The 143,107-nt window shown below is 49.8% G+C and overlaps 1 protein-coding gene and 1 long non-coding RNA gene across 2 annotated transcripts; one reads left to right on the forward strand and one right to left on the reverse strand.

Moving 5' to 3' along the window:
* Positions 1-17,133: 17,133 nt before the first annotated feature.
* On the reverse strand, positions 17,134-19,240 carry POU3F1 (POU class 3 homeobox 1). The gene has a single exon (XM_063105600.1). The coding sequence runs from the start codon at positions 19,238-19,240 to the stop codon at positions 17,888-17,890; it is 1,353 nt and encodes a 450-aa protein (XP_062961670.1). The 3' UTR covers positions 17,134-17,887.
* Positions 19,241-20,023: 783 nt separating this feature from the next.
* LOC134383709 (uncharacterized) lies at positions 20,024-84,040 on the forward strand. The gene is made up of 4 exons (XR_010024205.1): positions 20,024-20,085; positions 68,135-68,206; positions 69,248-69,378; positions 82,920-84,040. It is a non-coding gene; the product is annotated as an uncharacterized LOC134383709 (long non-coding RNA).
* The last annotated feature ends 59,067 nt before the right edge of the window (positions 84,041-143,107 follow it).

The raw sequence follows: 143,107 nt of genomic DNA on the forward strand, positions 1-143,107 counted from the left end.
TTAATACTTAATAAGTGCCCATGAGTGTTCGTTTCCTGAATAGCCTAGACTGGAAAACTGTTTCCTTGTGTAACCCAGTGGGATTCAGGTCTGGGGGCCCTGGAAAACAGGAAGAAGAGCTGGGGGAACAGAAGCTAGCAGCTTTTGCCCTCAGGAAGGAGGTGCTCCCAGGCTGTGTGTGGACTGAGGAGCTGCTTATTAGCTCAGTCAATGTTGATAGTCTTATGAGACTCGAGTACCAAGCCAGGGGAGGGACTCACCACGGGGGTGCTGGACAGAGGAGTGAGCAGACTTAGCAGTGATCTGTTTCTGGGATCAAACAACTGGGTACTTCTGCCCTTGCTGGTAGTAAGGTGGGAGAGGATAGGCAGTAAGTATACCTAATGCCTTCTCATGAAGCATATGCCTGCACAAAGTTACATGTGCTTCATAGACTGTCATGTTACCAGATGCACAAGGCAGCTGCACACCCTCTGGTATATGGACACAGTGAAACTTAAAGAGGTATGTGCATGAGCCAGACGAAGCAGGAAAGTCCATCCTCTTGTAGTACTGTAAGTTCTAGGTTGTAGGTAATCAGAGAACTATAGGGATGAGGCTAGGTGTCCTGATTACGTGGCACTGAGGGCTATCTCTGGGGCCCAGGAATTATAAGGGAAGACATTGGCTGCCCCTTGTGCTTAACCCAAGTCAGGCTCTAGCCTCATGGGTTCTGAAAGTAGGCAGGGCTTTAATGCTATGGTGCTCAGTGGGACTCGACACTCCTGGCTCACTGGGAAGGGGAGAGTATTATTTCTATAGTACCTCTAGGCCCAGGGATGGTTTGGGCTGCTGATGGCACATTGCTGTGGCTGTACCAGCAGGGCTTTTGGCAGCCTGCGGAAGTGGAGGGCTTTTCTGTGAGACAGGGCTCTTGTTCAGGTCTCATACAAACCAGGTCTTCCAAAGCAGCAGCCACATGGACAACATGGAACCCCCAGGTCCATCCAACGATCAGAAATGGTGAACCTGGCAGTTTTAGTCCAGTCCCACATCTTAGGGCCCTTCTGACCAAAGCAGGAGAGTGTTAAGTCCTAGCTTTATTCTTTAACAAAATAATCTTTTTCTGTGCGTTTAGAAAGAACTGATTCTTGGTGACAGAGTGTAAAAGGGCCCAGCAGGTGGAGCTGCTGCCCCTTTGCTGGGATTAGTTCTCAGGGAGCTGGTGTCCACCCTCGTAGCACACTTGGCTTCTGTCAGAAGCCTTCTGTACTCTGTAGGTGTTTAGTGTGTATTTGTTTATTTAATGCCCTGGAGGAGAACTCCCATTAAAAGATTTTTTTCTCCCCCTGAGCTTGAGATTAGTGTGGCCCCAAGAAGAAGACTGGGCCAGAAAGGACTTTCCCTTCCCATTTCTAGTGAGGACCAGGCAGGGAGCATTGGAGTCTTTCCCAGGGCTCTGTTGTGGAGCTCCAGGTTTTCCAAGAGGGTGATTCTGCCAAGACCTGGTAGGTGTCTCCCTCTGTGCAGTTTGAGTGTGTGTTTGTAGCTTGCTGCCCCTCCCCTGCTGCTGGCTGTGGGGTGCTGAATAATTAGAGCTGCACGTCCTCCATCAGGGAAGGCAGCCAGCAGACGCAGACCCACTCTGCCTGCCTGTGGAGGCCGGTGAGGCCAGGGCCTGTTGGGACTTGAGACAGTGAGGCAAGTAGGTGTGTGGTGCTGGGCTCCCTTCCTCCTTGAGCTCTCCAAGAGTGCCAATCCCCAGAGGCTCATGCACAGGGCGTTGGGGCAGGGCAGGCCAAACCTTGGGGGGGAGTACTGGCCCAAAGCCCCAGGTGAATGGAGGAATTGGGGGTCGACCTGAAATACTGTCTTGGGGCTGAATTGGCAGGTTACTTGAGCTTGTGCAGCTGCCTCCTAGGGTCAGAGAGTGCACCCTCTCTAGCCAGCCAGGTCATGGGGCCTCCGTGCTGGCAGGGTTTCTACCAGCTCTGTGGGTCTGTCTCAGCAGAAAGTGCAGGGAAGGATCAGAGAGAAGCTTTGAGACGGGGAGAGGCAGTTTCCTTTCCTATGTGCACTTCTTAGAGTTAGGAGACTAGAAGCAGCTGCTCAGTTCATGCTTCTTGTTTTTTCTTAAACTGCTCTGGTCAGAGAAAAAATTCTCTCCTGCTTTTTCAGACTCCCTAGAAGGCATCTCCCTGTCCCTTATTCCTGGATCTCTCATTACATTTGAGAAGTTCTGTCCAATCTACCTCCCCTAACTGAAGTTTATACCTAGCTCTCCCTGTCCATCTTGCCTGCTTCACCTGATGGCCCCAGTGATGGCCATGGCCATGGCTATTTCCTGTCTTGTGTGAGGGGGCACACTGGTGCCTGGGCAATTATGCAGTCTGGAGCCCTCTGCTTCTGCTGGGTGGTAGCATAGGCTGGTTCAGAACAGAGCCAAGGACCTAGCTATTTCTAGGCAAGAGGAATTTATCCAGGGGATGCTGTGTTTGGGGGTAAGAAGAGGGTGGCAAAGAAACTTTCCTCTTTCCGTGTCGTCTGTCACCTGATGGGCATGCTCAGATCATAAGTGTTAATGAAACCGTGGTGCCCGGAAGCAGCTGGGCAGCCCCCCTTTGCCCTGAATCAGCCTGACTCATTTACAGCTTTCTCCCAGTTACCCCAAAGGCTTCTCTCTAAGGTAACAAATGTTGGGGGTTGGTTTCAGGTTTCATGTTTTCACATTACTGGGTGGAAAAAAAAAACCTTTCCAAACCAAAAAACCAGCTTCTACAGCAGAAACAACTTGTCCCGAGAGCACTGAAAATTTCCCCACTCTCTCTCCTCATCTGCTCAGAGACACTGATACCAGTGACTGAGGGGTTAAGAGGAGGGGGTTGGAGCCAGGCTGAGTAGAGTGTTGGGGACAGCCCCTTTGGGGGTGGCAGCACCTGTCTTCCTGATTAAAGGCAGAGGAGGACCTTTGCAGAGCCCTATAGCTCTGGAGCCTAGTCTCCAGTGGCCAGCGATGGATTGCCAGGGCATGGGACAGTCAGCTCAGGATGATGAGGGACAAGGGAAGGAAAAGGCCATTTCCCATCCCTAGCTAATTTAATCCCAGGAGGTTTGGGACAAGTGTCCCTCAGAGAGGGCTCTTTAGGTGGGGTGGTAGGTGGGAAAATAAAGGGTCTATCTGGCACATGGAGACTGGAGAGTGGCACCCCATCCTGTTACTGGCTGGTAGCATTATAAACCACCCCCCAACTCCCATCAGGGGCAGATGGCCTCCATGGCAGATGGAGACTAGGCCAGCAGTGGCTAGATGGGCTTTTTCTCAGCCTAGCCTCTCTGGCTAATAAGACAATCAGAGGGGCAGTGACAGGGCTAAGTGTGTGTGTGTGTATATGTGTGTGTGTGTAGCAGAGGGAGTCCTGGCCTTGTTGGGCCATTCTGGGGGAGAAGTAAAGAGGAGACCCCAGGTAGAGTCAGTGGATCTTGGCGACACACTCAAGTTTGCTGTGGGCATGGCAGTTGCTCATGGCCCTGACACTGTCCACCTGCCTAGGCTCCTGAAGCTGCACTGGTTAGTTCTCGAGTGAAGAGGATTGTCCCTGGGGTGGGGACCTCTGCTGCAGCTGGAGCCTGGTCTGCTTGATGCAGACCCCCTGTCAGGTCTGCAGAGCTCGGAGCCTGGGCAGCAGCTCCTCCCAGAGGACGCGCCCGTTTATTATGCGCTCCTGCTCCCTTGCTGCTCAGGCAGGCAACGGCCTTCATTAGCGGAGGAGCTGGGGTCTGTTTTGGCTGCCTCATCAGCATCAGTGAACTGCGTCCCTGCGAGATTTGATACAATTTAATTAACCTAATTAAAAGCTCTGATTGCAGAGATGATTGGGGTAGCGCCAGCAGCGACTGCATATTTATAATGAGCTGCAAGGTGTGGGACCGCAGCCAAACGCCACGCATCCTAATGAGCGGGAGCCGGGAGCCAGGGAGCGGGAGAGGGAACGTTTATTTTTGGCAACAATGCCCAGTTCCTCCCTGCCAGGGAGTCAGAGACCCAGGGAGCAGAGACAGCCCTGCCCACGGTGCTCTTCTGCACAAGTGGAAGCAGAAGCTGCGCTCTCCATGCGTTCTCAGGCCTTTGGACCCCCACAGGAGCACACAGTGTCCGTGTTTCTGTTTGCAGAGTGGGTGGCTGGGACCCCAGCAAAGCACTTTTCCTGCCTCTCTCCATCTCTCTGAGTCAGGGGCTGCCTTGTGAACCATGAGCCCTGGCAGGGGTAGATAGGGCCCAGCAGAGCCACCTTCAGAACTGGGCTTTAGGATCCCTTGGCTGTTCTCTCATACTTGCCAAGGAAGAGTCAGATGTTGCCAGGACTGAGGCTGAGAGGCTAGGTGGGAGCCAGAAAAGGGATCTGAATGTTCAAGAGCCCCAGGCGGGGATCCTGGGCCTGGAATAGACGGGAGAAACAGAGATGAACTTTCCACTCATCCAGGAAGCCTGGCAATATCTTATCACCTCTCTCCCTTCCTGAGGACCCTGCCTAGAGAGGGCTGGCTCCTCTGGACTCTCCTGTCCCCTCCCACTGCCTCTGTTGGGGAGTCTTGGTTTGTCTGACTCAGCATTTCCGCTGTAATTCACATCTAATAATAATGAGAGTGAGAGGGGTGGCAGAGATGCTGTGGGGAGGGGACACTGGTGAGAAGGGGCACGCTGCCCAGGTACAGATGGCTGTCACGGGGAGGGAGCTCCGGGGTGGCAGGAATGGGGGTTGGGCTCTGGAGGCCACTGTCAGAGGCTATAGGGAGAAGAAGGTGGGAGCAGCCCTCCACCCTGCCCCCTGTTCCTGCTCTGGAGTGTGTGTAGGTCATGAGCTCAGTCAAGCTAGCCCAGCCCCCCAATGCTTTGAGCACTGCCAGGACAAGATGAGATTTGTCCCCAGCCCACCTTGCAGAGTTGCAGCTGTTTAGCTCCCTTATCAATCTTCTCTGTGGGTTTAATCATCTCTCTGTCATCCTGCTGGGGCAGCCCTCCCCTTCCTGGAGCCCCCAGAGGGGCTGCAGCTTCTCAACACTAGTGTTCTTCTAAGCCTTCTCCCCTAGACACAACCATTTTCCCCACCTGATTTCTCTTGTAGGAGACAGAGGGTGAGCCAGGTTGGCTTTGCCCCAGGTTTAGTCTCAGGGGTGGGGGGGGGGATGTCCTTGTTTTTGCAAGGTGTAAATAGGATTAAGGATGGGTAGAGATGGCACTGACAGAGAATCTATCCTAGCAAGGTCCCTAAGATCTTTGACTCCATTCCAGACTGGGTAGGACAGGACCTAGAGGTTGGCCATGAGGGCTTGCAGCCCAGATCCAGGCAGTTCTTGTGTAGGTACACTATCCATCCCTCCTGCCAGCCCCCTGGGAGCTGTGCCCAGCCAGCCGGCTCTGGCCTTCTTCCCTGGCTAGGTCCTGTGGGGCTCAGGGGCCTGTGGGCAGGAACCACGAGCCCACAGCTTTGTGTGCATCTTGGAAAAGAGGGTGCACAGGAGTCAATGGAGCCTGTGTTGTGGTCCAGGCTGGGAGCCAGGGCGCGAGGGGCTCTGGGGCCTGTCCCAGTGCTGACGTGCAAGATGACCTTCAGGGCCACACTTTGGCCCTCTCTGTTGCACTCTCTGTCCCCCCAGAGCATCTGGGGAATGGGCAGGGAGGGGGTAAGCATGGGATGGTGTATGTGCCCTTAAGAGGAAACATGAGAAAGAGGGACTTCCTTCCCTGGCTGCCCACTTCCCACCCTGGGCATTCTCAGTGCAAATGGAAAGCTGGCTCCTCCCCACTTCTCAGAAGGGGATGTTAACATCCCAAAGAGGAATGGGACCCAGCTGAGCATCACCCAGCTTTTTCCCAAGGTGGGGTTGAGGGACCCCCTCAGAGGGTCCCCTGAGGATAGGACCAAAGGCTCTGGAGGATCACCAACTACTGGGCTGGAGGGGGCTTGTTCAGTTCAGCACAAGGCTGGGCTCTGGGAGACAATGGAGTGTTGATGAAGCTTTGGTCCTGGTCTCACATGACCTGACCAGGGAGGTGGGTGGACTGCACGTGGCTGAGCTGCCTGGGTTGACCTTTGGTTGCTGGCTAGGGAAGAGAGGAAGCCATGAAGTCTCCTGCCCACTCAATGCCCTGGGCACCCTGCCACCCCCACCCCAGGAACTGCCCTCTGGGCACACACACTGTCTTCCACCTACCTTCTTTTAGTCTTCCCTTTCTCTTTGCCATGTGTGAGAGCATGTGTATATTGTGTGTATTTGTGTGCAAGTGTGTCTGTGAATGTGAGAAAGGAGACACACAGAGGATGAAAGTCAAAGAAGAAACCCCCTTATGGGTTCTTCCCAGTCAGGGATAAAGACCTAGTTTCTTCCATGTGGGGATGACACCAGGGATGGGGCCAAAGTGTATATGCATGTGTGTCTCTGCATGTGTGTCTCTGCATGTGTGTGCATGTGGAGGCCAATGCGCCCTACTCTGCCCTGTCCTTTGACCTAGGTCCCCCTCTGGTGGGAGGGGGTGACTTCTGTGGTCAGCATCTTCCAACTCAGGCTGGAGTCAGAACTGTGACTTTCAAGGTGACAGAGCTAGAAAAGGAAAAAGGAAGGTTTTTGGGGGGTTGTATGATTACTGTAATCAATTGAATTAACTAAAAATTACCATTCATCAAGGAAGCAAGGCATGTATACACACACACACACACACACACACACACACACACACGAGAGCTACACACAGACAAGGGTACAGTGAAAAAAAAAATTAATATACTTAATTTATAGAGATGGGATATACTCAAAGGCACACCTGTGATTCTTGAAGAGCTTTATCTGACCTTTCTCCTCCCTCACCAAGATGAAAAGGTGAGTATAGCAAAGGAGGTTATCTCAAGAGGTAGAGGGGGTAGAGGTCCAGGGCCTCAGAGATGGGGGCAAGCTTATACAAATGACTTGGTAGAGCAGTTTGAAAGGGAGCCTGTTTCCCGACAGTTGCATACCATTACAGACATTATAAGTTTTTTAATGAGTCCTCCTTTGCTGGGAACCCCATCCAGTGTTTTGACCAGGGCTAGTCCACCCCTGGTGGCCCTCAGAGTATGTGGAGGGAAGCTAACCTCCCAGACCTGGGATTGGATGAGTGCAGGGTGCCCAGACGCTGACATAGGAAGGCTTCTGGGTGAGAAGGGGACAGCATGTGTGCCTTCATATTTACTCGGCTTCTCTCAAATTCGCAGCTTTGAAGGCTTTGGCTGAGGAGTGTTTCTGGACAATCCCACTTCCTTCCCCTCTGTTCTCTTCTTTGATACTCCAGATATAGACCTATGAACTCTGAGGGAGACAGTATGGGAATGGTCCTTAGCAATGAAGCAGAGAGGACAGAGCCTGGAGGGGCTGGGCTGGGGCTTAGTGTGACCCAGTGGGACTGAGGTTGGGGGTGGGGTACAAGTGAGGCTGAGGCTCAAGTTTGAGCTGGGATTTGAAGTTGAAGCCGACTTGAACATGGATTTAAGTGGGATGTTGGAGGTTGGGTTGCCAGGGCATCTCTTTCATCTTGACAGGATTCTGAGATGCCTAATTTTAGAGTCCAAGGCAGAAGTTCTCCCCCTACAAAGAGAATGTTTGGTGTCTGCTCTCCCCTGGGAGGGGTGGGACAGGTCCCCTCCCCCTACTCCCCACAGCTGAGCAGAGTCATACATCACCAAGGGGCCAGGACTCCCTAGATGTATTGCCCTAATACGTCGCTATAGCAACCCTACTCTAATCCTGAATTATTCTAATGTGGTCCTCCTCCCCACTGTGATGTATAGCTTGGGTCTCAGAGCTGCTTGGCTCCTTCTCTGAGAGTCTGCTCCAAGTGCCCCAGAGATGGGTAGGTTGGAGGATGGCTTGGCTTCATGGGTCCCATCTTGATTCTCACCCTGTGCATGGGATCCTTTTTGAGGCCAGGCATGGAGGTGGGGTCTGGCCCTTCAGCCTACCCGCCTGCCTACCCAGAGAGGGGAAGTGGCAGGCCATGTGTCCCTGGCCCTGGCACATGAGCGCCTGATACACCAACCCATGCCAGCCTGCCTGGCCTGGAGACCTAAGGCCTTAGGGTTGGGGACCAGGGCAGGACAATGGCTGCATTCCGGCTGTTAGCCACAGGCCCCCATTGTTCCTGTGGACACTGCCTGCTTGAGGGCTGCGATTCTGGCCTTCACCCCGCTTGGGGCGTAGGATGCTCCCTGGACCACACCCCCAGGGACTATAGAGGGGTGATTCATAGGGTGGCCAGGGCATAGCAGGCCCCAGCTGTGCTCAGATTCTGGGGGATGGGAGGGGGAGGTGACTGAGGGTTGTTTGTGTCAGGGGAGGGGAGTTGAATAGCCAGAGGACTCAGGGCGCTGGACGCCAACCACGTCATCTCCTACCCCTCATGTGTGGGCTGGTCAGAGAAACATCATTGTCAAAGGAGCAGGGCCACCCAGGCTGGAAGGGAAGCAAGAATAGAGAGGGACCATCTCCAAACTGGAAAGACCCATAGACCACCCCTCACACTGCACAGGTGGGGAAATTGAGGTCCAGAGAATGGCAGGGTTTTGCTCAAAGTCACACAGCTAGGTGGTGACAGGCCTGGGGCCAGAACATTCCCTATATCTCCCTAGTGCTGAGATACTGCTGCCATTTTTGTTAGGATACCGAGTCCCAGCAGTGATCTTCAGTCTTGGCAGAAGGTATGTTCATAAGCTCCTTCCTCTACCCTGCTTCCTGTGAAAACCCTCTAGCTTAGGTCAGCATTTGGCATCCCTAGGGTTAGAAATTAGAAGTAAGGGGAGTCCTAGGGCCACACAGAGGCCATATGGACTATACCTTCTGTGGAGCCCTGAAGAAATGACTGGGGCATGGAGGTTCCCAGTATTTGGACAGACAAGGATCATAGATGCAACAACAGACTTCATTGTTTCCCCCAAGTTTTCTCACTTGGGTCCTCACATACCTACCCTGTATGACTGAGAAGTAGGGAGGGGAAGAGACTAATTTAGGAGTGTTTTGAGGACAGGGGGACTGGTCTCATCTATCTCTGTGCCTAACACAGGGCCTGATTATTAAATTAGATGATTGGATGAGTGGATGGTAGATTAATGGGTGGATGTAGGATGGATGGTGGAATGAATGAATGAGGGAATGCCCATGAGGTCCAGGGATGACAAATGACCCAACTTGGGATGAACAGTGGAGTGAGGCCTGGACCCAGGTACCCAGGCCCCACCTTTGAGGCTGGGCTGCCCTGTGGCATGGTTTGGTGGTCCACCTCTTGGCAAAGTTGCCATAGAACCAGGAGTTGGGACCTGAAGGAAGCTATAATCACATTTAGTCTCATGGTAGGTTGCTCCACAGGGTCTAGGGACCTTGACCCTAAGTTGAATCTTTTGTACTGGGGTCAAAGGAAGGGGTGGGGTGCTACTGGTGGAAGGGTCCTGAGCAGGGCAGGATAAGACATAAAGGATCAGGAAGGGGGAATTAGTGTGGTCTGAGGGCACTGGGACTAAGTGACTTTGCCTCCTTGGGGATCAGGCCCAGAGCCAGGAGCCCCCAGGCAAACTCCCACTCATTCTTCGTTACCCAGCTTAATGGTGCTACCCTCTATGAAGACTTCCCTGACCCTCTGGGTGCTGTCTCCTCAGAACCCAGCACAGGTACTTAGAAGGGGCTCAGTGCACATTGTGGGGGACATGGGGTTGCCACAAGGAGGCAGAAGTGGGGGATAGGTTGATACTGCACCTGTCACTAATTTTCTGGGTTATCTTGGGCAAGGCCCTCAACATCCTTGGGCCTTAGTTTTCTCATCTTTGGACTGGGGTTAGAGATCTTGAACTTTTCTTTCCAGACTGGTTTTGAGAATGGAGAGAAATAATTCTAATCAGGGGGAACTCTAGGCATTATTTTTCTGCACTGCTTCAGCTCAGTAATAATATAGTAATATCTATTGTACATATAAAATTATTTTTATAGCTAACTATTAGTGTGTACTTACAATGGGCCAGGCTCTCTTCTAAGTGTTTATATGTATCATCTCTCATCTAATCCTCACAACAATCTCACAAGGCAAGTACTATTATTATTTTCATTTACTGATGAGGAAACTAGGGTATGGAGAGCTTAAGTAGCTTACCAAAAGTCCCATGGGTGGTTGTTGGTGCAGCCAGGACGAACGTGTGGGCAGATGCCAGGGCCCACATTCTCAGCCGCTACATGTGGTTGCTCAGTGCCTGGTGGCTCAGGATGGATCCATCAGGAGGGCTTCCTGACCTGTCCTAGGCATGGTCCTAGGTAAGTTACCCAACTTCCTTGAACCTCATGGGACTTACCTGATTGTGGGGTAGAGGAGAGTGGGGCAGATCCTAGCCAATTAGCTCCAACACCCTTGGTCCCCACCTTCTCTCCCTGAAACCCACTCTGCTTTGGGCAAATTCCCAAGCACTGATCACCACTGTTTGTCCCAGCAGAGGGTGTGAAAAGAACATGAATCCTGGAATCAGATAAGTCAGGTTTTGTCCCAGTTTCCATCACTCAGTACTCTTGCTGCCTTGGACAGGTCACTAAAACTCTCTGGGCACCAGTTTCCTCATCTGTAAAATAGGAATAATTTTTTTTTTTTTGGCAGTTGGCAAGTAAGGGGATCTGAATCCTTGACCTTGGTGTTACCAACAGTGCATTCTAACCGAGTGAGCCAAAAACAAGAATAATTAATGTGAGATAGTGAAAAGGAAGCACAAAGTAAGTGATGGGCAAGTATTATGCAAGAATGTCAAGGACAGAACGGGGTCCTTGGTAAAAGTCATTACGTTATGGTCTTTTTCCCTTTTCGCTTGTTTCTGTAGTATGCCCCGCGCAGGCCGCACAATACAACAGCTTTCGTTCATTCATCACTTATGCTGAACACCATATATACATTATCCCACTTAATTCTCAAAGTAACTCTACAATAAGGGAACTGCCATTGTCACCATGCAAGAAAACTGAGGCACAGAAATGTAAGTTGCTGGCCCAAAGTCACACAACTTATAAGAGGTGGCGCCAGGATTAGTACCCAGGTCTGTCTGGTTCCACAACCCCTGTGTTTCACCATTCTGCTCTCTGCCTCCCCCACGGCATGGAGAGCTTCTGGAGAGACTTTGGTGGCAATGGGAGAAAGCAGGTGACTGGCAGATCCTGGAGGGGGGCCTTGCCATGGGCAAGGTCTGTCCATGAGCTGCTTGGGTCAGCTCCACCAGCTTCTGCATGGAGGGAGCACCCTATCCTCCCCTGGCTGGCCCAGCCCCAGGGAAAACCCAGAGATGGTGACAATATCCCATTCCAGGCCATGGAAGCAGCAGCAGTGCAGGGTCCAGTTCTGCTCCGGCTCTTGCTCCTGTTTAGAGCTGAATAATCTTGAGCTTTTGAAGAAGCATTTCTGAAAAGCCATCAGCAGTGAATCATTGACTTAGGGAGGCGATGAATCAACGGGGAGTTCATAAAACGGCAAATGAATCGGGTGTGAGAGCAGTGGAGCCACTGCTATTCCCCAGAACCTTCTGGGGACAGATCTGAGAGAAAGAAATAAAAATAATACGGGGCTTTACTCCTGCCACCAACCTGAAGCAGTCCCTCCTTTCATGTGGGAAGACAGAATGGGACAGAAGGATAGGACCCACTGGAGGACAAAGTAGGGCCAGACGGAGGCTCCTGGGGCACTCTTGGCTCTCTGGGTCCAGGCTGTGGGTGTAATTAGCAAATGCCTTTTTCCCTTCTTCTCAGGAGCCCTCACAAGAAAGAACACTGATTTTGACGAACACCCAAAATAATGTGAGATCAGGCACCATGCATTATGCATGAGGTCTGATTTAACATGAACATTATTTCTTGTGTATGAGACCATATGCCTCCATGCTGTCTCTGCAGCCTAATAATACCCAGACCCACCCTGGTCAGGCTTAGCGGGAGACATGTCCACTGGTGTGTGTGTGGGGGTGGGTGGGTGGAGGTTGGAGCAAAGCCCTCCTGGTACGTAGGGAATCTGAAGTGAGCCCACTCAGATGCATGGAGGGGGGTGTGTGGTAGGAGGTGGGTCATGCCCTTGGAGAAAGACCAGGGAGCTGGGCGTGGGTGTAACCATTTAAAAGTGCCAATGTGTGCGTGCATGTGTGTGCATGTGTGAGTGTGACATCAGGAGCCCATGACTGGGTGATGCTGGGTTCATTGTGTGGCGATGTGGGGGCTCATATGTAGCTGAGGTTTTACTGCACAAGAAGGATGACGGTAGGGATGGATAGATCTAATTGCTGTGTGTGTTTGTATATATACACGCATATGTATGTGTGGGGGTGTGTGTTTAAAAAATAGGATCACACATACATACAAACACACAGCCTAACTTTAATTATCTGAAAGGAGCAGGAAGAGATCTGGGAGGAGCTGGGACAATGATGGGCAGAGATGTCTTTGGAAAGCAGTTTGTGGGGTAAGTGCTTGGAAATCCTGAAAGACAGGGACCCGGTCAAATGCTGCAAAAGATGGTTGTGTGTGCTTAATCAAATATAACATGTGCCAGGTGCCCGGTGACTCCCAAGAGCTCAGTGCCAAAGAGCAGAAAGCTGGTCTTGGACAGCCAAACAGTGGTGTGGGTGTGCCCATGGGTGTGTTAGCATGTGTGTGAGTGAGCAAGCCAGTGAGAGCCTGGATTAGGGTTTTCACTGGCTGGGAGGAGAAGTGGTGGGGATGGCTATGAATGGGAGAGAGACAGAGGACGTAGCATAGGATGGCTAATTTCTGAGAGTGGCCATGGAAATGGGTGGGGTGGTAGATGGAGAGGCGTCACAGGCGTGTGTGTGTGTGTGTGTGTGTGTGTGTGTGTGTGTGTGTGTGTGTGTGTGTGTGTGTGTGTGTGTGTGTGTAGCAGGTTGCATCTTTTGGAGGTTAAAGTTGCCTGTGCTCTAGTTGGTATCCCCCATACATTAGCACAAACTTGAAGCTGATATTTCGGGGGGCATGCTCAACTTTGAGGTGGCTCTGGTGACTGCTGCCACATCCCAGTTCAGGGACCAATAGAGGGCAGTCCTCCCACATGGAGGCCTGAGAGGCCATAAGGGGACCCCTGAATGGCCAGTCAAACAACTCTAGGGCCTCCGAATACGACAGGGAGGGACAAAATTGACAGCTCCTCCAGCTGCCTTGCCTCAGTCACTCAGCCAGAAGCTCTGGGTAGATTCTCTTGGCTAAGCTTAGGAGCAGCTGGGCCAGATGCAAAGGTAGCTCTCCTTTCTGGAGCTCAAGCCCTGCTGGGGAAAGTCCCAGGGAGGGAGGCAGCCTGGCCCTGGGTGTATCATTGGAGGCCCAGGGCCTCTCCAGGGGAAACTGAGTTCCAAACAACTCTAAGTGGGCAGCTGTAGTTGGATATCAGCTAGTCCTGTGGATACTCAGTCCTAGGTTCAAGGGATGATTGTCTAGGACCTAAGGCATGCAACATATAAGATAGTGCAACCTCTGGGGGCAGGAAGTAGAGGAGAATATAAATGTCCGTTGGGATTCAGAGCAGGGTACCTTCTGGGTTTACCTTGATGACCACAGGTGACCAGGAGGGCCACTTACCTTCCTTCCTTCTGGTGTTGGCCCAGTCCCACCCTGCAAATGTTCTTCCAGCTCCAAGCATTAGCAGTGTGACATGGATTTTCTTTTTCCCCCTCCTACTTCTGGCATCAGCTATCAATTTGCACAAACACTGGCACACAAATTTGCACACAAATTCTTACATCAACATGCAGAGGTTCACATAGGGTGAGTGAAGTTCTCCCTAATTACCAGAATCTGTGGCTGCATGATCATAGAAGATAATTCTCTTCAAGTGAGAAGGGAAGGTAGATGGGATCAGAAAATTCCAAATTTTCTAGGGAAAGCTGGGCTTCCTTGAAGTCGAAGCTAGGGACATGTACTTCTTCTCTTCGACGAAAGGAAGTCTGAGACTCTCAGGAGCAAGCAGGTAGATACACATATACATGCGATGGAGAAACTGCAGTCCAGTCCACAGCTGACTGTGCCTTTTCTAAACTCTATGCTGTCCAGGGGGTAAGACTCCAGGGGAAAATATTTTTCTCCCTATGGTTTTCTCCTTATAAAGTCAAATGTGCTGAAGTTCCTACTCTCATCCCAGGCTGGAGTCTGGGGGAAGAAGCCCTGGGGCTTTCTGTGACCAGGGGTTTGCTTACTGGGTAGCTAACCCAGGCTGGTGTCCCATTAAGCAAAATCCTTACAAAGTGGAAGATTTTCTACTATCCCTTTTTCCACTTTTTTTATTCTACTTCTCAGCTGCTGCTGGTTCTTGGGAGGCTGCATTGTTTTGCTGATTTTGAGTTGCTTGCTTAAATAATAAACCCACCCTCTTGTACAGGATTAAGCAGACAATTAGGAAATCAATCAATCAATTGGGGTCAGCTGCAGGCAGAAGCCAGTGAAAGGCCCTGTCTTCCCCATCGCCCTTTCCAACCTTAAAGCCTGCTGAGGCTCTGGGCCACGCAGGCTACGGGAGCTCTGAGCTTCGTTTACTTCCATTTCAGGGCCCCAAGGCTGAGACAAATCCAGAAATGGAGAAATAAGGAGGGAGTAGGGAGGAGTGTGGGATGGCTTCAAAGTTTTGTATTTAGTGGAGCAGAAGATGAGAAGCTGAGGAAAGATGGTCAGTGGCTCCTGGCTGTGCCATCACCCCCAGCCAGTAAGTTCCCAGCCTCCTCTTCAAGAAGTACAAGGAGGCTTGCCAGTGTGGGGAATGGCTGGGACAGGGGTGCCAATTATAGGGCTATTCTCTCACTAAGCTGAACTGAAAGAGGGGGGAGAAAAAGCAGAGTGAGAGGCTGTGCCTTTGAAAACCACGGCAGCCTTTGTACTTACAGAAACAATTCTCTCCAAGGTTGAGGGGCAGAGCCCAGAAAATCACCAGGAACTCTTAGCATGGCACAGTCATCCTGAGGCCCCAGCTTGGTCCAGGGACCACCAACTTGGGAGCCTGGGAACACAGTCATCCTGAGGCCCCAGCTTGGTCCAGGGACCACCAACTTGGGAGCCTGGGAACACTTCTCTAGACATCCCTGATGCCACTGGCTAGAGCCAAGGCCTCTCACAGGTTTGGATTTGGGGAACTTCTCTGGAAGGAGGGACCTCACATACACCCTTACTAGGGACACAGCTTTCTCCCCAGCAAAGAGATTGTGCCTTCAAGCTTTGGCTCCATGAAGGGTAAGAGAAACCTTGTGTGGTTTCTCCTGAGAAAAGACCTGCATCTATGGAGGAAACATGAAGAGCTGTTTTTTCAGCATTTTAAAGAGGAGTTGCATTAAAAGACAACACAAGATCTTGACTGGGACAGAGGTAGTCTTGGGCTTTGGATCTGGAACTCATATCTGCTCCCAGCAATCCCTACTCCCAGAGGGGATTGAAGGCTTGAGAGGGAAATGTCTGAGAATGTCTATGCTCTCCCAACAGGTCCCAGTGGTTGAGTCCTCCCTTCACCTTCCCATAGGCATATGCATCACTCCCTGCAGGTGGAGGAGGGGGAGGTTCTAGGGTGCCCACCCGTAGAAAGATGTCACTTCTTTCTGGTGGCACAGTTGTTTGAGGCCCCACCATTCCCCAAGAGAAGCCGGGGCGGGTGGTTTGTTTGCAGAGAAGTAGGACCAGCTTTGCCCAAGCAAATAAGCAGGGCTCCCTCCCTAGACTGACTCAGCTCATGCAGGACCACTGAATAGACCTCTAAGCTGTTAGAACTCCCAGTGGATCTGGTGGGCTTGGGCACCATTTGTTTGCAGGTGAAGATCCATTTGGGGCAGAATGGTAGGGCTGACGAGGCTTACAGTTACCCCAGGACTTGGAATGGTGAAGATGGCCTGAACCCCATACATGGAGTGCAAAGTGAAACTAAAGTTGGGGGGGTGGAGTGTTGAGTGGGGGATACAGAGATTCTAGGCTGGTGGTTCAGGTCAGGTTTCTTCCTTGGCCAAGAAGAGCAGTTGAGTTGTGCTTGAGGAATGGCTGATCCAAATTCCGTGTGGTGTCTGTGGTTCACTGTCCCAGGCCCTGTGTTTGGTCTCAGGAGAGTCTGTTTATAGGAGGGGGACAAAAGGCAGCTTCATCTTTCCTAAACTGACACACCTGAGTTAGGAGCCCAACTGTTGCCCAAGTAACATGGAATCCTGATACTGGGCTGCAGGGTCTGCGTGGTCACTCTTCCAAGATCTCTCTCAGCAAGGCCAGAACTTTAGGGGAGGTGAGGTAGGGCATCCCATCACTCCACCTGAAAACAGACCCAGCCCTAGCAGTAAAGAGGACAGGACACAGCCCTGGCGTACATGTTTATGTGAGTAATAAAATATTTACTATAACATAAATATAAAGGGAACTTCCCAGTCTACATTATTATTATTTTTTGCAATAAAGATACAAAGAGAACGCACCAAAACATTGTTCCAAAAAATAATAAAAATAAAATAACAAAATTTAAATTCAAACCGTAACAAACAGAAGAAGAAATGGATAAGGGGGAAGCTCCAAACACATCCAGAAAATAAATAGAGATGGGTCAGAAATCCAGAAATCATATTAAAATATCTTTTTCAGATTAGTCGGTGTACAAAATCCTTTAGGATGGGAAGGGAGGGCAACCCGGAAAACCAAAAATAAAAACCAAGCACAAAATGTTTGTTCTCCCCACCAACGTTTACATATCTCACATATTTACAAGGTTCCCACCTTACCCCAAACTTGGGGAATTTCTCTCCTGGCCTCCCCCAGCATCCCGCATCCCGGGGGTGGGGGCTGCAGGGAATCAGGCAGAAGGTTCTCAGGGAACGGCTTATTTCTACAGCTGGTTAAAAAATATCTCCAACTTTTTCAAGTTTCGTTTCTTATGGCCAGGAGGGCAGGGCTCCGCGGGGAGCTGAGGCCCCGCTGTGCGGTGGTCCGTCTGCAGCCGGGCAGAAGCCCCTTCCCATTCGGATGTGCGTGGGAGCGCAGACCCCTCCGGTGTGGCCGGGAACCGAGCCGGAGCTCGGATAGGGCGAAACGAAAAATGAACACTCAAATTTTTTTTGTTAGTTTTTGTGGGTTTTTTGTTTTTGTTTTTGTTTTGCTTTTGGGGGGGGGGGAGGGTAGGGGAAGATAAGGGGAAAAATAAATTAGGCTAGATTAAAGCTTTGGCTATTTCCTGCTTTTATACACAGACGCGGCTCTTGCGACCTCCCCTCCGGGGCCCGGATAAATACAGTATACAGCGATTTAAATTAAGGGCGCGGGCGGAGTTACAAGGACCCCAGGAGCCGAGAGGCTCCACGAATAAATAAAAACCGTAAAAAACCAAGCCCGGAGAAAGGGGAAGGGGTGACGGTGGTGGGGCGCATCCTTATGGGAGAGAAGAGGCGTGGAGTGAATAAAGTGACAGCCCCCACCCTTGACCCGCAAGCTCGGGAGTCTGCGCTGGGGAGAGGGGATGGGGATCTCTCCTCTCGTCGTCCTCTCTCCCGGGGAATCCCTAACCCCGCACCGCGTTACCTGTCGCTGTGGGGAGGCCGCTGCCGGGATCCGGCCCCGAACAGCCCGAGGGGCAGGGGCGGGGGTCGTCGAGGGGACAGGGCAGAGAGCAGGCGGCGGGCAGGATGCCCGTGGTGAGTCGGCGAGTTCCGGATCTTCGCTCCTCTCTCCCGAGGCTCGGGCGACGCAGCCTATCGGCCGTCTTCGCCGCTCGCCAGAGAGGGTCGTCCGGGTGTTTGGTTTTGTTCGAAAGTTTCTGGGCTTTTGTAAAATCCAAAGCAACCGAACAAAAAGAGTCCAGGCCGCGCGGGCGGTCTGCGCGTCCGCGCCTCGCCGCGCGCTGGCGGGGGCCCAGCCCGCGGGGTCACTGCACCGAGCCGGGCAGTGTGTGGTGGTGGTGGTGGTGCAGCGCGGCCGGCGGGGGCGGAGGGGGCGCCGAGGGAGGCGACGCGCCGCCCCCGCCCGGCCCCAGCTCCCCAGGCGCGTATACGTCGTCCATGGGCGGGTGGCCCGCGCCGGCCGCGGGGGTCATGCGCTTCTCCTTCTGCCGCCGGTTGCAGAACCAGACGCGCACTACCTCCTTCTCCAGCTGCAGGCTGTCGGCCAGGCCCGTGATCTCGTGCGCCGAGGGCTTGGGGCACTTGAGAAAGTGGCTCTCGAGCGCGCCTTTGACTCCCACCTCGATGGACGTGCGCTTCTTGCGCTTGCGGCCCTGCGCCGCGATCTTGTCCAGGTTGGTGGGGCTGCCGCTGGACGAGTCGGTCTCCTCCAGCCACTTGTTGAGCAGCGGCTTGAGCTTGCACATGTTCTTGAAGCTCAGCTGCAGGGCCTCAAAGCGGCAGATCGTGGTCTGAGAGAACACGTTACCGTAGAGCGTGCCCAGCGCCAGCCCCACGTCGGCCTGCGTGAAGCCCAGCTTGATGCGCCGCTGCTTGAACTGCTTGGCGAACTGCTCCAGGTCGTCAGAGCTGGGCGCATCCTCGTCCGAGTGCTCGCCCACCGACGAACCGCCGCCGCCCGCCCCGGGGTGCAGGTGCGCCGCCGCCGCGTGCAGGCCGCCGGCGTGTGCATGTCCGTGTGCGTGTCCGTGGGCGCCCAGGTGCGGCGGCGGCGACGGCTCCAGCTGCGCCTCGTGGCCGTCCTCGTGCAGCGCGTGGTGCAGGCCCGGCCCCGCGCCGCCGCCGCCCGCCGCCAGCATCCCGGCCAGGCCGCCGCCGCCACCCCCCGGGTAGGCCGCCTGCGCGTACAGCCCGAGCGGCTGGGGCTGGTGGCCCCCGCCGGCCCCGGGCGACGGCGACATCGCCGGGCCCAAGTGGTGCGCCGTGCCGCCCTGCGCCCATGCTGCGCCCGCGTGGGCTGCCCCCTGGTGCACCAAGCGCGCGTGGAAACCGCCGCCGCCGCCGTCGTCGGCTCGGCCGGTGCCACCGCCACCCGCCTTGCCGTGTTCCAGGTGCGGGCCGCCGGCCCAGTCGCCGCCGCCGCCTCCTCCCGTGGGTAGCCACTGGGGGTGCGCTAGGCCCACGGGGTGGCCCGCGCCCGCGCCCAGCCACTCGTGGTGCATCAGCTTCTGCACTTCGCGGTAAGCGGCTCCCGCGTGTAGCCTCTCGGCGGCGGCGGCCGCCGCCGCCGCCGCCGCGGCGTCCGGGTGCATAAGCGGCCCCGTGCCCCCGGCTCCGCCGCCGGGGCCCCGCGGCAAGTACTGCGCGGTGGTGGCCATGCCGCCCCGCGCCCCGCCGCCGCCGCCGCTCTGCTCCGTCTGCGGGCCCCGCCGCCGCGCTCCGCCGGCTTAAAGGCCCGACCCGCTCGGCGCTCCGGAGCCCCACCCCACCCGCCGCCCATTGGCTGCCCGCGGAGCCGCCTCCCGCCCCCCGGTCTCGGCCCCCGCCCCCCGTGCCCGCCTGCCGCCTGGCCCGGCCACCCCGAGCTCGCCATTGGGTTTCGCTCCTGGGGTCCCGCGTGCCGACCGTGCTGATTGGCCGCTGGGGCTTCATTCACGGCCCCCCTGCTGTCCGCGTACACACTCACGCCCCGGGGGCGCGGCCGCCACGTGGGGAGTGGCGCGGGGGTGGCGCTGGGACCGCACCCCCTCTCGTCCTGCTGCGTGGGCCTGCTTTCCCTCAGCGCGGGATAGTCCGAGCCCGGCCGGTCCCACACTCCACGCGAGCTGAATTCCCGCCCGCATCCCGCAAGGGCGGCCAGAGGCGGCAGCGGGGATTGCGGGCTCCGGGAGGCGCTCGGGCGCCGAGAAGCGGCTCAGCCCCGCGCTGCTCCCTCCGCAGTGCCGCGGCCGGCGGGCCGGGATTCCCGCGGGTCTCAGCGGCTGCGAGCGCGAGGCGGCGCGGGTTCCTGGCTCGGTTCCGGCGCGGCTGCTCACCTCGCCCGCCTCGCCTCCCGCGGCTTCCAGCGTGCACGGAGCGTTCCACTGCGCGCCTCCCGGGCCTGGTTTTCCCTCTTCTCCCTTTAGCCCTCACGCCGCAACTCTGTCTACCTCTGCGGCCCTGGGAGAGCGTCGGGCGCGAGCAGAGTCGAACTGACACGGGCTTCACGCCTCGCGCGGGCCAGGTGAGTACCGCGCGGGGGCCTCGGGGGCGGCAGCAGTTCTACCCGGAGCTCCTGTAACCCGGCCGCGTCCCGGGATTCCGGAATGAGAGGACCTCAAGGTGGTGACTCTGGCTCCGAGTAAAACATCGCTGGAAGGGGTGATGGACCCTGGGCACAGGGTATCCGTCCCGCACCGTTGCAGCCTTCTCACTCCTTTCCTCCACCCCCTCCTCGCAGTTTGAATGGCGCATTGGCTCTGGTCAGGGCGAGGTCACGCTCCAGCGAAACTTGCTCTAGGAGGGGAGTGGATGGACTCCGGGAAGGGCAACTGGCACTTCAGAGATCCAGCGTGCAGGCCGGGAGCTGTCCAGCCTCTCACGGAGCCCTGGGCTGGAGCTTGCCGGCATTTGCCTGGGGCTGCTGACAAGGAAATCGAGACTGAGGAGGCCACGCTGGAAAGGTGGGCTGTGGAATTCGGCTTCCTTCACATGCTCCCAGCTCTTTAAGGACTCCCCGAAGGATCCTGAGTGGAGTCAGACCTCCCTGCAGCTCCTCGGTGCCTCTTTACCCCACATTGGGCTCCAGGCTGAGTGGAGTGAACTGTAGCCTCTCCCTCTTCCCCACACTGAGGCTTGGGTCTCAGGGAGTCTTCCAGTTGCCAGTTCCACCTCTTTTTTCTCCCTGATGTTGCCTCAAACGGACTCATAGATTCCAGGGACCTGGGGTCCCAGATCACAGAACTGAGCTGGGGGCCTAGCTAGGGCCCTGCTGGGCAACCTTTCCAGCAAGGCCTCCTTAATCTTGATTTCCTTTTCAGCAGCCCCAGGCAAATGCTGGATAACTCCAGCCCAGGGCTCCATGCGAGGCTGGACAGCTCCTGGCCTGCACACTGGATTTCTGAGGTGCTTGTTGCCCAGCTCTGAGTCCATCCCACTCCCCTCCTAGACTGTGGAATAAAGCCTCAATGTGTGAAGAAAGGGCATAGGGGCTGGGATGGCAGCTGCAGTGGGGATGATCCGGGGTGGCTGGGATAGAGTTGACAGTGATGAGGTTGCCCTGGGCACAGGCTGTGCTCATCTGGGCCCTGAATGCCCTAGGACCAGCCTCCGGTTATCTCCCAAGGGAAGGAGTGAGACAGGGCATGGTCCTTGTCTGGCCATTGGCCACTGTTATGAGAAGTCTGTTTAGGTTCCACCCTAGCTGTAAGAGCTGTGATAGAGCCCTGTGTGTGAACCCAGCTAGGGATGCTGGGCTTTCCTGGACTCTGGCCCAGGAAGTGGTCACCTTGAGGCAGGTGAGGCAGCCCAGGTCCTCCTAGTCCACTTGCTTTTCTGGTCCCTCTCCCAGGCCTAGGAGGTAGGACCGAGGCTGGAAATCCCACAGTGAAGTCTCTTCTTATACCATTCCTGACCAGGCCTGTGTGACATCAAAGCTTGGGCTTCCAACCTGGAGCTTCCGCTATCATCCCAGCAAAAATAACTCTGGTCCAGTCTCTCTAGCTGTTGGGTTTCCTTCCTGTAAATTGGCTCGCTATGTCAAGTCAGGTAGTGGTATGAGACAATGGGAGTGAAAAGCTCTCAGAAAGGACTTTTATTCTGCTTGTTCCTATTGTTGCTGTCCAGTGAGTGGGCAAGGTACTCCCCTCTCTAACTAAATCTGAGCTTTCTCATCTGGAGAGTGGGATTGTGGAGGTTTGGAACAATTGACCTCTCAGGCCACTCAGGCCCTTCCAGCTCTGATGGTCTGTGATTCTATAAATCTGTCCCAGTTCTGTTGGTGGAAGGGAAATGTCTGGACAGTGGGTAGGTGTTGTGATGTCTAGCCTTTGGAACTGCCACTGAGGCTTGAAGAGCAATGACCAATGAATATGCTGCTTTACAAAGTGCTTTCCATCACCGATTTACTTGTGCCTCTCAGCCCTGTGAGAGAGCACTGAGACTATTATCCTCATTGCATAGATGAGGGAACTGAGACTCGTCCAAGGGCACAGGACCTGTGAGTTCCCATTCGTCACCATTCTCCCCTTTGCTGTGGAATGGGGGAGGGGGCCTGTGGAGGCTGCAGCTTTAGCCATCACAGCAGAGAGAGACTGTTTCCCTATCTCTGGTAGCTCTCTGGGGGACAGGCCAGGGCCTGCTGGGGCTCTCAAAGCTGTGTTCCTAGGTCTGTGCTGAATTGAGGGGTGTCTGCAGTAAAACAATAGCTGGGCTCCTGGGTTACCAGCTTGTCACCCAAAAAATCTGTTTCAATCCCATCACCCATATTAGTAGCCCTGTGACTTGCCTCTTGGAGCATCAGTTTCTTCATCTTAAAATGGGGACAGTAGTGCCTGCTTCTCAGGATTGCTCTAAGGCTCCAAGGATGTAATAAGACATGTAATTTAGGTGCCTTTTAAATGTTAGATGCTGCCCTGAGGTGAGCAGCAGCGTAAACTAGGGAAGATAAAATCCCTTTGTTGGCTTTGGAAATTTTAGACCCTCTACAGTGATATGGATTTGGTCTCGAGTTAAAATTTTCCTGTGTTTGAGAGTTAAGTTTCTCCCAGGAAGTCGTGACATCCTCTTCACTCTTATTCCTGGAGATTCCGTGGGACACAGGGCTGTGACAGGCCACTGGCAGAGACACCTGCAGCCAAACAGCCCCTCTCTCCAGGAGCATTACCTTCACAGACTCTGGGGAGAACTTAGGACCCCAGACCCACAACACGTAGACACAGAAGTCAGGTGCCCACCTGACCCATGCAGACAGAATGGTGCCGACATGCAAAGAGATGTGCATTTACACACATACGCACACACGACACACAGATACAAATGTGCAATTCAGCACAGGGACAAACATACAGACTCATAATAGGGACATGTGGATTCACATCATTAGGCCAAATATTCCTAGTCACACAAAGCAAAACCCAGTGATAAATACAGGCCTGTGTCTAAACAGGAGAACCCTCACATGGGCTGAAATAAGCTCAAGTGGGCATTCCGCCAGTGACACAGAGATGTGTGAGACCTGCAGGCCCTTGGGCTCACAAATGTGGAGACCCTCAGCTGGCATGCTGATTCACACACAGGCGCACCTTTGTATTCACACATGTGGGCACACAGTGCCGTCCATGCACACCCTCCCACCCATATGCACAAATACAAAGGCCCACTGCACACACATCACGTAGACACACAGACATATGCACCCAGATTCACACAAGGGATCAGGAAGCAGAGGAAGGGGCTGTGCCCAGCCTAGAGTTTAGTCCATGTGGTTTGGCAGCATCGCTAGTCCCAAGGAGACAGGGAAGTCCTTTCTTTTCATATTCTTTTCCACTCTCCTTGTCTGTGGAGGGCAGCTCCCAGCCAGGCCGCCGCCAGTCTCAGAGGCTCCTGGGCCTCCCTCCCCAGCAGGGTCCCTGCCCAGCCCGCCCCCAGGCAGGAGCTGTGCAGGCTTTCCCAGAGTGGAGCGGCCTCCTCTAGGCTCTGGAGTGTGACCGAGCGCCTGCTCATTTGACACAGGTCACTGAGCCTCCAGCAGATGGGGCCCTCACTGTGGGGGGTCTCTGAGCCCGAGGGGCTGCAGGGAGTGTGGGGGAGGAGGGTCTGCAGGGAGGAACGGCAGCTACACAAGCCCCAGCCCCATATACTCTCTCTGCAAAGCCCCAGGTAACAGACACAAACCTCCACCCTGGGAAACTCAGACACAGCCTCTCTAACACAACCACACTCACGAGGCTGTTGCCATCAGCACCCTGGTGGCCACATATGCGCTGTAATATTCCAGGCACACATCCCAAATGGAGGAACCTACACAATGGCACACTGAGCACAGATTTGGGAAGGAAAAAGAGGCACAGTCTTGCTTAGCATCTCCTGGAGGAAGCTGGGTCTGGCTGCTTTTCCCGTTTGGTCTCTGAGCCCCAGTCAATCAGTTGGTTAGGAGTCCAGGATGTGCTGAGAGCGGATGCAGCTGTGGACCCCAGGCCTTTTCAGTGCTGGGGGAAGACAGGCTCCAGGACACTCTGCCTGCATTCCTTGCAAGCCAGGAAGGCTGAGAAGAGGCCAAGAGAGGAGAGATGGGGCCCAAGGGGAGGGCTGCCGAAGGAGCCCTTCCATGTGCACGGGCATTGAGTCTTTGTCTGAGGCTGGCTGGGCTGGGGCAGCACTCACAGCCCACTTCCTCTTCCTTCTGCCAGTCTTCTCCTCATGCCCTAGACCTTGCATTTTCAGACTGCCTGGCTTGGGAGTCAAGGGTCCCATCTTGGCCCTGACTCAGGCCTGTTGTATAACACTGGCCCAGTCTCAGCCTCCTAATCTCTGTGACCCTCTGTATCTTCATCTGTAAGCTGCGCAGGATAGTCTCTGTTGGATAGCTTGAGAGGGTGGAAACTTAGGAAAGGAAAGCACAGCTTGGTTTTCTCCCCGGGTGTCTGGGGTGAGTAAGAGGCTGTGTGAGCAGGAGTGGAATCTGTTGGCTCCTCCAACCAGTTCTTGCTAAAGGGTGTTGGAAGTGACCACACCCACTGGGGTTTGCTGCCCTGCTCTTCTAAGCTAGTCTGGCAGGGTCCAGACTGTCAGATTCCTAGTCTTGGGAGGTGGTAGTAGTGGGGTGCCAGGGTTATCTTGTCTACCCGCTGCCTCTGTGCAGGTGGGCGCCAGCTGGACAGATTTGTGGTGCTCACCACCATCCTAAAAGTCTTCCCACATGGGATGTGATCTCTGTTTTGTGCTCTCAAGCCCCTGCTCTTTCCCTCTAGACTCAGCCCTTCCAGGTATCCCGTACTTCTTCTGTCCTTCCTGTGCTCCCTAGATCCTAGGACAGAGGCGGAAAGTGGTAGAAGGGACCTTGCTACCTTTGGCAGAGGAGAAAGAAGCAGTCTCACTTATTTGATCTCAGATTCCCACTCTCTGTCTTGGTGAAGGGAAGGAGGGATGGAAAGTGAAATATTTCTTTGGGATGAAGCTTTTCTTGCATTTCCTCCCCTGCCTAACTCCTTAGGCCTATGGGGGTGTCCTCCCAGTGTATCAATAGCATATTCAAATTAGGGGTGATCAATTGCTCTTGAAATTTACTTTCATTTTTAGCAGAACGGCAGCCTCTGAGCTGGCGTTAATGCCCACAATCCAGTTATGCAGAACACGCTCTCTGCAAATCGGTAAATCATTAGTGGGGATTAATCACTCTGAAAGGCTGGGGCTGGGTTTTAGTTTCTTTCTTTCTTTTTAAAAAACACACTTTTTATCTGGATGGCTGCAAAATTCACCAGCATAGGGTGGGGTGGGAGCAGAGTGATAATTTAAGCCCTTGTCACCATCCTTAAAAGAGTGAGATTCCTTCCTGGGCCTGGGGTTGACTTTGTGGTCCAACTGAAGGTTGGAGGTGGGCAGCTTGGGTGGGGTGGAAGAGAGGGAGGGGAGTTCTCTTGCATTTGTGTATGGCTTGGTGTGCTTGTATATATGGTGACTGTGAGTTAACATGCTTGCATGAATTTGTGTGTTTATATTTTATAGATGCCCATAAGTATTTGTGTGTTTGTGTTAGGGTGCCTGTTTTGTATTAATGTATATGCATTAGTGTTCATAATCAGGTCAGACAGTGCTTCCATTTGAGAGTGTTTTTTTTTCTTTTTTGCAGCTGGCCAGTATGGGGATCTGAACCCGTGACCTTGGTGTTATAAGGCTGTGCTCTAACCAACTGAGCTAACTGGCCAGCCCTATGTGAGAGTGGTTTTAATGTTCTTTTATGTTTTGGGGATACTGTTTTATTGTGTGTGTGAGTACATCCCCCTGTGTGGGAGACCATACCTCACCTTCAGCCTCAGGGTAGCTCTTGAATCCCCACCAGCACCTGCTGGGGGGCGTGGCTCAAGGGTCATTTACATATTCATGAGCCGGCTGCCTTGGTGCGGGGAGCTTCCCTCTTGAAGGACTCAGTCTGAGCTCAGTGGGAAGTCTCTCAGGCCAGAGGGGGAGGTCAGGCTCTCACTGTTAACACTTCTCACTCCCTCATCCCAGGTATACAGTGGCTGTCTCCTCCACCCACAGCCCAGGAACATCCAACACCCCACAGCTCCTGGAACCTGATTTCTGCACAGTCATAGTACAGACAGCTGTAGCTTCCTGATGGGAGCTGTGTGGCCGTGAAGGGGGAAGCTTTTTCCTTCCAGGTCCCCAATACCCCTGTGAGGGCTGTTGGGAAGGAAGGACATTCTTCCAGCCAGGACCAAGCTGATGAATGGGACCTTGTCCCCACTCATGTTCACACTGGGCCAGTTTCCTTATCCCTTTCTTTCTCCTTAACTTAATGCAGCCCAGCTTTGGAGTAGTAATTACCTTCAAATGATCCAGTAATGACATTCCCCGGGTATTGGGCAAAGTGTATGTATATGGGGATGAGGTCACAGGACTTTCCCTTCCCCTCCAGTCCTACACTGTGGGGTTTAAGGTGAGATTTAGTGAGCCTGGTCCTTATATCAATGCACTCTTTCCTCTAATCCGCTCAGCCCCCTTTTCCCCTACAGAGTCAGCTCAGATAGCCTGGACATCACTGTCTGCCACTCCATAGATGGCAAGGGTGCCATGTGCCCCTGTACATGTGCCTCATTCATAGACCCACTGTATGTCCCTCCCTCCCCTCCATGCAGTAGCCTAGGCTGGAGTCAGGGGGAGGAATAGAATGATACAGCTCCTGGGCTTTTACAGGTTGGGGGGGTGTCTGGGGAGAGTTGGCTGGACTCAGCGCTGACCTTTCTTAGCTTTCTTGGGGGTAGCAGGTGTAGGGTAAAAGTAGCAAAGGAGGATTTAGAAATTATATTTTCCCAGGGACCTCTCAGCATTTTTATATAACTCTGGTGGCAGACATCTGTCTGAGTTTAGGGTAGCATCTGCCTGGGCTAGAGACAACATCTGTTTGAGGCTGGGACACCTGGCTGAGCCCAGAACATTATCTGGCCCCGGGACAGCTTCTGTCTGAGCTTAGGACATGTGTCTGAACCTGGCACAACATCTGTCTGAGCCTGGTACAACATCTTCCTGGCCTGGGGCAATGTCTGTTTGAGCCCTGGACATGTGTCTGACTTGGGGATGTCAGCTGGGCCTGGAATAATACCTGTCTGAGCCTGGGGATGGACTTGTCATTGCAGATAAAATCACCCCCGAGTCTCAACTTTGGTTTGTGGCTGAGAACAGAGTATGTGTAGGGCTTACGTACCTGCTCTCTTTTCTACCAGGGAAGGGTTCTTAGGAGGAGTGCCTCAGTTTACCTTCAATTGTACACCCATTGGCCTGGTTGCTCTGGACACCTCAAGGGATGGCCAAAGCCTCCAGTGGCCTCAGGAAACCAAAGCTATAAGAAAGTATCAGGGGAGTGATAGATTATAAAATCTAGTGACTGGTCTAAGATGATCTCCCTTTCTCCAGTCCCCCATCCAGGTTGTTGAGTCAAAACGTGGTGTTCCCACTAAGATATACCCTGGACATGTCACTTGGCTCCTGAGAAGCCTTCCATTGCTCCCTGTAATGTACATCATCAGGTCCCCGGTCCCTGGTGATCCTACCCCTGCCAACACTCTGAACCCAGCAACACTGATCTCTGTTCCCTCAAACACACCTGGTCCTCCCATGACTCCTTATCTTTGCACACACAATTCCTTTTCCTTGGGATGCCCTTTCTCCCTGCTTCATGTCCTTCAAGTTGCAGCTAAAGGTCACCAGCTCTGGGAAGTTTCCCTGTCTCTACTAAGCTGTGCTTCCACAGTCCCTCAGTGACTTAGCATTTACAGGCTTGTGTTGTCATTAACTCTGTGTGTGACTGTCTCTCCCACTGGCTCTTTTTCATCTCTGTCCCTCCCCCAGCACCCAACTCAATTCCTGGTCTACATTAGGCACCAGTAAAGAATGCCTGTTGAATGATCACGTGGTTGTGCCACTGTGATCTCATTTCCTCATTTTCTTAAATGGGGGTGAAGGGGACACTGTAGACACTGGCTTTTAGTCTCAGAAGAAGAGGGCTTCAGAGAAGAGGGTGTATCTCCTTATTCCTACTTGGTTGATTGACTGTAGCCAAAGCGGGTAATGAACCCAGAGTGCCCTGGACAAGAGCCTTTTGGGGCCTGGTCCTGCCCAATGTACTTTATCCATGACCAAGAGGAAGATGCATAGGATGGTGACATTTGATACATTTGGTGCTGACAAGAGCAGGGAGGAGCAGCGAAGGTCAAGGGCAGCAACAAATCCAGACATAATAGCCTCTCTGTGGGCCGTGGGGATGGGACTAAGTCTAATAAGGAGGACTGTGTTTGGGTGTATTAGTCCATTTCTGTTGCTTATGACAGAAGACTTGAAACTGGGTGATTTATAAAGGAAACAAAATTTGTTTCTTACAATTTGGGAGGATGGGAAGTCCAAGGGACACATCTGGTGAGGGCCTTCTCGGTGGGTAGTGACTCTCTATAGTAATGTAGGGTGTTACATGGTGAATGGCTGAGCAAGAAAAGTGACCTCCTCACTTGCTCTCCTTTTAAAGCCATCAGAACCACGCCCATTATGCCCCCCCATTAATCACTGGATTAATCCATTCATGAGGGTACAGTCCTCACAATCTAATCACCTCCTGGAGGCCCCACATTTCAATTACCATAATAGGATTTCCCACCCTCTTAATACTGTTAACGGTGGAGATTAAGTTTCTAGTACATGAACCTTTGGGGGACACGTTTCACCCATAGCACTGGGCAAATGTCAGGACCTTTACTTGGGTCCAAACCCAGCTCCCTGAGGGAGATTGGGAGAACAGAGGCCTAGCTCAGCTTGTATGGAAAAGTTACAGAATTCCTAGGTTTGCTTGTTCTGCTGGAGAGGGAAAGTCACATAAAGTGTTATCAATATAAACATTGTGTCCAGAGCAAATGGCGCTCACTGATCAGGCCTACCTGGCACCTGGCCAGGTTTACAGGGACACTGATCCCCAGGAGAGTGTATGGGAGGGAGGCCAGAGTAGGGAGGGGGGGCAGCACTATGAGGAGGTAGCTGAGAAGTGAATGATCTGGGGACATGGTCTCTGCCTTTGTGGCTTTCATTCCATCAAAGAGGAGTATCTTTATTGTTGTTTGCTGGAGATAAATGCAGTACAGGCTCATTTGTAAACATTTTTTACATCTGAAGTATTTGAAATAGAAAGTGGGAATCCTCCATTAACCTCTCTGCCTCAACCCTTGTAACTACTCATATTGGCCATATCTTTCCAGAACTTTTTTGTAAGGATGCACATTATTTAATAATAATAGTTAAGATTTATTGAGTGCTTACTATGTGCAGAAATAGCGCTCAATGCCTCTACCTGGACTTACACATTGCATCCTCACAAAAACATTTCGAGTTAGGTGCAACTATTATTCCCATTTTACAGATGGAAAAACTGAGGCTCAGAGAGTTGAACTAACTTGTCAAGGTTATCCAGGTAGTGATCTACATCTATATTTATATCTACATATCTATATTTATGGATATGTTGTGTATAGATATAGATAGACATTAATATTACTTTTTGACAGTAGATAGAACCACAGTAATATGGTGTTTTGTAACTTTAAAAAAAATTAACGATATACTGAGGATATGTATGTACATATGTGTCTATCTGTCCATCCATCTATCAATCATCTATCTATTTATCTATCATCTATCTTTTTATACATCACACACCTTACCCTTTTGAATGGCTGTATTGTATTCATTGGTGGCGACGTACTGTAGTTTAAACAATCCACCTGATGGACACTTAGATTGCAGCTTCTCCCTGGGTGTGTGCAGGGCTGTCCTGGGGCCCAGGGAGAAGAAAAGCTCTGTGTGACCCCAGGGATCAGAGTTCAGATCAAGCTGTGGACATTTCAGGGAGCCAGCATTTGGGTTCGACTTTCTAAGGGACCACCTTATCACAGAGTGAGCTCCCTGACTCTAGAAGAGTTTAAGTAAAAGCAGAGTAGCTTTTCTCAGGAATGCTGCAGGAAGATTTTTGTATTAGGCAGTGGTTTGTGGGGAGGGCTGGGTGCAGCCTAGTGGAGGGAGCACTAGTCTTATGGTCAGGAGGCCTCTAGCTCTTAGCAAATTTCCCAGAGCTCCAATCTCCCCATCTGTAAAATGAAAATAGAGTACCACAGTAGTTCAGATCATGGGCTTGGAGCCAGGCAGACCTGATTTTGAGGACAGGCTCTGCCTTTTACTGGCTGTGTGACCATGAACAGTTTTCTTAAACTTGCTCTAAGTTATAGTTTCATCAGCTTTAACACAGGAATAAAAATAGCTTGTCCTTTCATGTCAACTAATATTTTTGGTTACCAGTTTTGGGCCAGGCATTGGGGGTACAACAGTGAAAAAGACAGACAGGACCCCTGTCCTTGGGAAACATACATTCTAGGAGAGGAGGGCAGAGAATCAGGCAGTAAACAAGTAAACAAATCCACAAACAAGATAACTACAGATTGTAGGAAGAGTTATGAAGGGACCTTAGTGGGTGATATGATGGAGTTGCTGGAGGAGCCTGGGTTCAGTGGTTGAGAAAGGTCTCTCTGAGGATGGGAAGTTTGAGCTGAGACTTGCAGGATGAGAGGGACCAGTCATTCTGAGAGCTATAGAGAAAGTCTTTCTGGCAGAGAAGACAGCAAGGGCACCAGAGTATCCTGGTGTGTCCAAGGAACAGTAGGAGGCTTGTATTGCTGGAACAGAGTGGCAGAGGAAGAGCAGCTGGAGCTGAGATCCATGAGGAAGGCGAGGCCGGATCTAGTGGGGCCTTGTAGACAGTGGCTGGGAGTCTGACATCTACTAAGGGCAAATTCCTACCTCTTAGGGTTGTCAGGAGGATTTAGTGAGATATGTGTGGTATCTTGGTTCAGGTTTCTCCAGAAGCAGACCTGAGATTAAGATTCAAATGCATGCAGAAAAGTTATTCCAGAAAACACTGGTAGGGAGTGGGCAGGCAAGACAGGGAAGGGAGGGAAGCCAACAGAGCGAGGCTCATGGACCATGTTGCAAGTTACCACTGTAGGCAGCTGGTTCACTGAGGACCACTGGGTGTGCCAGTGTTGAACACACACCTGAGAGTTATGCCACTTGATAGTTGAGGGAGCTGGGCCGTTTATATACCAACACAGCAATTATTCTGGGAGTGTAAGTGGGGATTAATTCTCCAGCACTTCAGGCCTGCCTTGGGAGGGCAGAGCAGGCTCCTGGAGACCAGAAGAAGCCCTCAGGCAAAGATGCAGCTGCAGGCAGTTGGAAGTCAGGCTGGAGTACACAGAAATGGTAGGGCCTGGAGGGATGGGGGTGGAGCACCAGCACTATCTGCTACGCATGGGAAGCTTGTGGTATAGGAAAAACCAATAAATGAGAGTAATTATTGCTCTTATTGTTATTATTAATGGTAGTTATACTAATGATTATTGTTACTATGGTGAGGGTTAGATTAGGTTATATTAATAATGTTAGCTCACATATATTGGGTGCTTACTAGGTGCCTGTTGCCATTCTAAGCACTTTACATGTTATCTCATTTAATACCTGTAGTAGCTAGAGTGTAGGAGAATGCGTGGCCTGTAGTAGGCAATCAATAAGTGGTGGAAGTTCTAGAATCTCAGATGATGACTCTAGGATTGTTCTAGAATCACAGATGGTGATTCGGATTGTTCTGCAGACCCCTAGATGCTGTTGGGGCTCTTGTCCCAGCCCTCCTAAGCTGCAGGCAACCTCCCCGTGCCTTGAGATACTGACTCAGCAGTGAAAGATGTAAATTCCTACCTTGGTTTGCATATGATTTGCACATATTTATTTATGAGTGTCTTTTTGATTAATGTCAAAGTGTCTCTGTGATTTTTCTGCCAGGCTTCAGGGCCTTGCAGAGGGCATGGCTAGAGTGGACTTGGTTGCAGGCTCTGAGTGTGCATGTGGAGGGCTGATGGGTGGAGTGAGAGTGACAGCCGTGGGTAGGTGGTTGGCAGCCGCAGAGTGAGTTGTTGGCAGACCGGAGCCTGGGTTTCTGGAGTGGCTGATTTGGGTAGCTGGTGTGAATGGAGGATGTTTGTCAGCATGTGGCAGGTCCAGCTAAAGGACTGGGGGCAGGGGCAGGGCTCCAGGCACTGGGGCGAGTGACTGGTGGGCCCATAGGAGGCCATGGTCTTGGAGAAGGCAGGGTGCTAGCCAAATTTTCTGGGTAGGAACTCAGGCCAGGGAGCCAGGACAGGATCTGGGGTCTGGGATAGGTCTCATGGTTGTGGGAAGGGCTTCTAAACAAGGCAGAAGCTCAGAGTCAGGGAGGGTCCTCTCTCCAGAGCACTCTCCTGCTGGTGCTGCCCAGGACAGGAATCCCCTGCTCAGATGCTCTGGGAGAGGGAGTGCTCTCTGTAGTCAAGGCCTGGAACAGGAATTGGGAAAACCTGCCAATCAGCAAGAATTTTCTCTGTGCCGGCAGTGCCCAGCCCTGTGCCTGGAACTGTGGGGAAGATCAGTCCCAGCCTGCAAACCTTGGCAGGGGAGCCAGTGAGATAAAGAGATAAGGGCAGGCCCCGACCTTGAATGAGGGCTTCGTGCCTGGCACTGTATTGTGCTTACATCCATTATCTCCTTTAATCCTTACAAGAGCCCAGAGAGGCAGTGGCTGTCTTACCTTCTCATTGCAGAGGAGGAAGCAGAGACTCAGAGAGCTGCAGTAACTTGCCCATGGTCACACAGCAAGTGAGTGGAGGAGTCCAGATTTGATCCCAGCTCTGTTTCATTCCAGAGCCTGAGCACTTAGCCAGTTTATTCTGCCTCATATAAAATAAAGTATAAAATAAGGATAACACCTACCTTGTTTAGTTGTTGCGAGGGTTAGATGAGCTCAAGTGTGTAGAGAGCTTAGCACAGTGGCTGGCACACAGTAAGTGCTCAATAAAATATGTTTTTTGAAAGTATACAGCAAGTATTCTCAAGTCCTGGTCCATTGGAATCTACTGATTTCATGGTACCATGTTTCTTGCCAAGACTGGGAGAGTGGGTGGTTGGGGACAGAGCATGACCTCCTTTGTGGGTTGGGTGAGCACTTGTCATGTACAGATACTGACGGCCATCAGCATATGGGTGGGACCATCTACCAGGCCAGAGCCCCTGTCAACTCAAGTCCTAACCTTGAGTAGTGTGGGGACACTGAGGTTGTCTAGTCAGGATTGTCTGAGTGTGTGTGTGTGTGTGTGTGTGTGTGTGTGTGTGTGTGTGTGTGTGCATGTGTGCATGTGTGCACGCATGCATGTGCATGTGAACTTGGTGAGTGTCCTTGACTGGGAAAGGAGAGACAACTTTGGGAAGGGGGGAGCTCTACCAGCAGGCAATGGTCAGGGCTCTTTTTTATTTCTGACTACAGAAATCTGAATCAAGTGAGGGAGTGAACATGTGAAAATGTGTGGGAAATCCCTCCTGGCAGTGAGAACAGCAAGTGCAAAGGCCCTGGGGTGGGAATGAGCTTAACATATACATCTTCCACAGTAGCTGTAGGGACTACACTGACTCCTGTCCTCCAGTGTTTGAAGTAGAGGAACTAAGTGGGAGCAGAATTCATTCATTCATTCATTCAACAAATATTTAGTGCCCGCTTTGTGCCTGGCACCATTCTAGGTGCTGATGCTTACGCTAATTGACTGCTTACTGTTTCTAAGCACTTTACATATATTACCTCATTTAATCTTCACCACACCCCAATAAGTTGGGGAAGCTGGGGAGACAGTTGGTCTTCCTCTGAGTCTCCCAGTTTCTTTCCATCTTCCTTCCAGCTCGGGCAACCAGTGTCGGCCACCCAGAATGACCAAGATCCCCACAATGGGTGAGGTGGGGTGGTTCTGAGAACATTACTGCTCCAGTGTCTTTCCTGTCCTGGCTGGGTCCTGCCCAGGATCAGGCCCAGAGCCTCCTGGAAGCCATCCAGTAGACTGAAGCAGGAGAGGGTGGGGTGCCATCCAGCCAGGCCTGCCTCAGAACCTTCTCTCCCCAGGGGACTCCCAGTCATATCCTCCCTGTCCCCTCTCTATCACTCAATTCTTGGCCCCCCTCCAGCCCCTCTGCATAACTTAAGCCCTGCCCTCTGGGCTCCGCTCAGGTGCCAAGTCTCAGCTCAGGGCTGAGGCTCTGGTAGGGAGAAAAGAAAATTCCATACCTGTTTTCTGATGGGACTGTCCCAAGACACTCCCTGTGGCTTCACTTACTCTGCTAGAGGCAGCAAGGGGGGTGTGTGGCTCACTCTGTTCTTCTCTTAAGATGATCAGCTCAGAAGGCCTCAGCCAGGGTGGGCTTCTCACTTCCTTACTACCCACCTGTGCCTGTGCACCTGGCCTATGCCTGTGACCTGGGCTCCTCACCTTCTGGAAGAAAAGGGGCAGAGAAGGGTTAATAGAAAATTGCTCAAAATTTCTATTGGATTTTGGCACTCAATCACTCTTTGGTGAATAAATAAACCTGGCAAAGGGGGTTTTCTGGGTAGGATGAAGGAAAAGGAAGGTCTTATATGGTGGGCTGTGCTAACCTGGAAACCATGACTCCAAGTGTCTTCCCATCTGTCCATCCATCCCTCCATCCATCCATCTGTCTATCCATCCAGCCAGCCAGCCGCTGACTGAGTGCCTGATGCAGCCACCAGCTCGCTTATGCTTATTGAGTGAATGTGTTGGGGAGCTGGTCAGTGTTTATATTTTGTGTATTTTCTCTCCTCACTTGGATTGTAGAGAAGCTCTTTGTGAAGTGGGGTTCCCCCTGTCTCTATAGAGCCAAGAGTAAGGGCGCTGTCTTGGCTGTGGGGTTGGCAGCTTCTGCCCAACTTGGGCACTGTGCAGGACCAGGCTAGTGGGGAATCTTGTGTGCTGCTCCCACCCCTGCAGCACCACGACTGTGACCGTCACTCCCAGCTGTGGAGGATGCCAGGGTGGTCGCCAGGTGGGCAGGCCCAGGGCCTTGCATTGCTCTGGAGTGGGGCCTTACTGCCTGGCAGCCTGCCATGTGCTGTTGCAGGGGTTGCTGGCCCCTTGCCAGCACCCAGCTTTTGGAGCGATCAAGTTGTGTTGCCACAGAGCCACTCCACAATACTGCAGTAAACAAACAGGCTGGGACTCCGGGCCTGGGCACCAGGAATGGTTGGGGTAGCTGCTATCTTGGCAGGAGCAGGAGCTGAGTCGGGGGGCAGAGGGATGGATGGGCGAGTTCTGAACCAAGCTGATGCCCACCTAGTCTGCCCTCCTCCCTGCCCAGGTCCCAGACCTGGCTTGGATGGCAAATGCGGGGCAGCAAACGGGCTGGGCTCCAGGCTGCCTTAGCTGGAGATGAAGCTGCAGAGTGGCCATAGGCAAAGACCCAAATCAACACAGAGATAGAGATAGAGATTGAAGCCAGGGGTGGGGATGGGGTGCGGGGGGTATGGTGGGGGGGGAGAGAGGAGAAAGGCAGTCAGAAGATCAGGTGAGAGAGGGAAGATTCAAGAACTGAGAAGAGAAGGAGAGAAGGGTCAGGGTAGGAGAGTCCAGGGCAAGGGAAGGAAACCAGGAGTGGTGGGCTCAGGGGAACAGGTCTTCCGAAGGCGGGTAGTGTGGAGAGTAATAATGGCTTAAGAGTAGCCCCCTCCTATGTTGATAGCACCCTACAGTGAACAAAACTTTTCCACTTGCTTGAACTCGTTCTAGCTTCACAGTAGCCTGGCTGAGATGGGATTGGAGCTCTCCTGTCCCGCAGGTTGGGGCAGGGATGTGCTCCCGCTGTTGGGAGCAGTGGAATCTGTAACTGGAGCCTGAGGACTGGCCATGAGGTGGGACCTGCAGGGTGGGGGTGGTAAGTGGTTTAGAGACAGTGCCCCAGCTGGGCCTGAGTCCCCCAGGGGCTGGGACTTCCTCAGCTGTGTTCCAGAGGCCAGGACGGGCATTGCTGGCTGGTGCTTGGTGTTCCTGTCACCATGACATGGTTGCTCCTCTTCCTGGGAGGACGTTGTCCGATCAGGACGCCTCTCTCTGCTGTCCCGGCTGCCTGGCTGTAGCGGATGCTGTGGCGCGGGCTCAGCCTCCCCTCCAGATCTGAGGCACTCACTCCTCGCTTCTGGAGTGTGGGCTGCTGATGACGTGCAGCTGAATCCATCTCAGGGACTTGCTTTTGGTGGAAGTCGGTGGAGAACCTTGCCCAAAGTTGTGCCTCCTCCCTGGGGCAGCCTGTGTCTAATGCTGAGGGAGTGGTGGGGGATGTACAAAGGCCAGGTCCCCTTGCTTCCACCTGGGACACTTGTGAAGGGCTATCCCAGCTCCAGAGCTCCTCATGAGACTGGCTGAGGCCTTTGGTATGACTACATTGCACGTCACTTTCTCCCTGTGCCCAATCCTGCTTCCCTTACCTCCTGTTCTTCCTGAGAATACTATCCCCAGACTCCCCCGTAAGCCTCCTTCATTCCTCTCTCATAGTCTGAAAATATTTCCAGGAATCTGATCTACGGTACTAAACCTAACCATTAGGCCCCAGCCTGCACTCAGCTCAGCTCCCCTCCCCCATCCTTGTTTTCTTCCTAATCCTCATCGCCACGAGGCAGGTGTCTGTGTGTATCCAGGAGAAGTAGGAAGGGGAGGGATGTCCATCCAGCCACCCCCCAGCCTGGGCACAAACCCCCTCCACATTCCCAGGAGAAAAATCACAGGGAACTTGTCCCCTGTGGGTAAGCTCAGAAGAGGCAGGGCCCCAGCGTGCTGCCTGGCACATGGGAGGTGCTCGGCAGGTTTGAGTGGTGATGACTCTGGTGCCTTTCTGCTCCCATCAGAGAGGCAGGAGAGTGTGGTGGTTAAGGAGCCGGACTGCCTGGTTCACATGCCAGCCCTGCAGGTTAGAGCCTGTGTGACCTTGGGCAAGTTGGGTGAAATGAGTTGATCTGTGTCAAAGTACACATAGTGGCTCGTGATTGTTAGCTATTGTAATTGTTACTTTTGTAGTCACAAAATAACACCTGATTGGTGGGACTGTATATCCTACGTCTAATAGAAGGAATTATTTCCTTAGGAGTACAAGGAGTCCTGTGTGTTGTCCTGCATCCCCGTAACCTCATGCAGTACAAGCCCCTCATTTTGCAGACAAGGCAGAGAGGAGTGGCCCAAGGCCATAGGTGCTTCCCGGCTAAGGAAGACCCAGGCCCTGGTGTCCAGTTCCTAAGCTGGGCTCAAGGCTCAATCCTCAGCTGCCCAGGACAAGCCTCTCCTCTCCTCCATCCTTAGGGTCCAGGGCAAGGGGACAGGACATGTCCCAGCAGCCCTGGTGGCATCTGCAGGCAGAGGCTTTGTGCTTGTTCAGGATTGTGTCAGAGGGGACAATTTCTTCAATCTCATACCTTCCCTTCCCCACTTGGTTCTGTTGTGGGGTTCCCGGTGCTGGCCTCCTTGTGTCTCTGAGGGATCAGATGAGAGGTCGCAGTCGGAGTCTGCAGCAGCCAATCATAAATAATAATACCGAACACTAACAGCTGACATTCACCCAGCACTCTCATTACATTCCTACCTCATTTACCCTCACAATGAGCCCATGAAATAGGACTTGTTCCTTCTGCTGCTGCCACTTGACTCTAAGCCCTGCCCCTCCGCACCTGGCAACTGCCTCTCACCTGGTCTTCCTGCTTTCACTCCTGCCCCTCTGGAGCTGCGCTGTCCAAGACAGTAGCCACTAGGAGCTAGTGGACACTTGAAATGTGACTAGGCAAAATCAAGATGTGCTGTGAGTATAAAATATGCACTGGATTTGGAAGACTTGGTATGAAAAAAAGAATGTAAAATCCTCTAATTTTGTTTTAATAGACGACATGTTGAGGTGAAAATATTTGGGGTGAAATAAAATATATTGTTAAAGTTAATTTCACCTGTTTCTTTACTACTTTTGATGTGGCCACTAGAAAATTTTAAATTGTGCATGTGGCTTGAATCATAGTTCTGCTGGACACTGCTGCTCCAAAGTCCATTATTCACACAGCAGCCCGGGGAATCCCTTATGATCTTGGTGATTATGTTCCTCCTCTCCTCCCAACTCTTTAAATGCTCCCATCTCACACAGGGTAAAAGCCAAGCCTTACCATGGCCTTTTAGGGTGATCCACCCTCTTGCTGCCTTGCAGATCTTCCCTCCTACCATTCTCTCCTTTGCTCCTGTGTCCAGCCAAGCTGGTCACTCTGTTACTCCTTGAACTTGCTGGGCTCACTTCCACCCCAGGGCCTTTGCACTTGTCATGAGTGATTTCCCCATCTCTTTGCACAGTCACTCCCTCACTCGATTCAGAGTTTTGCTCAAATGTCCCCTCCACAGGGAGGCCTTTTCAGTTCACCATGGCTGAAATAGATGCCTTGCTACTCCTCTCTAATCCCTTATGCAGAGCATTAATTCTCATAATTCTCATGTAACATTACATACCCAGCCTAGGGTTTCTCACCCTGTAGTCATGAAAATCCCATTGGTACTTAGAGGGCTCTTAGAGATCACCTGGCTCAACCCCCTCATTTTAAGGATGGGAAGATTGAGGCCTGGGGAAGAAAGAAACTTGACCAGATTCATAGTCACAGGATTAATAATAACTAGCTACTATTTATCGAACATCTATATGTTGGGGGTTTCACATCTATTCTTTTGTTTATTCACACCATTGCCTTAGTAGTCTCTGATTTTTTTAGAATCTGAGGCTCAGAGAGGTAAAGTGATTTGTCTGAAGTTACACAGTAGGTGGGCCTGGGCTGGGATTCAGTCCCCAGATCTGTTTGACACCAAAGCTTGGGTTGTTCCTCTGTCCTCTGTGGCCCCCCAAATTTCAGGGCCCAGGTCTCCTGCATCCTAGGCCAGAAGATTTTCTACACTGGCTGAAGCTTTTGCAGGATGCAGGCAGTGGCTAAGGAGGGAAATGACAGTAGCAAAATGGAAGGACCCCCGGTGTCTGGCCTAAGCAATGCATGTGCACAAAGCAGTCAGGAGGTGGAGAAGAGGAGCTCCCCTCCCCTTCCCCAAGGCCCAGCCAGGCAGGCCCCCAGCAGCCTGGCTCTCTCCTTCCCCAGGGGTTGGAGCTGCCTCTCTGCCTCTGCCCGCCAGATCAGGGCAGAGCTTGGCTTCATGTATTATTAATAGCACTGCCAGCCTTCCTGTTTTCACGCTGATAACCTGCCGGGGAGGGCGGGTGGGAGGCAGAGAGCAAGGTGGCAAACCCTGGAGCTTCTAGGGCCCCTCCTCCCTCAGTGCTGCAGGGGTTGGCCCACCCCCAAGTCTCTGAAGTTGGTTTCTAGAACCTCCCTCATCTGATCCCCCAGGGGCTGGGGACCCTCTGAAGGGAATTCACATGGGATGTTGGAACATGGGGTCTGGGAAGGGCCCAGTCTCTCAATCCATCTAGGCTACCAAAGGCTCAAATCACCTTGGCCCTCCCCAAAGGCAGATATGCCCAAATCCAGGTGGTCACAGGGCTCAGGGCTGAAGATTCAGGGGTGTATGCCTGTGTGTGTGCGTATGTGTGTGTATGTGTGTGTGACTTTGGCTCCCAAGATTCCCTGGGGTAAGGGATCTCTGGGGTCTAGCCACACACAGACTTAAAGCCGTGTCTGAGCTGGCCTTTCTCTGCCTTCACCCCATGCCTAATCTTTTTCTCTTCTTGAGCCCAACATGAGGGCCAAGGGAAGAATACAGATGGAGCCAGCCTGGCAGGGATTGGGGTAAGTGGGGTGGGTAGAGGCCATCCCCTTTGTGCCGGCCTACAAGCTGGAGGTCACATGTATGGACCTGCAAGTACCAATTGTATATCTCTTCCCAACTTCTTGTTCACTGATGTCATATTGGTAATTTGAATTGGCCATGGTGGAAGATTTACCCCACAAAAATCAGCAAGTGCTGCAAACCAGGGTCCCCCACCCCCAGAGCCAGTTGTTAGACATTTACTAGCACAGCCTTGAGACCAGTATGGAAGGCTCTGCCGTATCTCACCTTGAACACACTTGTGCTTTTCCTGCCTTTAACCTCTGCCTAGACTGCTCCCTCCAATTCTTTCCTCTTCCCCCTTCCCTGTTAATTTTCAATAGCAATAATAAAAGCAGTAATAATAATGGCTAACATTTATTGTGTGCTTGTTAATTATGTTCTGGCTCTGTTTGAGGAACTTTACAAGATTCATTCATTTCCACAGCTATCTAGTGAGTAGGCACTATATCGTTTCCATTGAATTGACTGAGGCACAGAGAGGTTAAGGAACATCTGAGGTCGCACAGCTGGCAAATGGGGGTGCTGGGACCCACACCTGCTGCCAGATCCTAGGTTGCCCCTGCCTCCCTGGAAGGTCCACTTGTGGGATGCCTCCTGCAAGTCTTTCTGACTGTCCTGGCACTCTTGGTTTCCTTGGCTGACTCTGTCACCTCCCAGGGGCTGTGCATCGAGCACATGGAACTGCCCTTACTGGATCCAGGTCTCTCCTGCCCCCCAGACTGGGAGCTGCTTGAGCACAGTGCCTGGGTCTAATTCATGTGGTGGCTGCAGTACCTGGCACCTTGCACATGCTCCTATGTGTGATGCTCAGCAAGGGGCAGTTGTGCTTATTAGTGACTAGGCGCAATCACCCAGCAGATGTTTTGCTAGTGCCTTCCGTATGTCAGACCTTGTTCTAGGAGCTGGGGATTACACTGGCAAACAGAACTGACACAAATCTTTGTCTTTCTGGACAAAGCTTATGTTCTAGTGGGGGAGATGATAAACAATATAGAGAAGTAAAATATAAAGCATTTAGTGACATTGCTAAGGAGAGAAAATAAAGCAGGGAAGCAGGTAGGACATATCTGGGGGGAGGCTTGGATTTGATGGGCTGGTCATGAGCCTGTCAGACTCCACTGAGAAGGAGAGAGTTAAGGAAGTGAGGGAACAAGCTGCCCGATTACTGTGGGGAGAGCATCTAGCTGCACAAAGCTCCTGGGCAGGAACTTCCTGGCACATTGGAATGACAAGGAGGCCAGTGTGCCTGGAGTGGGGTGAACGGAGGAGAAAAGAAGTCATAGTATGGAGTCAAGAGAAGCAGGTGGGGGAAAGAAGGGGCTAGTGGGAACGATGGGGGAGAACCATGGAGAGGGTTATGAGGGGCAGCAGCTTTTCCTTCTGCCCTAGGAAAAGCAGGAGGGGGACAGCTGTGAGGGGAGAGGACAAGAGAGGGCTCTGCTTTTTGCAGCTGAAAACAATCTTGTAGCTCTTGACTGGGTCTTAGCCCCTTGTAGACCTTGGTGTGGCACAGAATTGCCTTGGTTTCCCATCTAGACTCCTACCAGCTGTTCCTCTGTCCTGACCTCAAGAAGGTCCTGACCTAAGGGCACTGCTGGTCTGGAATGGCACCTTCCTTGTCCTTGGGTTTCTGCTGCCCTCTCTGCCTGCCACCTCACCCTCAGAGAACACTGACTCTGTTGTCAGGTTCATTAGGCTCTAACCACGAAATGGCAACTCCCAAAGCTCCTGCTTTCCACCCACTTCCCTTTATGTTCCTGAGGTCCAGCCTCCAGGCACAGCCTGTCCAGGAATGATACTTAAGAGGTCCTAGCCTGGAGGGGCTAGCAGTACAGGGATGAGGTGGTGAAGGAGGGAAGAGCCTGGATGGGGAGAGGATGAGTTCAGTGAGCACAGGGACTGTGCAGGGATCTCCTACCTAGCAGGGATCTAGGATTGCTGAGTGGAGGTAGTGTCAGGGCAGGTGATGTCTGGGTTGGGAGTGTGTGGACAGGATTTATTTGTCCAAAGCCATACCTCACCCCAGAGCCCTAAGTGCTCAGCATCGTAAATAAAACCCACCTAATAAATCTCCCCTGTAAATTTTCTGTGTAGAATTTCATTACTCGTCTTGTTTCCAGTCATTAGGTTTTAGTCCAATTCAGAGTTGTCCCAATGGCTCTGTAAATTATGCCTGCCCCCTGGGGAGCATGAACTCCAGGGAGAAATCTTGCCTGGGCCTGCAGCAGGGATAGCTCAAGCCTGAACAGCTGGACCCCAAGTGGTCATCTGTGGGGTGTCTGTCGCCTCCTTGCAGTGAGCTCTTGCTATTCCTCTTGCTTTGGAAAGGGGAAAGGAACTATCATTAACTGAGCACCTCACATGTGCCAGGAACTTTACACACATCATTTTGAATCCTCACACAAGCCACACAAAGAAGGAATTGGTATTACCATGTTCAAGAATGGGGCTGAGGCTAAGAGAGGGGAATTCACTTGCCTAAGTTTACCCAGCTCAGCTGGTTTGCATCTGGCATAGTCTGGCTTTGAGCTGAGGTTTATTTGACACCCAAATCCACTGCATCCACTGCCTTCTAGTGTCATGGTTAGACGAGGCCATAGTGAATCTAGCATAAGGCCACTCCTTCTTACTAGCAGGAGTCAACCCATCTGCCATCTTTGCCCCTGTACTAACTTTGGACCACTTAGGAGGTTTTCATCACATTCAGTGGCCTGCCATGACTTCTCATCTGCTGTGCTCTCTGACACGTGGCTCCCTGGGCCTTTCGTTCATAGCCTTTTGCACACTTGTAGTTATGCACCGAGTTCTGTGACTTTGAGTTATTATCTGTCTTTCCGTCTAAAACATAGCTCTATGAAGGTAGTAACCACATCTTGGCTCACCAGTGCATTTCCAGGATCTAGTATGGTATTCAGCTCATAATAGGTGATTAATAAATTTTTTATTGATGAGATGAGTGAAATAATGAATGAATGATGTAGTCACCCCAGAGAGGGGAAGGAGGGGATGTCAATATGCCACCACCTCCACTACACAGGTTAGATAGATTCCCAAAGCCCAGTGGAGGGCTGAGTGAGCAAGGAACATTCTGGAGCCTCATACCTAAGCCCCAACTCAGTGCCAATCTAAGCTTTCACCCTACCATTGACCTTTAGCCCCAGACCAACTCTAACTCCAACTTTAGCCTCATCTCCAACTCTGATCTCAGCCCGAAACTCAGTCTTCATCCTTAACCTCAAACCTTCCCCAACACTAACTTCAATCCTAATCCAACCTTAGCCTCTGACCCAGCCTCAGTCTCAACTCCTACCTAACTCATCTCCAACTGATTCCAGCCCCCAGCTGAACCCCAAATTCAACCCTTAGCCCCAACCTCAAACTCATCCTCAACTCTAACCTCAGCTGCAACTTCAAACTCAGCCTCTGACCCAACCTCACTCCTAACCTCAGGTCCAACCCAATTACAGCCTTAACCTCAGACTTAACCCTAGATCTTCTCAAAATCAGCTTCAGTTTCAGCCCCAACTCAAACACAGATCTAACTCCAACCTTAGCCTCAATACCAGACCTCAATCCCAACTTTATAACCAACCCCAGCTTCAGCCCCAGCCCTAACCCTGACTTTAGTCCAAATCCCAATCTCAGTCCCAATTCCAGCTTCAACCCAAATCCTAAAACCTAATTCCAAACCTAATTTCAATCACAATCTCATTCTCAATTTTAGCCCAGCCCCAGCTCCAACCTCAGCCCCAATATCACTAGTCTGTGCTTTGCCAATCAGTGAACTCTTCTCACCCATGGGGGAGGGAGCAGCTATGGTCACCAGATGTTGGCTGTCCCATAGTCCTGTCATTTCTTTTCTCTTTTTCTTACAGCTTGGAGAGAGCAAGAGCCCTGGTAGCTCCTTCTCAGAGCTCTGTAATAATTTGTCCTACCTGTATCATGGTTACAGTTTATAAACCACATCCACATCCATCAGCCCACAGATCCTCTAACAGCTTCGGGAGAGACAGGCATTTCTTTATGTTATACAAGTGGAAATGGAGGCTATTAAACGCTGTAGCTGGTTTGTGGCCAAGGGGGTGCTATAACCCAGCTCTTCTGGCTCCAAGTTCCATGCTGTCCCCCAGTTCTCCCTCACCTGTGAGGAAGATGAGGGGGACTCTTGGTTCTGTGTGTGGGCGTGTGTGTAGCAGCAGGGACCCCTTCCCCCAGCCTTCAGCACCCTTGGGTGGTCTCCACTAAGGGAGGTGAGAGCAGTCTTGATGTTTTTCAACTGAGTTCAGGAGAACTTGTAAGGGAGAAATATTAAGAATGCTGAAGAGTGTGGGTGGGGTTGAGGAGTCATTGGTTAGGGTCGTGGCAAGAAGCAGAATTCACCTTAACTAGTTTGCAGGCAGAGACTGTAATGAATGGGCTACTTATAGAGGCGTGGGTGGAGTTTAGTAAGCAGCAAAAGATGGCGAGGCCCCAGGGTTTAGCAAGGTAGGTCAGTAGGTTGGAAGCCCTTACTGCCTCTAGGGCTGGTAGGACAAGTGGAGGAAATGGTGCTATTGGAGCCAGGAGGGCTGGTGCTGCGGAGGAGGGGATGCCTGGTGCAAGTTGTCGTCATGGAGAAACAGTCACTGCTAAAAATGTTGCCCAGGAGGGAGGAGGGTGTGAGGAGGAAATCCCTGACCTCTCTCTCTTGCCCCCTCCAATGTCTGCCTCCCACCGGCTGAACCCACCCAGAGGCATCCAGGCCATGCAGTCCCCTGGGGTCAGTCTTCTGGGGCAAAGAGCATGGCTGAGAAGGGCAGGGAATGAATCTGGACCAGGGAATCAGATGGAGAATAAATAGCACAAGGAGAGAGAGCGAGCAAGGAGCAGGCCGTCAAGGAGAGGCAGACAGACAAAGAGAAACCCAGGGAGGTGAAGAGTGTGTGAGGGAGGGAGAGGGAGAAGGCTCAGCCTGTTTGTCTGGGCAGGTCTGCTGAACCTAAATCCAGCTCATCTGCGTCTCCTCAAATACACTTCTGGGAAGTGAATGCCCGAAGCTGGCAGGGTGTAGAGAAGTCAGCAAATATGTGCACAGTGAATTCCAAGCCTTCTGTTCCCAGCTCCTGGGAGGAGCAGCAGAGCCTTGGGGTGTCCTCCCCGCCTCCTCTCATCCCCTTCCTGGCTGCTGTAATCCCAGGGAATGGCCTCCACCATGAGTTTATGGAAACAGGGAGAAGACTCTCCCACCCAGCAGGTCTGAGGTCCAGAGGAATATAAGTAGCACTGGAGAGTGCAGCTGACCCCTGAGGTTTACAGAAGCCTTCACATGCAGGATTTGACGGCACCCTGCCAGTGCCTCCAGGAGGCAAGCTGGATGGGGAGGATCATTGCTCCCATTTTAAAGATGAGGAAACTGAGGCTTATTGTGAAAGGACTTTCCCAAGGCCATGTTATGAGTTAGTTGCAGAACTTTGAACTTGGGCCCAGACAGCCTGAACCGTGATCTCATGCTGAGCCCCAACCGAGCCCCAGAATGTGGCCCCTGCATGTGGCCTCAGACTGACCCCCAGCACTATCTGGGCCAGGAGGATGGAGGGGCCCGGGATACCCCCTGAGTATTTTTATCCTGATTCTGCTGTGGACAGACTCCTGGAATACGTCTAAGACTTGGAATTTTTTCAAAAGAAACTTTTACTAAAGAAAGATCACCACCATTGATGAAACTTCTGTGCTGGGCACCATGCTAAGCACTTTGTGTGATTTGTCTCATTTAATCCCCTCAATAACTTTTAAGCTCGGTACTAACGTTATCCTCATTTTATAAATGAAGAAAGTGGGTTCTGAGAGGTTAAATAACCTTTTCAGTATCCCACAGCTAGTCTGTGGTGGACCTGGGACTCAAACCTCGGGTTCTGTCTCTCTGTAGGTTTTTGCTATCGTGCTTTACTGCCTCACAGGGACCAGAACTGGTAGTCCTTCCCTCTTCTTTTAAAAACAAACACCTACTGCTAACTAGGAGGGGCCACAGGTGGGTGTGGTGGCACAGCACCCACGTCTTCCAGCCCCAGACTGGGTCCCACCTGGGCAAGTTCTAGCCCCAGGGGAAGCCTGTGATAGAGGAGACTGGGGAGTGTGGCCTTTCTCACCATGCCCTCGGGGAAGGAGAGGAGAGCTAGAGGTCCTGCGGGCTGTGGAAAGAATATTCTCAGCCTTGCACAGGACAAAATGTCTGTACCAATTACACACATGGGCACAGTCCACAGGTATGGGCTTGCTACGCACTTGTGAGAGATACATGTCTGTCTGTCAAGAGAAGGTGTTGGATGTGTGTGGGGACCTCTCCCTACCCTCCCAGTGCCGTGCACAGTGCTAGGCATGTGAAAGTTTGGTTAAGGCCCCAGCTCAGAGCTGTGGGGAGAAGAGAGAGGCACAGGGCACTTTTCAGGAAGTCTGGATTAGGGCTGAATCCCCAGCGAGAGCCCAGGTCTCTTGCTGCCACCTATTCCCCTAGGCAGTCCCTTCCTGGGTCTCCCTGTACATCAATAACTCTCCTCTTGTGTCCCACCCCTAAAGGTTCCCAGGAAGGAGGAGGGGATTCAGAATCCTGACCTTTCCATGTGTGGGTGAGCACGAGATTTGAAGATGCTGTGCCTGGGAGCCAGAGACCTGGCATCTTTTTGTGATTTTGGCCAAGTCCCTTGTCCTCTCTGGGCCTGTTTATTCCTATGCAAAGGGAGGTTGTTGGCCTCAGTGATCCCTGGGATCCCTTCACACTAATTTTCACTCTGACTCTTCAATTCTGAGCCCTGAAGCATCTCCTCATCCTGGTTCTCCCCCTTTTCATCTCCAATTTCTGGGCAGAGGCTCTGGCCATGGTGCTGAAGGTGGCCATGGCCTTTACAGGGGCTTGGAGGTGTGGAGGTGAGCAATGTGCCCACTTCAGGATTTGCTAGGGCTGAGGAAAAGTACATGAATTGGGCACTTACTATGTACCAAGTCCTTTGTTGTTCACTCTGTATGCATTGTCATATTAATTAAACACAGTATCTCTTGGAGGAATAGATTATCATGGGAAACTGAGTTTCAGGAGCTGTGGGCCCTACACCTTCCAGGAAGCAGAAGGCTGCTCTCTTGACTTTGGATTTCAAGTAGCCCTGGTTCCCAGAGATGGTCCTGGGACAATTAAGGGCAGCTGAGAAAACAGTGACATGCAGAAATGGTTGATAAAACTGTGAGGGAACGTCTGTTGACATTGATTCTGAGCCTGTGGCCAGAGATGAATGATTGAAACACCAGGCTTGTTAAAGCGAGAGCACGTTTGATTTCTCTCCCCTGCACTGCATGCGATTTCGCTGGAGGGAAGTTAGCAATCAGCTAATTGACATTGAATTAACCATGAAACTCAGCCCGCGCCTTCTCTCTGAAGCGCTCTCCAGCAAGACTTTATCAAGGCTTTGAATTATTGATTATTACTTATAGCTCTGATGGGGTGATTTCCTTTTATTTGTTTTCATGTTGGGTGTCCTTCATAAGTGTCCCTGAGAGTGGGAGGCACCCAGACTCAGAGTTTCTTACCAGGGGAGCAGCAGGGATAAAACTAAGTCCAGGGAGGACAGGTCTGGACAGTCCATCCTGCCTCAGAGAAATAAATCCATATTTGTTTAACCATAGATCTTTTGTTTTTCATCTTTGCTGCTGTTACTGTAGCAAAGCCTAGCCTAATCTGACTATGGGGGCTCTGAGGGCTGGTCTTTCCTGATACCTCATGATAACAAGCTTAGAGCCTGAATGAGGCCGTGCTCTCTACACTTGCCATTTAAACTCTGTGAGGACTCTTATTTGATGTCTGTTTGAGCTTCTTTAGATACCTGGATTCTTCCGCAACATCCAAACCGAATGGCTTTCTGGACTCTGCTTGCATATTCTTGGAACAGGGAGAACATATTCTCCTGAGGCAGTCTTCAAAAGTGCTCAGCTCTGATGGTGCCCCTTGCAACCGTCCATGTAACTTCCACTGGTCTGGGCTCTGTCCCATGGAGCCCCACAGAGTAATTTCATTCCTTTGGTCCCAAGACAGCCCTTCAAGTATCTGAAATTAGATATCAGAGGCCTCTCCTCTTCCAGACCTAACATCTTTTCAGCTCTTCCTCACGAGACTAAATTTTAAGTTCTCTCCTCAACTTGGTCTCCACTTTCATTGGGAATCCAATGTGTCTGGGAGCCTCTGAAAATACAATGCCTAGAACTGGATGTAGCTCTCCAGGTATGGCCGGAGAATGATAGAACTGAAAAGAAACATCACCTTCTTCAGATTGTGTATTAGACCTTTAGTGATGCAGCCCAACTGGGATGAGCAGCTTTCTTCTATGGCGGACACACTTCCTGCTTATTGAATTCATGTGCTCTTCATATTTTCCAGCTTCCTTGTGGCCAGGTGGGGCCATGGGACTAATCTGGCCAGTGGCCTATGAGCTAAAGTGGTATGTGACACCCTGGAATGAAACATTTAAGAGCCAGTGAGTGACATTCCAACTCCTTTTCTTTGCTATGGAAGCCATGTGTTCCAGATGGCATCTCTATAAGACACAAGCAGCCTGGATCCCGGAGTCACCACTGGAAAAGGAGCTGTCCTGAAGAGTTGCTGGTCCCATAGTGGACTTTGTATGAGCAAAAATAGACTTTTATGTGTTAAGTCACTGAAATTTTTGTCATAGTGGTTGCTGTTACTGTAGCACAGCCTAGCCAAACCTGAATAACAGGCCCAGCATGCTGCTCACTCACATTGGGCACTAAGTCTATTTCATCACCTGTGTGACACCTCATGTTAAGCCCCATCTCTCCCCAACTAGACTTTACAGTGATTCTTGTTATTGATTGACTTTGAGCTCCTTAAGGTTAGTGACCATGTTTTATTCTTTGTATCTCTCCCCAGGACCTAGTCTGCTGCATAGGGGAAGAGAATAAGAAAAGGAACTTCTGGGCCCATCAAGATGGAGGCAGAAAACATCCCCTAGGATATTTCTCTGGAATGAGAAATGTGGACCCAAATCTCTAGTTCCATCACTGATCAGCTCTGTGTCCCTTGGCTAGTTACTTATCCTCTATGAGTTTCTGTCAGATAGAGATAGCAGTCCCAGTCTCTCAGAAGTTGAGACTGTAGTAATATATCTTACAAAAATTGTCTGGCACATTGTGTTGTAAATAGATGCCAGAAATCATCATCACCATCATTGTCTTCATGGTCATCATCAGTGGGATCAGGGATTATTGTTGCCCCATACATCTAGGAAGGGAGCAGAGGAGAGGGTCATCCAGGAAGGGTCTCGGCCCCAAGGCAGTCACAGATGGAGGATCAGGAGATCCTCACTGGTTAAGGACCAGACATCCTGGGCCCAGCCTTGCAGCAGTGTCCCCCAGAGAATGCTCACATACCCAGGCCTCCTTTCTCTTCCTCACTGGACTTTCAACAGGTACATTTGGCTTGAGGTGCAGCTTTCACATCTGTCTGTCTGGTTTCTCCAGAGCAACTCTGCTTGGTTACAGCAGAAACCTGGGCAAGGTAATCAGGGATAGTTGGGGGTCATTTCTCTCTGCTGGCAGGTGTCTGGGGTGCAGAGGAGAAAGAGTGGCCTCTGGACAGTTGCCACATTAGAGGTGAGCGGCACACCTGGACAGATGTCATCTAAAGATTACAGACATAGGCTACCCCAGACAAATGCCACTGTGCAAAAGCACACCATTCTGGATGCCTGATATACCTGGGGAAGAAAAGAAGAAAGTAAACTTACATTTTTTGAGTGCCTGCTGTGTGCAAGCTATCGCTGATATCTAATTTAATTCTCACAATTCCATGAGGTAAGATTTGTTATTCCCATTTGAGAGACGAGGAAACTGAGACCTAGATAGTGTTTGAGCCGAGGACTTGAATCCAGGTTTGCTTGTCTCCAAAGCCTGCCCTCTGTCATACATCACCTACCTCCCAAGACTTGCCCTGTCCTGTCCTCTGGTGCCATTTTTCACTGCCCTCTACCTTGACAAATGTGCCATTTCCTTTCTTCCCCCAAATATTTCATAATCACCAGTCACTATGGTATGTTCTGAGCCTCAGTTTTTTCCCCTGAAGATGGGAATGATAATAGCACTTACCTCTTAGGACTGTCATGAGGATTAATTGAGTTAATATACCTAAAGCATTTAGCACACTGCTTGGCACAGAGTTAGCATTATTTCAGTGTTAGTCATTAGCATAATCATAGCCAACATGTATCAAGTACTGTGTACCATGTTGCAGGCATAGTGCTAAGTGCTTTATGCAGTGCGTCTTATTTCATACTCAAAACAACCCTGAGGCAGGTGTTAGTACCCTCATTTTCAGTTGAGGAAATTGAGGCTTAAAAGAAATTACCCGAGTTCACACGGTAAGAAAGTGGCAGAGTAGGAGTCTGAATTCTGGTCATCTGACTCCAGAGGCTGTGCTGTGTATGGTCAGAGCCAATAACTAGTAAGAATATAATAATACCTTCTATGTATTGAGTGGTTGTTCTGTGCCAGGCACTGCTCTAATATGTATATCTATATCTCAATTTTCAGAACTGTCCTTTATGAGGCAAGATCCCATAATTCGCTGTATTTTTTACTCGTGAGACTGAGTAAGAAAGATTAGGTAACTTACTCAAGATCTCATAGCTAGAGAACTGCAATGTGGAGACCTGAACCCATTGGTTAAATTTAAACAATGCATTTAACCACTGCACTCTATTACGTGAATAGTAGGGAAGACTTATATATTATATATCCTTCACATGTGATGTGATGCTTGGATTAAAAAATTGTTTACAAAGTTCATACTGAAAACAAGAGGATTCAGGAAATTTTAAGAGGAAGGGATAAATAAGATGTACCAGGCAAAGGCAAACACAAAAGAAGTAGATGACAAAATTGCTGGCCTTTCAATGGTTGCAGGTGGTTTGACTAGGTCACAACCAGTTTGATTCAGCTTGATCCAGTCTTGGCCAGCCCCACACATTCTGAGCTGGCCTCAACAGGTCTGGTTTGATTTGAGCCAGCTTGAATCAGTTAGATTTAGTTGCAGCCAGTTGGGACCAGTCTGAACTGGATTGACCTAGTTTAAATTCTTTTGTGTCTTTGGGTTGACTTGCCTTTCACCTTCAGAGTTTTGAAACTCCCTGTGGAAATTCTTCTCTTGGACTCCCTGGTTGGGACACTAGCGAGGGAAAGAGTGTAAGTAAATTATTAACCTTGCCCGATCCAGCCCTTGGACCCTTGGGGGCCTAGGGAAGGCCTCAGCTGGTGAGCCCTGGCTCTGCTAACTCTGCCAGAGCACCTCCTCCTCCGTTTCCCTTCCAACTCCATCCCTGTGGAATCTCCTTGCTGTGGGCTCTTCCCCCACCCTTTCCTGTCCTAGAAGTAGATTTTTCCTTCATTTTCTCTTTGAAATTGCAAACATAGGGAACCCAAATGTGCAGAGCTCGAGCTGTCCCTGAGCAGTGGGGCTTGCCTGGGATGTCAGGGCTGCTGTGTGGGTGGTGCCCCTGGGATGGGTGACCGGTGGGTGTTGCTCACTTCATTCCTCGATCCTGAAGCAGATGTGACTTGCTCCAGTACACTGGCAATTCAATTAAGCATTGACGTGTGTGGGGGCTGGGGGAGGAAGGTGGGCAGAAAGGGCAGGTGCTGGCTAATGGGATGCCACATCGCATTATCATCCTGCAGAAACCGTGCCCCCTTCAGAGAATAATGAGGACCAGAGGGAATGAGTTTCAAACAGGCCTGGGGAACAGGGCCTCCAGGTGGGCTGGACCCCAATGTTGGGGCTTGCAACTGGACTGGCTTGCAATGGAGCTGTGACACTGATCAGGCCCAGTATGTGTCAGAAATCCAGCACCAGCTATCTCTGGGAGGCTGAAAATCCCCCAGGACTGGCCATCTCCTCCTTTCCTATTGGTGCTATGCCCAAGGTTGTGAGGATGTTGGTTAGAGGGCAGGGATGGCCACCCAGTTGGGAATTTATATCCTTACAAGTAGAAGCAACTTGTCTAACACACTTACCCATGGTCACAGGGAGACTCAGTCTCTGGCTGGCCCATGCCCCTTCCACATCCCTGTATATTCATTCTGCACAGAGAGAGGGTGGGTAAAGAGAAGGAGGGTCTCCTTTGCACTGTGTTTTACAACCCCCTCCCTTGCATTGGAGGCAAACTGCTCCAGAGGAGGCTTCATGGGGACCAGGCCTACTTCTCTCCTCAACAGTTGTCCTGCCCTGCCATCTCCACCTGCTGTGGAGCAGGCCATGCCAGGCTCTTGGGACCCCAGAGGATACTTCCTATCTCCTCTGTGAGTCCCAGCTGTCCAAGTCCTCTGTGGAGGGACTGGGGCCACAGAGGAGCAGGGTGATGGATCTATGCATGTAATCAACTAGGAATGGGCTCCGTGGACTGTGTCAGGGATCCACTTTGCCCAAAGGTCAAGGATTGACTCTTCCCCAGGGACTGACTGCCTGAGGGACCAACTAAGCCCAGAAACAACTGTGTCCAGGGACTGATTGTACCCAGAACACCTGTGTGATATTGACTGCTAACTGTGCCTAGGAATTGACTGTGCCTGGGAACCAGTATGTCCAGGAATTAACTGTACCTATGGAATGACTGTGCCGAGGGACCCACAGTGCCCAAGAACTTACTGTGCCCAGGAACAGCTGTTTTCAGAGACCCCAGCAGGACTCACTGCATGGGAGCTCATCTGTACCCAGGGATGAATTTGCCTACTGTGACCATGCCTGAGAACCAACTGGACCCAGGCTGATTATACCCAGAGAGTATCTATTGCTCTGGGACCAACTGTGACTGTACACAGGGTTGACTATGCTTAGAGGCTGTTTCCAGGCACCACCTGTGTCCAGGGACTAGCAGTGATCAACTATGCTCAAGAACAGCTGTACCTGGCAAACCACCTAAGCTCAGGGAGTGGCCCTGCCCAGGGCTGGACTGGGCCCAAGGATAGATTATATAGAGATTTAAGGCCTGCTTTGCCCAGGTACCAGCTGTGTCAGGGAACTAGCTGTGCCCAGGGACTGGGGGTGGGGGTGGGGGCAGAGCCTCTTCCACCTGAATGTAGAGCAATGTGCCTGGCATACCAGCTGCCCAGCTGTGTGTCACTGGCTGGTGGGAGGGCCCCTGGAAACAGTTCTTGTTCTGGGACAATGGGAGGAGGACACATGCACCCTCAACTCAGATAATCTCAGACCCCCTACCCATTTCGGAGCCTGGTGAATGGGGAAGGAGAGCAGGCACACAGAGCCACTGAGCACCTGTTACACGTTGGCACCTGCCCAGTCTTTTCTTCCTATCATGTCATTTCACCTACAGGACAACCCCAAGAGGCAGTAGTTATCATCCCATTTACAGATGAAAAAACTGAGGTTCACAGAGATGAAAATTCTTTTCTAGTCTTTCTAGTTCCGGAGTTCTTAACCATGATGCTATCCTGCCTGTCAGGTTATGGATTTCCCATACTCCACACTGCCTCCCTGAGTGGAGGGAGAGGCTGGGGCCTCTCTGCATCATGCAGAAGAAGAAACTGAGGAAAAAGAAGAGCCCAGGCATCTAGTCTGCAGTTGGCAAGTTAAACCAGTTCATGCCAGTGGCCCTGACTTCTCAGGGAGAAGGGCACTTGGCAGGCCTGCTAGGAAGGGCTTCCTGCAGGCTGCATTCCTGGTTGCTGCCTTGGAGGCGGCAGGCTGGGCTATGGAGGCCATCTATTTCATCACAAGCCCCCTTTCATGGTGCTCAACAAGGCTCCTTCAGAGCCCAGACTCGGCTGTGCAAACATGCACATCTGGGCTGATAGCTGGAGCGGGGCAGCGGAACTGCCCCACAGCTGGCTGGCTGCTCCTGACCTTCTGGACAAAGAGAGCTTTGGCCCTGTGGGGGCTCCCAGGAACTCAGGGCTCTGGAGGGTACAGCCTCTACCCAACCCTCCACAGGGAGCAGTCCTTTTGGCTGCCACCTGTCATTTTCATTTGGACTGCAGCTCTGCCTCTGACAGCATTTCCTACTGAGGGTATGCCCTTCCCCTCCCTCGAGGGCCAGCACCCAGCCAGAACTGGGGAAAACAGAACAAAAGCCGCAGGCAAAAAAGAGCTTGAGTTGCAGGCAAAGAAGTATCTGAGCAGCAATCCCAGTCTAACCCTCATCCTTATGGAGCTTGTAATTTCATGGAGGAGAAAGATACAAATCAAATAATCACAAAAACTAATTGTAAATAGTAACAGACTTTTACATAGTGTTCTTCAGGTTCCAGGCACTGTTCTTGGTGCTTTACATATTTTAACTCATTTCATCCTTTCACAACCCTATGAGGGAGATACTATTATTATTCCCATTCTACAGATTAGGCAGTTGAGGCACAGAGAGGTTAGATGGCTTGCTCAAGGTCACACAGCTAGTATGTGGCAGAGCCAGGATTTGAACTCAGGCAGTGTGCATTCTTACCAATGATGCACATTTACAAACCACCGTGAGGGCAGTAACAGGAGGAACTGGGGTGGGGAGTGGGGAAGTCTTTGGGAAGGGAATGGGATTTGAGCTTTGGGAAGATCACTCTGGCTTCTGGGTGGAGGGCAGATGGGCGGGTTCAGACTGGAGGTTGTCAAAGAGTACAGGTGAGATATGATGGTGATGTAGCCTGGATTAGGACAGGGGCAGTGGGGAAAAAAGGGCAGGTTTGGGGGAGACGTAGGGTCTAGAATGGCTGAGTGGGTACAAGAGTGAGGCTGAGGATGGAGTTGAAGACTCTTGCTGTGTGTTTCGGGAGTGAGGGAGCCAGCTTTGTCCCAGATGCTCTCTTCACCTGCCTGGCAGGCCCACCTTGGCTTGGTGGCCTGTGGGGCTTGTTTAGGGTCTTCTATCACTGCTGTGCTCCAGCTGCCGGGACCATCCTTCAGGGTTTGGGGGAGAGTCAATGGTGAGCGGAGGAAGCCCTGAACTGGACATCAGACATGGATTTAAATCCTGGTGCCTCTTCTTCTTTTTTTTTTTTTTTTTAAAAGATGACCGGTAAGGGGATCTTAACCCTTGACTTGGTGTTGTGAGCACCACGCTCAGCCAGTGAGCGAACTGGCCATCCGTACATGGGATCCGAACCCGGGGCCTTGGTGTTCTCAGCACCACACTCTCCCGAGTGAGCCACGGGCCGGCCCAATCCTGATGCCTCTTCTGATGAGCTGTGAGACTTTGGCAGAATCACTTTATGTCTCTTAACCTGAATTTTTTCTGAAATTTGGGAAATGATGCCTGCGTCAGACAATAGATGTGAATGTGAACTTCATAGGTGAAGGGCTGAGGAGCTTTTTGTCTTGCAGTTTAATAGCATCATTTGAGGCCCCTTCAGTGTGATGGGGTGGGGTGGGGTGGGCTGGCAGGAGGCTCAGCAGGCCTGGACACCAGTTCCAAGATGTCATATGATGCTGGACATGCCTTTCCTACTGTGGGCCATGGTTTCCTGATCTGGGATGTGAGCCCCCCATGGGAGGCAGAACAGCCAGGGTGATCCTACCAGGCAGGTGGGGAGAGCACTGCAGCTTGAGTTTGGCACCTGGGATTGACCTGGCCAGAAAGAGCAGCTCTCTTTCATTCCAAGTTCATTTACTCATTTAGCAGATGTTTAACTGAGCACCTATAAAATGCCAGACCCTGTTCTGGGGCAATCAAGGTTGTGAAAGTCCTGCTTTCCAAAGCTCTTTGTACAGTGGGGGTGATAGATAGTAACAAATAATAATATCAGCAAAAAGGATTGAAACACCAAAATATTCTACAGAGACCAAAAAAAAAAAAAAAAAAAAAGCCAAAACCCCAGTGATGTAAAAAAGTGATAGGGGAGGTTAGCAGAGGTCTCCTGAGATGGTGATAGGTGAGCTGAGGCCTGGCTGATGAGAAGCTGGCCTTGAGAAACAAGGGAAGAGCTGACAAGCTTAGGTAACTAGTGAGGAGGGGGTGAGGTGGGAGAAGCATCGAGAGGTAGGAGAGAAGCCAGGTCATGTGGAGCTTTGCAGGCCCTTTAAGGAGTGCAAACATTATTCTAAGAGCATTTGGAGTCCTTTGGCAGGTTTGAAGCCAGGGCATGACATAGTCTGATTCACTGTTTTAAAAGGTTACTCACGCTGCAGTGTGGAGAATGGATTGAATAGCGGGAAGTACTCCAGTGGCCGGCCACCTCTGGCTCTGACTCCTGCCTCAGCCCTGCTGAGAGGACCATCCCTCTGTCTTCTTAGGCCTTACCTGTCCTCCATACTCTCTCACCCCTCTTTCAGGCCAGAGGCTCCAGGTTGTGCCAGGGCCCCTGGAAAACACCATGGATCTAGGGGCAGAGGACTGGCTGGCCGGCTGGCTGGACAGTGGGTGTGGGCACGCCTGCCCTGCCTGCTTCCACCCCCCACACAGGGCACGTCCCCCACCCCCACCCCACACAGGGCTTTTGAATTAAAAAGTCTTAACTTTTTCTTTTAAATGGCAGCTCTGTGTACTGTACATGGTAATTAATACATTAGCATTTATGCAAAATACCATCACAGCCGGGCTGGTATGTCAGCTGCCTTCCTGAGCTGCAAAAATGTGAGCGCCCCGAGGTACCTCAGACAGGCCCCCGCCCCTGCAGACAGCTGCACTTGACCTGCATCATTCACTAACGTGTCTTGGGGAGCCTGTCTACATGCGCACCTCTGTGTACACCGGCCAGTGTGTATGCTGCTTCTTCTGAGGGTCTGTGGTACGCATATGTGTTTGTGCATTCCTGAATGTGTGTGTGTGTGTGTGTGTATCTTGTATATGTGCATCCTCATATACTTGTAGTATATGAGTGTGTCCTTGTTCCCAGGCATGAGTGCATATGAGCCTGTGGTTTCATATGTGTGCATCCCTGAAATGTGTGTGTGTGTGTGTGTGTACGTCTGTGTGTGCCTATGCACATGTTTTCAGGTCTGTGTATTTGTGACTGGGCATGTGTGTATGAATGTGTGTGTCTGTGCATCCATGTGCATCCATTATGCATGCATGTGCATCTGTGCATGGGTATACATGCTCATGTTCACACGTGCGTATCAGTGGCTGCTCATATGTGAAGGCATGTTTGTGGGGTCTGCTATTTGTGTCTGCATTTGTGTGTCAATATGGCTATGTGTGTGTCTCTTCGTGTTTGGGTACATCCATGTGCATTCCTATGCATGTCTAAATTGGTCTGAGTGTGTGTGTGTGTGTGTGTTTGTGAAATGTTTGCTAGAGTGGTTGAGAAATGAAGTTGTAGCATAGTGGAAAGAATAACTCACTGGAAACAGTGACATCTGGGTTCACGCCCTGGCTCCACCCCTTGCTAGTTCTGTGACCCTGGGAAAGTCATTCCACCTCTCTGAGCATCAGTTTGCTCATCTATAAAATGGACTGATGAAACCTACTCTTCTCATAACAACAATAAAATGTTTTCACTGGACACCGGGCACCCTGCAGACGAGGAACTCACTTGCAGTGGGACAGATGAGCCAATAAACAGGCAGTGACAACCCAGGGTATGAGGGTGATGGCACAGGTCAGCACAGGGGGCTCTGTGGAACGTCATTTGGCCCTGAGTAGGAGATGGGGTGGGGTGGGGTTAGGGAAAGTTTCTCTGAGAAGGCTGTTGAGCAGAATTTTGGAGGGAGTGCAGACGTGGGGTTGTGAACCACCTGGCCCTTGCAGAGTATCTGGAGACCAGGAGCAAGGTGGCAGGAGTGAGGGATAGTTGGACTAGATCTCCTAGGGCTGCATGTCCTGAGGGCAATGGAGAGCCACTGAAGGCCTTCCGGAAGGAGAGGGTCCTGATCAGAGTAGGAACATCACCCTACTTCTTCAAGGAGGAAGGACCAGAGAGAGAGGTGGTGACTAGAGCTGAAACACCAGCGACCAGCTCTGAGGGGTACACTGGGAGATGGTGAGGTCCGAGCCAAGGCAGTGTCATTCCTGAGGCTGAATCAATAGTACCCAGAGATTGATTAAATAACAAAGTGTGGGAAGGGAAAGGGAAGAGCCAGGGTGTCACCCAATGTGCGGCTGCAGCGATTGAATGGTTAATGAGGATGTTCTCTCGGAGGGAGGGTGATGAGTTTTAGACATCTTGAGTTTGAGATACAATGAGATGGCATTCATTCATTCATTCATTCATACACATACCATGTGTCAGGCATTTGACAGTCCAAGATGAACAAGACAGAGAGCAGGTAGAGTCTGAAGAACGATAAAAGGCTCAGGAAGGTGGGAACATCGTAGGACAAGGGAAAGACAGACCCAATCATGCAGGGGCTTGGTGGTGGTAAATAGGGTAAACATTTGGGAAGGATGGTGGGGAGGCATGGAAAGGTTGCATGGGCATGGGGGATTGCCATGTTGGGCTTGTATTTTAGGAAGCCTTTTCTTTCCTCTGCCTGTCCGTGTCCATAGTCAGGGGATCCCTGGTTTTCTGATCTGTGCTGTTTTCACGCAACTGTGAAGGGGATTCATGCTGGATCCTGAGAATGTGTCCCTGCCCTCAAGGAGCTTACTGCCTAGGGAGGGAGAAATAGACACTACTGAATGTTAGGAGCCATGATGGGGCCAGCTCATGGTAGGTGCTCATTAATATTTATTGAATACATTGTCAATTGAATGGATAACCGTACAGGAGTCTGTAGGAGCTGAAGGAAGCATTTGACTCACCTTGGGGTAGGGGGGATTTGGGGAGACTTCCAGATGAGGTGATTCCCAAGCTGGGCCCTAAAGGATGAGCAGGAATCAGCCAGGTGAAGAGGGGAAGGGAGCAGCAAGGACAAAGGTGTGGAGGTCTGACAGCCTCGAGGACTGGAGAGTTTAGGTCATCCGGTGTGGCTGGAGAACAAGCGTGCACAGTGTGGAGAGGAGAGGCTGTGATGGGAGCGGGACAGAGACCACAATCGCAAAAGATCTTGAGCGTCAGGCTAAGGAGCCTGGATTTTTCTCCCCCATAGGGAATGTGGAGCCAAAGAAGGCTTTTTAGCAGAGGAATGTTTGGTTAGTTTTGTATTTTATAGAAATCTCTCTGGGTCCTGGATACTGGATCCTGACTGAGGGAGGACAGGGCTAGAGGCAGGGAGGCCAGTGATGGAATCTTCTGTGGCTTAGTTTGGGGAATGACCATGCTGCCATACCTCTTGGATTTATCTTAAGGGATAGGGCCTCAAGCTTAAAAAATTTTTTTTTTAAAAAACGGAATTGGGAGTATGTACAGACCAGGCAGCAGGAACCCTAGCTTCTACCCTGTGCCCTGCCATGAGCTTGCTCTGTGACCTTAGATTGGCCAAGTTGCTTAGCTTCTCAGGGCTTTAGGTGGCTCTTGGGTAAAAAGACCCAGTTAGAGAAAGGAGAAATATTGGGAAGGGCTTTGTTTCACCTCCGGGGGTGGAGGGTCCCCTCAGGGCACAGGAAGGATGCTGGGGTCGGGGACAGCTGCTTTCCTTCTTCCCTCTCCTTGACAGAAGGAGGAGGGTGGTGAGGATGAGGGCAAGGACAAGCTCCTGTATTTTCATGCTGCGGCCTCAACACTCAGCCCCACAGTCCCAGCTCACAGAGGCTGGGAGGCCGTTCTGGGGTGGGCCGACCCCTTTCGCAAGCAGGCACTTTGCTATTGTTCAAATTGGAATTGGTCCCAGGAAGCTTGGAGCCTGTGAAAACCGCTATGAATTTTGCAAAACAGCTCTGAGGCGGTAAAGCATGTCAGAAGAATCAAATGCGGAAATCCCTATTTAGAAACCCCACTCTGGACAGCATGGTGTGCCTGGAGGAAGGACGTGGGGGCAGGGGCTCTGGCCCTAAACGCCCCTCCCCTGTAGCCTCAGAGGGTGCCAGCCTCAACAGAAGGGGAGACAGCCCCCTTCGTCCCAGCGTCTGTCCAATTCACCTGTCCTCCTTGGATTCGAGCACCTCACAAGACACCCCCAGCCTTTCCCAATGCACCTATACTTTTTTTTTCTTTTAAAGCAGCTTTATCATTTTGTAAAAAAGGATACATATGCTCATTGCAAAAAATTCAGACAATATGGAAAAGTTCAAAGAAAAATGTAAAAACCACCTCAGATTTCACCAGCCAGAGATAACCACATAACATTTTGGTTAACGTCCTTCCAGACTTCTCTCTGTGCGTAAATATACACAAATAGATTCCACGTATGCAATTCTACCCCGAGTGAGATCAGACGACACATGCTGTTCTGTCACCTGTTTTTTTCCCCCGACTCGGCAATATGTCATGGACATCCTTCATGTCAATTCATATAGATACACCTCATACTTTTAATGACTGTATTATGTGTATGGCTATTCTGGTACATGAATATACCTCATTTTACTTACCCAGTCCCCAGCTGATGGAGATATGTGTTTTTCCAATTGTTTTGCTCTTATAAACATCCGTGCAGTGAACATCTATGTGCATATATCTTTGCACATTTCATTTATTCATTCATGCTACAGATGTTTGTCGAGTGTGCTCTATGTACCAGCCCAATGCCAAGTGCTGGGGATAGAAATGGTGAATAACACAGACATGGTCGGTCCTTGCTCTTATGGAGTTTATGATGGAGTGGGGAGATGGGGCGTGTGGCCCCTGCCTACAGGGAAGACAGCAATTTTTTATAGTGTGCATATGTATTAAGCAATTACACAAATAATGATGCAATTAGCAGTTGATCTGTAGCACGAAGGAAAAGAACCCAGAGTGCAAAGGAAAGTACAGGCTATGAGAGAATAAAACAAGAGAAGGTAATCTAGGCTTGGGAGTCATGGAAGACTTCTCTGAGGAGGTGACATTCAGACTGAAAGATGAGCGGGCAAAAGGCAGTGTCCAGGGGATGAAAGAAGGACTGGTGGGCGTGGCGGGGAACAGAAAGGGGATTTCACTCAGAGGGAGCAGTATTTTAAATTATTAACATACGGGGAAATTCCTACAAATGGAGTTGCTGGGTTAAAGGGTAAGCCGAGTTTGCATTTCGTCACCTATTGTAAATGGCTCTCCACGAAGGTTTTACGAATTTACAGTCCCGTAAAGGGTACGCGGTAAGGTTGCTGTGAAGACTCAGTAAGAGCACGCACAGAGGGGGAAGCGTAGTGCACGCACCTGGGAAGCGAGCTGGTCGCTGCTGTTGCCATTATTATTATAATTATCTTTGCCAATCTAATCGGTGAAAAATATCTCATCTTTGTTTTTAACCAATGTGTCTTCTTCCGACTCTACAGGAAATTGAGCCCTTGAGGGGGAAATGAACCATCTTTCTTTCTTAAGCCACCTTTGTCAGAAACCTTCCTGTGCCCCTTGGGGAGGGAGGAAATGTCCAGGGTCCCCGGCCTGTGGTCCCATCCTGGCAGCAAAGCTCCTGGGACTTTGAGATGACTCCAAGTGTCATGTGGCCCTGGGTTTCCAAAGGCAGGCGCCAGTGAGAGACGGAGGAGGGACAGGAGGGTGGTTTCGAACATGTGCAGGACGGGCATGTTCCCCGTGGGGAGGGGCAGGAAGAGAGGTGGGGACCCTGGAGGCAGAATCCACATGCCATTAGGAGTGCTTAGAGATCCCAGGTGCTCCTGGATGATATTAATGCAGCTATATGAATATTAATAGCGTGGCCATTAATATTAATGACAATAATAAACAAGTGTGAGGATTATTTTTAAAGAGGGCTGCTGCTCCAGCTGTTGCCTCCCTTCATTAAAAAGCTTCTGAGGTTCTCTGCCTTCCTCTCCCCACACCTCTGGCAAGATTCATGTTATCCTTGTAACCTCTGCCTGGGCAGGGGCTGAGCCAAAAGGGCATTTCCAACACTTTGGATCGAAAGAGAATCAATGCAGGAAACCCCGAGTTTCCATCCAGGGAGCTCTGGGCCGTGCGAGCGGGTGGGGGGCAAGGAAGGGACGAATCGGCTTGGGTGTGGGCAACCTGCCGCGGGGACTCCATGTCTGACCCTCTCAGGCACAACCCCCCAGCCGCCTGCATCCCCAGAGGAGGGTGAGCAGGGGGCTTGCAAGGGGCCAATCTCTTGCAAAGGTGGCTGGAGGAATTACCCTGTTAAAGTGGTCATGAATTATAGAAAGGAAGAGGGGGGGGAAGGCCCAGAATATCATATGTGTAAATAAACCAGAGTGGAGGCCAGACATAAAAGCCAGCCACCAAGATCCTGCGCCCACAGCGCCCCTTCTCCTGCCGACCCACCTCCTGCCAAGTACCACAGCGAGTCACTTACAACCTCCTTCTTCAAAGAATTTGTTAATAAGTCAATGACGGAACATCTAAAGGGGAAAAATATTTCTCTTTATAGTTGGAGATAATTGTCCCAGGAAAAAAAAAACAACAAACCTTTAATTACAACTCACATGGAGAAAGCTTGATTTGTGGGCAGAGCCCAAATGCTGAGGAGCTGGATGTAAAATATTTGTAATATTTAGGGAACCTAGAGTTTTACATAAAAGTAAACAGCATTGCCTGAAGGCACAATTTCCAGCAACACAATAAAATGTGCAGTGAATTTATGGCGGCCATCCATTAGCTCTTACCAAGGCAACGTCGCCCCTATCTGTCGTCCATCATTATAATAGAGGGTTAATGCACTGAATTTACATAAAAAAGTCATATTGTCTGCATGAATTATTTACACTCGAAGCTGTTTTTACAGCTTGGTTTCAAGCTGGATTCTGGGAGAGATTCTGCCAGTAAATTACTCTGTGGAGACCTGGTTCTATAACTGAGTGCGGAGCCGGCAATGAAAAGAAAGGAGAATGGGCAGGCCCTGGCGGGTCGTTGGTGCTGACGCCTCTTGGGTGGGGGCTGCAGGCAGCGGTGGAGGCTTTAGGAGGCTGCTGGACCTCGCTGCAGATGGGGCTCTGCCTCTGGGCCTGTGGCTGCTTGGTTGCTGCCCACGTGGTTAATACTAGTTTGGGCTGTGGACCCACAGCAATCCTCCAGAGGTGTCTGAGGACTCTTGGTGGCTAAGTCTAAGGTCTTTTAGGGATTGGGGTCCTGGAGAGGGAGAGAAGCTGCTGCATTTGTTGGAGCAGGGGCCCAGCCCAGCAGTGTGAGCAAGACATCCCCATTGTACAGATGGGAAGATTGAGACCTCAAGGAGCACCTACTCAAGGGGCAGGAAGCCCTTTCATCCCAGGTGGGCCTTGGGAGTGGGGGAGGTACAGACACGTCAGACTTGGAGGGAAAGTGGGGCTGGCATGGGGTGTCTTTGGGAGGACATACCAGAGCCCCATGCCTCCTCTCTCAGCCCTTATTCTGCTTTCTAGGACCTTGAGTTAACTGAAGTCAGTTTTAGTGGTTGGGCTGTTTTTTGGCACTGGGTTCTTAAGTTCTCTTTACTTTGGAGTGCAGAGTACTGGGGGGAACTGCTCATGCTTTCAGGTGACCTGGAGTTATGCGAAGCTGGTCATACAACAGAAAGACCTGGATTTTTGATTCTGTGTCGGTTGTGTGGCCTTGGGTAAGCTTTGGGGACCCAGTTTTGTCCCCTGTAAAATGGGATTCCTAATCTTGACCCTCCTAGTCTGCCTGGAAGGAATGGTGAGAGGCTCAAATGGAATAAAATACTCTGGGAGGTGGGAGGTGTGTTACAAGCAAGACCACCACAGCTGAGGGGGTCAGCAGAGGGCAAGCTTTGAGGTCAGGGCTCATAGAGGGATTGAAAAGAAGAGGCAAGATGGATGGATGGAGGGAGAAGGACAGGCAATCAGACACAAGGAGGTGAAACAACAAGAAAGAGAGAGACAGGAGGGGAGAGGTGACTGTTATTTGGAGAAAGGAGCTCACCGTGCCTGGAGCCTGGACGATGCTTTCCTGGCCAGTGAGGAGGTTGGGCAGGGCAGGGCCTACCCTGGGGCCTGTGCCACCTCTTGCCTGAACCCTCTCCCTACTTCCAGTCCAAGAAGTGCCTGGGCTTCTCTCTGGCCTGAGGGCTCCCGCCTCTTCTCCCTTTGCTTTTCTGCAGCACAGGGAGGCCAGAGCTGCACGCCAGTGCCCTTCCTCCCCGTCCCCCAGCACCTGGGATGGGCATATGCTTATCGTTGCTGTTACCGCACTCAGGTCTCCGCTCCTAGAGCAGCCACAGCAGGTCCCAGGGGCCTGGAGACAGCAAATGACTCCCTGCTGATAGGCTGGCTGCTCGCTGCCTCCTGCCTGCTGTCCGTTCCGCTGCACACTGGCACACAATCACGTAAGGCAAGGGAGCCCCTCCTGCCATGGCATATGATTAAGCCTGAACTTTGCTTTGCTTTCTTTCATTCCTCAGAGAAGCAAGATTTAGATTATAAATCTCTGTCTTCCTGGGAGCAGGCACACACACACGCGTGCACAGATATGCACTTGCATGCACACGTGAAGGTGCTCACACATTGCAAATTCACTATGCACGCTCGCACATGCGTGAATACTTACACGCAAGCATGTCTACCCATTTCCAAACCACGTCTGTCCGAGGTCATGTATGATGCATTTGTATGCATGCATGACTCTTGGCCACAAGTTAGGGCAGGAGGAAAATTTCATGGTGGCCGGAAGAGCTGTGATATATGAGGTGTGCGGGAGATGATGACGTGGACAAAGGACAAGTGCCAGAAACTCTCCAAACCTCACCCCACCTTGTTACGTGGAAGAGGGGAATGAGGTTTGCGTTCTTACATGAGTCTGTCTGCTCCTGTGTGCATCTCTGCGTGCAAGCGCGTGTGTGTATCTGTGGATGTTGTGCAAGTGTGAGTGCCTTTGTTGAGTACTGAGTTGGCAGTCTACGGACAGGGTGGAGTGTGGTGTATTGTAGGGAACTCAGGACTGGAATTGTGGCCACACTGCTGGCCTCGGGCACACCGTGTCTCCTCCCTGGGCCTCAGCTTCTGTCGGCCTCCACAGCTCGGCTCCTGCCACTTCTGACTTTCTAGTCTCTCTGTGACCTTGAGGGTGTCTTTCTCTGAGGCTTGAGTAAGCTGGCCTTACATGTGTCTCTGTGTGTTTGAGAAGTGTTTGTGTGTTTGTGCCGGGTATGTTTGTGTGAGTGTTCATGTGTAGGTGTGTTGTATGTGTGCTTGTGCACGTTTGTTGTGTATGTGGGTGTATTTGTGTGTATTCATGTAAGCGTACTTTTCACAGTAGAGAGGATACCCTTGTGCCTGTTTGTGTGATGAGTCCATGCTGAGTCTAGCGTGAGTGTGTGTGGCTGAGTTTGGGAGGTGTTTGCTGAGTGGAAGGACTGTGATGGTGAGGACAGGAGGCCATCCTTGCTCAAAACTGCTTGCCCCTCCCCCTACTCCTTCTCTGCTTTCATCTCCATAACAATGATCACTCTCGGACACACGCTGTATATTTCCTTCTTTGTTTTGTTTATGGTTTCTCCCCCTGATGCCAGAATATAAACTCCATGAGGGTAGGAATTTTAGCTGTTTTGTTCATGTCTGTATCCCCACTAATAGAACAGTCCCTGGCACACAGAGGCACTGTGGATGCTAAATAAATATTTATTGAATGAACCAATGAATGAATGAATAACTTTATCACCTCCTTCAGGAGTTCTTTTAAGTGTCACTCTCTTAATGAGATTTTGACCACTTTACTTCAAATTGCTACTTGCCCCTCTCCCCAGTGCTCCAATTCCCCCTACTTTGTTCTAAATTATCTTTTTTCCATATCACCTTCCAATAACTAAGTAATTTACTAATTTAAGTTTATTATTATTTTTCATTTACTATTCTGAGTTTTATTTTATTGTTGGTATCCCTATTAGAATGAAAGCTCTCACAAGGGGTGTCTGGTTTATCCACCAATGTATCCCCAGTGCCCGGGACAGTGCCTGGCATGTAGCAGGTGCTTGATCAATAGTTTTTGAATAAATTGGTGGGCTTCTGTGTGTCATGAAGGTATGTGCGGACTTGTGAAGTGTTTTGTGCGAATATGCTTATGAAGCGAGTGTTTCTGGGTGTGCAGTTGTCAAGGGCTGCATTTTTGATTGTGTGGGTGACCATGCTGGGGAGAAAGGTGGGCTTGTGCCAAAGCTCTGTCCTCTGAGGCCCAGGCGGCAATTGTCTGATAGAGGCTTCAGGTTCTGGGCATCCTGCCTGGAATGTTGTCAAGGGCTTGCAAACAGACCCACGGATGGCTTCTCCAGAAATCTCTAGGAATCTTTTTCTTGACTGGATGCCTCTGCTGGTGGCCATAGACCTGAGCCCCAGCCCCGCCAGCCTCCTTTCCCCATGGGCAGATCTGGGTCCCAGGTTTAGAGACAGAGAGAGGGAGAGACAACCTCCAGCCCAGTCTGATCCCTGGGCTGGGAGGAGTCAAGAGAAGGGTGAAGGCTGGTGGTCAGTGCTGGAGGACAGCCATGCAGGGAGGCTGGATAATCTGGGCACATGGCAGGGAAGAGAGGCTGAGGGTGCCACTTGGGCAGGTGGAGATCCTGGCCATTGGGTTCAGGAGGCAGTGGTCAGTTCAGAGGTGTCAGCGTTTGGCAGCAGATGGTTGGGCCCTCATGAAGAGTTGAGGAAGGGGGTCCAGGCCGTGTTTGTGCTTAGGCTGTCAGGGAGTCAAGGGCCAAGGCATCGAGGAGCTTAGGGTGGGAGTGTGGAGATCAGCTTCTGGGGCCAAGATGAAGAATGCATGAATCCAGTTTTCAGGGAGTGATGGGGTCTGTGCCTCAGTCCAGTCTTGTATGTGCAGGTGGTGGGCACAGAGCTGCTGGGAGGTGGGACTGAGGAGTGGCTACCCCTATGGATGACAGGATCAGGGCCCAACAGGCTCTCAACCAAGTGCAACTTTGGGCTGAGCCCTAAAAGACCAATGCAGCAGGGCCTGAGACAAAGTCCCCCCTTAGGCCAATATTTAGGAAATATTATCGAATGTTGAGAGTGTGGTGTTGAGGACCAGACAGAGCTGTGCTGAGCTTTCACATTATCCAGTGGTGTGACCTCGGGAGGGTCATTTTACCTCTCTGAACTTTAGTTTCCTCCCAGGCAAAATGGAGATACTTTAAACATTTTTTTCACAGTGGTATTGGAAGGCTCAAGCTTTCATTACTACTGTTATTATTTGTATTAAAAATAAAATATATGTTTTTTAAACTGAGGTTGAAAAGATCAAGCTGTCATTACTGCTGTTACTATTTTTATTAAAAATAATTCATTTTTTTTTTTTTTATAGCGGGATTGGAAGAATCAAGCTGCCATTACTACTGTTATTATTTTTATTTAAAAAACTGTGTAGGTCCAGGAAGGGAAGACCATCTTGACAGGAATTCAGATAAAAAGAGATCCAGAGTGTAGGCTGATCTCAAGTTAGTGCGAGGGTCTGGCATGGATGGTGAAGTCTGTGACACTAGAAAAGAAGACAGTGATACCTGGAGCCAGCGTGGGCTCACCAAAACCAGGCAAATCTTTTAGGTTCTTGACAGCTTAATGACTGGTGGGTGAAGAAAATGAGCCAGGATGGGGTGGAGAGGAATCTATTATTTCTTGAGCACCTACTGTGTGCTGAGTACTTCACACACATGGTTTTACTTAATCCTTTCAAGCCTGTGCCCTAGATGTGACAGTCCCCATTTTATGGATGAGAAACTGAGTCTCTGGGCAATCAGGCAACTCCCGAGGCCAGTGGAGCTGGGATTCCTACCTGGATCTATTTGACCCTTTCTGCCATACCACAGTGCCTCCTAAGACATTGGACAGAGTCTTCCACGACTCTTGAGGATGTGAGGGATGGCTATGAGGGCACAGGGGTGGGGGGCTCCCGTCTGGCTGAAGGACAGCCATGGAATGTTCACATAAATGAACTAGGTTAGTCTGCAGAAGGTCTTTAGAGACTACCTTGGGGCTCTGCCTTCCACCCTATTCTGACCAATCTATGCCAAGGACCCAGAAGAAGACATAGAGGGTACAGGCTTATAACAGAGTGAGGTGAGAAAACTCCAAGGAACAGAGAAAAGCTCAGATAGCAGAATCAAGATCCAGAAAGATCTCAACAGGCTGCAGTGACAGGGTGAATTTAGTATGATGTAATATCACAGAGATAAACGCTGGGGCCCGTCTTGACTACAGGAAAAGATTGTAGAGGGGAACAGCAGCTCATGAGCAAAAAATTTAGGAGCTCAAGTGCTGGTAAGTTCGGTGTGAGTCGGCAGGCTACATCACTAGGGGTATGGTGTTTGGGACAATGGAGGGGACCACTCTTCGGCCTCAGTCTACTCTCTGCCCTGGCGCAGCTTCCACTGTACATCTTTGAAGGTCATGTGCTATTTTCTGTTTTTCCAGTTCTCTCTCTTCCTTTTTGGATTCTTAGGGGAGCAGAGTCCTTCTGGAGTTTGACCCTTGGATTCTATCCAGAGCAGCCCACAAAATGACCCCCTTGAAGGTGAGAAGGAAGCTTCAGATGTTCTGAGCTTTTTTTGAGTAGCAGTGGATTTGATCTTTATGCCCAACTAGCCTTATTCAAGAGAGGGGAAAGTGCCGGTCCTTTCTGGAACTGGGAGGGGTCCTGGCCCCCTCGGCCACCAGCCAAGTGTATCCACTCCTTTCCAGCTGCCTCCTTCCCTTCTTAGAGCCCTTATCCTTGTGGTCTGTGGTTTGCCAGGGCCTGGCAGGGCTGGTTCTCCTAAGCTGGAGGTTGGGCAGCAGCAGAGAACCTTGTGGTTGCTCATGTCAGGGCTGGATCTCTGCTTGACGGGGGTGTCACCTGCCAAGCTGAATTCGGCACAGGAGCGCCTGGCTGGGAGATGTACTGTTTAATGTGGAGGTTCTGTTCCACTCTGAAATGCACTTCTTCTGGCAGCTGCAATGAAGTGAAGCTGTGGAGCTTCCCTCTCTTATGCCAGAATCACAGCCACTTTTTCCCGAGAAAGAAACAGGGCTACAGACAGTTTTACTCATTAAATACTTCTTTTCCTCTTAAATCTGTTTTTGTAATTTTTTTTTTTTTTTTGCATGAACGGAAAAGTAAAACGGATGATATTGAAATAAACAAGGCATTTGTGATAGGAAGGTTAAAGCAGATTGTTGGGGGTGGGGAAGGGGGGTTGGAAACACCCCATGTTTTTGCATGCAGGCTGCTCATAGCCTGTTGAGGATGGAAATGAGAGAAAGTGTTCAAGAGTCTGCCCACCTCCCAGCCCAGAGGAGCCTATTTCTCCAACTGTCTTGAGATTCACTGAGAAAAGCAGTGGGGAAGAGAACTAGCATTGATTAAGAGCCTACTAAGTGCTAAGCCAGTAATATGAATGAGCTCATTCAGTCCTCATCACAACCCCGGGTGGTAGCACCCATTTTACAGATGAGGAAAGTTGAGGGTCAGATGGAATAAAGTCAACCAACCAGGAAGTACAGAGCTGGGATTTGAATCTCAATCTGTCTGACCTCACATGCCATGCTCTTTTGGCTATGCTGTTATCTTGAGCAGCTGTGTACCCAGCTGGTGGAGGTAAAAAGAAAAGGAAAAGGAGAAGGGGAAGAAGGAAGATGAAGAGACATCAGCCAGCCCTGCGGAGGGAGCATCGTGTCTGGTGAGACTGAACAAGACATCGACTGCACGTGAGTGAACCAAGCCCTAGTTTTTGGGTGGTTTGGGGAACACCGTGTATGTGTGTGTGTGTGTGTGTGTGTGTGTGTGAAATGTGGATAGGTTTGGCTTGATAACCCAGGTAGGCTTCCTGGAGGTAGAGGGACTTGGAAGTTGAATGGCATTGGAGGAATGACCTTGCAGCTGCGTGAGCTAAGGCAGGAAAGGTGCGAGCCTGGCTTGGGTGAGAGGAGGTAAGTCAGAGAGGGGTAGTGATGGTGCGGTGAGGGTGTGTGTGTGTATGTGTGTGTGTGTGTGGGGGGGCGGTTAGCTTGGAGAGTGTAATGCAAAGAAAGAGCCCTGGGCCGGGAGGCAGGTGCCTGGTTCTTGTCCTGGCTTAGCCATTGACATGCTGTGTGGTCTCGGGAAAATCCCTCTTCCTCTCTGGGCCTCAGATTTTCTGTCCATAAAATGGTGGAATTGGACTACAGGATCCTATGCAGGGTGCCATGAAGAAAGAAGGTGACTATAGAATCCAGAGGGCCTTGAATATCAAGACTTGGCATTAGAATCATGAAATGTTAGGACTACAAGGGCCCGCGGGAACCATTCCCCTAAATGATCTTACTTGACATATTAAAGGATGAGTGGGAGTTACTGAGGCAAAGAGAAAGAGAGATGGGAGAGGGACATGAGGGCGCTGCAGGCGGGGGTTTTAGCTTGAGCAAAGGGGTGGGTGGAGGCAAGAGATAGGAGTGCGGGGACCACCAAGCAGCTTGGTGCTGTTGAAGAGTAAAGACCAACGTGGGGTGGAGGGAGAGGAGCGGGATCACTCAGGGGAGGGAGATGGGGCCAGGCCCTGTGGGAGCAAGGGGCTTTGATTCCATACTCTGAGTAACAGGGACCCACTGAAGGGGTGGGAGGGACATGCTCATAGGTGAAATTTTGAAAGATCGCTTTTGCAGCTTTGTTGGTGATGGATGTGACGGGGTGGGGAGTGGGTACAGGCCAAGGATGAATGCTGAAAAGACCAGGTAGGAAGCTGTTGTGCCACTCAGGGACAGATGTGACAGTCTGAGCCAGGGGAGCACAGTGGGGATGCTGAGGGCAGCACCTGTTCACGAGATGTATAGGAAGTAGAATAGGTAGGGCTTGTTGATTGATAGGGCGTGGGGAATGAGGGAGAGGGAAGAGTCAGGACCCCCACGTTTCTGGCATGGTGACATTCATTGAGACAGGAAACACAGGAGGAGAGAGAGGTTTTTTGGGAAAGGTGATGAGCTTAATTTTAAAAAAATGATTAGTTTTTTATTTTTATAGCACTTTTAGTTTTGCAGAGGAAATTGAGAAGAAAGTACAGACAGTTCCCATACCCTTCCCCCACCCACATGTATAGTTTCTCCTATTATTGACATGTTACATTAGCATGGTGCATTTGTTACAATTATGAATCAATATTGATATATTATTGCTAACTTAATTTTATATTAGGGTTCCCTCTTTGTATTGTGCAGTTCAATGGGTTTTGCCTAATGCGTAATGTCACGTATTAACCATATGAGCTCCATTTTGGATTTGGCGAGTTCGAGGTGTCAATGAAATTTGTATGTAATGGCTCATTCATTCATTGTTTACTGTGCATTTATTATGTGCTAGATGCTGCCTTCCTGAAGCTGTCAGTCCAGAGTGGCATCCAGAAAGTTCTCCAATATGTCGAACCTTGATCTGCTGAACTTTTGCCCACTGGTCTTCTTCTGCCCTTCAGGATCTCGCAGGAGTCCACCCTCCTTCAGAGATTAGAGATCAGTGATTGTGATTCTCAGCATCATCTTTGCTTCAGGGAACATGAAGCTGGGAGAGAATGAACTTCAGAAAATTGTAAAGAAATGGGTTTCAGCCTGAGCACCTTTTCATATGATCTCATCTGTTAAGTGGGTTTAACAAATACTCTCTTACAGGCAGTGGTGTGTTGGAGTGGGTTCCTACTGGCTTATAGTATGGATGGAGACATCTCTTCCCAACGAGGGTTCAGTGACATCCCATCGGTAGCTTGAAATTGACCATTGTGGGAGTATTTACATCACAGAAATTGGCAAATGATACAAATCAGGATGGTAAACATTTCCCAGCAAACAGTAAATATTTATGGTCTACAGAGTTCTGGGTGGGATGATGGATGTGAGCTCCTGGCACACAGCACCCACATATACACACAGTGGCACCTGGTAAGTGTGACTACCCTCTCCTTTGATGTTTCCTTTGTAAGGGAAAATGATTGCTTCATTGCTCAGAATAGTAACTTCCCATCAGCTGGGGACTGCTCCTCTCTTTTCTCAGACAACATGGTCCCAATGAAAGCTGCCAGCTTCTTACTTCCCTTGGCCTCCACAGAGGGCTGGAGTCAGAGGATGAGGCTTTTGGAGTCTTATGGGTCTAGGTTTGAATCTTGGCTCTGCCTCCTACTAGCTGTGTAATGACCCTGGGCAAGTTATTTAATCGCTCTGAGCCTCAATTAAGTCACCTGTGAACTGGGGCTGGACGTATCTCCCTCATTAAGTTGTTGTAAAGATGAATGAGGTAATGGGCGTAGCAGGACCTGGCACTGAAGCGGCAGTTTCAGTGAAAGCTTGACCGATGCTGGTCTCCTCATCCTGAGAAGTCCGGTGTGGACTTGAGAAGCAGCTCTGAGAATGGGTGGGGGTGGGGTAGGGAAGAACTAGGTCTACAGCCTTGGGAAAGGTGTCTGCTGGTGGAACATGTAGGTCGGGACAGGCTGTGGGCTGTAGGACCCTCCAAATATATTCCAGATGCAGTGGAGGGGAACTCCCCTGGCCGCAGTTCACGCTTCCAGGGCCCTCACCTGCAGATCTGCAGATAAACTCCCATCATCAGCTCAGCTTGTGGGTTTCTGGGGCGGCTGTGGCAGCCTGGGCTGCCCTGATTTACCACCTCAGCCCCAAGCAGATTAAATCACCCAGAGTCATTTGAATTTTACCTGGCCTTGTCACACAAATCTTAGAAACTGCTGTCTGGCAAGAAAACTTTCTCTGTACTTTTTGGAGGAAGACTAAGAACTCTAGAATTGAGGTAAAGTGGGAAAAAAGAGGTGTTTCCGGGGGGGATTTCTGTATCTTCAGGTCAGGCCTCAGTTGGGGGTTGAAAAAGGGAGTGGTTTGTGTGTGTGTGTGTGTGTGAGAGAGACAGAGAGAGAGAGAGAGAGAGAGAGAGAGAGAGAGGACTCTGGGGCAATGTTGTCTCTGGCTGTGTGACATAGGACAAGTTACTTAACTTCTCTGAGTCTCATAGCATAGTGGTGAAGGTCAAAAGGGCTAGTTTATGTAAAGGGTTTTGTAGACTTCAATCAGTCCTGTGATTATTAGTCAGGAAGATGGGACAAATGACTAGATAAATAATTATATATAGCAGAGGTTAGCATGTGTTGAGTGGAGTAAGAGCTCTCGGAGCTGAAAGGGAGGGCACATTGCCAGAGGTCTGGGGTTTGACTTGGGTCTTAAAGGAAGCCTGAATCTGGGCAAGTGAGGTTGTCAGCATCACATCTGTCTCCAGAAGTGTGCGTTGCTCTGGGGATGGATCCTGATTGGTTTAGCCAATCAAGATCCACGCCCCCTGCCAAACGCTGACCTTGGCACATTGTTGGTTCTAAACCAATCACATTCACATTCCACCAGTGACAGGGATTGCTTCAGTTTGGCCCAATCAGACAGAAGCTCGGGATTTTTGTTAGATACCTGGGAAAACACATTAATCTCTTATCTGAATTTGAATGAGGAGACATGTGGCTCTAATTTCTGGCAGATATGTAGTGACTAGGAACACTAACCTGAAAATATAGCCAACATATGGAGATGGGAAGAGCCTAGAAAATCACAGAAGAATAGAGTCCTAGCCCTGATCAAACTGTGCCTGAAGCCTGTTGCATCTGGAGTATTCAGTAAGCAAACCTAATAAATCTGCTCTATTAAACTAGTTTGGATTTCATTTTTGTATTACTTGCAATATGAAAGCTGATACAGAGGCTGATGGAGGGATCCAAGTGGGGAGGTGACAGCCTACTGGGTATTAGGTGACCATTAAGAGAACAGCTAGGTTAGAGTCAAGGGTTGGTAGGGATGTTTAAGAATTTGAACTTGATTCTATAGGCAGTTGGGGTAACTGAAGATTTGCGAACAGAGGAGGGAGAGTGGTAAGTGATGTGAACACAGTGGTCATTTGGGAAGATCAACCTAAGAGGGAACTTCAAAAAGTTCATGGAAAGATTTGTATTATCTTCTAGTTCAATTTTTCCACAAACTTCTTGAAGTACCCTGTATACAGGTTGGATTAGAAGGAGAAGTTGGGGCTGAGACTTAAAAAAGAAATCATTTACTGATACTGTGTTCATGTATTATCTGACTTAATCCTTACAACAGCCGTCCCCCCTCCTTTTTTTAACAGAGTTTCAAAGATCTTGAGTAACTTGACTAGATCATGTAGTTAGTAAATGTTGGAGCCAGGACTTGGACAAAGGTCATCTGACTTCAAACCCTGTAGTCTTACTTATCATATTTATGATAACACATGTGACAAATTAATATGGCCTAGACTAAGGTAGTAGCTACAGGGGTGGAGAGAATGGAACAAGAGATATTAGGCTGGTGAAACCCTAGATATATTCTCATTAAAGTCAGAAACCAGACTAGGGTAGCTGCTGTTGTCAATATTTTTAAAAACACTTTTCCTAAAGTGCTAGACATTGCAATTAGGCAAGAAGATGAAATAGAAATTATAAATATTGGGGGAGAGGAGCAAATAATCATAGTTTGCAGATAAGATGATTATCTGGAAAACCCAAGACAATTTCCTGAAAAACAGTTGGAAAAAATAAGGTTTAGTAAGATGATGAATAACAAAACAATAAACACAAACTAATAGCTTTTTTATTTATAAAATGACTTTCAAGAAGGTAAAATAAAAGGCCTTTTCCACAGTGTCTAGAAAAAAACAAAACTACAGAATACCTGGAAATGACCTTTACAAGAAATGTATAGAATTACATGAAGAAAACCAAAAAACTCTTCTGAGGCGTGTAAAAGAGACTTGAATAAACATAATACATAGGTAGTTCTTGGGTTGAGAGATTTAGTACTATAAGGATGTCAATACTTAAATGAATGTACAAAATGAAGATAATCCAGTCAAGATCCCAATAGGATTTTTAAAAAATTGGACAAAATAAGTGTAAAGTTAATCCAGAAGAATGAAAAATGAAGGTAGTCAGGTAATTTTCAAAAAAGAAAAATGATGAATATTTATCAGACATTAAAATGTTTTATAAAAGGACAATAATAAAAATTTTTGTGTAATAATAGATCCTTGGGACAAAATAGAGAGTCCAGATATGGATCCACGTATTTAAAGGGATTTTTTTATATGATAATATCGCATTTCAATTGGATTGGGAAGATATGGGCTATTTTATAAGTGGTGTTGGCATGATGGGCTGGCTATTACAACACAAGCTGGCTTTCTGCCTTACTCCATCCAGTAAGATCAAGCCATGAAGACCATGGTGGTATAAATATTAGTAAATATTTTGATCATCTTAAGGTGGGGAAGATCCTTCTAAGCATGACATGATATTTAGAAATTATAAAAGACTGATAAATTTGACTTACGTGAAAATTGAAAATTTAAGTACATTAAAGAATTATAAGAAAAGTTAAAAAAAAGAGGGGGGACATATATGATAGACAAAAGTTTACTCATCTCTAATGTACAAAGAACTCTTACAAATAGTTAAGAAAAAGATAAACATCTCATTAGAAAAATGGGCAAAGGACATGAACAGGCAATTCACAAGGAAAATTACAAATATCTGAAATGACAAAAAGATATTTATTTAACCTCACTGATAATCTCAGCAATGCCAATAAAAACAAGTGTCATTTGCCTTCTGTCGATCTGGCCAACTATTAAGGCTGACTAAATCCAGGATTGGCGAGGGTATGGGCAGACAGATGCCTGTGCACTGTTGATGTGAAGTAAAGTATGTTGTTGTAAGCTTTCTGAAGGGCAGAATGGCAAAATTAGAAATAGTGTAGACTTTATTGCAGCACTCTCATTTTTTGGATTTTTTTCCAGGGAGAAAATTGCAAAAATGAGCAGAGATATGCACAAGGATATTTATCACAACATTGTTTATAAGAGTAAAATCTTGACAACATCCTAAATGATCATCAGTAGCGACCCAGTTAAATAAAATATATGATACACATATACAATGGAATACTACGAAGTAATTAAAATAATTTTGTAGAACTCTATTTATTGACATTGAAAGATGTCTATGACATATTGTTGAGAGAGAAAAGCAGGTGTCAGAGAGAACAGTATGTATAATACAATTCCCCGTCTATAAAATTATATACATAGATCTCTATGTGTATATATGCATAAAGATATGTCTGGAAGGCTGTTCACTGAAATGCCAGGAGTGGTTATATCTGGGTGGTGGGATTTTTACTTTCTTTTTCATACTTTTAAGTATTGATTTGATTTTTTTTATAATGAGGGTATATCGTGTTTTTCAATCAGAATGAATAATAAAGCTATTTTTCATTTTGAAAATAAGATAAATATTAAATAGGAGGAATCAGCACATGGTGATTTAACAAATGTGGATAAGGAGTCAAGATGCAAGTCAAGATTTTGATCTGTGGTAAGCCCTGAGCAGGAGCTGATTTTGGAGGGAAGAAGAGGCACAGGGTTTTCGGCAGTGGCTGGTGGGCAGTAGGGCTGCCTCTTAAGAGGGCTGAGGTGGGGGTAGGCTATTCCTCAAGGGCAAAGCTGTGGGTGAAATCTCGGAGGGAGGAAGTGTATGGGCAGGAGCAGGAGAGGGCTGGAAACTGAGCCCTGGAACACAGCCACGTTTACGAGATAGGAGAAGAAACAGGATGTGTGGCCAGGAAGGCGAGGGACTGTGGGGGGCTTGGAGTGCCTTAGAATGCCTTGGGGGTAGAGGCGAATTTCCAGAGAAAGGTCAACCATATCTAATGATGCAAAGGCACAGGGACCGAGGAAAGGGCACAGGACTTGACAAATAGGGCTTTGCTGGTGACCTCGGGGGGAACAGTTTTGGCGGAGGAGTGGGCTGTACATTGTCGCGTGTGGGAGTGAGAGAGTCTGTCATGGGAGAAAGGAGGGTGGTAGCTTGGGGGAGCAGATTTGAGGGAAAGGGACTGAGCCTCGACCAGAGGTGGCAGTAACTGGCATGGTTGCCTCCCTGTCTGTTCCCCAGCACTGGCAAGCATCACTAATCATTCTGTTGAGCCTGGACGAAGCCTCAAAATCTTTCTCCCACTAGCCAGTCTGGGGAGCCACAGCCAATCTATTGAAGCCAGCTGGTGAGATGAACCTGTTTTCTCTGCCTGGGTTTGACACATACTTGAAGGATGAGAAAAAGATCTCATGGAAGGGGCGATAGAGGGAGCAGGAGAGAGGAGGCTGGTGGAATCAGGGTCTCACATCCTTGTGGACTCTGGCCTCAGTCTGGGGAGACTTCTGGGCCCTGGGCCCGGAGCCTAGGATGAGCTGAGGGCTCTGCCATGAGTCTGAGCTGACTAGGTGCTAGAACAGGATTCTGCTCCGGATCATGCTGTGAAAAATCCTGACTGCACGTGTGACTACCAGCTAGTGTACAGATATTTGGGGGCCATTATGCCCACTACCTGGCTGTTCAGGGAAGGTGTAGCAGGCACCCCATTGTCTGGAACCCTGGGCATGAAGGGGTCTGCTTACGGGTTCCAACTGCAGGGCCTGTGAACAGAACAAGGAGTTGAGGCGGGGCCATGGCTTGTTCAGAGGACTTTTAAGGAAGACATTCAGTGTGATCCGGCTGTTGTGCCTCCGATGGCATTTTGATTGCATTGGTGGGAGCATGGGGTCTTTGATATGGGGGGAAAGGCTCTTCCAGACTCTCAGTGGCAGAGTTCTGGAGCAGTGGAGGAATGCAGATACACGGGCAGAGCTCACCTACAGAAAATGACCAGGATGGGGAGAGGCCCAGGGGTGATGCCCAGCCAGGAGAAATTCTTGAAGGAGTTCAGGCTGAGGAATTAGACATTCACTTTTAACCTGCTGAAGCAATATTTCCTAAAAGGCATTCCTTGCAGTCTCAGTTTATTGAGGTTGGTCCACAGAAAAGGGTTCTGTGAACAAATTTGTTCATGAAATGCAGGACCCACAGCTCAGTGTATATGAGCACAGTAAAGGTTCTGAGAAGTTCTGCAGTGAAGAAACTTGTTTAATATAGAATTCTCCCAAACTTATTCAACCACAGAAACTTTTTTGATTTAACACCAATTTACCTCCTGTAGGACTAGTGATTGACTTGGAGCAGAGGGAACAACATAGCCTGTGTGGTCCCAGAAGTAGTGTTTGGACCAGTGTGATGACATTGCAAAGAGGCAGATTTTGGCTCAGTTCAAGCAAGAATTTTGCAACAATTGCAGATGTTTTAACCCTGAAGGAGGCAGTAAAAGAATTCTAGTTCCTTGAGGCCTTAAGCAGAGTGTGGAAGTAGCAGGATTCCTGCAGAAGGGAGACAGGTGTAGGTGGGTGTCATCACAGATTTCTGGGGTTATGTGAGTCCTGGGAGAGAGGCTCCTTGGCTGCCCGGAGGTGGTACTCCTCCCTTGGAGCCTGTAGCCTAGCTTGTGTTGCTGTGTATTCTGCCCAAATGTGCTTGGGATGCTTGAAGTGAACAGTCTGTGAAGGTAAGATGCGCACACATAAATATCCTCATTAAGTCCCAAATACACATCCCAAACTTTACATAACAGGAGCAGCAGCTGGAGACGCCCACAGTCCTAATTGCTTTTCTGTACGAAGAGAACATCCTCTCTCCAGCTCTCATTCATTTAGGTAACGTTGGAGGGAGCCAGCTGCGGCAGCCTGGTGAGCAGGCAGGAACGTTTGTACCACCACCTGATGGATGCTGCCACAAGGATGGGATGTCATGGGTAGCGGGAACCTCTCTGATCCCTTCATGGGAAGTGGGGTCCTGAGGATGGGAGGCCAGCCACTCAGCTCTGGTCTTGATCTCAATGTGCCTGCACTGAGCTGGGATGCATCTCCTCCAGGGACTGGACAAGCACAATTCAGAGCAGTAGAAGGACCCAGGGCCAGGTAAAGGCATGGGGATGGGAATGGATGGAAGAAATGACTCCATTCAACAAATTGCTCAAGATGCCTTCTTTGAGTCTCATGCTGGGCTGGAACACTGAGACTAATAAATCAGCCACAGCCCATCCTCAAAGCTCAGAGGCCTGGGGAGGAAATAGTCACGGGCATGAAAAGGGCTGGGATCAAGGGTAGCTTTCAGGACTGGGGTGTACAGAGAGTCTGGCTCTGTCTTGGGGCCAGAGGGCCAGGGAAGACTTCCTTGAATCAGAGACAGTAGCACTGGGCCTTGAGAGAGTGTATGACCCAGGGAGGGAAGAGTTACCTGCAGCTGGGGTATTCCCTTCTGCAAAATGCAGCCAAGGTTTCCGTGGACTTCCGAGCCCCAAAGTGACATCGGGTTTGTCCCCTTGCCTCCTGGTCTCTAGTAATCATCTAGGACTCATGAATGCCCTCTTGAGATTTCTTGAAGGCAAATCCCAAGCATGGGGTTCTCAGCTGGGAGCCGGCCTAGATGCCTGTGGAACTGAACTCAGGCCCATGGTGGTTGGCGAGGGTGGGTGCCCTGGAACAGTTGGGTTTGAACCCCTCTGTGGAGGGGCTCTGGAGAGGGCTGTGGCCCAGCTGCTCTGCCCACCAGGCTTCCTGTGGGTGGCAAGTGAAACTTTTCTTTCTGGTTCTCTCCCGGCAGCAGCCAGCTCCATTCCCTCAGCCCCAAGTGGCGGCTCCTTGGGCCGGAAACAATGTGCTTTCTCCACGCCTTAGAGTGGAAGTCAGCAGTTTGGCACCGTCTGGCTGGCAGTCTCCACCGGCTTCCTTTGGCACTTTGTTGGCAAAGGCGGTGACATTTCTTTCAGCCGGGTGGGTGGAGCTGTTATGCAAACTCCCGCTCTCCCTATTCGCCAGATGAATATTCATGACTCAGGCAATCTGTAGCAGCCAGACTTTCCTGAGGGCGGCAGCTTTTCTTCTCTTCCTCTCTCTCTTTTTCTTTCTCCTTCTCTTCTTCCCAGCTCTTTGGAAAGCTGAAGTGCAGCTATATTTAATTTACAAATACAGAGCTATTTAGCTTGCCTTTTGAGATGCAGGCATTGGGGAGGAGGTGCTGGGGAACGGGGACAGTGGTTGAAGCATTTGGTCTGGACCCTGCGCTCCAAGCTCCGGTGTCCAGCACCTGGACCCAGATCTTAGGAAGCCTCGAGGGTCTGGGGCTGCCTTTGAGCCTGGCATCTTGGTGCCCTCACGCTTGAAGGCACAGCAGCTCATGCCAACCCATTCCATGCCGGCCTCTGAGGTCGACATGGAATTGTGAGGCAGTGCTGCTTCCCTGCTCAATGCGTGGGCCAGACCTCAGCAATATCTCTCTGCTTCTCCCCCCTCTGCCCCATGCTCTCCTGCTTGTCGAGGCCCACCCAGACCTGCTCCAAGCTCGAGGTCAAAGCCCAGAAGGCACTGGACCATTTGCTAGTCACTGGCTTCCTAGGGAAGGAATCAATCCCTAGTTGGGGTCCAATTCCTTGGGGATACACTGCTCCCTTTCTGGGAAGGATGGTTACCTAGCTTCCTTTGTCTCTTCCCAGAGAGGCACTAGAAACTCTGAGAGAGGGGTCGGAATTTCCAGAATTTGCCAGAAAATTTTGGTCTTAGCAAGGATGTGCTTGCACGAGTACGTCTTGTGTGTGTGTGTGTATGTAAATATTTATGCACAGCTTAAGTGAGTCTGTGTGCCTACATCTATGTTCAAGTGTTTGAGTGTGTGTCTGTATGTGTAAGGGCGTGAATGTGTATGTCTCAGGAAGTCTGGGAATGTTTGCATGTGCGAAAGTGCCTCTCGAGTTAGAGTCACATGTGTACCTCTGTGGGTCTGGGGGTGCTGTGGGTAAGGGTGCTCTTGGGGGGCTGAGACGTGTGTATATATATGTAAATGAGTTGTGGGTGTGTGCAAAAGTTAGAGTCTGGGAGAGAGGCAGACAGAGAGAGAGAGAGAGAGAGTGTGTGTGTGTGTGTGTGTGTGTGTGTGTGTGTGTGTGTGTGTTAGGGTGTGTTTCCCTCTGACCTCTATTCCCTCCCAAGCCTTTTCCTTTTCAGGGAGGTAGAGGGGGATATTCCCCCCTTTGCAAGCATTACAGATTCTACCCGAGGACGGGAACAGAAGGTTTCCCAGCACACAGCGTCCTGAAATTACTTTGGATCCCCCTCCTTGTTTCGTCTAATCAGAACAGCAGCATGAGGCTCACCCATTCTCCCTTCCCACCCCTCAGCCTTTGGGGAGGGAATGAGTGGGCCATCTTCTCTGACCCCTTTGAGAGCACCTTGCAGCCCTGAGCCAAGGAGCTGTCTTCCAAATCTCTTTCCACGATGGCCCATGCTTCAGTGGCAAGAGCCAGCTGCCTCCCTGCCTGCTAGCAACTGCCAAGCTCTTCCAGATCCCACATCCAGGCCCGGCCTCATTTACAAATATGTAAATTTGCATCTTTTCTGGTATGCAAATGGAGACATGACAAATAGCTAATTAGGGTCGAAAGCAGCACTCTGAACCAATTAGTTGTAGGGTCGACCCCTTTCTGCTGGGAGGAGACGGGGCCTTCCTGTTCCCCTCCCAGCCCTGACTCCCCGATGCCCACACACTCTGGTCTGTCCTGCCTGCCTGGGGCTTTGGCTTCAAAGAGCACTGAAACGGGAGTCAATATTTGCCTCCCAGTCCCACCTCTGGCACTTAGCCATGTGGACTCACTTGCCTGAGCCTCAGTCTCTTCCTCTGTGAAATGGTTGTGTTACAATGATAGTGACTGTCTTGTCTGTAACCATTCACCCCAGTGTAGTCAGACTTCGGAGGACTTGAATGTAAACAGCCTTTGAAAGCTGCACTAAAATTTCTCTGATAGGCACATTACTTGTACTCTTGCAAAGTACTTTCTGCCCTTGATCTCATTTAATCATCCCATGAATCCTATGAATTGGATGAATTAGATGTAGTGAGAGGATAGCATTAGGTTTCATTCCGTGCGCCAACTCTGGCCAATTATGAATGGCTGCTTGGAGTGGTGTGTTGAGAAGGATTCAGAAGCCAAGTCTGGATTCACCAAGAAAAAAAAAAAGGCTGTGATCGATTAGTGATAGATGCTGTGGGCAAATGTTTGGACTCTGGCAGATTGTGTGCTGCCTATTTATCAACCATAAAAGATACAGAATTTGGAGCAATAACCTGAGTTCCAATCCTGCCTGCTCCCTTAATTAAGTTACTTATCTTCCTGAACTCAGCTTCATAGTATAAAACAGGGAAAATAAAACCGGTGTCTTAGGGGTATTGTAAAGTTTAAATAAGGGAAGGTGAGGCAAAATCTGTCATCTGGGAGGAGATGTGTCCATTTAATTGACATGTCAGTGGGCAGGCATATTGTCCCATTTCAGAGGTGAGGAGCCTGAGGCCTGAAGAGGGTGGATGACTTGGAGAAGCCACAGCCTTGCCAGGCAGGCCTGCACGGCAGCTGGGGCTGCTCTTCTCTCTGCCACTACAGGATCCTGGCTCCCTCTTACCACCCCCGCGCTGATGCCCCAAGCGGGCTGCAACAAGCCCTGCTGGCCTAGCTCCACTTCTGGGTGTGAAATTGGGCTGAGTCGGCACCTGGGAGAATGGGGCAATTGCCATCCTGGAGCCTGGGGCCTGGGCCGGGGCCAGTGCACAGACGAAGGGATGGTGGGCGGGCCTGGGCACCAGGGAGTTTGCCAAAGCTAGGCAGTTGTCAGGAGTAGGGCAGGAGAGGACCTGGCTTGAGGACAGCTCATTCAGGGATGCTGAGAACCAGGGTCTGAGCTCAGAACAGAGACCAGCAGCATGTGTGTTTGCCTGGCTGCTGGCAGTGCCTAAGCATGCTGGCCCAGTGTCTCTGAGCGTGTCTTTTGGTGTGCATGTGTGTTCTTAAAATGTGTGTGTGCATGCATATTAACACAACAATAGATACACATGCTGTTGTGCACATCTATGTGTCAAGGTGTGTCTGTGTGAGCCTGCACATGTGTATAAGTGAACTTGTTGCATGTATACATCTGTCGTATATGGATATGTATGTGTGTCTGTGCATTTGTGCCTGTATCTGTGAATGTCCATTTATACATATCTTTCAATACCCACGCAGGTGTGTCCATGTTGGTGTTCATCTGGCCACCTCTGTCAGTATCTGTGGATGTGGGTCCATGCTTTCCTGTTGGCATCCATGCAAGCATTACTGTATATCTGTGTTCTTTCCAGTGCCTCTGTGCCTCTCTATGTCTTATACACGTCTGTAAATCTCCCATGTACACACATCAGCAAGTGTCTCTGCAGTTGTGCCCATGTGTTGGTGCATTTCTAGGTGTATGTATCTACCTGTGAGAGTGTTGGTATCTTTTACAGGATGCAGGCACAGCTGTATCAAGGTGAGCAAAACAGAACCTTCCACGCGTCTGCAGCAGCTCCAGTTCCTCACTTCCTGTGGCTGAGGCCTTCTGGACTCCTTGTGCTTGAAGGGAAGTTTTGCCCTGGGTTTCCCAGAGTGCTGCCCCTGACCAGCCCAGGGCATGGTGTCCCTGGAGAAGGACCTGCCTGCCCTTTGGGACTTATTTATCCCTCCCTTCTCTCTTTCCTTATCTCATCTCCTTTCCTTTTTCTCTCCTTCCTTCCATTCCTCATCCTTTATCCCCTTTTCCTCTCCCTCCTTCTTTCCTTCCCTTCTCACAACTCACTTAAAGAGATTGGGCCTTGGGCTGCTGTGGAGGTGACAGATGAAGTCTTAGAAGCCCCACTTCAGCCTCTAGAGAGGGGCTCCCCACTTCCATCCTCCATGTGGACTCAGCTCCAGAGCCACACAGGCACCTAGGGTTCTATAAATTAGTCATTGCACTCCCTGCTGCATTTTAATAATCAGCCTCCAGCCCTAGCTCAGAATGAGAACCCATGACCTTCTCTCCTTCCTTTTGAGGAGCCCTCTCCCACCCTTCCTATGGCGCCGGTGAAAGGTGGCCCCACTACCTGCTGGAAGACCTACCAGCTTGGACTTAGGAGCTCCTCTGTCCCAGCTGCACTGCATATCCATCGCTGGTCCCTTCTGCCATTGTTGTACCTTTCCTGGGATTTGACTTAGGGCTTCTCTTCCTTCTGTCTGCGTCCAGAGTCCAGCCTTCCCTGGCTGGACCTCCCTGCTCGGTTGTCCGGATCGCTCCCAGGCAGTCTCACCCTGGATGTGGCTCCTCTCATGTGCTGGCTGTAAATGTTTTGTCTCTTCTAATCTGCCGAGAGATGCTTCTGGGCAGGACCTGGGTCAGATTCCTTCCTGCCTGCCCCACAGTTCCCTTGCCCAGGGCCTGGCTCACAGCAGTGCTTGGAGTGCTGGATGATTCTGGTGAGAAATGAGGTGTCCCAGCTCATATCTCGCAACTGTCAAATGCCTCCCCGACCCTCCCTTCTCCTTGAAGTTCTCTCCCTTCCCTGATGATTTTGGATGCAATTTAAAATAAAAATATTGATTAAAAATTGGAAATGATACAAATAAAAATAAAACTACTTAACACTAATAAGTATCATTTGAGCTTTAATATGAAGAGAAAGCATGTTAAGATGACATTTTATGGGCAATTTCAAATTAGCATGAAGTTCTCAGTGGGTCAGTGTCTTGACTTGGTTCCCGACTCTCGGGGTCTGTGGCTGGGTGTTCTCGTTGGAATCCTGACCAGGCAGGCAGTGAGGTGGAGCAACAAGAACTCAGGCTTTGGCCTTGGATAAGCTGAGGGTGAATCTCCCACTTACTGGCTGTGTGACTTTTCTGAACCTCAGTTTCCTTCTCTGTACAATGGGTGGTTGTGTGAGGGCAAAAGAAAATGGTGCACAGGGCCAGGAGCAATGCCTGGCATCTATCATTCCACCTTCAGAAGACACCCAGAACCCGACCTCTTCCCTCCACCGCTGCCGTGGTGTGGTCCACACCCCAGGGGTCCATTCTCTGTACTGCAGCCACAGTGATCCTGTTGACACCTAAGTCAGATCACACCAATTATCTGCTGAAAACCTGCAAAGGCTCTCATCTCCTCTGCAATAAAACCAAGGGCATGACAGCAGCCTCAAGGCCCCACATGATCAATCCCAGCCCTTTCTCCTTCCTCCCCGCCCCCCGCCATTACTGTCTCTGCAGTTCTCCCCCATCTCACTTCCCTCCAACCACATGCACTACCCTTCTGGCTGTTCTCGAATGTTTCAGGCACAGTCCTGCCCCAGGACCTTTGCATGTGCTGTACTCTTTTGCTGGAATGCTCTTCCCCAGGTATCCTCATGGCTGCCTCTGTCACGCCCTTTACTCAAATGTCATCTTCTCCATGAGGAACATCCTGCTTTTTCGGATTTATTTGTATCTGTGGCACTTATCATCACCTAGTATACCCCGCTTTTTACTTATTTATTTTCTATGTTCCTAGTCTCTCCCCAAGAGAATGTCAGCTCCTTGAGAGCAGGGATTGTTGTCTTTGTTTTCACCATCTGGAACATGGCCTGGCAAATAGTGGGTGCTCAATGAATTGTTGAATGAATGAATTGCTCATCATTTTGAAGGGTACCAAAGCATAGGAGTGGCTGTCTATCAAGTTGGGCAATCAAAGGTTATTGTGCTCCTGCAACTCTGAACTCCACCTTCACTCCATTAGCGAGGCAGCGGGGGCCCTTGGGAGGAAACCTGCCCCATGGTCCTTCTGCTTGGGGCAGCCAGGTCAGGAGGAAGCCCCCATGTGCTGTTTACTGACCCAGCCTGAGAGTCAACAGTGTGTCCTCATGGGCCAGCTAGCAGTCAGGGATGCCTGCTCCCCAGCAGCCTCTGTCAGCTCCCTGCTCCATGCCTGCAAGTACATCCAAGGCCAAAGTGGTCCTTCCTGGAGGCTCCCACTTAGCCACACCTCTTCATGGGAGTAAAAGCACCAGAACCTGGAATGAACTCAGACTAAGGTAGATAGTGAGCCAGGCACTGGAAGATTGAGGGAAGGTTAGCCACCAGAAGAGCATGGGACAGGCACTGCAGGCTCAGGTTGCAGCACAGGCAGAACTGGGCATGTAGGAAGCCGTTGGTGTGCTGGGGAAGGGCAGGCAGCAGGATGTGGCTGGAGTGTGCCTACATTACTTGGTGAGAACTTCTGGAAGCCAGGATTGGGGCTGATCTATCTTTGCCTGCCCTTCTAGTGCTTACAACAGTGCCCAGCCCTCTATAGATACCATTGATATCTGCTGGATGGCTTGTCCAGTTCAGGTTCAGGAGTCTAGGGATGGGGTGGTCTGGCCACCTCAGAGCAAAGAAGCAACATAATGGTGCGGGTTAGATGTTGGTGCAGGTCTTGGAGAAGCGAGGGGGTGGGCAGTTGGAGGATGGGTGGTCTTATCCACCTTTACTTTTAAAGTAGTTTCTTCAAAGGTGAACACAAAAAGTTCTTCAGATCTGGAGACACACCCAGGCCGAATGATCTCCCAAATCCAGACACATTCATGGCTAAACATGGCTTTGTCTTGATTCTAGAATAGGGTTCTTAACTATTTTTTTTTTTAAATGCCATGGATTTCTTTAGCAGTCTGTGAAACCTATGCACCCTTCTCAGTGTTTTTAAATGCATAAAATAAGATATGTAGGATTATGTAGGAAACTTGTTTTACTGAAACAAGGTTCAAACCATAGATCCCAGGTTAAAATGGCCAGTTATGCTCTTTGTTAAGACAAATATTTCACTCTCTGAAAACAGAACACAAACCCCGGCTTCTTCTGCACACTTGGAGGGTGGGGGTTGGGGTGCGGGGGAAGGTGTTTGTACTGATTTTTACAGGCCTGTCTTGGGGTGGAGGGAGCAGTTACATCCCAAGATGTCCAGGAGGCAAAGTTTGGAACCCTTGGAGGAAGCCACAGGGAGGCAAATGTCCAGGCTGCCCAGGGAAGGAGTGAGTTCCCCATCACTGGAGGTGGCAAGCTGGACCCATCTGTCAGGGATTCTGGGGTCAGGGTGGGGGGAGTGATTTCCACCCAGGTGGGTGGAGGTGGGTCTAGGAGGTACCCAGGGCTATAGGATCTTTCTCTTTCACCATGCCATGAGTCACCCAAGCAACCTGGGAATGAAAGCATGGCCACTTTCTGCTGGTTTCTGTTTGTCAGGCCCATGCAAGGAATTTGCACCAGTGCCACCTCAATTTTGCCTCAGAACTGGTAGTTGGTCTTGGCCTTTTGAAGACAATGGGCTTCCCAGCTAGGGAAATACCTTGCAATTCTGAATTTGTCCCCCAAAACCATTCCTGAGGGGATGGGTTGTAAACCATCCCACCCAGTCTCTCCCCACAATGGTCTAGATTCTAGTCGTGAGCCTAGGATGGGGCCCGTCCTTCCTACTACTGTGGCTTCTCACCCTCCCCTGCAGCTTCAAGGTCCCAGACATTGCCTAAGACAGCCTTTGAAACTATCCAGTCCAAACTCCCTGTGTGGAAATGTGGATGGGGTGACTGAGGCCCAGAGAGGGCGAGGGCTTTGCCATACAGCCTCGGGATGGCAGAGCTGGTTCTGGAACCCAGCACCTGTCTCATCCTGCTGCTGAGCAGAGGCATCGGGAGTGGGGAGAGATGGCAGTTGCAAGGCAGCCTTGGGTCTCCTTTGACAAACACATCATGCTTCCTACCTAAACCACCTTCGTGGGTGGGGAGTTGGGGACTGGTCTATTAGCTTTCTCCCGCTGTCCCCCGAGGGTGCATTTGTCTGTTTTGCATTTTTTCCAGGCTGTAGTTAGACAGCTCCTGGTCCTGGGGGGAGCACAGCAAAGAGAAAATGTCAGGGCGACACGCCGCCAAGATAACATTAGCGAAATATCAAGTCCTTTATGATGTCAGGAGGGATTCCTTCCCGCTGCCGAAGCTGCCTAATGACATCATAAAATAGGCCTGTGGCTGCCGCAGTCCCCCTGAATCATCAATCAGCCCGCCTGTGATGGGCCCTAGCACATGGGGTGGGGGGCACGGGATTTTAAACTCAGAGGAGGTCCCAACACAGCAGTGTTGAACTGAGGGGCTGAAGACAGTGATGAACTGAGAGGCTGAAGACACCCCAGAAAGGGTCAGCCCCTGGGGGCAGTGCCCCTCCATGGGCAACCTGGGCGCCAGGGATCAGCATGGCTCCTGAGGCCCCTCAGAGACCTTGAGGCTGAGTTGGACTGCTATGGGGCACTAATGCTCCTGGGGGGACTGCACCCGCCTAGAGTGCCTCAGTGGTGCTGAAAGAGAGGAGGGAACTAAGCCCCACCTTCCTGTTTGCTGAGGGCTGACCTGACTGTCCAGGGACTCTGATATCCAGGAACAGACAGGACTGCTGGGACCATGGTCCCCATCCTCCGATGCAACACGACAAGAGTCACCCCACTAGAGACAGATGGAGGAGGTCTTTGACTCATTTGTGGCTGGCGTGTGCTCCTGCATGTGTTGTGTGTGTGCTTGTGTGTGTCTATGCATGTGCAAAGGTGGGGGTGTTGGCAGCACATACACATACAAATGGGTGGGTCCATGTGTGTCTTTGCTTGTGTACACACACTCATGCCTGCTCTCTGCCCACCTGTGTCTGAGCCTACATCTGTCTGTCTGTCCATGTGCTTGTGCAGATGTGTCAGAGTCTGTGCAGATGTGGGCAAGGAGATGTGGAAGGGAATAAGGAAGACTGAAGAGAGACGGGGGTCCCAGAGGGTGAATGGGTACATGGGGTGTATGTGTGCCCCTCAGGTCCCCTTATCATGCCAGGCTGAGAATGTCGGATGTGTATTAGAAACACCTGGGAGACTGTAAAACCTGCCCATGCTCCTGTCTCACCTCAGATCAATTAAATCAGGATCTCTGGAGCCAGGGCCCAGGTACCGTTCTTTTTAAAGGCTCCCCAGGTGATTGATTCTAATGTGCAGCCAGGATTGAGAACCAGGGTGTACTGAGCCTTGCTATTGCAAGTTGTGGTCCGAGGACTAGCAGCATCAGCCTCACCTGGGAGCTTCTAAGAAATGCAGAATATCAGGCCCTAGCCAGACCTCTTGAATCCTAATCTGCATTTCCACCCCGTAATCTGTATCTGAATAGGTCCTCAGGGGATCTGTACATCCATTAGAGTTTGGGAAGAACAGAGCGTGGCTTAACAAACAAACCCCTTAGGGCAATTTTGTTGGAGTTTCTGATTCAGTAAGTCTGGTCTGGGGCCTAAGAATGTGCTTTTCTAACGAGTTCCCAGGTGATGCTGCTGCTGACCCAGGGACCACACTTTAAGAACCACTGGCAGAGCTTTAGTGTGTGAAGGAGACAGGAGGAGAAGGGAGTGGAGGGGTGTGTGTGTTGGGGCTGTGAAGGTGGGATGGAAAGGGAGAGGACGTCTCAGTCACCTGGGAAGATTGCATTCCTCCCATTGCATCCCTCCCAAAGAGTCTGCCCTGCCATTGTCTTAGAGCCTGGATTTCCCTGACTCAGGGGCCAGGTCAGGGATGGGGCTAGAAAAGAGAACAAGAAACATAAGCAAGACTCCTGAGAGCTGGTGGCATTTGTCCCCCCTCTCTGATCCCCTAGGGAGTCTCACACTACCCTTCATTCTGTTAAGAAGGACCCAGGGCAGGACCCTTCTCTGGCTCCTGAGAACCCCAGGCTAAACAATTCGGCTTTCCCACAGTCTGCTCTCACCAGTGCCCGCAGATTTTCTTGGGGGCCCAGCACTCAGTAGGGGTTCAGTAATTAGGGCAACCATATACCCAATTTACTGGGACAATCTGGTTTATGATGGTCCTCCTCTCATTCTCACAAGTGCATGATACATCATATGGCTCCTCTATTGATAATGATTGCCAGAATGATTAAAGTTTATTTGAGGTAGAGGTGAGGAGGCCAAGAGGGTGGGATAAGGGAGGGGAAGCCTTTGGGAAGCTGCCCTCCAGGCCCCCTGCTCCTTGCCTGGCTTCCTGGGTGAGGAACAGGAGGGAGCCTCCTTCTCTGGACATCCAGCTGTGAGGCAAGGCGCAACCCGGTGTGGGAGGCGTGCTGGGAAGTGGGCATCCCTCCCAGGGGGCAGCCAGTCCTGTCTGTCTGTCTGTCTGTCTGTGCACCTGGTGGGGAGGCAGGAGGCAGGCGGGGGTGGCGGTGGGAGCCATAGACAGGCAGGCTGAGGCTCAGCGCAGCTTGGTCTTGCCTGGGGCCAGACTGTAGTATCAGCACCTCTTTTTCGCCTGCATCTCTGTGGAGGAACCTGAGGGCTGGGGGGAGGAGATAGCGATCAGCCGGAATACCAGAGGTGTGAGGCAGGCATGACCTCACCCAGGGTGTGCCTGCTCTCTGAGCCCTGCCAGGCCACCCTCCCTGCCTGCCCCAGGTACCCCCAGGCTGGGTTAGACAACAAGCTTCAGCCAGCCATGGCAGGGGCGTCCCAACGCGCAGGCTGGCTCCCAGCCAGGCTCAGGCAGGGAACTGGATACTTCTTCTGGAAGCAGCCTATAGTGAACCCTGGGGACCCTGAGGGATCCCACCCCCTCCCTGGGTCCCTAGGAGGCTGGGGCATTTGGAAGAGCAGCAGAGAGGTAGGGCTGGGGCTGGGGAGAGTAATTTAGGACTGAAATTGTGTGCAAGACCTGTGGTCTAGGGAAGGGAAGGCGGTACTCTCAAGTGACCAAGGGAGCTTGGAGACCTATCTCAGCTTGGGACAGGGGGTGGAAGTCAGGAAGAAGGAGGTCCAGCAGTGTGGGCCAGCAGAAGAAGGCCTACTGCATGCTAGCTAGCACCAATTTGGAAATTACAGCCAGAAAAGCCAGAAGAGGCTGTGGGAAGTACTTATCAAACCAAATATATTAAAACACCTCTTGGTACTCTTGGTAATTTCAGATTCCTATTGAGCCAGGGACATTGTGGTAAGGTGGTCTGTCAAAGTCACGTGGTTGACTGTGGGCTTGGTGGGGAGTGGGGTGGCCCCCAGGAGCTGTGTGGGTTCTGGAAATCCATAGGCAAGGTCTCTAGAAGAACCCCCCCCCCCCCAGCCAATGTCTGCTGAGCTAGAGCAGAAAATGAGCTGCACAGTAGCAATGGGTCCTGGTTCAGAGCCTCCTGGTTGGGGGCTGCCCTTGGTCCCCTTCCACTGTCCCTGCTTTGTCCTTTTGTCCCCCAGCTGTCTCCACTTACACCTGCAAACACACTCAGGCCTTTCACACACATTCTCACCTACTCCCATTGCACTCAGTCTACAACCGCACCTGCTCCACCCCTACACACACTTGTACCCACCACCCCCATATGCATCCCACATCCACACACCTGGGAGGAGGTAGACCTCATCCAGGAGCTTTGCATGAAGAGTGCCCTTCGGACACTTCTGCATAATGAATGAATGGATCTACATGTGAGCTGTGACCTTTTCTGGCCATGCTCCTGGTCTGCGGGCTCAGAATCCCCAACCCCACAGGGAACAGGGGCAGAAAGCATTTGCCCAGGACTCTCCAGAGCACCTCCTGGTGGCTGCCTTTCCTGGCCTCGTGGATCTGAGCTGCTATCCAGAGCCCCCTCTCCCCTTCATTCTTATAAAGATCCTTAGCTTATCTCAGCATGTTATTCTGAGTTATTTATTCAGTTCAGCAAATATTTCCTGGGCTTTCTGTGTGTCTGACCTTCTGCTGAGCTCTGGGGCCCAGAGACAAGGAGAATAACTCACTACTTTCAAAGAACACCCAGTGACTCTGGGGCTTTGCAAGACCCTTGGGCTGGCTGCCACTCTGTCCTGAGATTATATGCCCTGGACCCTTCCCCACCTGTCCATTCCCCCTTCTGCCTGACACACTCTTTTCTCTGCCATGTGAAAGCCACCCTCCCTCCTCCGTGTCAGTCTCTCCCACCCCCCCATTCTCCTTCACGCTGGCTTTGGATGGAGGTCAATGCCTGGTAGCGCTCTCTTGGTTCTAGGGTGGTGGTGGGAGTGTTGTGGTGTCTCAGATTCCTCTCCAGCAGCTCACACTCCCTCAGTTTCCTGCTTTAGCACTGGAAGAAGCAGAGCCAGGTGGAACCCCTGTTGGGGGTGGAGGTTGTCCTTTCTGAGTTTTGGGTAAAGGTCTTGACTTCTTGAAGACTTGAAGCATGGTGGGTAGTGAATGCTTGAAAGGAGGAGGGGAGAGAGAGAGAGAGAGAGAGAGGGAGCGAGGGAGGGAGGGAGAGAGAGGCTGGAATATAGAAGTAAGGGTTAAAGAGAGTCACTGAGACAAAAAATGAATAGGGGCAAACAGAACAACAAAGGCACTTCTGTAACATCGCCATCTTTTCTTAAGGACGCACATGGGTCTCTCACTGCACATGTCACACAGCCCTGGAATGGATCTCGGCCAGGGCTCAGGTCATGCCCTGGACGCTGCAGCTGGCCTTAGCTCCCCACCCTTGCTGAAGGACTGGAGAGTGCCCTCAAGGAGGAGACCTGGGACAGTGGCGGTGATGTTGCTTTGAAGGTGGTCCAGCCCTGCGAGTCTCTCATCTTCCTCTGCACGGGTCTCAGACTTGCTGTGGTCTTGGCATCCCTCAGCTCAAGCCTTCAGGGAACTTTATCAGAGATTTCTGAATTGCCTTTGTGGGAAATTTCACAAATTCCCAGCAGCCTCGGGCCCCACCTTGCATGGGCGGTCTCCAGACTTTTCTCAGATGCTGGATCCCAGGTCTCCTTTCTTTTGCTCCCTGGTGAGGCTGGGGCCTGATGAACCCCCTTCCTCTTACCCCTGTGAGGCTGCCAGGTAGGGGTGGGAGTGGGGACTCCAGATAAGGGCCTCACCTTTCCTCCTTCCCAGCTGAACTGCAAGGAAGTTCCTGGGCAGGTTCTGATCCAGCCCAACCTGCTCTGCAGGCCTCCCTGGGCCCTCCTTTGCCCTTTGCCTGGGGGACCCCTTCCTAGCCCTGGCGAAGGCTGAGCTCTGCTAAGAGCCATGAGTAATCTCATGAACTCAACAGGGATGCAGGCAGGAGCAGCAAGTCCCTTCTGTCCTCACAGCATGCACCCGCCCCAGGACAGAAGGGCCTTGGCAGCCTTCAACCTGGTTATCTGATTTGGGGACCGATGGGGTTTCTAATGGAAAACAATATGGTAATTTCAGAATGTTCCTGATTAGATGAAAATGATATTGCATCAAAGTTACTTCCTTAATTTATTCAGAAAATAACAAGAGAGAATTCTCTCCTAAGATCCCTAATTAAACCAGAGCTTCCACCAAGCAGGCAAAGCGGGCTCTGAGCTCCAGGTATGAGAAACAAAGGCTACTCCTGGCCTGAGTCTCCTAGGGGGCCGCCCTCGGGCTGTAGGGTCTGGGCAGGTCTTTACCCAGACAGGCTGCCCACTCTGCCTGGGGGGAGTGTTGGCAGCAAGAGCGTGGGGATGAGGCTCCTTCTGCTGCAAGGACCAGTGGGGCAGCCATCCTAGAATCATTCTAGTCCCCTCCTGTCTTCCTATCTTCTCCAGCTCCATCCTGCTGGGTCCTCGGTGACCCAAATCCACAAAGATTCGACAAGCAGGAGTAGCAGGATGGGGAGCCCAGGGCATCTTCAAGACTCAGAACAGCTGGGGTGAACATGGGAGGTGCTGGAAGGTCCAGTTAGGATCTGCACTGGGATCAGCTTGGAGAAGTTGGTACACCCAAAAGGCTTAACTGAAGAGATTTTGATTTGAGAGGGAGAGGAAGGGTTAAGAGATGGTGGAAGCATCTGGATGTTAGTAACAAGAGGAAGGAAGTTGTGGTTACTTTTAGGCCTGAAGGGGCAAGGGAAGGAGTGACAGAAGAGGGGCCACTGGATAGAGTTATGTTCATGGAATATCACAGCCAGTGCTGGAGTGCAGTGAGCCAGAGAAGAAATGAGGACACATTCCCAACCTCTCTCTTTTCCTGACCTCCATCTCCTGCTGGTGCTCCACATTAGGTGGCTTGGACTGGAATCCAGAGGCCAAGGGGGCCTGGGTGAAACACTTCATAGATGTGAGGCTCCTGGAGCATAGAGCAGGGCAGAAAATGAAGTGAAGATGGCTAGCACAGCCCCCAAGGTGATGGTAAACAACCTTCCATCTGTCTGGTGCTTCAGAATTCTCTAGCACATTCTTATCCATTTTCCTTGTCACTCCTCACAACAGCCAGGAGGAAAACAGGCTCACAGAGGTCAAGTGATTTTCCTGAAATCACACAGTGGGGAGGTGATGGATTTGAATTTGGTTCTGCCTCACTGAAAATAGCCCCTCTTTTTCTCCCTGAAACAGAAGCTTGGATGCATAAAGGTGCTAGGCTGACCTGGGTGTTATGAAGGTTCCTGGTGTGCAAGGGCACTGTCTAGAAGCTTCTGTGAGGCCACGAGGGAAATTCTACCTGCTGCTCATCAATGAAGATCCGGAGTGCCCTCAACTCTTTGCAGAGCAGACTACAGCAAACTCCCCAGGAAACAAAAATGTCTAACTCTGGTGGGACCTCCTGTCCCCTGGGTCTGCTGTGGGGGGCTGGGTGGGAGCTGCTGGAACAGGAGCTGAAAAAGGAGTTGGAATCATTCCTGAGTTGGAATCATCTCACAAGGAGCTCCCCATCGTCCCAGGGACCATCTCCATTTGTCAGCATGCCTGCTGGTTAAGCTGCACCTGCCTCACTCCTTCTCCCCACCAAGCGTGGGCACCCCACCCACTGAGCAGTGTGTGTGCGGGGGTAGAGGGCGGGGGTGGGTGGCAGGGACTAGCTGGGGGTGCCATGTGCCTAATCCTTTGGGTGGTGGGAGGAACCTGGGTGAGGTTCTTGGGGATCTCCTGACTTCGAATTTTGATATGGCAAAGGGGTAGAGAGTTAGAGACCAGGGCCCTGAATCTGCAGCTGAAGAGGACTACAAAGTGCAAAGAGGACTAGAAAGAGTTCTGAGGTGGGGGAGGCTGGTGTGGAAGCATGTGGGTGCTTGTGTACATGTGTGCGTGTGCATGTGCATGTATGTGGATCCGAACATATGAATCTGGGCATGTATGTGTGGGAGGAGGTGTGTGCATGAGAGAGAATTGTTGGAGTCATCAGAGATCAAAAGTCTGTTGAAGTGAGGCCTGGATGGGTCATGCAAGGTGATAATAATAAAAGCAGTTAACATTTATGTAATACTTACCATATGCCAAGCCTGTTTCAGGCCCTGTATATATACTAACTACTCTAATCCTTGCAAGCAGTTTAGGAGGTAGGTACTATTATTACCTCATTTTACAGATGTGGAAACTGAGGTACAGAGAGGCTCAATGATGAGCCCAAATACTGGGGCTAGAGCTGGGCTCAGGCCCAAGTGTTAACCACCGAGCAGTACTGCCTCCCGGGCTTGGAGGGTGTGCCCTGGCCTCTGACTGCCGGATGGGCCTCTGCACCACTCCTTTGATGCTCTCCATCTGCCTCATGCCCTTGTTTCCAGTGGGTCTTTTTGGGGGAAGGATGTGAAGTTGATCACACAAAGCCTGAGCATTAGGCAGGTGATCCTAACTGAGTCAAAGCAGGGAGGTCCAAAGGAGCTTGGGTTTGGGAGGGCCGTTCATCCTGGGAAGTCAGTGTATGGGGTTCCTGGGGGTGAGGCAGAGAGGTGAGTGGGGCTGGTGTGTGAAGTGACTTTGTGGGCCAGGCTTAGTCGTGAGACCTCCATCCTGTAGCATAGGTGGTAGAGCCCTTGATAAGGGTTTTATGCAGGAGAGTGGCATGGTCACCCTGGAAGGCTCACTCTGGCTGCAGAGTGCACTGGAGAGGGAAAGACTGGAGGCAGGGAGGCTGGTGAGCAGGGTGATGCGACAAGCCCAGGGCAGGTGTCAGGCCTGGGCTGGGGTGGAGCTGGGGAAAGGGTAGAGATGAGGGGTGTGTTGTAAGATGCAGACGTCTCAGTATTGGTGATAGACTGGACATGGCAGGGAGTGGGAGGGAGTCATTGAGAATGACTCCTGGGTTTTTGGGTGCCTGGGTGGATGGGTCATGGGAGGAAGAGCAGCTCCTGCAACACCCATGGGCCCCTCAGGAGGGCAAAGGAGCCTGTGGCCCTGGTGACTGAGACACGGCTATCCAGAGGAGGCTATAAGAAGTGACCACAGCATCTTCCCCTAGCCCAGGGCATTGCCTGGCCCTGGAGAGATTTGGATTGGCTCTGGATTCTTTCCTGATGGACACTAGAGGCTGGGGAGGTGGGAGGTGAGAGGGATGGCCAGTGGACAAATCAGGAAATAGGGGGCAGGTATTGATTTCCCTGTGAATAGTTTTCACTTTCTTTAGGCTTCTCCATTTCTGAAAGACTCAGGGGATTACATGAGAAACAGAGCTGTACATCATTCTTAAGTCTCAAATACCAGAGAGGCCCTGTGGTGCAGTGGTTAGAACTCTCATTCTTGGGTTAGCTGGGGTTCAAATTCCAACGTTACCACTTTGTTCTTGGGCAGATCACTCTTTCTGAGTGTAGTTTCCTCATCTGACAATTGGGGATCATTATAGTACAGACCTCATAGGCTTTGTAGTTTAAATTAGATAAGCCCTTACATGGCAGCTCTGGTTATGACATTCAGATCCGTGCAGGATGGCAGAGAACAAGGTCTGCAGTGGCAGGTCTCCTCGCCTGTCTTATGAGAGGCCTTTGCCCTCGTCTTTACCCTCTCCGCAGGTAGGGAACGTAGCCATTCTTTTGGGATTGGGGGTCGGGGGAGAAGTGTCTGTCAGACAAAAAGGGGCAGGCTTTCCTGGTCATGGAGGGCTGCTGTGAGCCTTTGCTGCCCAGCACCCTTCCCTTTCCCAATTCCCCAGGCCCTGCCTCTCCCCTGCAGTACTGGAACAAGAGGGCAAGCACTCCATCCCCCTGCCTAAACGTGGGTCTCCCCAGATAGGGTCCGAACCTGCCATTTCTTAGCCTTTCCCCCTGGCTACCGGCGGTGGCCACCTTCTCCTCCCTTCAGGGCAGCGCCTCAGCTCCAAGCCACCCCTGTGGCTGCAGGCTCCCCCCTGCAGCCAGGGCAGAGTGGTCCTTGAGTTCTCGGATGTCACCAGGGCATTCTGGGCTCAGGGAGAGGCCCAGTGTTGCAGGCAGACCCCTGCGCCTCCTCCTGGGAGGTCAGAGCTGAGGAGGAAGGTGGTGAGAGAAGCCCACACTCCTCCCTCCTTCCCCCTGGCTCGGGCTCTCCAGACCTGAGGGGCCTGACCTCTGGGCCCAGCTGGGCTCTTGCCCCAACCCCAACTCAGAGAGTTTGCTGGCAGCAGCGCAGATGACTTTGGTGTAGTTTCTGTGGTTTAATAAGCTACAAAAACGACATTATTTTAAGCCAATCTGGATATAGCACAAAAACTCTCACCCCGTCTGTTCTGTGAAACTCAGATACCCTGACGAGAACACAGCTCACAACCAACTAATACAATATTCGACTGGGCGCGCTGTCAGCGGGCCCCACGCGGGAGCCGGCTCCCCGAGGACGGCCCAGCGCGCGCGGCGCAGGCCGAGCAGGGAGGCGGGCGGCCGGCCGCGGGGGCGGCGGGGGGCCGGGGCGGGCGCCTCGCCGGGGGGCGGCCTGTCCTGTCCCCGCGGAGCTGGGGCCGGCCACACACAGACCCTCGGGGCTCCCCGCCCCCTGCGCGGGGACGCGGAGGAGCGGGGAGGAGAGGCGCGTTCTGGCCTGCTGACAGCAGCTCTACTCCCACAACTCACATATGTCTGATTCCGAAGCAGGGAAGTGTGTCCAACACACCCAATGCAAAGACAGGTTGTTGAATATTTTTTCTCTCATCACTAAAAAGGATTCCCTGCTGGGTGCAATCAAGATCCATAAACTCGCGGCTCGAGTCGGTGTGAACGCAGCGCTCCAGCCCAGACTCCCTCGCTGGCGCTAAATGCAGGCTCCGGGCGGGCGGAGAAGCGCAGACATCCGCTAGCAGCCCGGCCTTGCGACCGCCAGTTCCCGGCACATTAGGCAGTGCGCTTATTTTGGGCTACGCTTCAGCGGATTAACTTTCAGCGTCAAGTTTTGGAGCTCCCGCATCGTCCCTGTGGCGCTGTCCCCCTCCCCTTTCGGTGGATACCAAGATTTACAGAGCCAGAGGCAAGGGGAGCTGGCTGACGCCGTCTCTGCAGCCTCGGGGGTCAGGGACGCAGACGGGCGACCCCAGGACCCTGGAGCCTGGAGAGCCCACTCACTTGCTGACCCAGCCTGCCTCAGGGTGGGCCAGATGCCTAATCCCCAAGGCAGAGACACTGAGCTTGCAGGCCTTGAAGATGGTGCTTTGCGGAGCTGGTCCTCGGTTGGAGCCTCCCCTCTGCTGGTGGTGGTAGGCCTGGTACCCACCCCCCACTCCCCAACTGGACTCCTGGCTCCCTCCCACCCTGGGGACAGGAACCCAGGACGCATCCTGGAGGTCGGAATTCTGTTGTTTATATAAAGACAAGGGTGCCTTGTTCTACTTCTGAGATGCCCCTTCCCACCCCTCAAGGAAAGAGACAGGCAGAAAGGGAAGTGGCAGGGGTCTTGGTTGGGCTATAAGAGAGCCCTTGGGAGTTGAGGAGGGTGGAGAGAGGAAAAAGGAAAATGGCCAGTCCCCAGACTCCTTTCTGATGGCTTGGGAAGGAAGAGTTCAGGATTCTTGCAGAAATTTGGGACCCCTCTTTCCCTCCCCCTACCACACACTCAACGACCATCCACTGGGAGGTGCTTTCAGATCCAGTGATTTAAAACTCTAGTTCCTATGAATGATTAAGAAGCAACAAAAACGTTGTTCCGGAAAAGCCCCCTTTCTTTCCCCAGTGTCCCATTTTCTGGAGACATCAGATGTATCATTTAAAACCAGAATGAGCTTCAGAAATAGCGGCACAGTGAGGGCAGCACAGTGAGAGTGCTGAAGGTCTATAAGGTGTGGAATCTATTATTCACTTGCCCACTTATATCCAAAAAACACAATTGGCGTGACGTTGTATGAGTTCGTGGAAGGGGGCTGCGGGTGGCCAGGAGGCCTCGCCTGGGAAGGCAGGACGGACGCATGCCCATTTGTCCATTTGTTCATTTATTAGCACCGACTAGGAGCCAGGCCCCATGTTTGGGTGCCAGTGCGGCAGATGCAGTTTGAGTGTAAAGCAGAATGTGAAAAGTGCTGCAAGGGAGAGAAGGGGCTTCGAAGAGGGTGACGCAGGAGCCTCGGAAGGCAGTGCTGCCTGGGGCCTCTCCCAGCTCTGAGCCAGTGCTGAGAGGGCTGAATGGACCACGCTTCTCCCAGGCACGCATCTTTCCACACTGGCTTGCAGAGGCCCACAGGGATAGGACCATTTTGCCTCAAAGTTACACCAAAGCAAAAACAAATGAGGAGAAAGAGGAAATGTTAAGGGGGTTTTGGGCAGCCCTGGATTAAAAGAAAAACACCTTCTCTTCACTCATAAATCATAAATCTCTCTTTCTCTCAAGCCCTTCCTCCACTCCCTTCTGAGCTCTCTCTCCAAGAGATCAGCACATTGCAAAGACAGGTTGTTGAATATTTCTCTCTCATCACTAAGAAGGCCTCCCTGCTGGGTGTAATCAAGAGCCATAAACTCGCCTCGTGGCTCCAGTCGGTGTGAATTGAGCCCCACTTAGCTCGCCTAGATGCAGCCGCACTTTGGCTGAGCCCCACTCAGCTCGCCTGGATGCAGCCACACTTTGGCTGAGCCCCACTCAGCTTGCCTGGATGCAGGCACTCTCTGGCCGGCTGACAGCACCTGCGGGCGGCGGTCAGACTGCTCTCCCAGATGCGTCTGAAGGGGCTGCAGCAAGGCGGGCTGGGTCTTCAAGAGTCTCCACCACTGGCTCTGTAATGACCCGGCGTAGAATTCAGGGCACCTCTCCTGAAAGATCAGGAAGGAGAGAAATCAGTGCCTGCAGACAAGAAGTCAGGACATTGACAAGTGCCACAGGCACTCCTTGGCCCTCAGTCTGTGTCCCCAGGTCCCCAGAGAGAGGAGACAGGAGACAGGATGGCCTTTTAGACCCGGTGGTTATATCTAAAGGGCCGTCTGACCAGGTAGAGTGGCTTTTCTCTGGTTTTCAGAATTGCCTCTTTCGAGGTGGATGAGAGCCTGGACCTAGCATTGTCCCAGAGGGCTGGGCTGAAGAGTGGGGAGACTGGCAGAAGAGGGGAGGATGAAGGACAGGCATCAGGGAAGCTGGGCTGCTGACCGGTTGGCTGCTAAGGGCGCCGTCCTGCTCTTTGTCTGAAAATCCATCAGCAGAACTAGGAACAGTCTTCAATGGCAAATCTGGGGAGAAGCCTTTCCCATCTTTCCTTGCCTTTCTGCCTCTGATGTGACCCTATCCAGTGTCACTGCTACTGCCTGAATCCCTGGGTCAAATCGCCCCTCCTCCCTGACTCAAGATCTGCCCCCAATACTTTCAATATTCACCCCCTCCTGCTAGCCAGCAAACCATTCGAACACATGAGCAGTTTCCCCAATACACGTTGTATTTTCTCACCTCCAGGTCTCTGTGTTTGCTGTTTCCCTTGCCAGGCATACCCTTTCTTCCCTTCTCTTTCTAGTGAACTCTACCTATCCTTCAAGGCTCTGTGGAAGTGTGTCCCTCTTCTGTGGGGCATTCTCTGACCAGGCAGAGGTAATCCAGGCTCCCTGGGCCATTTGTATAATTTAGCCCTTAACATTGTATTGTGATTGTCTGGCTAGTGTCCCTCTCCTCTCTGGGTGTGAACTTCTCCTCTAGGGCTGGCACTGAGTCTGATTCAGCTCTATGTACCCAGGGCCCAGTACCTAATTTGTTGCAATAAACAAAATCGTAAGTTTGTCACCAAGTTTCAACACTGGTCTCGGTCTGTACCTGCCTACCTGTGTACCTGTGTACCTGAGTGAGAGAGTGTGTCCTGGTTTCCATGCATCAGTCAGTCGTGGGCATGTTTTTCCATCTGTGCTTCCCCTCTCTATCCTCCCAACCAGATAAGGAGCTCCTTGAAGGCAGGATGGGTTTGTTTCATCTCTGAAATGTGCAAATGCAAAGTGAGTGCTGGTAAAGATTTGTGCAACTGTGTTTGGATTTTGCTAAAACGGACCTGCTCAGACTCAGCCTGGGAGATTCAGGGGGTCTCAATGCAGGGTCATTGTTGTTGTGGCTTTCCATGAAGGGTCTGGGGATGTCCTGGTACAGGGTGCTAATGCTCAGCCATCATGGGGTCAGAGGGTCCTTTCCATTCAAGCTTAGAGGGGCTGCTGACCAGAATCTATCTGTAGGCTCAACCTCAGGGGCTGGCTCCCCACACGGGGTGCACAGATACCACTAGCTAGTGAGGGCCCAGCCATGGGGCTCTCCTCCCATGGCTGCCAAATACTGTAGGTCTCCAGGAGAAAAAGGGCAGTGTTGGTCCTGCTGCTGTGTCCTTTGCCTCTCCTCGGGGGCCAGAGTAGGAACTCAGACAAAGCAAGGGTTTCCTCTCAGGCAGACAGCACGCTCGCCCCCTGCCTTTGCAGAGGCCACAGAGATATTGCCCAACAGCTTCGGGGCTCTCATAACTCTTTCAAGACAATCACTTTATTTATATGAGTTTGTTTTAAAAAACCTGCCGACGATCCACCGCAGGGACCTCTCCGACTGCCTCAGCTTGATTCTCTCCCACCCTCCGAGTCCATAACTCTTAGTCTTTTGATTCTCCCAGTCCACAAACTATAAAAATCTTATTTCTATAAGGTCTTTTATGGTTACCAAGATAGTCAATAGTGTCATTTTCATTCATATCATTCTGCAGGGAAGTTAGAGGAAACGAACCAGACAGAGGAGAGCTATAAATAAGGTTCAGCTACACAGGGCCCCAAGCGGATCCCACTGCGTTCTTTAAAAACTACTCATGCATAGAATATGCACACACAACACACAATATGCACACGAATATGCACATGTATATCCACTCATGCCTAGAGACAAGTGTGCACGAACCTGCCTGTGAACACAGGATGCTTGTGCACATGGCGCTTGCACACACACACACACACACACACACACACACGTGTGCACGGATGTGCTTACACAATTTGCCAGCCTTAGAAAAAAGCCCTTTATGGAATATGCCTGACTTTGAAGGGCCAAGAGCAGGCAGCAGCACTGGCTGTGGCGAGATGGGGGGACTGAAGCAGGTCAGCCCAGAGAACACATTCCAGAGCGATGAGCTGCAGGGTTGGGCACCTCGCCACCCATGAGCTCATGTGTGGGGAGAATCAGAATTCCCGCCAACACAGGAGTCTGTGATCTGGTCCCAGTGGCAGGGGCAGTCACTCAACCAGCTCTGGGAATGCCGAGGCAGCTCTCAGGGCTCTCTCTGACAGTCTCTCTCTCTCTCTATTTGGTGTCATCAGAGAGCCCAAACCCTCATTCCTGGAGCAGAGCCAGCCAGCTTCACGAGTCTGATTTTTGTCCAGCTGCCACCCACCTGGCCTGTCCATAGCCCTGCTGCCAATGGCTTTGCCTTTAGGGCAGGACCCCAGAGGAAGAGCCTAGGCCACGTTCCTGAGCAGAAAGCAGGAGGCCCTGTGCACTGTGGCCTGCGCAGTGAGGCAGAGAGTGTGGGCAAGTATGTATGCTGGGGAGAAGGGGGCTGCCAGACAGGCCGAAGACGGAGGGGCAGGCCCAGGTCCTGTGGGGAGGACGGCAAGCCTTCCCCCAGGTAAATGCAATCGGGTCTCACACCTGGGAGTAGGTGGGGGGGGGGGGCCGGGGCTGCGGGGTTAGTGCCAGAGAACTGAGCCCTCCTCAGAGAATTCCAGGCTCATTGGCCAAGAGTGCAGGGGACAGAGCAGCTACTGGAGTCAGGAAGGCCGGATCCCAGCACTAACTCCTTGCTGTTGCTTTGTGGGATGTTGGGCAAACACATCCTCCTGGGAATCACAAGGACAGGTGAGCTCTCAGGCCCTCCTCATTTTGGAGCTGCAGGTGGACTAGCTATACTCCAGGGCCCCAGGATAGGTGTGTCTCCTTAGTTTCCCCATCTCAAAATGGAGGTGATGAATTTTGACTGCTGGCAACATCCCAGGGATGCTGTGAGATGCACTGGGCAAAAGTTCAGGATTACGGATGAGCTTATTTGGGAACTGGTGGGTTTGGAACTTGTAACGGATGCAATCCATCAGGGTGCCCAAGACCCTGAAAAGGATCTCCTCTCCCCATAGCTGTCTTCTCCCTTCTTACTACTTAGCATCCCCTCTTCCACCTAAACACTGAAGAGCTAAGAATGGAGCCCAGGGCTCTGAGCTCAAGGCCTTGGAATTCCTCTATTCCCCCACTGCCTTCTTCAAGGGAACTATTAATTGTAATTTAAGCCTCCCAAGTTAAAAGCAGCGTGCAGATTTAAGGATTCTTTCATCCCAATTACACATCGTTTCTGGCTGCACTTTAGTGCCAGGCTTTTATCTGTTGTTCTGGGGAATCACTTATCGGCCAGAGCAGCAGGCTCTGCACAGATTTCTCCCTGATTATGTTTAATGGCAAATGGAGAGTTAACTCTGCTCCCTCCCCGGAGCTGTGTCTGCAGTTTTCCCAGCCCAGAAGCAGCCCAGGAGAGCAGGAGGGAATGGGAATGGGGGAGCTGCAGGGACCTCCATGACTTGCACCTGTTCGTGCAGGGCTTCGAGGGGACCTGTGCGGCTCAGGGTCGGTAAGGGGACATGATGCCCCCACCCCCAGGTGGCCCGGGTGCTCTGTTCCGAACACTGATAGCAACTATTTGTTTATTCTACATGTTCCACAACCACGTGTGTCCACTGTATCTCAGGCCTGAGGCTGGCATCACTCACATTGGAGTGTGCCCAACTGCCAGGGCCACCATGACTTCTCATACACACTCGCACTGGTGTGCCCAGCCCCTGGACCTGCAATGCCACACACATGATGTGCACATGCATGAACACACACATAGGCACAATCAACACCTCCATTCACGGGGACACACTATTTGCACAGACTCCCTACTTTTAGCCCCAATATATATTCTCAACTCAGTCCCAAACATGTGCACACTTCTTCATAGTAACACAGAGCCTTCTATGTCTGTCTGTATGCCTGCCTATAGCTCACAGAATTGGGCTGCCATAGGAGCCTGGAGTGGATCTTGGAATGTCAGGTGACGGGATGATAGTGTCAGGTCCCTGTGCCATCGAGCCCCCAGTGTCACCCACTTCCACTGTGTCCCTGAGCCCCATCTGTCATAATTGGATTGTACCTTGTCACAGAGCTGGCTACTCAGTTCCCCAGACCTGCTTCCCCTGCAGACTTCCCCTGTCTCAGCTCCCAGCAAGTCCTTGCTTCCACTGCTCAGGACATATTTGGAGTCATTCTTGACTCCTTTCTTTTCCTCACATCCCACAGCCAGTCCATCAGCAAATCATGCTGGCTGTATTTTGAAAACACCGTCTGACCACTTCTCACCACTGCCATGCCACTACGCTGGCTGACTCCATTAAAACCTCTCTCTGGTTTATGGCAATGACCTCCAAAACAGGTCTCCCTGCTCCTACACTTTCCCTCTACACAGCAGCCAGGGGAGGTTTAAAGCCAGATCACGTCCTTCTCCACTCTTTTCAGAGAAGAAGCCAAGGAAGGACCTTACAGTGGCTTGCAAGTCCCTATGAGATCTGCTCCCCTGCCCCTCACTCCACACCTGACTCCCTCCCTCCATCCACTCCAGCCACTCTGGCCTTGTTGCTGTGCTCCTGCCGGAGAGTCTCTGCTATTCCCCTCGCCTAGAATGATTTTCTACAAGAACTGCCTTTGGCCAAATGGAACTGTCTTTCCCAAGGGTTATGCCCCTTCCCAGGAGGCAGTTCCAACTCAGTGACTAACTGCTTACTCTTGCCTCATTTTGGGACATCTCTAAAGGGTCAGACCTCCACTAGAGCTTTCCACAGGATTGACAGAGGCCTCTGTTGCAAATGCATCAGAGATCAACTTCTCCCTCTGGCCATTTCTGCTTCCCTCCCTCTTTGACTGGTGTTATTCCTGATATCACTCTCCAATAAGCCCTCTGCATGCAAACCTCCATCTTTGATCTATTTCTAGGGAATCTGACCTACTATTACAGTTGGTGCTAGGAGTGGTTCCTAGGAAACAGACTCTAAAATGGGATTTTGAAGCTGGATCACCCACCGGCCAGTTGGTAATGAGAACCCTATCACTGGTGGTGGGTGGAGGTACTAATAGCCCCTGACATGTTCTAGCAGTGCAATTGTTGAAACTTTTACTGGTGGTAAAGTGGGACGGGAAACTAGTGGAAGGGAATATGCTGGTGGGTGTAGTCTCCCAGCTATTTGAGTGGCTCAGAGGAATAGTAACTATAAAAGCTATGGAATTAGATGACTGTTGCTGGGGGTGATCAATGCATTGGAAAAAGACAATGAAAGGCTGAGGATGATTAATCACTAATTTAAGGTGAAGCATGAAAGGCTTTGCCCTCAGATAGAGACTTCTCCTGCAGCTGGAGGGCAGAGAAAACTGAGGTTTGGCTCAGGAACGAATTATAAGCGTAGCAGATTTCCAAAGAAAATGGAATTTTCAGCGTGGCAAGTTGGCTATGTTTTGATTGGTCAGGGCTTGCTTGGGGGCCCTCACATTTGGGACAGGGACATCTGGATTGATTCCTTTGAATACCTTGAAACCCTAGGTCACCCTGAGCCCTCTGAGGCACAGTGTCCTTTGCTTTCCTGTTAAAGGCCAGAGCTTCCCCATGCTTGAAAATGATGCAGAGCCATATATCATGCATCTGCCCCCCTTTTCCTGCCCCAGGGTCATCCCCTACCTCCCCTTCTAGCCATCAGTTGCTTGGTTAAGTTGTAATAGAACCTGGCTGCAAAGGGAAGAAGTTGCTGCAGGACTTTGCCAGTGCACACTCGTGGGAGCCGGGGGTTTAACTTCATTTCTCTCCTGCATCACCCACGGACTTTCCGCCTCTAGTCTCTGCCTTGCTCGTCCACCTTCCATGTTGCCATCAGAGGACTTTTTAAAACCATGTCTCTGCCCTGCTTAGAACTTTCAGTAGCTCCCCATTGCCTCAGGATAGAGCCCACATGTCCTTGCCTGGCATTGCTTCACCTCTTATGCCCCTTTCTATGTATTGTTCTTTTTATACTTTCCACGCCTGTTCCCACATAAGTGCCTTTGCTTTTGCTGTTTCTTTTGCCTGGAAACTCTCTCTCTCCCTCACATCACCACACACTTCCCTGTCTCAGTTCAAGGGCCACTGGATCACCTCCTATGGGGACACTGTGCTCTCCTCCTTGCTCCCCTCTTCAGAGCTGGCACCTCAGTCCTCCTCTACAGAGAACCCTGGCTGCTGAAGGATCAAGCTGCCTCCCTCCTGGGCCCAGCCCACAGCTAATGCTGGCTAAGGAGGGCATTCAAAGCCTGCCCCCCTTGCCTCAGCTTGGAACCATCCAAATTTCCTTCCCACCTTCAGAGCTTCTCATAGGGTTGGCTGAGGCCTTAGTTGCAACCACACTGCTGGTCCAGGCCTATCATCCCCACCTCTTTATACATGTGTCTCTCCAGAGCCCCTCTCCTGCTCCAATAAACCCCACACAACTCTGTTTCAGAGACTTTCCAGAGAACTCAATATAAAACATCTTTGAAGGTATTCTTAGATCTTCTTTCTCTGGGGACCCTCAGAACCACGCATAGACATCTCATATTGTGTGTTTTTTAGTTATCTGTTGCTGTGTAACAAATTATCCCCAAACTTAATGGCTTAAAATAATGACAGACTTTTTTTCTCCTCATTTTATGGATTGACTGGCCTCACCTGGTCAGTTCTGCTCCATCCGGTGTGGTTTAGGTCACCCATGTGGCTGCCCTCAGCTGGGAGCACCGCTGCAGCTGGAATGTCCAAGAAGGCCACTTGTCCTCCAGGGCTTCTATCCACATGGCCTCGGATCATGTAGCAGTTTAGTTTTGGCCTCCTCATGCTATGGCAGCCGGGCTCCAGGAGCGAGGAAGTAGCAGTGGCTCTCTCTCTTAAGTCTTGGGCTTCGAAGGTTTGTAACCTGACTTCTGCTGCACCCTGTTGGTCAAAGCATGTCCCAAGTGGCCTGCCAGACTCAAAGGGAGGAGAAATAGGCTTCATCTCCTGATGCAAGGCACATCATTTCTGTCTAGGGATGAGAAGGAGTGGCTAATGATCCTGGGAAACTACCCACTGCAGCATACACTGTCATCACGCTGGCAGCTCCTTGAGGGCAGGGATTCAACTATATACCCATTGTCCCAAGTCCAGGCACTTCCAGGAACTGTCAGAGACATTTGGTGACAGAGTGAGTGGCAGCCCACTATTCCTCAAACTGTCTGCAGTCCCCATAGAGCTTGGGGAGCAGGTTTAGAGGTCTTAGAGCCAAGCCCAGGCTGTCAGCTGCCTCTATTGGGACATCTCTTTAATTTCCGAGATAGCACATCCCAGTGCTATCTGGAAGTTTATTTCTGGGCACAGACTCTGCCCCATGGGGCATGAGTGAGGCACATTTTATTCAGCCACATGGTTACACAGGGCCCCAGATCCAAACACAGACTTAATAATTAAAGCTTGTCTCTCTTCTCTCTCGTCATTGTACATTTAGAGCATGTGGAAGTCATTAGTGCTGTTTGTCAAATATTTCTGGCTTTGCACCTGTTGAACACATGGAAGGACTGCACTTCTTGGCCCTCTTGTGGCTGGGTGGAGCCTGGTGATTAATTCTGGCCAATGAGTTGTGAATGGAAGTGACTTGTGCCATGCATGGACATTTAACAGCGGTGCGGAGCCCTCTAGCGCTCCCTTTCCCTCTGCTTGGGTGACTGGCAATGTTCGAGATGGTGTCTGCTCCATCAGTTGGGTGAGGATATGTGGAGCAGAGCCCCAAGCAACACGTCATGCACAAGTGGCTTGGGTAAGAAATAATCTTTGTTGTTTTAAGCCACTAAGATTAAAGGGTTGTTGGTTAGGGTAGCATGACCTAGCCTATCCTATCTGATACAAGGGTCCTGGCTTGACCCAAGCTAAGCTCATCTTAGCATTCAGGCCAATCTGGAATGGGATAGGGGTGGGGCTCTGAGGAAAGAATTCACCTTCAGGGAAGAAGGAACAGAGGCTGGAGCAGATGTTGGGGTGGGAATCCTACACACTGGCCACCTAATGTAAGCAACTAATATATGTGTTAGCATTATAAAGCCTTCATATTGAAATTGAATGGAATAAATATTCAGAAAAGTGGGAACATTAAAAAAATTCCCACCCTTGCCTCTATATGTACTTAGTTTCCCTCGCCCACCCCCACCCCCATCTCCTCATTCACTGCTAGGGATTTGAATAGTTGTCTTAAAGGCAAAGTGATTTGAATGCCCAGACATTTGCATATGGGCTTTCCTTCTGTTGCTTTCTTTATTCTAGTTCAGTGGCTCTCTAACTTTAGTGTGCCTAAAAATTTCTGTTCATGGCTGTATAAACAAAACCCATGTATACTGTACTTGATGAGTGGTTTAGGAGTTTTGCAAGGGCACTTTTGACTGTATGCAATTCTTATGCACAGACGTTGAAATCTAGCCCTTGTGTAAGATGAGATTCCATTGTTCAAAAACCAAAAGAACCTTGCAAGTTTCATGAGACACTGAGAGCACAAGATGTCAGCAGCAGCTGCTTTTAGCCCATTATCCACCCAGCACCCAAGTCCTGTTGATTTCATACCCATGCTCTGAGCCTCCCTCGCCCCTCTCCTGGATTCCTGGGAAGGGCTCCTCACTTGGCTCATGGCTTCTATTCTTGCTCCCTCCAATCACTGTCCACGCCACAGACGAAGCGATCTTTCCAAACACCAGTCTGGTCACGTTACCTCCCCTGTCTCAGTCTCTTCACTGGCTTCCCATTGCTCTTACCAGGAAGACAAACGTCTTTAACGTCTTCTTAAGACCGCAGGACCTAGCCTTGCCTGCCTCTCCAGCCCATTTCCCACAGTCTCCCCGTTGGCCCCTGTGGTCTCTCCATGCTGGCCTTTTGCGTCCACCAACACGTTCACAGCCCTCTTCCCGCATCGTGGACCCTTGGCACCTGTGACGCCATCTGCTCAGAATATTCTTCCCCCGCCCTCTCCTTTGTGCCTGGTTAACTCCTACTCATGCTTCAGATGTCCTCAGAGAAGCATTCAAGCCAGCTCAGTCTTCATCTGCTCTCTTAGAATGTGTTGCTTTTCTTCAGAATATTTATGCCAGTTTGTAATCACACACTAATTTGTTTGATTCTCTGTTGAGCACTTGTTTCCTCCACTAGAATGTAAGCTCTAGGAGAGCAGGGGCTGTGACTTCCTGTTACTCCTGTACTCCCAGCACGTGCAATACATACTTGCTGCGCAAGTGACTGAGCGGCACTGAGAGTGGTTCAGTGGCAGCGACTGAAGTTGCGGCACTGATGTCAGTGATGACATATCCATTTCTGTCTGGTTTGGGCCGTTATTTGCTCTAATTCTTACCTCTAGATTCTATGGCCTGGGAAACAGGGATTATCTCCAGATGCAAAAACTAAGACCCAGAGAGTAGACATCAGGGCCAATGAGTGGCTGAGTCAGGTCCAGAATCTGTTCTCCAATTTTAGGTGTGGGGTTCTTTCTCAGACATCATACTGCTTCCTGGCCTCTGCTCTGACAAGCCAGGAGGTGTCTCCTGAGTTCTGCAGTGTGGATGATTTGCGGGGTAGGGATAGCACAGTGGCACCTTTTACAAACGCTCCTCTTACCTCTCTTCTTTTTTCTCCTTTTCAGCTTTCTCTTCCTTTTCCTCCTCCTTTGATTCAAAAATCATTTTTTGAGCATGGGTGAGGCCTCTTGAAATGTTGAGAGAATGAAAAGAGACTGGGTTGGGCACAGCCTAGCCCAACCTGTGGGGCTGGTGAGGACCCATGTGTGGTTTTAAGGCTGAAGAATTCAGACTTTGAGAAATGTATTAATGTCAGATTAGTGTTTGTCACGTTGAGGTTCTAGGGCCTGACCCTACCACTGAGGGTTTGGGGTAAGACTTCTCTTAGAAGGGACCAACATTCCCAATTTCAGTCATCCTGGGAGGAGGAACAGAAAATGAGGAGGTATGAAGCAGAGTTTAGCCTTAGGGGATATTTTCTTCCTCTTTCTAGAACCTTGGATCAGTTTGTTCTGGATCCTAAGGCATGGAGGTAACTAGAACATTATATTAGTTAAAGTAAGGCCACCTGCTATAACAGATAAGCTGTTAACATCTCAGTATCTTAACAGAATAAAAGTTCATTTCTTGCTTCCAAAATAGATGTCTTGATAAGTGGTGGCTTTTTTCCAAGTGGCAATTAGGGACCCAGGCTCCTTCTCCTTAATGACTCCCCCATCTTCAACATGTGACTGTCAAGGTCACCACAGAAGTAGAAAAATAAATTGGGGTCAGGTCTCAGCATAGCTTGAGTAGGGAAGTACAGATCCTGCTCCAGGAGGAAATGGCTTATTTGCCAAAAGAGCTACGTGAACTGCCAATATGTACCAGTAGAAACTAGGGGAATATATGTAGAGGTGGATCCTGAAGGTTGTGAACTGGGCTGAAGTTGGGGTGGAAATATAATTCTAGATCAGGGAGTGTTTACTGATACAGGAATACTTTCCTGGGAGTCAGGATTTAATGTCTGGCAAGCACACTTGAAGGCAGGCTAACATGCTGCCAGGTGTCTCTCTGAAGCTTGGACCTGCAGTAAATTAGATGGAAAATCTGGAATTGCTTTGGTAGGGTATTGAGGAAGGGATCAGAGAATTTAGAGGTGTGGCATGATACTATGACACTAGCTGTCTATGTTTTCTAGAAGGGTCCAGAGGACACTCTTTTCACCAAAGCAATAAGGAATGCACTAATCAGAACTATGCAACATCACCGAGGAGCTCAGTAGTGGCCGCCTTCTGTAGGCAAGGGTTGATGGTAAGAGATGCTGCCTTGGAATTAGGTTCCCTGATGACAAGGGGAATGATGGGATTTTGGCATCGCAGAGGCTAGGTGTCAGTAAGTAACTGACAGAGGAAAGGTGAATTTGTTTACCACATCAAGCAGCAGAGCTGAGTAGCAGCTAGGGGCCTTGATCCAAAAGGATCTGTGATGATAGCTAATAGACCATGTTCCTATGAGCCAGACGTATGGGCAGACAACAAGGGTATTGCTTGACTTATATAACCAAAAAAAGATCAAAAGCAGGTGAGCAAAAAAGATCAAGGCTTATGGAAGCCTCTGTAATAGAAGATAGTGAACCTTCACCCATTTTCCAAATCTGAGCCACTTTTCAGACCCAGAGTTCATCGATGATTGAAGGAGAGACTAAGTCCCCTTGAAGAAAGACTCTGCAATGGCACTTCAAGTATATACAATAAATATTTCCCCAATCCTTAGCCAAAGGGACCTATATTATTTATTAGAGTAACTGTACATTAGGGAAAGAAGTAACAGTGAGATCTTTTGAGGGCTGTTTGATAGAGGGTCTGATCTGGAAAGCAAAATGCCAAAATAGCCTCCATGTTAGAATTAGGGGATATCGAGGCCAAGTGATCAGGGAGCCCTAGCTTAACTCTGTCTCACAGTGGGTCCAACGGACCCACACACTGACTCTTTATTCATTTAGCTGGTTTCTGAGTATATAATTAGAATGAATATACTTACTAGTTGCCAAAATCTTCACACTGGTTCCTTGACCATTGTGGTAAGAAGCTCAAGTGGAGGCCTTTATACATGCTCTAACTCCTTGGCCAAGATACTAAATCCAAAGCAATTCCATATCTCAGGTGGCACTGTAGAAACCAGTGCCACCATCAAAGACGTAAAGGACTTAGGGGTTGGTTTTCTCCCTCACACGCCTTTTCAGTTTATTGGTAGGGCCCCTGAAAAATTCCAGATTGGTCAAGGATAATGACAGTGGACTACCAAAACAAGTGGTAGCCCCAACTGTAGCTGCCCTGCCGAACATGGTATCTTTACCAGAACAGATCGACATAGCCTCCAGCATTCGATATGAAGCATTTGATCTTTTCAATTCACATCAGAAAAACAGATTAGAAGCAGTTTGTATTCACATGGGAAGGACAGCAATACGTATATATTCACTGTCTTGCCCCAAGGCTAGGTTGGTTTTCTTGCTCTCTGTCACAATATAGTCTAAAGGGACTTTGATTGTCTTGGCATTCCAAAAACATCATGCCGGTCCACTGTACCGATGGCATCATTCTCATCGAACCCAATGAACAGAAAGTGGCAGGTACTGGGATGCCCTAGTAATGACATGCACGTCAAAAGGTGGGAGATAAATCATGCAAAGATTCAGGGCTTGACACATGGGTGAAGCTTTTTAGAAGTATTGCTCCTTGAATCTCCTACAACTGAAATAGAGGTATAGTGCATGGTGGGCCTCTTTGGAGTTTTGAGGCAGTGGATACCACATTTGGGAATAGTGTTCTAACCTATTTATTGTGTGGCTCAGGAAGTTACCAGTTTTGAATGGGTCCTAGGTCAATAGAGGGTTCAGTAGCAAGTCAGGGCTGCAGAGTAAACTGCCCTACTTCTTGGGTCATATGACCTGGTAAATAATAACAGTGTTAGAGGTATCTATGGTAAAATCTGGTAAGCTCTATTAGGAGAATCACAGCGAAAATCTCTAGAGATAAGGAGAAAGGCTGTGGCTTCTGTAGCGGAGAACTACTCAATGCTTGAAAGCCAGCTCCTGGAGTGTTACTGAGCCCTAGTACTGACTGAGTACCTGACCATGTTCTGTGAACATATGGCCACAGCTCCCCATCATGAACTAGGTGTTATATCTGAGTCATAAGGCTGGGTAGATACATCGTCAATCCATTGCACAGGACATTCGAATCAGATCTGAACAAGTGCAGAGTGTCAAGAAAGTACATGCACAGGTGGCTTAGCCCCCAGGTCAGCTATCTCTTGAGCCAGTACCTCTGTCTCAGCACATATCTGTCTCCTTGTCAGGAGACTCCCAGGACCACCTGATGGAAGTGGAAAAACCCTGGGAATGGTTCACAGATGGATCAATTCAATATGTTGATGGACAGTGTTGAGAGGAAATCTACTAGGTAAAGCTTCAAGCAGTACAGTTTGGTCATCAACTTCACGGAGGAGGAAGTGGTCTGAAGTGATTTGACACATAGACTGTTGGGCAATGTTGAAGTGCTTGGCTAATCGGTCAGGGGCCTGGAAGGAGCAAGATTGAATGATCAGAGATAAGGAGTCTGGGGATAAAGGGTGTGGATGGCCCTATAGGAATGGACACAACATTTTTGTATATTTGTGTCTCACGTCAGTGCTCACCAGAGAGAATCCAGTATATAAAAGCCGTTAAACAACTAGGGGAGAAGACCTGTCCATTGGATGTCAGCCAGCCTCTGTCCTCAGCCGTCCTATGCAAGCACAATGGGCCCATGTAAAGAGGAGCATGGTGGCAGGGATGGGGGCTACTCATAGTCCCAACAGCATGGGCTCCCTCTCACCAAGGCTGATCTAGCTAATGTAGCTGCTAACTAGATGACCTGTCAGCAGCAGAGACCAACACTGACCCTCAGTATGATATTGCTTCTTGTGAAGAATGACCAGCCATTTGGTGGCAACTGTCCCTGGAAAGGGAAGAAATTTGTCCTTACTGAGATTGACAAATACTCTGGATAGGGGTTTGTCTTCCCTGCCCATGGTGCTAATGCAAGCAACACTATCCAAGGGTTTGCAGAGTATTTGATTTAGTGCCATGAATCCCATATAGTATCACCTCAGATCAAGACCCCCACTTTACAGCAAAGGAGGTATGACAACAGACACATGACATTGGGATTCACTGGTCCTATTATATATCAAATCACCTGGAAGCTGCTGGCATGGTAGAGTGTTGCAATGGTTCCTTAAAAACCCAGTTAAGGTGGCAGCTTAAGGAATGGTACCCTGCAGGGCCAGGATTCTGTTCTCCAGGATGCAGTATACAGGTGCACTAATGGCCATTAAGTAGTGGCGTGTTGCAATATCTAGAATATATTAATCCGACAACCAAGGGTAAAGTGGGATTGGACCCTCTCACCATCACTTCCAGGGGCCAGCTTGGGGGAACTTGTGCTTTCTGTCCTAGAATCTTAAGGCTCTGTAGGATTAGAGACCCTGATCCCAAGGGGTGGGGCACTTCCACCAGGAGAAACAGTAAAGATTTCATTGAACCTAAAACAAAGATTCTCACCTAGTTGGTTTGAGTTCCTCATGCTAGTAGACCAGCATACAAAGAGAGGAGCTAGGTTTGCTGCTACATAATGGGGACAAGGAGAAATATTTCTAGAACTTTTTCACCTTCCCTGTGAATTTTCCCCATTCCCTACTTGTGTTCCTTGGGCACTATCTCCTATACTCAGGTCCATGTCTCAGATTCTGCTTTTGAGAGAACACAGTGAGACAAAAGGACTTTAAATTTTGTCCTAAATGCAGTGAACTCCATCGAAGGGTTTTAAGCATGGATGGTACATGATTGGATTTGCATTTTAAAAAGATGACTCTGATGGCTGTGTGGAGAATGGATTGGAGGGGCTAGAGGAGACTTAGAGAGCCTAGTTAGGAGGCAATTATAATAGACCAGACAAGAAATGATGGTGGTGGAGATGGAGAGAGAAGTATATAGACTTGAGATATTTGGGGAACAGAATCAATGAGACAAGAGTTCCCTTTATCTGTTTCAGATCAATTTGTTCAGAGCTTTGCCTTACCACATGCATACGTGTTCGTCTGTGCACGCATTGTTCTAAAGTCGTTCGGTGGCTCTAGGACAAGCCCTGCTTGGATCTCTTGCTGGCAGCTGTCTTCTGGGAGGAAGAGGCTGTGTGAATGAATCAAAGAGCTTTATCACTGAATACGGAAGCAATGTGATGCTCAAGAATCCTATGGTGGGACTTCTCTAGCTTAGTGTAACATAGACTGTTTTCTCTGCAGCAGGGTAAGGACTCTGAGTTCCAGTTCTATCTGAGCCACTCAGAGTGACGCCTCTGCAAAAATGTTGGGCCCCATGGCTGTGGTGTTTAACTGATTGTCACAGTGATGAGCAGGGGTCAGGACTGATTTGTGGGAACGTGGTGGCAGCCCTTAAGATTCCCAGAAATGCCTGGTAGGGGAGGTGCAAGGAACTTGAGTGGAAGGTAACTCTTCAAAAGACTGGCTTTTCTGCCATCAGTCAGCTGGGGGCTCCAAGTTATCAACGTAATGTGACTGTATTTGCACCCAGGGGCTAGTCAAGTCTGATGTATTTGGATCACAATGTTTATTATTTCACAGATCTCCTGGGTGATTTTGGCTGCCCAGACATTCTCCCTAGAGCATAGATTTCCCATAGCCCTGCAAAATGTAATAATATCTAAATATGGTGACAGTGATATCTCAGAATGACCAGGGCCTGGCGACTGGTCACCTGGGATCTAGTAGAAACTCAGTAAATATGTGCTGGCTGATGTGAGAGGGGGCCAGAGACTGCTGATCCCTAGGATTCTGGCATGGGTGACTGGATAGTGAGATATTTAATTCACTTTTGGAGACACTGAGGAACATCCAGGGAGTAATATTCAATATATCTGCTGAGTATATGTGTATTTATAGTGTCTAAAATAATGCCCGGCAAGCTAGAAACTCAATAAATAATTGTTCAGGACTATTAGTTAAAATTTCTCTCTTAAATACCCCCAGAAATACCCAGTCTCGGTGACAGCTCAGGAGAGTTGTTGCTACTACGTTTGGGATAATTTAGTCTCTGGGTGAGGGATTAGATTAGCTGAAGTTTAAGACCTCTTACTGATGAAGCATATTCTGGATGGTCTCCATAAAGCACTTGGCTCATTGAAGCCTCCTTTGGATATTCAAGGCCGTAAACACTCAGAGGTGTGAGATGGAGACCCACAAGTGTCCTGGACCCCAGCTTTTCTGAGGGAGGTGGTGTTTGGGGGATGGGCGTGGATTGTAGAAAGCAAATCCCTCCTTCCGGAGCAGGATGCTACTGCAATCTTCCTGATTACGGAGGCTATCAGTCCAGGCTTTGGAGTTGCATACGTGGGTTCAAATCTTCACTTCACCATCCTCTAGCTTTTTGACCTTGGGCAAGTTATTTAACCTCCAAGCTTTATTTTCCATATTTGTAAAATGAAGATATTCATATCGCCTACCTCATAGTGTTGTAAGAACTAAATGTGATAAAGCATGTAACACATTTAGTTCAATGTTTGTCATACTGAAAGCACTCCTTAAATGCTAATAATAATAATAATTCAACAATCAATAACACTAATTATTATTTTTATCTTTCCAGCAATATCACGCATTCCTTATACTTCTACCCTACAAGTATGGTGTCATTATTGTTATTCCCATTTTCCAGGTGGGAAAGAACATCTTGGAGAGGTGGAAATGACTTTATCCAGCTAAGATATGGGGGAGCTGAGCCACCTGGTCAGGTCTTCTGACCCCAAGTCCTATATATGTCATGACTCATCTCTTGGAAGGCTTAGGTACAGTTGAGTGGGTTCATCTAGCCAAGTCTGGCAGCAATGCCAAAGGTGAGACCTCAAGTTCTAGGAGAGAGGATACACCTGCCAACTCAGCCAGGGAGGCGTGTGAGCCTGTGTTTGTTTTTTTGGGTGTTTGTGTTGGAGGGTGAGGGTAAAATGGGGAAGCATCTCCCCTGAATCCTTAAGGCCCCAGGCATCCCCAACTCACAGAGGGCATATTTTTGCCCTGTCCCTTCAACACCCTTCTGAAGCCATCCTACCTAGATCCATCTTTTGAAAAGCCCTAGCCAATGAAGCTGAATTCAAATGAAAGAGAAAAACATTTCTTTTCCACGAATCTCTGTATCTCACTATCCAACCTGAGTCAACTGCTCAAGACCTGGAAGATCAGAATATCTAGATGTTAGTTCTGATTCTGTCACTCTATGACTATGGATAATTCCCTTTCTCTCTCTGGGCCTCAGTTTCCCTCTCAGCACCAGGTGGAAACTGCTCCAACCCGATACTCCATAACTCAAGGTTGTACCTACGTCTCCTACTTTTGGGGGAAGGAGGGTGGGATGATGGGGCAGTGACATCAATCTCCTTCTTGGGATGACTCCTCCGAGCATTATATTTCTTGCCTATAGTGACTGGGGAATTTTCCCCTATTGATTGCTTTCTGTAATCGAGCTTAACAAATAGAACTTCCCTCAAATGATTCTTCCAACTAAACTGATAGAAAGCTAACCTTGTTATATTTATTGACAGAACATTGAAATAAATATTATAGGTCTAGAGGGAATGTTTCAGCTCATTGATTTTTTTAAGGAAATAATAAATGGAGCCTATTCCCTTTGGCATATTATGCTGGGAATAATCTGAAAAAATGCTTAGCTTGTTCAACACAGAGCTTAGAAACCCTCCTTCCACTCCCGGTGGAGCAAGGGCCCTTTGCATAAATCTGCTCTGGCCCAGACAATCAATTTTCAATCTTAATTATTTTCAAAACTCGTTTATTATTTGCTTGTTCTGTGAGTTAGAAGCTTTCCTTTTTAGAGAGTTTGCAGCCACAGTGGTAGATCTCTGGCCTGGATCTGGATGCATGGGATTTCTTAGTTCTACCCACCAGAGAGAAAAATTCATCATTCCTCTTTCCAGGGACCTTTGTTCTAGAACAGGGGTCTGCAAACCATGGCCCATGGGCCAAATCCAGCCCACTGCCTGTTTTTGTAAATAAAGTTTTATTGTAAAATAGTCACACTCATTTGTTTACATATTGTCTATGGCTATTTTCCACTACAGCAGCACAGGTGAGTAATTGTGACAGAAACCAAATGGCCTTCAAATCTTAAAATATCTATTATCTGGTTCTTTGTAGAAAAAGTTTACCATCCTCCGTTCTAGCATGTCCTCTCTCTTGCTCTTCTAAATCAGGCCAGCATACTTCACCCACTCACTTGGGGGTCCCCCAGACTGAGTGTCTACCACAATAGTAACATAATCCAAAACTATATATACAAGTAATGCTCTTCTAGGTACCTGGCACTGTCCTAGGGGTGCTATATATATTAATCTTCATCTCACTCTCACAACAACACTACGAGGTAGGGTGATTATTAGTCCTGTTTTAAAAATGAGGAAACTGAGGCACAGAAAAGTTAAGTAACTCACCCAAGGTCACACAGGTAGAAAATAGCAGAGCTGAGATATAAATCCAGGCAGACTGGCTTCAGAGATAGTGTTAGAGGTAGTAGGTTCTCAGTGACAGTCTAGGTCGATGTCCCCAAAGTACAGGTGGGGAAACTGAGGCTCAAAGAGCAGTCACATAGTTGGTGGTAAAACTGGAAGTAGAGTCCAGATAATGGTTCCAGGGCCACATCTTTCTGTCATTATTTTTACATTGTTCTGCTCAGCTTTTTTTTTTTTTTTTTTTTTATCAGAGCCAGGTAGGAGATTCAAAGATCACTAAGGCAGAGCCCTCCATCACCCCCTTCTTCCACTCCACCAAGACATCAAGGGTCATATTATCTGCTACGTCACTCATTATATCTCTTTCTCACAGTCATTTCTTCTTGCATGCATCCGTGTTGGTGGAGGGTTTGGTACTTGGCTCAAGGGCTTCTTTTCTTGGGCAGTTTCAACCATTCATACCATAAATGTTGCTGTGTACCTGGAGCACACTGTGTTGAGTGATTTGCATGGTCATTAGCCCTTTGGGAAAGAACTTAAACCGTGTCATAGACTAATGTACAATCAAATGTCTGGGCTACATACAAGGGTACTTTAAAAGTTCAGGGAAAAATAGAGTTGAAAGATAATACAAATCTTTCCACAAACCTTTGAAGTACCTTTGTATATGCCAGTCTCTTTCCCAATTAAAGAAAAAAATTCTTGGATTCCTCATCCTCCCTGGCTGTTACCACATCCTCCCTGGCTGTTACCACATCCGTTCGCAGACACATTGACTAAAGAGTTCCTATTCTGCAACGTGTCTACGTCGCTCCCTCTCACTCACTCCAGTCTGGTGTCCGTCCAGATCCCACCACTGAGACTGCTGTGAGGATGCCCCAGATTGCAAGGACAGTACTTCCAGGCCCATAGCGTCAGGATCTCCCCTGCCTTTGATACCTTTGACTACCCCTTCTCCTTGAAAGGTTCACTCCTTAGCAACACTCTCCCACTCTTCTTACGTCTCTGGACATGCCTTCCTGGGATCTTTTCCTGGTTCTGCTTTGTCTGTCCTCTTCAATCTGGGTTGCCTTGGATTGCATCCTAAGCCCTCCTTGTTTTGCACTCAGGGCAAGCACAGCTCTAGTCACCTATCACTAATTCATTCCCCCATGACTTCCCTAGATCTCAACCAGCAGCCTAAGTCTCCTTCCCAAACTCCAAAATACACTTATAACTGAATGTCACCTAGACGTCCCTGAGGTGCTTCAAAATCAACTTTCCAACACTGAACTTGTTATTGTCCCTGACCCATAAGTGACTGATATTGATAAATTACTTTACCAAGCTGTTCAAGCCTGAGGCCTCTGCTGCTGCATCCCCTCTTTAGAATGGGCCCTGTTGATTCTGGTTCTTAAATACCTCTCACATTATTCTCTCCATTTCACTTGATGCAACTGCTTTGGTTTATGTCCCTATCATCTCTCACCTGGATAATTAATGAGTTAATTAATTTAACAACTGTGTATTACATATTACTATGTGCCACTCACCGGGGAAACAGCATTGAACAAGACAGATGCTGGCTCAGCTCTCATGGACTCAGGTTCTTAGTAGGGGGAGACTCTCAACAGACAAGAATGCACATGCTTAAAGAGGATAATTTCAGATAGTGTGAGTCCTGTGCAGAAAATAACATAGAATGATGTGAATGAAAGTGACCAGAGGGGAACTCCTTCGGACTGGGGGTCAGGAAGGACTCTTTGAAGAGGTGACGTGTGAGCTGAGACCTGGATGACAAGAAGGAGCAGCTGTACACAGATGTGTGAGTGTTCCAAGTAGAGGGAACCACCAGCGTGGAGACCTCGCAGTGGGAATAAGCTTGGCTGGGTTCTAGGAACAGCAAAGGGCTGCTGTAGCTGGAGTGCAGTGTGCATGGAGAAGACAAGTAGGAAATGCGTTTCAAGGGGCAGGTAGAGGCCACAGCATACCGGACCTTGTAGGCCATGGTAGGGAACTTAGACTTTATTCTAGGGGTGATGAGAAGCCTTTAGGAGGGTTTTAAGAAGATGAGTTCTGATTTACAGTTTAGGACGCTTGCTCTGGCTGCTGTGCTGAGAATGGGTTGCCTGAGGTCAAGTGCAGAAGCGGGGAGACAGGAAGCCATTGCGACAGTTTGGCCAGGATGAGGGTGGGAGAAAAAGACAGGAAGGGATGTGGTCTGTTTTGGAGGTGGAGCCATCAGGCTTGCCAATGGATCCAATGGTGGGGGTGAGAGAAAGAGGAAGCAGGGATGTCTCCTAAGCCCTTAGTCTTCCTCCCTCCTGCCTCCTTCACAGAGAAAAGAGAGGCCCTGAACAAGAATCCATCTCCTCCCACCCTCCTGCTCTGACAACCTGGCACAGAGAGGGTCTGGGGGGCCAAACTTTTCTTATGTGGAGGCAGCCTGGCCTGGGATTGACCCATTGGGGTGGTCCCCATCATGAACCCAGCCATCAAGGGGGAGCTTGGGTCATCCTCTCACCCTCAACTGTTTGTCGTCCTTACAGTCCAAGCCCTCATCCCTGCTGCCTGTTAGCCAGGCGAGTGGCAGGACGTGCTCCCACACGGTCCTGAAGGCTGAGGGGTCATAGGATGCCCTCCAGGCCAGACCTCTCCCCAGCCCGGCTGAGCCCCAGATGCTTCTCGGCAGTGGGCTTGGAATCAGATAATCTGGGCAAGAGTCCCACATGGGCTACCCTTAAGTTGTGTGACTTTGGATAACTAATTTTACTTCTGACCTTCACTTTCTTCACTATAAATTGGGGTAAATTAATTCTGTCCCACTGGGCTGTGGTTTACATGATAACATGGCAGGAAGGAAAGGCCCGTCTTTGACTCCTGGCTCTGTTTTGGGCTTTGGAGACTTCGGGTTTTGGAGAATCCCCCTCACTGGCCTGTCAGGAAGGGTGACCTTGTACTTTTGGAGACTAAAGGAGAAAAGAGGAACTTGGTTTCAGTTTCTCTGAAGCAGGCGAATCTTCCATGGGGGAAGATGGAAGTGGGGTGAGGAGCATAGTTTTCCAGAATCCTCAAAATATGCTCTTTCCTGACTATGATGCTCTGGAAATACTTAAGCTAAACAGGAGGACATTATCCATCTGCGCCTCCCTTCCAGCCTTTTTTTCACCCTTAATGACCAACCTTAGTGAGCAGAGACTAAGGGAAGTAATGTCCTCAGGGGCCAGGTAGGTAATGAGGGGAGCGGGCCTACCGGTGACTATGGTGGCATGACAGCTCATGCTTCCTCCAAAGGACACAGTGGGGCCAGGGGGAGTAGCCACTGCTTAGCTCCAGCTGATTGTTGACATCTGGGAAACTGAACAGGTATTGCCGAGTCTTGTAAGTTTTCAAGAGAAGTCAGAAATCTAGAATTTTATGGGATGTCTCCTGAGTTTTAAATGTTAGTAACTAAGTGAATTTGCAAAAAGAAAAAAACCAGCGTGGGCCAAACAAAACTACAGGATGTATTTCGCCCTCAGGTGGCTGGTGTGTGATGCCTGATGTAGACTCACAGAGGGATCTGAGGGATAGCTAGGGTCTGACTATAGCCGGCTGGGCCAGCTGATGCTGAATGCAAATGGGAAGTACTGGGAATCACTGACAATCTTATGTTCGTGTGTTCCGACCAGGAATAGTTAGTTCACTCCTGCAGAAGACAGAAGCGCTTGTGACTTTTCATTGCCACTAAGTACTGAACAATATCCAGGGTCCCTTTTAACACTGGTTCATCAATTGACGGTTGAACGCAAACTGTGTTACACCTATTCTTACATATATGCATGTTCATTCATTCATTCATTCATTCATTCATTCATTCAACAAGCTCCTGTGATTACAGTGTAAAATACTTTGGCTTGCGTCATGTTAAAAATGACCTCTAACACCAGGCAGGGTAAAATAAGTGCTGCAAGAGTTACAAGCAAAGGGCTGTGGAAATGAGGCAGAAAGATAATACTGATTACCTTTAGGGGATTTGGGGAAGGCTTCAAAGAGGAGGTGACGTTTAACCTGAGCCTTGAAGGATGAATGAGTTGAGTGGGGAGGATTCTTGTCTGCAAGCAACAGAACTAACTCAGCATAACTAATTGTAATGGTTAATTTGATGTGTCAACTTGACTGGGTGCCCACATATCTGGTTAAATTCTACTTCTGGGTGTGTCTGTGAGGGTGTTTCCTGAGGAGATTAGCATTTGAGTTGACTGGGGTGGACTCTAAAGCAGATGCCCTCCCCAGTGTGGGTGGGCATCACCCCATCTGCTGAGGGCCTGAATAGAACAGAAAGGCAGAGGAAGGTCTAATTGGCTCTCTCTGTTTGACTGCTTGAGCTGGGACATCGGTCTTCTCCTGCTCTTGGCCTGGGACTTGCATCTGTGCTCCTGGCTCTCAGACCTTTGGACTCAGACTAGAATTTACATCACTGGTTTTCCTCGGTCTCCAGCTTGCAGATGGCAGATAGTGGGACTTCTCAGCTTCTATACCACCCTTGTTGATACGCTAATCAACAGAAGGCTTGAGATCAGGCATGGGAAAGGCAGGGACTGAGGAAGCCTTGGAAGCCCAGGATCCAGGAAGCAGGAAGCTGAGAAACTGGTTCCCAGAAAGAGCAGGTTGGAGAAGGATACAGCTACTGGTGCCGCAGCAGTTTCGGCCACTGCTCGAGTTAAGCCCCAAATGGCCCCATGACCCTTGTGGCATTTGCTCAGGATTCAGCATCCCAGGAAACAGTGACTGACTGACTGTCTGTAGACCATGTCTTCCCCATCCCTCCCAGACAGATGAAAGATATGACCCTCTTTATGTGCATAGCTGGTGATGAGCAGTGGACACTGTACATAGAAATTACCCTCCTGCTATGACTCTGTGCAATGGTGACTATTACCAATCGATGCTCAAGGATGAGGAGGCACCCCAAATCCTCCAGATGGAGTAGTTCTGTGATGGGCAGTGCAGGAGGCCCTGCTGATCTCTGTTTCCCCTGGAACCAGTCGCTGTGTGCTTCCGCCTCTGCTCCATACCACGGCACATGCTGCATCGGGAACACGGTGACTTCCTTTCTTCGACTGGACACGGTGCCTGTTCAGGTTTCATTCTTCTTCATCAACTAGGGGGAAAAAAAGGCTTATTTTCTAAAGACAAGCACTCTTAATTCCACTTTTAAAAAGAATGAACAAAACTGAAAAGGAATTTAATTAGTACTGGAAATAATCTAAATATATAGTAATATATAAAGGGGTTGATTATATAAGTTGTAGTACATATAATAGAATTAATCTGTTCAGATTAATTCAGGCAAACCAGCCTGGCTACTTCAACCCTATTAAAAATTATATCTCACACATGGAAACACATACATACGCAGAGAAATGACTGGAAGGATGTACATTGAAACGCTCGTAGTGATTATATATATGGGTAGTAGGATTCTGGGCGAGTTTTACTTTCTTCTTTTTCTTATCTAACCTTTCTATAGTTTCTACAATAAATAAATTTGAGTTACTTTTTAATCAGTAAAAGGTCATGTTAGAAAGATAAGTTTGGTGAGTACAATTGTCATTACTGTCTGAATTAACTACTCTTTTAATACCAGTCATGAAAATCAGGTAAGCATGTACTGAGTTATGCATAACACAAGCCCTGAACACAACCAAGAGTGTGGCCGAGAAATAGGTTGAAGGACATCTACATTGTCCCCAAACTGGCTTTCCCTCTCCCTGCCCCTATCAGGAATAGCCATCTGCTTGACAGCTCCTCTCAGGGGTGGGAAATGGGGTCTAAGCTCCATCAATTCAAGGCCTGTGTCTTTGTCTTGCTCAATGATTTTGCCCATGAGATTTAGGACACTTTACCATAATATTTATTCAGTTTTATGGCTTTAAATATAGCACTAAGTCCTAATAATCAATATTGATTTAACTATAATATCTTATTTATAGACACAGTCCTCTGGTTTGCATATGGACTCAAACTGTAATGCCACAGAAATAAGCCACTCACTCCCCTGGCCCTGGGCCAGCAGTGTAGGAAATGTCAGCCCCTGATGAATGTCTCTGAGGCCAAGACCAAGTGAGGGGTTTCTGATGCCCACTTCTCCCCACCCCCTGTAAAAAGGCTGCTTCCTGCCAACCAGAAAACCACGGAACCATCCTGGGGCTGAGGATGCCTGTTGGTTTCATGCAACATAATTGTCAGTCTTAAGAAGACAAGCATTCCAACTGGCCTCCTTGGAGGGCAGTTACAACCAGTAGAAATGCGAATAGAAATGGAACCTTGAGGTAAAGAGAAATAGCCAGAAGTACAAAGGCTGACACAGGGCTTAGGAAAAAAGAGACTTGTCCCCAGCTCACCCCAAGTGGCCCTGACTGGACGATGAGGGTTTTTAGAGAAGTTATTATTGTTGCTATAATTAACATTGAAGTGGTATATAGGCAGCAAGGCTGGCCCCTTGTAGGAACGGACACTAGCCTGGCCACCATAGCCCAGTATGACAGAGGTTCATGAGGAAGGGTAGAAGCAGCCAGAATGGGTTAGCCTGGAGAACAAAAGACTCAGAGAGACTGGTGAAGCTGGCCTAAGACTAAGAAGTTAAGTAGATGACCAAATTTTGTTTACCAAGGGGCTGTGCCTTGTAGTGACCAGAATACAACATCCACTGCTCAGAGCATCCCCTTTCCCTCCTGAAATTTCTGAGAATCCCCATTTATATTTGGTAAGTGTGGTGAAGGTTTATTGTTTATCCCCCTGTACACCACACCCCCACAACACACACACACTGACATCTATTCACGTTTTGTGTTAGTCTGCTTTTGCTGCTTATAACCAAGAGAATGAAATTTATTGCTTATAGTTTCTGAGGCTGGGAAGTCCAAAGTCCATGTGGTGGTGGCAATAGTGACCCAGGGGTCTCGCATTGCAAGATGGTGGAAGCAGAGAGAGCAGAGACAGAGCGTGAGGACAACTTCCTCATTCACTCTTCCTTTTAAGCCCTCCAAATCAAGCACAGGACCATCATTTTTACTCCATTCACTGCGGCATGGTCCTACAATCTAATCACCTCTTCAAGCCTCCACCTTTCAATTACCATAATAGGATTTCCCACCCTCAACTGTTACAGTGGGGATTAAGCTTCTAATATATAAAATAGGGGACACAATTCAAGCTTCAGTGAGTTTTGGGGGGACATAATTCAATCCACTACACCCTTCTTTTGGAAACAGCTCCAAATTCCACAAGTGGAGTCCATGGTCTAGGCCTGCCCAATCAAAGCATCTCTTGCTCTTGATTGCAAATTGGGGCAGGGTGGATCCCAGGACTTTTGGAGGTGCTACCAGAAAAGAGTCTGGTTCTCTTTCACTATACTTGAACCTGAGAGGATGTAGTGGCTGGAGCTGCTGCAGCCATCTTGACATTATGTGGTGATTGAGAAAAAAGCAAACAGAAGTGAACCAGGAGCTACCTTGCAAGAGACATCTAGTATTTCCTCCATATTCACAATCCTTTCTTAGCGAATGTCCTCACATCTCCATCCTATACAGTACCAGGGAGCATGTAACCTTCATTCTTGATTACAAATGATTTTGTCAGGGTGAACACCTAACCCAACCTGACCAATCAGATTCTTTCTCTAGGCATTTAGAACTGAGACACAGGGACTAAATCAGTGAGATGATATTGGGCACTAGAACGGAAAAGTCACATAGGGTTGGGGCCAAAGCGGATGCTCCAGCTTGTCCCCTTGCTCTTGGTACACACTCCTGTTCACTCACACATTTGAGTTAGGGGAAACACAGAGAAGCAGACATAAGAATTATATTAATAATATTCTGGTTATTGCTGTGTAACATACTAGCCCAAATCTTAGCGGATTAAAACAATGATTTATTATTATCTCTCATGGTCCTGTGGGTTGACTGGACTTGGCCAGGTGGTTCTCATTTGGGGTCTCTCATGCTGTTCTAATTAGAGCTGGTGCTGGTGTCATCTGAAATCTCAGCTGGGCAGGATGTCCAGGATCCCTTGTGCATTGACTAGCAATGGACACTGGACAACAATTGATGCTGGCTAGCAATCCACACTGGCTGTAGGCAGGAAACTCTGCTGAGGGTGTTTCCAGAATACCGACAAGTGGCTTCTCCATGTGGATTGGTCTTCTTACTGCATAGTGGCTGGGTGCCAAGTGCAAGTGTTCTAAAAGCAAGTATCTGAAGAGAAAGGAAGCAAACATTGCCAGTCTTCTAGAAACCTTAGCCTGGAACTGGCCTAGGGTAGAAGTATCACTGTTCTGTTGGTATATGCAGTCATGGGCCAGCCTAGACTCAAGGGGTGGGAGGAATAGACTCTGCCTCTTGATGGTGTTACAGGGAAGGAATTGATGGTGGCCGTCTTGGACATGAGCTAGCACAAATAATAATGATTACTAACAGTAAAGACTGCCAACGACTGCACAGGGCACTGTTCTAAGTGCTTTACATGCACCGTTTCCTTTAATCCTTAGAATATCCTTTCCTTCTCCACATGTTACAGATGAGGACATTGATGAAAGACGATGAAAGTAAGTATGGAGGATGTTTTAGTGTCTAGGAGCAGAATGCCAAACTAGAAAAGGTTTGAATGAGATGCTATTTATTATCTCACTTAACAGGGACGTGAGAAGGTGGGTGAATCCAGGAAAGGTGCAGATGGTGGCTCAAAATATCATTTCTTCACAGCTTTTCACTTTGTTACCCTCGGAATGTAGGTGATGTCTTTTTTCATCTTGGCAATGTGGCTGTAGCAGGTGATCTCACACCTGTTCACAGGTGATTGGACCAGCGGTTAACACCTGACCAATCAGGACAAATCACATGGCAACAACCTCACATGGTCACATCTAAGGCTAAAAGGGAAGGAAAAATTTCTCCTGTGTCTCCTTTCATTAAGCCACCTGCATACTTTTCCCTTTATGTCATTGCCCAGAACTGGGATAAACCAACCACTGGCAAAGGTGAATAGAATTATTAAGAATGGTTTAGACCAGTCATGATGCATCCCTTGGGCTGGACTCACTGCCTGATTTCTGAGCAAACTCTGTGTTGTGTTAGCAAACTCTGTGTTCTGTTAGAACAAACTCTGTGTTCTTTTAGAGGTATAGCTATTGTATAGGCAGTAGATAGTTTCTGCCACATGTGGTTTTAAGAGGCAAAGAGAATGGACTCTGTTCCTGAGGTTCCAATTCCACTTTGGTGCTTCTGTGGACGGGATGCTGTTTCCTGTCCTTGAGTGTCTGTGAGATCACCTGTCATATCGCTGCAACCAGTTCTCATTTACTTAAGCTAACTTGAGTGGGTTTCTGTTCCTGCTACCAAATGTGTCATGCCTAAAACAACCACTGAGGCACTTTGAGGTATCTTTGTTTCATAATTATCTAGGATAGAATTTTCTGGAGTATTTCATAATGGACTAGAATGCTCATGCCTGTCAGGCACTGGACCTGCAGCCAGAAGACCTGAGACCTTATCTTGGCTCTAACATAGGGTTGGTGCCTGGCATTCTTGCTACATTGCTTTTTCCATGGTGGGCATTGCCAGCTAACTACAGCATTCCTTCCCTCTGAGCCCAGATATGGCCTCAGAATTCTTCTCAACACAGTACTCAAAGCCAGCCAACTGATCAGAGTTGGTCAATGAGATGAAATCCATTTGCCACTGCTGCTCTAAGTTACTGTGTGGCACTGGAAAGCCTCTTTCCTTTTCTAGGTCTGGTTTTCCCCACATGTAACACAGGGGGTTGGATTGGGAGATTTCTCAGGGACTTCCATCACTGAGTTTCTTCTCATTTTACTATCCAAATTCTGTTTCCCAAGTTGCCGTAGCCCATGGACTCTGGTCACAACACATGGAGCCCAGCAAGTCAAATGGTGTGACTCTGGGTGCAGGTAACAGGGGTAGACAAGTCATGTTCCAGTAAGTAGGGATGCTTCATCTCTTCACAGGGTTCTGGAGAAGCCCTGGTCTCTGGGTGGAGACTTTGAAGCTCCCATCCCTTCGGTGTCACTGACAGGGGTCTGTATAGGTAGCTGGATTCTGTTGCTTTATGAAGAGTCTATGGGAAGTACAGAGCCATGGTTAGGAGTGCAGCCTTAGGGTGAGAAAGACCCAAATTCAAAGCCTATCTTTACTTCTTCCCGGCTGTGCAACCTTAGGGTGGTTATCCAACCACTCTGTGCCTCAGTTTCCTCATAAGCAAAGTGAGAATAACCCTACATTTATTATAGTAGAGATTAAATGAGATTATGCATGGAATGCAATAAGTCTAGTGCCTGATACACAGGAAGTATTAAACAAATGGTAGCTATTATTGTTATGCAATTTGGGGGAACATTATTTTCATGTTTAGAGCCCAAGAGGGCCTCTTTCCTTGAGTCCAGGGCAGGCAAGAGGGAGGGAGGACAGTTTCTCCCAAGATAGTTGGGGCAGCCCATGACCTGCTATTCTGGCTGGTCAGTGAGCCAATCCCACTGAGTCCCACATTTTAGGTGATAGTGGCAGATGGGGCTCATTTGGAGGACAGTGGCTGGGAGCTGGGGTCAGTGAGGGAATCAGAAATATTGTCCCATGAGGTAGGGCTGAGGCAGCTCGGCTAGAAGGAGATCCGCGCAGTGAACTCTATTTTTCAGACTACTGACAGGCTGTCATGGGCAGAGAGAAGGGAGAGGCGGAGGCAGATCAGAAGGCCCCCCGCAGCAGTCCAGAGTGCCACTTGTGCCACTCTCTTCTCACTTCTCACCAGTGGCTCTCAACTGCCTGATCACCAGGGTCACATGGGAGCTTTCTAAAAATACCCATTCCAGAATCCCACCAATGAAAACCCTGCTGACTCAGTCTCAGTAGATCATGAAGGTGAGGGGGGGGGGCAGAATCCCCACATTCTTTTCCCTGGTCCCTTCTTTTCCTTGAGTTATTTGAGTAGGTGTTGCTTTCTTAAAACCAAATGACCCACATGTTGGAGGTACCTGGACCTCCTCGGCACCAATGTGGGGGTCCTTAGTCCCCTATAGGTGGTGGCATCATGCCAGCTGAGGGTTGGCACACATAGGCCTTGGCTTTGACCCCAGTCCCTTTGTGGCCGTGGCCATGCCAGCCAGGCCCAGCTGGTGAGGACAAAGCCTCTTGTCATCTCTTTGTGTGGTATTGCTTGGAAGTTCAGACTCTCAGCACCTTAGGGGACAATCACACCCCTCCTCCTCACCCAGGGGACACCAAGAAGCTCTTGGGTGCCCTGCTGCCTCTGGCCACCCCATAGACTGAGTGACATGTGCCAGCCCAGGGGAAGCAAACAACTTGCTAAGGACCCTGGACTCTCAGTGTGGCACTTCTGATACCCAGGAGCTTCCGAGAGGCACTGACAGTTGGTGGGGGCTGGGGGGCAAGTAAGAGGGAGAGGGAAATACATTTTTAAAGATAACCTGGAGGCAAATATAATATTTATACTTATTTATCCTCAGAGCTCACTCGCAAGGCCCCAGACATGTCTAATGAGCAGGAATTGCAAAATGGCCATGAGTCCTACTTGTTTGCCTTTGCAGAGTCTCTGAGCAGTCACATGGACCCAGATTTTTCAACTGTGTGACTGCTGCAGGCAAAATGGCTGTAAGGAACACCAGGACGTGCAGCGAGCGCCTGACTCCCAGAGGCATCAAGCCACAAAACTGCCAACCCAGGAAAATGAGGTGCTTCCCTCCCTCCTTGGCAGAACACAGAGCATACACATGTGCACATGTGTGCCCACAGTCGGTGGGCTAACACATGTATGCACACATGCATGCACACAGTGAGGCATGCAAGACCCACATGTGCCCTCTTGGCCTTCCTCACAGGCCTACAGGCATGCCCCCGTCCAGACTCACACTCCCCAAAGCAGGTGTTCCATGTGGCATATCGGGACAGGACAGCATGCTCCTTGGCTAAATTCTTGATCTGGATGAGGGCTCTTACCTGCTCTGTCTACGCTGAGCACCAGTGACCATGAACAATATGTGAAGGGGCTTCCTGTGCATAAAGTCCACAACAGGATTAATTGAGACCAGCACAGTTTGCTCTAGATGGGAACGACATACGGTTACTATATGATTAACTCAAATGTAGTGCATATATATATAGTTATATGAATACATATACAAACATATATGTGTACATACAAATAGAAAAACATATGGTTATATATAAATGTATAAAAATATACAAATGCCACATAATTGGATCTGACATGAGCGTCTAGCTTTTCCTCTTGTGGATTTTTGAAGCCCTTAACTGATGGGACTGTGTCTGTCCTGGTCCCTGACTCCCCAGACTGGGCTACATCTGCTGTTATAAGCTTTCAAAGTCACTGGTCCTTTTCTTTGTAGCACTTATTACAGTTGTCATTTTCCCTCTGTCTGCACTGGCTTGTAAACTCCGTGAGGGCAGGACCATATCTCTTTGCTCACCATTATATTTAAAGTGTCCAGCACAGGGCAAATGCTCAGTAAATAGACAGTTGAATGAAGGCATCTGTTGTGTCTCCATTCTGTGTCCTGTGACAACCAAGTCTTATACCTTGGTGCCAGGAGGGTCACTTCTTTTAATGCTAAGAGCCGCCAATTCCTAGGCTTGGTCTGAAAAGTGCAAATTTTAAATACAACACCAATGCCAATTGTCTTTCTAATGAGGTGATTTTCCTCCTCTGTGCTGCTGGCAGCCTATTTAATTGGAAAACGGCATCGCTCTGTTTACATGGGGATCTAGTCTATGCACAAATTCCCTTCTCACAGTTAGATTGTGGCTGGCCTGATGGGGTTGTGGGAATGGGGTGGGGGATGGTTTGGGGAGTCATAACCAGTTTAGATTTTCATAGGACAATGTCACTTCCAGATATAGTCTGGCAGGAAAAATATCCTACTAGAAGAAGCTGCCTGTTCTAAAAGCCATGGTCTGAAATCTTCATACACAACCATTTGGGTCAAGCCTGACCAATTTTTGCTACAAGATGAAAGGTTCGCAGGACCAGTCTCATGACTGATGGAGATTAGAACAGCAATAAGTTCTGAGCTCCTCATTATGCTAATTTCTATCAAAATACTTCCGGGTGGCTGGATGCCTGTCCCCTCACCTTGGAAGGCAAAGAAGGAATAGTAGTTTCCTGGATGCTATTGACATGATTTAATTTGAACAAACCAGGAGTCTCTTTGATTAACAGCTGGTTTTGCTGGCTAATAACTATTTACAAGAAGGGTTTTTGGCTAGCAGCTCTAAAATCCACATCATCCTTTTTGGGCAGAATCCTTCCAACACATAACTGGCTAACAAACTCACGTATCAGGAGGGCACCTTATTTCTTCACGTGATGGGATGAACTTCCAGGTCTCCCCAGTGTTGTGGGTGGATGGGGAAATCCTGAGCTCAGATGGTGGACTGCAGTCCTCATGACTGGCCATCATGTGGTATCCCTCACTCTGTCCTTTTCATTTTATATGGGATTTATAAATAAATCAACCACAACAATAAAAACACAAAGCAAAGCGAGCTCCCCAAATGCTTCCATCAGCCTTGGGTCCCTTCTCCTTGGAAAACACTTCTGGTCTTGTGCAACTGTAGTATATACTATGGTGTGATGTCCAGATCCCTTCTTTGGGAGGAAGGGGCTCATGTTCCAGCTTCTGGAGTGTTGGCTGCTCCCAGCTGAGTCCTTTTCTGTGAACTGCTCTTGGCTGAAGACACCTACCCAGCTCAAGGTTATGCCCCTCCTCTGGGAGCAGCCCACATCCAAAGACCAGCTGTATAAGGGTACAAAGGCCCAGCCCCCTGGCCTCAACTCAAGCCTTCTCTGAAGTCCCATCCAAGCCCCAGAGCTCCCGTGGGATTGGCTGAATCTTTGCTGAGACTGCATCACATTCCACTTCTCTCTACCCCATCTTGCTTCCTTCATCCCCCAACAGGTGTTGAATCCCTTATAAACTCTGTTCACACAAGGGTTTGGAGGGCAAGTCATGATGAGAATCATTGAGTTAAACAGGATTGGGAAGCTCCTTTATTCTGGGACTTTCCAGAGCCCCCAAGGTGCTAACGTCCTTCATGAATCTCCAAGAGGGGAATGTGACCCGTAGAGTTTCCTAAGGCCATTCAACCTCAGAATGCCGTTTTCATGGAATATCTCATGGGAAATATGGGTCTTCCAGTAAGAGCCACTTAAAACCTTCTTTATGGCCTATACTTGGGTCTTTAATGGCTCTTTCCTGGCCATCCATTTGGGTGCAGGTCCTGGTCCACTGTGCTTCATGAACTGGACGCCATTTCTTATTTCCTGCATATGTCATCAGGGTTATTTGTCTGTACCCAGCCACAGTAGAAAGCTAGATCTACATCCCGATTATAGTTAAGGACTTAATCAGGACTTCTAGTAGGACCGAATGGGTAATGCGTAGACCATGCTGAGCACAGTGCCTGGCACTTGGGAACAGTTCAACCAATGCTCAGTGCCGCAGGCTCTCAGCTGCACTGGTCTGGTCTCTTTATGTGTTTTCACTTAGGTCCAAAAGGATAGTGAAACCAATTGCAGACTCAGTGGGTTTTACCCTCCTGCTATGGATTTGAGATCTGGCCATTGCCTTGGAGATCAGGCTGCATGGGAGTCCTAGAGCCTCTTAGACAGGTTAAAGCCCATGACAATCCTTGTCCCCTGCAAAGTTTATTCAGGCCCTGCCTGCCCTTTCTCTTGGGGGTGAGTCTGGGCTACTCTCCAGTTTTATCTTCTGGAAGTCCCCTTCCTGCTATGTCCCCGAGTTGTTAGCTCTGTTGTGCCTGGCCCACCCCATGCAGCTTGGAAATCCCTATGTTCTGAGCCCCAAACATCCCCCCACTCCAGATAGCTGTTTCCCCTTCATCCAGCAGAAACAAGGAGGCGTGGAAGAGGTTGCTACAGGAACATTTGGAAAGGGGAACCGATGGCAACTCTTGCACCAGGAACCAAGAATTCAGACTGGTGGAAATAAAAGGGTTTTCTGTCCCAAGGGGCTCGGGACCATGGTCACCTTCCGGCCAGGGGGCAGTCAGCTTCACAGAATACTCTTTGCTTCATCCTTCCCCCGGGACAGGGCCCTACTTGATGCCTGGGGAGCTGACCTTTCCAAGAAAGGGATGGTGGGGAGGTGGGGTTGCAGCTGGGGCCCCCGACCCCCTGCCGTCGTGGCTTGGAGCCAGGGCCGGAAGGTCCACTTCCAATGGTGACGCAGCCCTTGTCCTTGGATGGCCCTGCTGCACAGGGCCAGGGAGGGCCTCTGCAGCTGGTGAGTTTGCTTCCGCAGTTCTGGATCCTAGGTTTTCTTCCCTCAATATCCCAACTTATTATTTTGGGAGTTTTCAAACTTGTAGACAAGCAGAAAGAATAGTCTAATTATTTCCCTTAAACCCTCCACCTAGATTTAGTATTTGTTAACATTTTTCCATATTTACTACACCTTTCTTTTTTGTATATTTGAAAATGAGTTATAGATATCACGATTCTTGTCACTACATACTTCTCATGCTTCTCTTAAGAATAAGGACATTCTTCTTTATATCCACAATGTCATAATTGCACATGAGAAAATTAACAGTAATTTTATAACATCAGTTAATTTCCAGGTCATATTCATATTTCCCAACTGTCCTAAAATGTTTTGCATAGCTGTTTTTTGTTTTTTTTAAATTTGAACTAGAATACCATCAAGGTATATGTTTTCATGTTTTGTATTTGGTCTATTAAAATCTAGGATAGTCCTCTTAGCTTTTTTTTTTTTATCACATTGTTTTTGAAGAATCTAGGCCAGTTTTCTTGTAGAAGTTTTTACATGCTAAATTTATCTGATTGTTCCCTCCCAATGTCATTTAACCTGTCCCTCCATCCTTCATTTCTCCTGTAAACTGGAAGTTAATCCTAGATGCTTAATTAGATTCACATCACACTGTTCACAATAGTATGTCCCAGGTGCTATGCATTTCATATGGCACACATCAGGAGTGTATTCTAGTCTCCTTGAACTTTTCTTGACAGTCAACTTGAGCTTTCAGTAAGCTTGAAATAAGGTTTAACGATCACCTATTATATACCAAGTACTTTGCAGAGCTTCTTACCTGGACTCGCTGTACAATTTTGAGGAGAGGAGATTGACCTCCCTATTTTATAGATGAAGAGCTGAGACTTGGAGGTGGCAGGGGTGGGAGAGAAATGAACATTTTGAAGTAATTGCTGGGGGGCCAGGCATGATGCCTAACTTCAAGGCATATCTTCTTAGGCCCATTCTTGGGTTCTTCCTGCCCGACCATGCTGCTCCTTCTCCCTGGGTGCCCCATCTTCAGGACTCTGCTCTTCCAGTGGATGAGCTAGTCTGGTGCTGGAACTGGTCTGGTGCACTCATGTCTTCATTAGGCCCTGAATGTTGACTGTGAAGGGCTGGATGCCGTGATGGGCCTTTGAGGAAGATGCTTTTGGTCAGTGGCTATCTCTTTCATTCTCCCCATGCCATTGCAAGGGCCAGAGGTGGGGTGGGTGGGTGAGTGGGCAAGTTTTCTGCTTCTTCCAAGAGTTCAAGTGCAGGGAAGAAGGTGTGGTAGTGAGGTCTTCTAGTCCTGGGAATTCAAAGTACCAGGTCACCAACCTAGTGTCTCAGCAGAAAGCATCTGGGGAAGCTGAGGCCCAAAGAGGCTTGCCTCAGATCATGCAGCCAATCAGAGGCAGAGCTGGGAGTAGAATGAGGTGAGGGTCTGGACTCCTAGTCCACTGCTCTTTGCATGGTTTTCACTTTGTTATCTCCGTTGTTTAGGTAATTTTTTCTCAGAGTGGAGGAGCTGGAGCAGAGGGGCTGAGTGGAAGGGCGAAGGGGTGAGCCGATGGAGGCGGAAGCGGGCAGAGAGAGAACAGCACAGGCAGAGGGTACTGGCTCTCCTGGTGTGGGGCCCCCAAGGTAGCCCAGGTGTGGGTGTAGTGTGTGTGTGTGTCTGTAGGAGTGGCCCCGGAAACACGCCTCCCTGCCATCATAGTGCCTCCCTGGAAGACACCGGGCGAACTCTCATCTCATCCATCACTGTTGCCTTGACCAGAACTTCATCTTCTCACTTGGGACTCTGACATCAGCCTCCCCACGGTCTCCAGCTGCCAGTTTCACCACTTCTAATCTATCTTCCACCTCATGGCCACAGTAATCTTTCTAAATCCCCTCTGGTCAGGCCACTTCTCTTTAAGCCCCTGTTTCAGTTAGCTGTTGCTGCCTAACAAACTATTCCAAATGGAGTGGCTTAAAACAATGACAACTTCATTTAGCTTATAATTCTACAGGTCAGCTGGGCTGACGCCACTGATCTCTGCTGGGCTCCTGTGTGCATCTGCTCACAGGTTGGCTGGTGGCTGCTGGTGGCTGGATGGTCCACGGTGGCCTCACTAACGTGTCTGGTTGTTGGAAGGCTGTCAGTAATTCGGGCTCGGCTCAGCTGGGACACCTCATTCCTTTTTCATGTGGCCTCTCAGTCTTGTTTCCATGGTAGTCTTGGGCTCCAAGAACAGCAAGAGGGCAAGCCTCACACATCCACAGTTTTCAAACTTCTGCTTTTGTTGCATTTACTAATGTCCCATTAGCCAGAGCAAGTCATGTGGCCAAGCCCACGTAATGAGCAGACTGGGGTGGAGAAGCAGATTCCACCTCTTTACAAGAAGGGGAAATTTGTCCCCATTTTTCAAGTCTACTGCAACCTTTCAAGACTCGCCAGAGTCCTCAGGATGAAATCCAAACTCCTTGGCCACTCTTAATACCCTCTGCCATCTGTTTGCAAACTACCTTCCCATTAGGTCTTCCTTACTGGTCTGCATTGCAGTTTTTCCAGAATCTCACATTTCCGAGCACCTTTCCTCCCCAGGCCTTTGCCAGTGCTGTTCCCTTTGTCTGGGATACCCCTCTCCCACCCTCACCTGTGCTTGTTTATTCTTCAAAGTCCAGCTCCAATGCTGCCTTTTTCTAGAAGACTTTCCCACTTCATCTCCAGCCAAATTCATCCTCACTTCTGGATCTCAGAGCCTTTTGCCTGCATCTCTGTTGCAATGCCCCTTTCCTACTGTCTGTCTGGGAGCTCGAGCTTTGCGCCTGGCTACTATAGCCACAGCTCCAGCGTCAGGTTGTCCCGGTTTGAATCCCAGCTCCTTCACGCACTGTGTGACTTCGTGTGTGTCACATCATCTGTAAGCTTTGGTTTTCTCATTTCTAAGAAAAGAGGGATAATAAAAGTCCTGACTTCATAAACTTGTTTTGCGAATCTGATGATGCCCCTATAAAGTGCTCGGCAGGGTGAATGTGAGTTCCTGTGCGACTGTAAGTACTTTGTGAGCAGCAGCTATGTGGGCTAAATCTCCTCCCCAGATCCAGCACATGGCTCAACACAGAACAGGTGGGGAGATCCTTGGCGATTATTTTGTGAATCGACATCTCCCCAAATAACGATGGGTCCCCACAGACACAGCAGGCATGGGCTTGCCTATTTTTCGGCTTTTTCTTGGCACCACTCAGTGTGGGACAAGACTTGGCTGGGCCCACAGCCAGCAGTGAAGTGGATGCTAATAATATCATTATATGCTGAATAATTAGCTGTCATTTAAATATTCATATGTTGTTGGGGGCAAGGCCTTTTATCAGCATCTGGGGATGCACAGGCTGCGGAGGGCGATGAATGTCGGCAAGGCTGACTTTGCTTGTGAAGGGCAACCCGGGGTCCAGAGAGAGCCATTGAAGTGGCCACCAGACAGTCAGCTAATATATAACTGCAATATCCACACGTGATAAACGGCGATCTCATAACTGCTTGATGCATATGAGCAAGCCTAAAACAATATTGGAAGCATTAATTTCATTTGACTAATGCTTATCCATATTTTATTCTGTTTCATCTTTAAAGAAGCTCCTCTTTCATGTGAACGGAGGTGGGACCTAAGACCTGCAGACGGGCTGAAGTAGAGGGAATGGAGGTTCTTCACTGCTCTCCCCGCCGAGCGGGCACGGCTTTAGGGAAGGTGAGGTGGGCTGTTCCTGAGCCTTGGGGCCCGGCCTCGGGGAGTTCTGATTCTGGCTCCTTGGGAGAACTCAGGCTCTCTGGTGGGGTCCAGGAGGGTGGTGTAGGTAGCCAGGTCCTGGCCCAGTGGGCTGAAGCTGCTGTAGATTCCCCACTGGTTTCTGTTTGGGATGAGCCTAGCAGGGGTCTCTAGAGACTCTGCAAGGAGAGGTTTAGGAAAACAGAGACTGTCACAAAGCAGCCAGCCCATGGTGGGGAAGGGAAGAGGAAGAGGAGGGAGGGGAGGAAGAACGTTGAGGCAGAAGGAAGAGGGGTTGGGGGAGAAGGAAGAAGAAAAAGAAAGGTAAGGAAGAGATGAAGGGGCCTGGCGACAGGATGAGCCGGCCACCCTGTAGGCAGAGAGGCAGCCTGGCGAGGCGATAAGAGCAAGCTTCCAGAACTGGGCAGCGCTGGGCTTGAGTTCTAGCTGTGCCCCCGACTAGCTGTGTGACCCTGGGCAAGGGATCCATCTTTTCCAACCCTCAGTTTTCTGTTTGTAAAACAGGAAACATCCTATCGATGTATGAGTTGTCCCTTTCCACAAACTTACTGGATTTTAGCAACACACTTTTGTCACAGATTCTGTGGACCAGGGGTTCGGACACGGCTTTGTGGGGTTCTTCTCTGAGAGTCTCACAATGCTACAGTCAAAGTGTCAGCAGGGACTCCTTCTCATCTGGAGGATGGACTGGGGAAGAATCTGCTTCCAGGCTCACTCAGATTGTTGGCAGAATTCACCTCCTTGCAGTCATAGGACCAAAGGCCTTGGCTCTTGCTGGTTGTCTGGTGGAGGTGGCTCCCGACTCCTATACCACCCACAGTTACTCACCCCGTGGGCCTCTTCAGCATGGCCTGTTACTTCCTCAAGGCAGCAAGGAGAGTCTCCATCTCCAGTCTGCTAAGACGGAGTCTTATATGATATAACGTAATCATGGGAGTGACATCCCATCATCTTTGCTATATTCTACTAGTTAGAAGCATGAACACCAGGACGCTGGGGTCATGCAGGTTACCCTCAAGTCTGCCTGCCATTTCTGAAGACTACAAACAGTAACTGCTCAGTGCCAGACACTGTTCTGGGTGCTTTTCACGAACTATCTCATTTAATCTTCAGAACAACCCCATAATGTGCTGTAATGATCCTCACTGTACCAATGAAGAAATGGCAGTACAAGCGGTCAGGTAACAGCCATATAGTCAGCAGCAGGTAGAGTTTGGACTTGACGTAGGTGTTCTGGCTCCAGGGCCCAGACTCTTAGCCACTGAGCGGTCAGCCTCCCAGGGCTACTGTGACAACAAAACCCAGAATGACAAGTACAGGTCCCCAGACAAGGCCCAATAAATATTACCCCAAATAACCCGTTTGTGGCTCAGCCTTACTTGGTAGCCTCTGCTTGTACCCTGTACCCATGTGGAGGCCACATCCTCAAACATTTCACATCCCCAGGTTGACCTGGGGGTGAGCAAAGTAGGGACGTTGAAGAATGACACCGTGTGTGTTTCTTTCACCTGAAACACTCCCAGCCCGAATCTATTGATCTCTTGGGCTTCAGCTGAAATATCACTTGTTTCCTACTGCTGCTGTGACAAATTGCTACAAACTCAATGGCTTAAAAACAACACAAGTTTATTATCTCACAATCCTGGGGGTCAGAAGTCTGGGATAGGTCCCACTGGGCTAAACTCAAGGTGTTGGCAGGGCTGTATTTCCTTCTGGAGGATCAAGGGGAGATCTGCTGTCTTGTCTTTTGCAGTTCTACAGGCTGCCTCTCTTCCTTGGCTTGTGGCTCCCTCCATCCACCTTCAAAGTCAGCAATGGCCTGTCATGTTTTTCTCACATGGTACAACTCTGACATCGACTCTTCTTCTGCCTTCTGATTCTACTGCCCCATGAAATTACATTGGGCCCACTGGATAATCCAGAATAATCTCTCCATTTTAAAGTCAGCTGATTAATCACCTTAATTCCATCTGCAACCTTAATTCCCCACTTGCCACGTAACATAACATATTCTCAGTTTGGGGGATTGGGACGTGGACATCTTCAGGGGGTTATTCTTCGTGGGACCTACCACAATTTCATAGGGGGTCTGGATTGGGTGCTGTGCCTGGGGCTTTGTGGCATCCTTTACTTATTCCATCGCCACCGCTCTTCCAGAGGTCTCAAACTCACGTTAGGGACCAGGAGCTAACGTAAATTAATTCCCTGAGAGTAAGATAATAAGGAGTGGTAACATTGTGGCAAAGGAAAAGCCTGTTTCAAATTAAAAAAATTTAAAATGCTATGCTGGCCAGATTTGGCCTGCAGGCTGCCAGTTTGCTCCTTGGGTTCCTGTTAGCCCACAAACGCCCTGTACTCCAAAGCTGGGGATGCAGAGAGGCTGGCACCTTCATGGGAGACAGTCAGAGGCACGCCCCTGGGCAGCCTGCCAGGAGAGGCTGTCCTTCCTCGGTCTGCAGCAGCCCGTGTTGGAGCCTATGTCCAATGCCTTCTTAGTTCGAGCATTGTGCAGGGCACAACCCACATACCATCTAAGGCTCTGCCCCCACTGCCCCACTCAGTGTGTGACACATAGCACAAATGTGGACTGAATATTTGTTGAATGTGTAATTGAATGGGATCCAGTGTCATCTCACTTGCTTTCCTCACTGTTCAGGAATATGTGACCTCCTTCAAAAGGGCTCAGCTTTTCCTGACAGGTGCCAGCCACAGAGACACTGAATGTGCGTGTGCACGTGCATGTGTGTGTGTGTGCACCAATCACAGGTTTCAGCTACTTGGAACCCAAGGTCTTTGCATCTTTGCAGGAAATCACCATGGCCTGTGGCCTAAAGGCCAGGGCTGGGGGCTGGCAGGCTGAGGGGCTTCAGCTTGCCCTTGCCACTGCCCAGTGGCTTCCTTTCCACTCTCTCCCCCGCCTCCTTTGAATTCGAGATTCCCCGGAGGTCGAGTCTGGTGTAATTACAAGGTATCTGCTGCCTCCCTATAAATCTAATAGACTTTTTGGCCTTGTCAGATTAAAACTTACCTATCAACCCGCCGCAGTCCTCTAGATCTCCCTAAATCTGTACTTGGGAGAGAATTTATGGCCAGGAATTGCATTTTGCAAAATGATTAAAGTTGCCAAACAGCCATAAAAAGTTGCAGGAGGAGATATGGTTTTTTTGAAAGTCTGCTTAATTTATAAGGGGTGGAAGGTTTATTGTCATTTAGAGTCCACAGCGAGGCAGCGATGGAACGTTCGGCGGCAGCTGTGCACAGCTGCTCTCACTTTATGCCTTTTACATGTTTTTAAATTGCCCTGTTTGAATCTGGTCTTCTGCAGCAGCAGAAACACCCCAGTTTGCAGGAGAGAGGCTGCTCCCCCTGCCCTCTGATGCTTGGCCCCACTCACCCTTGCTCCCCGTCCTACCCCAGGCTCAACTTCCAGAAGCTTTTCTGTCTGATCTCGCCCCATGCTGACCACTGCATTCCCATTCTGTGGTCCTCTGCTAGTCTCTCTGAAACATTAACAAGCACTCACATGTGTAAAGGCTTTTAAGTTTATAGGCAATTTCACGTGTAGTATCTTAGTACTTATCACCCTGGATTAAATGATTAAACGAGATAAAACATGTAAAGCTCTAAACACAAGGCTGCTACCTAGTGAGCTAATAAATAGAATTAGGGCTCCCATTTATTGACCACTTACGAGGTGCCAGGACCTCTGCTCCAAGCTTCACATGCATTAATTCATATAATCTTGGCTGCCACCCTATGAGGTAGCTGTTAATTTTATCTGTGTTTCAGGAAGCTTACAGAACTTAAACCCAAGGTCATGCAGTCAATGCTCAACGAGTACTAGCTATTATTATTAATATTAGGGCAGGAGCCTTATCTGTTTTGCTTCCAGCTTGGTATGTAGTCAGTACTGCTGAATGCAAGTCTGTGTACACATGAGCTATATACTGCTGTAATTGCCTATTAAATGTTCCCTGTCCCCCATGACTAGAAGGATCAGACCTGAATAACCTGAAGTTTTACCAGGTACTGAGCTCAGTGCTAGACACATAATCGGTCTTCCTTACATATTTGAGAAATGATTGAATAAATGTAATCCTCGCAACAATCCTCTGAGGATGGTTTTAGGAATTCCATCTTGCAGAGGAGGAGTCAGAAGCTGAGGAGTATTACACCTGCTCAGATCACAGTGGTAATGGCGGGGCCAGGATTTTGGATTCTAAATCCAGCATTTTGTTTGTTTGTTTTCACCACGGCCCAGCTGACCACCTGTTAGGCATTTGGGATGATTCAGAAATTTTTATTTTTTATCGTTACCATATCTAATATATATTAAATACCTATGACTTACCAGCGACAGGTACTATCCCAAATAGTCCTCACAACATACTTGCAAGACGTGTATTATTTCCCCCATTTTATAGATGTGGAGACTGAGACTCGAAGAGGTTGAGCAGCAATGGACCAAGCTGAAACTTAGGCCCAGGTGTGTGTGGTTCCAGACGCAGGCGATTATAATTATAAAAGATGATAATTGCTATAATGAGAGATCTCCAAACTCAGCCTGGCCAGGGCTGGGAGGGGCAGTGGAGTGTCAGGGAAGGCTTCCTAGAGAAAGTGATTTCTAAGCAGACATTTGACGGATGAGTAGGGATTTGTCAGCTAAATGAGAGGGAATTATGTCCTAGGCAGAAGGAACAGCATGAACGTAAAAGTGCAAGGTTGGTTGAAGGACATGAGCATTTTAAACTTCCAGAGACAGTCTTGAATTCCCTCTGGCCTCAGTCTTGAATTCCACCTCCCTTGGGTACAGAGATGTTGAAGGTGGGAGAGGAGCTGGCAGGCTGCGGGCTGGGCTGCTCCCCAAGGCCTTTATCAGCTCTGCCCATAGTCCCTCCTCTTTTCCCAGGGTCAGGCCTCCTCCTTCCTGTGAGCATCAGGGCAGTGGAATGCTGCCGCTGTTGGCCTGTGATGGATGAATTGGCCCCACTGGACTTGGTCCAGTGCTTGCAAACTCACCTGTCCCTCCATCCGTGTTTAGGCCTCTCTCCCTTCCTCCCCACAGCCTGGAGCCTCCTCCTCTGCTTTCTCTGCTTCTCAAATGTTCCAAGACTTGGGAGAAGCCCAAAGACTTCTCCAGGCTCTTCATTCACTCATTCAATAAATGCTTTCTGAGCACCTGTTCTATTCCCAGTACTGTCCTAGGGGCTGGGAACACTGCTGTGAACACAGCAGACCAGGTCATTGTCCTCATGGAGGTTACCCTGAACAGATGCATAAACAATAGGATTTTAGAGAGTGATATGTGTCTTGATGTTAGTAAAGCAAGTTGGTGTGATCAGAAGTGAGGGGGGGCATGACAGGTGCTGCTTTAATTAGCATGCAGGGAAATCTGTTCCAAAGAGGGGACATCCTAACCAAGGTTTGAATAAGAAGAAGCCAATGGAAGGAAGATCCGGAGGATGACTATCCCACACCTGGGGAGCAGCAAGTGCAAAGGCCCTGAGGTCTGAATGGACTGTACCAACTCAAGTCACAGAAATGAGACTGGAGCTTAGAGAGCAGACAAGAGAGTGATAGGGGATGGGTGGGAGAGGTGGGTAGGGACCAGATCATGCAGGGGCTTGAAGGCCAAGGTCAGACTTCAGATTTTACCTTAGGTGCAATCAGAGCTCTTGGAGGCTTGGATCAGGGGAGAAACGTGATCTGATTCACATTTTTAAAGGATCCCTCTGCCTTCCGTGTTGAGAACAGTTAAATTATTGAGTTCCAACAGTTGCAAATCTTTTCCACGTACACTGTACCCCATATTACCTCTAGGTCTTTGCACCTGCAAATCCCTTTGCCAGGAATGCCTTTCTGTTTGCTTTCTAGAACATTCCTGTTCACTCTTCAGGACCCAGCTCACAGGCACCCTCCTGGTGTGTCCTCCCCTCTCCCCAGCAGGAAGAGTAAATTCATGTTCTCATTGCCATTACCCAGTTCCATCTGTGAGCAAACACAGTGACGCCTGTTTCTGGGTCCCTCTCCCCACTCTACCAGGAGCTGCTCAAACTGCAGGAACTGCAGCTGACTTAGCTTTGAGAGCTCAGGATCCTACACACAGTCTGCCCAGTGTGGGTGCCTGACAAATGCTTTCTGGGTTGACATGAACTCTTTGAGTACCCAACTCATTGACAGAAGCACTAAGCTAGCAAGCACTCGTTGTTTAAATAAACAATAAGATTAGAAGCACAGTAACATACTGTTTACCATAACATTTAAATTAAATCTCTGCTTACTAGGAATCTTGACATCTGGAG

The sequence above is a fragment of the Cynocephalus volans genome, chromosome 8, assembly GCF_027409185.1.
Source record: "Cynocephalus volans isolate mCynVol1 chromosome 8, mCynVol1.pri, whole genome shotgun sequence".
In the NCBI taxonomy this organism is placed as follows: Eukaryota; Metazoa; Chordata; class Mammalia; order Dermoptera; family Cynocephalidae; genus Cynocephalus; species Cynocephalus volans.

Bases quoted from the DNA above. Each gene is read 5' to 3' on its own strand.
- POU3F1 (XM_063105600.1), bottom strand. From the start codon at position 19,240: ATGGCCACCACCGCGCAGTACTTGCCGCGGGGCCCCGGCGGCGGAGCC.